This window comes from Pan paniscus, chromosome 19 (assembly GCF_029289425.2).
Source record: "Pan paniscus chromosome 19, NHGRI_mPanPan1-v2.0_pri, whole genome shotgun sequence".
Lineage (NCBI taxonomy): Eukaryota > Metazoa > Chordata > Mammalia > Primates > Hominidae > Pan > Pan paniscus.
This window is the reverse complement of record NC_073268.2, coordinates 13,653,600-13,797,778: the sequence shown is the minus strand read 5'-3', so window position 1 is coordinate 13,797,778 and position 144,179 is coordinate 13,653,600. Positions and strand designations below refer to the sequence as shown.

At 48.3% G+C, this 144,179-nt stretch overlaps 1 protein-coding gene across 8 annotated transcripts; it reads right to left on the bottom strand.

Moving 5' to 3' along the window:
- Positions 1-60,097: 60,097 nt before the first annotated feature.
- WSCD1 (WSC domain containing 1) lies at positions 60,098-116,221 on the bottom strand. 8 transcript variants are annotated; one of them, XM_003810151.7, is made up of 9 exons: positions 116,130-116,221; positions 104,293-105,007; positions 97,256-97,370; positions 94,859-95,043; positions 89,627-89,748; positions 74,818-74,977; positions 73,649-73,813; positions 66,288-66,488; positions 60,098-64,189 (listed from the first exon to the last, which is right to left on the bottom strand). In XM_003810151.7, exons 2-9 carry the CDS (start codon positions 104,717-104,719, stop codon positions 63,837-63,839), a joined length of 1,728 nt encoding a protein of 575 aa, XP_003810199.3. In that variant the 5' UTR covers positions 104,720-105,007; positions 116,130-116,221; the 3' UTR covers positions 60,098-63,836. The 8 variants fall into 8 exon arrangements, with proteins under 8 accessions (XP_003810199.3, XP_034797275.3, XP_034797274.3 ...); XM_034941384.4 differs by lacking the exon at positions 116,130-116,221 and adding an exon at positions 114,522-115,014; XM_034941383.4 differs by lacking the exon at positions 116,130-116,221 and adding an exon at positions 114,725-115,014.
- Between the last annotated feature and the right edge of the window lie 27,958 nt (positions 116,222-144,179).

The following is a 144,179-nucleotide window of genomic DNA, read 5'->3' as shown; positions in this document are numbered from 1 at the left end:
GTTTAATTAGGTCCACTTTTTTGTTGTTGCAGTTGCTTTTGAGGACTTAGTCATAATTTTTTTCCCAAGGCCAATGTCCGGAATGGTATTTCCTAGGTTTTCTTCTAGGATTCTTATAGTTTGAGGTTTAACTATAGTTTGAGGTTTAACTTATAGTTTGAGGTTTAAATTTGACATTTAAATCTTTAATCCATCTTGAGTTAATTTTTGTATGTAGTGAAAGACAGGAGTCCAGCTTCATTCTTCTGCATATGGCTAGCCAGTTGTCCCAGCACCATTTATTGAATAGGGAACCCTTTCCCCACTGCTTATTTTTGTCAGCCTTGTTGAAAATCAGATGGCTACCAGGTGTGTGGCTTTATTTCTGGGTTCTCTATTCTGTTCCATTGATCTATGTGTCTGTTTTTGTACCAATACTGCTGTTCTGGTTATTGTAGCCTTATGGTATAGTTTGAAGTTAAGTAATGTGATTTCCTCCAGCTTTGTTCTTTTTGCTTAAGATTGCTTTGGCCATTTAGGCTCTTTTTGGTTCCATATGAATTTTAGATTTTTTTCTAGTTCTGTAAAAAATGATGTTGGTTGTTTGATAGGAATTGCATTGAATCTTTAGATTGCTTTGGATGGCGTGGCTATTTTAACAGTATTGATCCTTCCCATCCATGAGCATGGAATGTTTTTCCATTTGTTTGTGTCATCCATGATTTCTTTCAACAGCGTTTTGTAGTTCTCCTTATAGAGGTAGTTCACCTCCTTGGTTAGATGTATTTCTAGTTATTTTTTTGTGGTTATTGTAAATGGAATTGCATTCTTGATCTTGCTTGTAGCTTGAATGTTATTGTTATGTAGAAAGGCTACTGATTTTTCTACACTGATTTTGTATCCTGAAACTTTATTGAAATTTTTATCAGATCCAGGAGGCTTTTGGCAGTTTTCAGGGTTTTCCAGGCATAGAATCATATAACCAGTGAACAGAGATGGTTTAACTTCTTTTTTTCCTATTTGGATGCCTTTTATTTCTTCCTCTTGCCTGATTGCTCTGGCTAGGACTTCTAGTACTATATTAAACAGGAGTGGTGAGAGTGGGCATCCTTGTCTTGTTCCAGTTCTCTGGGGAAATGCTTTCTGCTTTGGCTCATTTGGTATGATGTTGGCTGTGGATTTGTCATAGATGGCTCTTATTATTTTGTGATACTACTTTATCATATGGATAATACTTTATTATATAATAATAATAGGTTCCTTCAATGCCTGGTTTGTTGAGTTTTTTTTTTTTTATCACGAACGGATGTTGGATTCTATTGAAGGCTTTTTCCACATGTATTGAGATAATCATATGGTCTTTGTTTCTAATTCTGTTTATGTGGTGAATCACATTTATTGATTTGCGTATGTTGAACCAATGTTGCATCCTACAAATGAAGCCTACTTGATTGTGGTGAATTAACTTTTTGATGTGCTGCTAGATTCTGTTGGCTAGTATTTTGTTGAAGATTTTTGTGTCTATGTTCATCAGGGATATTGGCCTGTAGTTTTATTTATTTTTTTTGTTGTGTCTTTGCCAGGTTTTGGTAGCAGGGCGATGCTGATTTTGTAGAATGAGTTAGAGCAGAGTCCCTCCTCCTTGATTTTTTGGATAGTTTTAGTAGAATTGGTACCAGCTCTTCTTTGTATGTCTGGTAGAATTTGGCTATTCCATCTGGTCTGGGTGTTTTTTGTTTTGTTTTGTTTTGTTTTGTTTTTTTGGTTGGTAGGTTTTTTATTATTGATTCAGTCTCAGAACTCATTATTGGTCTCTTCAGCGTTTCAGTTTCTCCTGATTCAGTCTTGGGAGGCTGTGTGCTTCCAGGAATTTTTCCGTATCCTCTAAATTTTCTAGTTTGTGCTCTTAGAGATGTTAATAGTAGTCTCTGAGGAGTCTTTGTCTTGCTGTGGGATCAGCTGTAATGTTACCTTTGTCATTTCTGATTGTGCTTATTGGGATCTTCTCTCTTTTTTTTTTCTTTGTTAATCTAGCTAGTGGACCATCGATCTTGTTTATGCTTTTAAGTTAGTTCAGCCATTGTGGAAAGCAGTTTGGAGATGTCTCAAGTAACTTAAAACAGAACTACCATTTCACTCAGCAATCCCATGACTGGGTGTATCTCCAAAAGAAAATAAATCATTCTACCAAAAAGACACATGCACTTGTATGTTCATTGCAGCACTATTCACAATAGCAGAGACATGGAATCATCCTAGATGCCCATCAACAGTGGATTGGATAAAGAAAATGTAGTCCATGTACACTATGGAGTACTATGCAGTCATAAAAAAGAACAAAGTTATGTTCTTTGCAGCAGCATGCATGCAGCAGGAGGCCATTATCCCAAGTGAATTAATACAGGAACAAAAACCCAACTCCTGCATGCTCTCACTTATAAGTAGGAGCTAAACGTTGGGCACTCATGGAAAGATGCTCTCAATTGAAACTGGGGACTACTAGAGGGGGCAGGGAGGGAGAGGGACAAGGATTAAAAAACCACTTCTTGGGTGCAATGCTCACTCTCTGGGTGCTGGGATCATTTGTATCCCAAACCTCAACATCATGCAATATACCCATGTAACAAACCTGCAAGTGTATCCCCCAAATCTAAAATAAAAGTTGAAATTATAAAATAAAATAAAGTATCTCTATAGACAAAATAAAAATACAGTTATCAGGTGAAAAAAAAAAAAGCCCTGAAGGCCAGGCACAGTGGCTCATACCTGTAATCCCAGCATTTTGGGAGGCTGAGGTGGGCGGATCTTGAGGTCAGGGGTTCGAGACCAGCCTGACCAACATGGTGAAACCCCGACCCTACTAAAAATACAAAAATTAGCCAGGCGTGGTGGCGTGTGCCTTTAATCCCAGCTACTTGGGAGGCTGAGGCAGGAGAGTCACTTGAACCCAGGAGGCGGAGGTTGTGGAGAGCCGAGATCGTGCCACTGCACTCCAGCCTGGGCAACAGAGCGAGGCTCCATCTCAAAAACAAAAATAAAAATAAAATAAAAATTTTTAAAAAGCCCTGTAGCTGCAAGAGACGTGGTTTCATTCTATTTTATGGCTGAATAGAATTCCATTGCCTGTATGTACCACATTTTTAAATCTAATCATGTTCTCACTTTTAAATGACTGCAAAATAATGTGTACACGAGGACACAGAGTGTGGAATAATAGACATTGGAAACTTGGAAGGGTAGGAGAATGGGGGTGAGGGAAGATAAATTACTTAAAAGGTACAATGCATGTTATTCAGGTGATGGGTACACTACAAGCCCAGACTTCACCACTACACAATAAATCCATGTAACAAATTTGTATTAATACTTGTACTCCTTAAAGGTATACAAATAATAATTTAAAAAGTACCATATCTGATATTTTGACCTTCATTGGCAAGACTTCCTTTGTCTCTTCATCAACCTATCACGTACAGTTGAATAATAATCATGGAAATTCAAACCAAATAAGATTTGCCCTTTTACTTGTCACAATGGCTAACATTTTAAAGTGAAAATACTCAGTGCTGGTGAGATTGCAGAGAGATGGGCATCTCATTTGTTTTTGTTAGGGGCAAAAATTGGCACAAATATTCTGAAGTACAATTCAGAAATGTGAGTCAGAAGCCTTAATAGGTTCATAATCAATAATTTCAAGATTTGGATAATAAAGTAATCTGAGATGCAAAGAAAGACATACAAAGATTAATTTCAGCATTGTGAATATGAGCAAATCTTGAGGAGAGAAACTTAAAGGCTTATCAGTAAGAAAAAAGTAAAGCCAGCCACATTCCCATGAATTAGTAGGTACCCTTCAAAACGATACTTTCAATGAGCATTTAATGACAGAAGAAAATGATTCTTTTTTTTTTTTTTTTTTTTTTTTTGAGATGGAGTCTCATTCTGTTGCCCAGGCTGAAGTGCAGTGGCACGATCTCGGCTCACTGCAATCTCCACCTCCCAGGTTCAAGCGATTCTCCTGCGTCAGCCTCCCGAGTAGCTGGGACTACAGACGTGTGCCACCGCACCTGGCTGATGTTTTGTATTTTTAGTTGAGATGGGGTTTCACCAGGTTAGCCAGGATGGTGGTCTCGATCTCCTGATCTCGTGATCCGCCTGCCTTGGCCTCCCAAAGTGCTGGGATTACAGGCGTGAGCCACCGTGCCCAGCCCTGGCAGAAAATGATTCTAATATGATACAAAGTGAAAAGAGCAGAAGAGAACATTCTTGAGCATATGATGCTGACTGTGAACACGTGGAAGAGAAAAGACTGGGTTGATTCTGTGTGATAGTTACAAGCCCTTCTCGATTTATTTTTTTGTTTTCTACAGCCCACCTATTTCTATTGTAAACATGCATAGTCTACCCACCCCACTCCCCCAGTTACTCAGGAAAAAGGAGACCCATGTGCTATCCTCTTTCTGGGAATCTGTGATGTCACCAAAGGATCTTTGCTGGAGTATGGAGTGAGTTGCATGATGTTTTCTGCAAGAGGAGTCTTCCCTAGTCTTTCAAAACAGGATGCTGACTTCCTGATGTTCTGGGGCTGTGTGTCCAAAGGGGCAGCCTTGCTGAGGAAGCACCCCCCAGAATGTTCTTCCGCCGACCTCTCATCCTGTGGTTTCTCCCGGGAACTCTCACCAGGTCTTTCTCTCTGTCCCCCATGAGGACTTTTGGAAGGTGTTATTCTCTTGCGTGGGCATTACACTCCTGATGTTCCTGATTGTGCTGTTGCAGCGCAGGCTTCCTTTCAGTGTTTGACCAGCAGATACACCCACACAGATGTGCACGCAGAACCTCAGCATTGCCCTTTATGAATATGCAGAGTTGTATAGCTGCCCTGCCACTGGGTCTGGCAGTGGGTCCTCGTCACTAAGGAAGTGACCCTGGCTTTTTGCTTTGCATGAATAACAGGAAGGGGCCTCAGAAGAGGGGATGAAGTGGCCATTCTGAGCAGCACCATCTACGTCAGCAGAAACTGGAAGGCCGAGACCCATGGAGAAGCTGGGAGGAGTTGCCAGAGAGAGGAAAATTCCAAACCCTGCCCATCTTATCCGTGAGGACCAGCCCCTGAGTCTGTTTCTGCTTGCTGCTAGAGGCTGGGCACTGGGCCTGGGCACTGGGCCTAGGAGGTCTGGGAAAACACAGTGAAGGGAAGGTGCTTTGGGAGAGAGAGCCGTGATGAGGGCCAGGTCTTACCAAGGATGCTGTGCTTGGTGGGCATGACCTAGTGTGGCCTTTCAAACAGAAGGAACACATCTCTCGTTTGAGATGGTATCTTTTGCTTTCCACATATCCTTAAAGTAGAAGAGTTAACTCATGTGGTCTGTGCCGACAGGGAGTTGCCCAGACTCTAAACAGATCCTAAGTCATTAGCAGCTGGGTGAATGGAAATGAGGACTTGGGGAGAGGGGTATGCACCCCTGGCTGCCCCAGCACTGGGGAGAGGTGTGCCAAGTCATTACACTGAATTGTGGTACAGGTCAGGGGTCCAAGCACAGGCTGTGGACTCTATTAGAGGCTCAGTCTAAGGCTGATATCAGCTTTAGCCTTTGGCTAGGCCAGCCCTGTGTGTGTAGAGGAGGTAGTGGCTTAATCTAAGGCATTACCGCCCTCTATCAGTGACTGAGGCCTGCAGCTGACATCAGGGCCTATTGGGTGGCCAGGTTAGAGTCAGTGTTCTTCCTCTTATTCTAAAAGACTCAATTGGCTCAGTAGGAGAGGCACAAGGATTATCTGCTGGACTCTGCCTTGGTGTCACCCCTGAGAATGTGCCTAAGGAAAAGGGCAATTCTAAGAAGCCGAGGACTCAGAAACCAAACTTCCCATACATCAGTGCCCCAGTTGCCACTGCCCTTCCTGCCTCCCATCCCCCAGTCCAGCCTTGCTAGCACCACCTCATCTCCCGACCCACACCTGTGAGCCCAGGATGGTGTGTGATGGCAGAATCCAGTGAGGGGGTGTCAGATGCTCACCCCGGGGGAGCTCACAATCTGACTGGGGAGGTTTCAGACCTGTGGGAACAAGAGCAGTTCCATACACCATGGCCCTAATTAGGAGCCTCCTGTGCTCTGAGGAGGGGCAGCTCCAGATAGCTGGGGCAGCCAGGGGGGACTTCCTGGAGGAGGTGACGTTGGCACTGACTGGTAAAACTCTGGCAGGCAATAAGGCCAGAACCCAGTCCTATCAAGAGACATATAAAAACCTGGCACTACCAAAAGCCTTTTCTGGATGTTACTTGACTTCAGGCACAATATTTTGATAGTTTCCACATAGGATGAATCTGAAACATATGCATTACCTTCTCCTTAAAGATATACACTTGTTTTAGTTGGCAAGATGTAACATGGGGTTTGATGAAAGTACAGTAACTGAAGAACTGTGTGGGATCCAAGACTGGGAGGTCTCAGAGGCTAGAGTGTCACTGTGTGGAATCCAAGACTGGGACGTCTCAGAGGCTAGAGTGTCACTGTGTGGGATCCAAGACTGGGAGGTCTCAGAGGCTAGAGTGTCACTGTGTGGAATCCAAGACTGGGACGTCTCAGAGGCTAGAGTGTCACTGTGTGGAATCCAAGACTGGGACGTCTCAGAGGCTAGAGTGTCACTGTGTGGGATCCAAGACTGGGACGTCTCAGAGGCTAGAGTGTCACTGTGTGGAATCCAAGACTGGGACGTCTCAGAGGCTAGAGTGTCACTGTGTGGAATCCAAGACTGGGACGTCTCAGAGGCTAGAGTGTCACTGTGTGGAATCCAAGACTGGGACATCTCAGAGGCTAGAGTGTCACTGTGTGGAATCCAGGACTGGGAAGTCTCAGAGGCTAGAGTGTCACTGTGTGGAATCCAAGACTGGGAGGTCTCAGAGGCTAGAGTGTCTTGCTGTCTGTACCTGGAAGCCGCTTCTCCAGTTCACACACGGCAGGGACTTGAGACAGCATTACCTGCCCCAGGTGCTCTTCTGAAGATGTTCTAGCACCCAAAAGCTCAAGTCCAAAGTCAGGCTGGATTTTAATGTGTTTCTTCTACTACAGAGGATGCAGACACAAGCTGGGTCTACCCTCACTGAGGAGCTCTTGGCTTGGAAAAGACAGTGAAGCTCTGATCCTCTCAATTTGTTTGGTCATGTTTATTCTCATCAAACCTCCCCTTCTTCCCTTGAGTCTTTCTGATGCATTTGGTCCTTACATCCCACATTGAGATAGTCTAGCTACACTTCTATTAATCCGCACTACAAAGAGAGATTTTTGTGAGGATTAAGGTTTGGTATTGCTTAACCACAGACCTGAGATGAATCCAGACACCCCTTTCACCACTGGTATGTCACCTGCCTTACTTTGGCATGGAAATGGCCCTTTGAGGTGGTGCCCTCAGATCTCCGTCACTGAATGAGGGTTCTTCCTGTGGACAGGGTGATGTGGAAGAAAACGGCCATTCTTGCAAGCATGTGTTTGGATGAGCAATTTTTCAGAACACAAATGCCACCAAAGTTTGTTGACAAAGTGAATCCTGCGGTGTGAGGTGGAAGGATATCTCACTGCATTAGTTGTCTACTATATAAAAAAAAGTTACAACAAAGTTAATGGCTTAAAACAACAATCAGACTTTATGATCTACCATGGTTTCTACGGGTCGGGGTTTGGGAGCAGCTTGGGTGTGCAGTTCTGGCTCAGGGTCTCTGCAGGGCTGCCATCATCTGGAGGCTTGACTGGAGCCAGAGGCCCTGCCTTCGGTGCAACTCACTCACATGGTTGGCAAGTCGGTGCTTTGCTGTGATCTAACTGTTCGTATCTCCCCCGAATTCATACGTTGAAATCCTGGTCCTCAAGGATTAGGGTTAGGAAATCCTAACCCTCACTGACTGGACTCGGCCCCAGCAGCAGCCTGCACAGCCCGATCAGAGTCTCAGCCACAGGCTGGTGGTGCCAGGAGTGTCCAGAAATGCTCCACACAACCCGAGGTTCAGCACAGGGATACTGAGACCCGTCACCTCAGGGTGATTTTTTTAGAAGGTGGAGCCTTTGAGAGGTGATTCAGGAGGGCTTCACCTTATGGATGGGATTAATGCTCTCATAAAAGAGGCCAGAAAGCGACTCCTCTTCCCTTCTGGTGTGTGAAGTTACATTGAAAAGATGGTCGTCTGTGAACCAGGAAGTGGACCCTGGCCAGACATTGTACCTGCTGGGGCTTTGATCTTGGACTTCCAGCCTTCAGAACTGTGAGAAATACATTTCTGGGGTTTTTTTGTTTTTTTTTTTTGATGGAGTTTCACTCTTTGTTGCCCAGGCTACAGTGCAGTGGGACGATCTCGGCTCACTGCAACCTCTACCTCCTGGATTCAAACGATTCTCCTGTCTCAGCCTCCTGAGTAGCTGGGACTACAGGCGCACGCCACCACGCCCAGCTAATTTTTGTATTTTTAGTAGAGACCGGGTTTCACCATATTGGCCAGGCTGGTCTCAAACTCCTGACCTCAGGTGCTCCACCCACGTCAGCCTCCCAAAGTGCTGGGATTACAGGTGTGAGCCACCGTGCCCGGCCAAATTTCTGTTGTTTATAAGCTGCCCAGTCCATGGTATTTTGTGATAGTCACCTGAGCGGTTGGAGACAGTGCTGGGTGTTGGCAGGGGGCTTCTGTTGCTGTCCACGCAAGCAATGCCACAGGGCTACTAGAGTGTCCTCACGATATGGTAACTGATGTCCCCCAGAGGGAGTGATTCAAAGGAGGGAGATGGAAGCAGTAGTGTCTTTTATGACCTAGGCTTGGAAGCCACATATCATTACTTTTTCCATGTTCTATTGGCCACCTAGGCCAATCTGGTGTGATGTGAGAGGGAACTGCACAAGCCACGAAAGCAGGCAGTGAGGAAACCATTGCAGAGGCTAGAGGTTCCATTACTAAGTAACTCACACGCATCCAATCCAGCTGGACATCCCGTGGTGGCAGTAAATTACTCTGTTCAAGTCACCTGCAGAGATTTCCCACTCAGAGAGGGCCCGCTGGGATTGGTCTTCCACCCTGAGACCACCCCACAATTTATAACATGTCACATTATAGTCATTAGTCACTGAGTCACTAAGGGAATGCCCAAATGCTTGGTGAGATGTGAATGATACTTGAGCACTGAGGAGAAAAAAGGCAGAGAAGGGTGATGGGTTAATAGGGGTAATAGTGATGAATTAGGAGCCGGAAGACCTGGGTCTTACTCAGTAAACCAGTGGGCACTGCCTGTGTGCCAGTGAGAAGAACACTCTCAGTTAGCAGAGGTCTAGGGGGATGCTGAAGTGGGTGGTTCTGGAGTTAGATAACTGGTCACCTGCTCGCCAACGGACTGACTGTCTCTGAGCTCTGCCTCTTTATATGGATAGCTTGCCTGATGCGCACCGGTGATCAGTGAGTGCTAGCTACTATTATTGGAGGGTTATTATGCCTACAATAACCCAGCTCTCAGCTCAGGCCCTGTGCCATGTGTATTCCAGAAATTATCTTACCAACTGTCCCAGCACCTCTCAGGATTCAACTTCCATTCCCACCATCATTGCCCATGGGCACACCATGGCTGCCACAGCCACAGGCACAGGGACATGGGCCAATTCACATCTTTCAGAATGTGGGTATAGATGCAGGTGAGTCGGAAGATTTGTGGAGAGAGAGGGGATGATCCAGGCTTGTCTGGTTGCTTCTATTTTCTCTGAGAATTCAAAAGCAAGGTTGTCAGCCCAGAGAGGGCCTGAGAATTTGTGCTGGGCCAAGATCAGAGGCAAAGGGAATCCCTTTGTCTGGGGTGTTATTTCTGCACAAAGAACCTCTAGGGCGAGGCCCAGGCCAACAGCTTCATTAATGCCACATTGGAAAAGTCCTCCAAGCATCCCGCCTTTTGGAGCTGGGCCTGCAAAGCGCTTAGAATAGCACTTGGTTTGCTGTGGTTGCTGCTGCCGTGGCTGCTGTAGCGGCTCTCACCCCGACCACTCCTCTTTGCTTCCTTCAGCCAGGAGATGGGGATATTGTGGGGTGTAGCACACAGGCCACGTCCAGCAGGTCTGCAGCAATGGCAATGGGGCTCTGCTGGGAGTCACTGACCGAACTCGGCCCCAGCAGCATCCTGGACAACCCGATCAGAGTCTCATCTGCAGGCTGATGGTGCCAGGAGTGTCCAGTAGTCCTCCATACAACCTGAGGTTCAGCACGGGGATACTGAGACCCAGTGAGAAAAAGTGACTCGTCCTATATACCACAAAGAGCCTGGAAGAATTGAGGCTAAAACCCAGAGCACCTGACTCCCCTGACTGGGGCTCTTTCTACCACTCTTCATTGCCTTTTCTTCTATGCATATATCCAGGCTGTCTTTGTGGAGCTCCCCTGACATTTAGCTTCTGCTTCGATTGATATCTTATCTGTGGGCATGCTGGTCTGGGCCCCAGCAGCCTCCATAGAAGTTTGAGCCGTAACATTCCTTGAAGATATAATACAAGTTAAGAACCAGGCTTGTGTTAAGTGTGGGATATTACCAGTGAATGAGGCACATTCAGCCTCTATCCCAGAGAACCCCAAAGAGCAGTATGTGAGGCAGACACTGTTAGACAAGGCCAAAAAAACAAGTGAATTGCAATACCCAAAAATGAGGGCAGTAGCAGGAGCATGGATGAGGCATGATGAGAGCCCCGTGGGGTGGGTGAGGACACTGTCCTTGGAGAATCTGTGAAGTCTTGCCCAGGAGGTGACCCCTGAGTCATCAGTGAAGGAGAGATCAACCTTGTTAGATGTGTGGCCTCGCTTTGAACGCATGACTTAAGTCCACAGTGCCTCAGTTTCCCTGGCTATAAAACAGGGAATAAGAACAGCATCCTCCTCACAGAGTTATTCTAAGGATTAAAAAACACCTATGACATGCTAAGCAGGGGACTGGCACATAGTAAACGCTCAGCGAGTTCTGATTGTTGACGCTACTGTTATTATCACAGAGGCCCCTAGTGGTCCATCACCAGGGGATCTTTTCAGAAACCAAGGGAAGGGCTAGGGCAGACAGCACTGGGCATATTGAAGAGAAAGGGAACTCAAGAAGCCTGAAATATGAAGCCAGGATCAGTGGAGGCAAAATCCATTCTCAGTAGAGGCAGAATCCGTCTCATTATCATAGCTGGCCAGAGAACTGGGTCCCTCCTAGAGTGGTGAGCTCCCCGTGACTGAAGGTATGCAAGTAGATGATGAGGAGTCTCTTGGTAGAGATGTGGAATGTGCGTGTGAGTGCAGGAATGTATTCGTGTGTGTTTGGGGTGGGGGGTGATTTTCTTCCCCAGAAATTGTGGCTTTTCTTCCCCTGAATCTCACTGCAATTCAGGGCCCTTCCGTTCATGAGGATCTTTTGTTCTATTTCTAAATCCCTGAGATCCAGCACCAAAGGGCCAGGTTAAGCTGGGCTTCTGACTTTATCGCAGCCTCACACAACAGCCATGCTCCTGCCAGCTTCACTGGGGAGGGGGGACTGAAAACCTTTGTGGGTAATCCACAGCTTTAGCCGACTGAAGGGCAGGTATTAATTAAAGTGCAGATTAACTGTCGGTCATGGGTATCAGCACCGGGACTTAGAATTGCTTAATAAGAGAGTTTGTTACACTGTTTTGCCGTGAGAAGGCAATATTGATCAGGAATCCCTGGCCTGGAACTAATTGAATATTCACCCCCAAATTGCAATGGCTGATTACGTAGAAGGTCATCTCTTTTATTTTTACTTGGGAAATTGCAGAGAGGTTGGCACACAGTGAAAGAGGAGAAGAAACCGAAGAGGGAGGCAGAGGAGAGAGAGAGAGGTAGCAGGGGAGAAAAAGAATGAGAATGAGATAGGGAATTATTATTTTCTTTTTTGGCCTGAGAAATCAGATATGACAAGCCGGATAACATCTTCATCTTGAAACAACTTCTTATCCCTTGGAGAGGAGCTTCCTTGTTGTCCAAGTTAACCAGGAAGTGTTTGCAGTACTGTAATTTTAATGAAGGAAGCTTTCAGTATGTTAATCATGGGAATACATGAATATGAATTCATTACTCTCTGAGCCGTCTCCCGCCACATGGTAGTGTGAGGAACTATGATAACATGCTTGTAACGGTGTTTTTGGACTCCTGCAGCTTCTGAGAAAGGGTAGGATCCTGGAAATGTCTGCAGGAGCTGAAACAGGAGGAAATGGGTCTCCGCGGGGGGTCTCGGGGCTCTAGAGTCCTGAGCTGTCTCAAGGTGGCCGAAACTGGACCCTGAAGTGTCTAGAAGGGTGGTGTTCCCCTTCTGCTGACTTCTGACTGCAAGCCAATGGCCTGCCCGCCTTCCTACCTCTAGCACAGACACAGCTGGGTGCACGCACCCAGACTTTGGTGCACACACATCTTACGTCCAGGCTCACGGTCAGAGAGTGAGCAAAGTGATGGCAAACACACAAACCAGGGTGACTTAGGCTGCAGAAAAACTGTTCCAATTGCCTCGTGGTGAGGACCGCAAACTCCATCCCATTTGAGAGTGGGCTCCAAAGCTGGGCATGAAGTCAACATCAACTGGTGGAGAAGGGTGAAGATATTCCAAGGAAAAGGTGCACAGTCAAAGGCACAAGAAACAATGTGCTGTGTTCCAAAGACATCAAGGATCTTGATGGAGTGAAGGTGGGTGTGGCTCAGCGTGGGGCTGGGGCCTGGACCGCAAAGAGCCTCAACGTTTAGACTTTGCCCTGAGCGCCATGAGGAATCACTGGAGGTTTTGCTGCAGGGGAGTGATAGGGGCAAGTTTATAGGAAGACCATGGATTTGGAGGTTGAGGAAGGAGTTGGAAGGAGACTCAAGCTAGGAGACCACTGAGGAGGTAATTACGATATCCAGGGGCAAGCTGACGAAGATCCGAACCAGGGAAGTGACTTGGGGTGGGGAGAGGAGGGCTGTTGTTGGAAGAGGGAGTGGCTTTGATTGGGTGGGAGGATACGAGGATGGGAGAAGCCCAGGATGACATCAGTGACTTAATAAGTGAGTGGATGATGGCACTGGTGAGATGGGAACACAGGATCAGATGCATATTTGGGGAGAAAATGGAACATGAAGTCTTGGCTGTGCCAAGTCCTAGAACTTAAGAGGTGCCCAGGGCAGCTGGATCTACAGGCCTGGTATTTAGGGGACAGACACAGGTATGGGGGTCATAGAGACAGATTTAGCAATTGAGGCCAAGTGAGAGGAAGCTATATGATGAGCCAGGGGAGTGTGAGAGTGGGAAGCCCAACCCCGAAAAAACAGCACCCCTTAAGGCAAATAAAAAGCACCCAGGGACTGAGGAGCCACCATCCACTATCTAGGCCATATCCCAAGAAGTGAGCTTAATGAAAGGCAACTCACTAATAGTAGCCAGCATTCACTGATCACCAGTGCACATCAGGTAACCTGTCCATACAATGGAGGACAACTGAGGCAAGGGGAGGAGGAGAGCATAGGGGGCAGCATCACATGGGGCAGCCGGCTGGGGAAGGCCTGTCTGAGCAAGGAAGTTTGAGCTGAGACCCAAAAGAATGGAACAAGTTAGCCATGGGGCTGTTTGGAGAAAGCAGATGGCAAAAAGAAGTGGCACTGAGTACAAAGGACCTGGCAGGTGCCTGCTTGTTGAGTTGATGAACAGTGAGAAGCCCAGTGCAGTGAAGTGGAGGGGGAGGTTCTGTATTTGTCTATTTGGCATCTGATATGGTTTGGCTGTGTCCCAACCCAAATCTCACCTTGAATTGTAGCTCCCACAACTCCCACGTGTCATGGGAGGGACCCAGTGGGAGGTAACTGAATCATGGGGGCGGGTCTTTCCTTTGCTGTTCTCGTGTTGGTGAATAACTCTCATGAGATCTGATGGTTTTACAAAGAAGAATTCCCCTGCACAAGCTCTCACTTCACCTGCTGCTATCCATGTAAGATGTGACTTGCTCCTCCTTGCCTTCCACCATGATTGTGAGGCCTCCCCAGCCAGGTGGAACTGTGAGTCCATTAAACCTCTTTCCTTCACAAATTACCCAGTCTTGGGTATGTCTATATTAGCAGCATGAGAACAGACTAATACAGCATCCATTCATCACAGGGCTGATTTAACTACATTTTCCTATTTTCTGTATCGATGCTCTGCCATATGGGGATCTTACAGGCCCAAGAAGATATTTCCCTTCTAAGGGCTATCCAACTCTTAGAGAAAGCAAAGGACACAGCTGGGAGCATGTCTTTCATCTACAAACCAACAAATCCACAGTCTGAGCCCCCAGCCATCACCTTACCTACCCGCACACACAGGGTCAGACTTCCCTTGTCCTAAATCATCCAAAGGCCAGGTCCTGGGCAACTCGGGAACTCCCTTGAGCCCAGAGCCTGGGAGAATTATTCAAACGAGCCAGCTTGAAGCGACTTACCTGGCCCTGCCTTGTTTTTCCCAGGGAAACCCTAGTCACGGCTGTGACCCATGCCTTCCCTCGCTCCTGCTTTTGCCTCCTGACCAGCGCTGGTTCTTGCCCCTGTAGCCCGGTGTGGCACGCTGTGCCTTGGGAATTGGGAGGAACATTAAACCTTTCTCCCAGTGGAGTTGAACTCTCCATGTCATCCCTCGGTCACCAGGCCCTTTTAATTATTTGGAAGGAAAGCACCGGCGATTGCTCTTCTGCAAAGGGACAAATAGCCCCAAGAGGAAAAGGGGGTGAATAGTGGCCTCCTGGCTGGAGTGGGGCACGGGTGGGGACAGAGGAACTCAGAGGAAGAGCAGAACAGACACAGGCATCCACGATTCCTGGCACAGGCATTCCGGTGTCTGGGCTGGCATCCCGGGGCTGGATCCAAGGCCATGACCCAGCTAAGAAGGGGGCTTCTGTATGCACAAGGGGGGCCAAGTTGAGGGCCATGGGACTTACGTTTCTGATTCTTCCCTGTGTTTGGGCCAAGGCAACTCCAACAGGGCTCTGCTCCTGCCAGTCACATAGACTGGGGGAAGCCCGGGTAGAACAGGGAATTCTAATGAGTTTGTCTGGGAGGATGCTGAGTCTGGGCTTGGCAGAGAGGCCCTGCTCCCAGAGAGTGCCACCTGCACCCAGAAACACTTCTGGGGTCAAGGTGAGGAATGTTCTCAGCTGGGACAGTTTAGGGCAGGTGGACACAGTGTGCCTCTGTGTCATCTAGAATGAGGACCCTCACTTGGGGGACAGATTAGAAAAAGCTGCAGACACAGCCTCTCAGGGGCAATGTTTGCCAAGGTGCTTTAGGGCAGAAACAACTGCATCCCCTCCTCCAACCAACTTGCAGCCCAGCTTGTTGAGCAGAATGGGCAGAGAAGGACAGCTGACCTCAGACCCCTACCCCCAGGGAGGTTTCCCACTCCTAAGAGCAGGAAATTGCCCCGGCCTAAGGGACAGGCAGACACTGAGTCCATTTCAGAATAACAGAATCTGCCTCCATCTCCAGAGCCCCTTGCTCCCTTTCCATGGGTAAACCACACAAGACCCACACTTCCAGCTGTTGAAGAATTGGTGAATGCCGCTTGAGAAACTTCAGGCAGATTCTGGGAAATGCTCCCCATCCCTCAGCAAAAAGTGGACTGCTGGGGATACGCAGAGTCCAGTTAGCTGCCCCCCATCCCCCCTCCCCCAAAATGCCTTGGATGATAAATTCGACGCCGGAAAAAATAAATAAATCTGTGGGTGTGTTTCCCCTCGAGGATCTGCCACGATAAAATTGTAATGAATGAGAATGTTTCTGGGTTATGTGTTGGAAAATTAGCACAGGCTTGCATTAATTGAAATTTAGTTCTTTATGTATATCAATTCCCTTTTATCCTTCTGGGATTCGCAGCAGTGAGAAAGACACTGAGCAACAGATTAATCCAAGTGTTGTCAGCGACAATGATAAATTGAGGTTTAAAAGCCTACATTGAGATAAATTACTTTTAAAATCTAGGCCTCCCCTCTCCTGTTAAGTCTGTAGAACCAAGAATTTGTTAAAATTCTTGGCCTTTCATTAAGCTCACTCCTCCTCCCCTTGCCTCAGTTGTCCTCCATCTCTTTACCACTTGGCTTGATTTTTTTTTTTTTTTTCTGAGATAGACTCTCACTCTCTCACCCAGGCTGGAGTGTGGTGGTGTGATCTCAGCTCACTGTAACCTCCGCTCCTGAGTAGCTGGGACACAGGTGTGTGCCACCATGCCCAGCTAATTTTTTGTATTTTTAGTAGAGACGGGGCTTCACCATGTTAGCCAGGATGGTCTTGATATCCTGACCTCGTGATGCACCCGCCTCAGCCTCCGAAGTGTTGGGATTACAGGCATGAGCCACTGTGCCCGGCTGGTTTGATTTATTCATTGTTTATGTCCACTAGAAGTAGGGTGGGACAGGGCTGGGTTGAATCCCAGACCCTTTGAAAGTAACTGGCATATAGTAGGTGCTCAGAATATATGTGTTGGATGAATTATAAAACTGCAGCTCAGCTTCAGGTTTCTTACCTGCAAAATGGACATAGCAACACTCACATCTCAAGACTGTTGGGAGAATAAATGAGGCACAAAGTGGGAAGGCTGTCCCCGCGGGTCCTTGGAAGACTAAGAGGGCAGATCCCACCCCCCTCACTGGCCCCTTCAGAGAACCAAGGCTTTGGTGTCTGGCTCTGGGGAGTGTGGCTCTGCCACTGTGAGTGCCTGCAGGCAGCTCGAGCCGTGCGCTGCCAGCCATGATATTTCACAGGTGCTGCCTCTGTTTGCCTTAAACATTTCAGGGTGCAGCAGCAACACACCATGATGCAGGAACGCATAGTCTGCCATCTGAAGCCAAGCATGAGCTGGGGCTTCTGAACACATCCTTACGCGGAGACTGCAGTCATTAGTATAATTATTAGGGAGGTTAACGAGGCTGGGAACGGCACATTGAGCATACACTTAAACAGAACCTTTAAAAAAAAGTGGGTGGAAAAGTTTGCCTGCTCGACTTTCTCCTTTTTTTAGAACTGGGATTTCAGGGTTTGAACTTAACATGTTGGAAAATGTACTTCCTGCCTTCCCCCCAAACTTGCCCTGACTCTTAGTCTCCAGATGGCTGATAGTGGCATCCCCATGCTAGGGTGAAACCCAGAGTTTCTGAGATTCTCTTGCCATCCATACCTGGCTGGTGACCAAGGCTGCTAATTCCACATCCTTAGTATTTCCCAACTTGGTCTGCTGTGCCCATCCACTGCCACCATCCCAGGCGAATCTGCATCTCCCTGGATGACAGCATTGCCTCCTAACTGCCTCCCGAGCCCGTATCTTCCTGTTCGCCTTTTCCTTAGGCTGGGTTCTCCGGAAGCAGGTTCTGATATGAAGATTCCTGTGAAAGACATGCATTAGGAAACGTTCCCAGGATAAACCAGGTGAGTGGAGAAGTGAGATTGGGAAGGGAAGGGGCCCAGGAATAGTAGCACACAGCCCACATAGGGGAACTCAGTTTAGTCTAACAGTAGACAGGGTCCATCACGCCTCAGAGCTGGCCCCATCAGGGTGAGGAAGCTGGAGTATTTATACCTGATGACCTCAAGTATGGGTTAGGCCATAGTTCTCAAACTGTGTGCCAAGGTACCCCAGATGCCGTGGGATATTTTAAGTCTTTAAGGGAAACACCGAACAGCTGCCAGACACCACTCCTGAGACAGTTCACAGTTTCAACATCAGACTGCCCTGCATTTCCTTGGCTGATGTCACATCTTTGTGAAGCTGAGTGTTAAGCAGAAGCTGTGATAAAAAGGAAGTCTGAATGGAAATCAGAGTAGAGCAGGCAGTGAGGGAGGTGGCATCCAATGTGATTCTGAGAATTGAAAAGTTGTGCAGTGCCCAACAGGCACACACATCCCATGAATAAGTAATTGTGTTTATTTATGAGTGAAATCAACACATTCCTTTCTGTTTTAATTTTTGGGTATCATATTTGTCAACAGCTGCTAAGTTGTTAGGCTGTAAATACTAGTTAAGCTGTTTGCACCTTACTACATAATAAATGGAACTGTTAGGTTTGTTTTGTTTGTTTGTTTGTTTTTTAGCCTAGGAATGAGTGCTGTGAAAAATTACTGAGTCTCCAAGGGCTTCATGAACTGTGGAAGTTCTGGAACCTCTGGGTTAAGGGCTGCCCCTGGGTGGATGTAAATTTCCAAGCCCTCTGGCTCTTGGTGCTACAAGCAAAGGGGCCTCCAGCAGCCTGAGGACAGCCCTCTGGCAGAAAATGGCAGGTGTGGGCTGCTGGGAGTGAAGGTGCCCCAGGAGCCAGTGTGCAGGGGAAATGGCAAAGGCGAGGGTAGATATCGGCATCTGCTACACTAGCGCTTCTGAAACTGCAACGTGCACACAAATCACCTGGGGACCTTGTTCAATGCTGATTTAGGAGGGGCCTGAGAGTCTGCTTTTTTTTTTTTTTTTTTGAGACAGAGTCTCCTTCTGTTGCCAGACTGGAGTTCAGTGGTGTGGCCTTGGCTCACTGCAACCTCCACCTCCCAGGTTCAAGCGATTCTCCTGCCTCAGCCTCCTGAGTAGCTAGGACTACAGGCACCCGCCACCAAGCCTGGCTAATTTTTTTGTGTATTTTTAGTAGAGGCAGGGTTTCACCATGTTGGCCAGGCTGGTCTCGAACTCCTGACCTCAAATGATCCACCTACCTTGGCTTCCCAAAGTGCTGGGATTACAGGCATGAGCCACTGCTTCCTGCCAAGAGTCTGCATTCTTAACGTGTTCCCAGGTGATGCTCCTGTCACTGGTCTGTGGCTCCCACTTGGATTAGCCAGAGCTATATCCTTTGTTCTGCCTCCTGGGCCCACACATCCACTGGTTTCCCTCAATGGCTCTCCAATCCAAGCCTGATGTGGGCTTTGTGGGGAAGCCCCAGACCCCGCCCCAGCTCTGAGCCCCACGCAGACTGAGCAATCCAGGTTCAGCCCTGCTTGCAGCCTGAGGAGACTGAGTAACAAGACCCCTGCCCGTAGTCATCCAACCCCCTAATTACCCTGTTTTCTTCCAGAAGTCTAAGGGCTCTGGACTGTATGTGACAAGCATAGGTGAAACTGGGGAGACAAAAGGCACCACACAGCTGAACACTGAGTTTAGAATGCCCCGACAGTACACTGGCCTCCTGGGACCGGAAGCTGCTGGGCTGGGAAAGGCTTTGGACACGGGCTGTAGCCCAGCCCCATTTTAGCAGTAGGGAAGTCAAGGCCTAGAGATGAGCCTCAGAGCTGAGACTGGAAGTCAGGGCCTCAGATCCTACACCCAGGACACTGGCTATTCCCTGTGACTGCCAAGTCCAGTTTAGGGTATCTTGAGCTCCAGACGTTGGAAGTAAACTGCCCCTAGATATTAATAGTGCTATTCCCCACTAATGTTCCAAGAGTTGAAGTTCACTGATAAGATCTTGGGGGTGCACTGCATGAAATATGGTGGGGAATGCTGTCCCAAAACGTGGAATCCATCCTGTCTTGGACGTTGGGGCACAGTCATGCCAGAAGCTGGAGATGAGTGAACAGTTTCATTGGCCCCGGGTGGACAGGGAGCAAGCATTGCTGCTGAGTCTGGTTCCGATGGAGAGGAGTAGTTTCTCTCCTTGGCTCCCCACCCAGTCTTCAAAGGTCCACAGCTGTCGTCTTCCAGAGTAACTACCGCTGCAGCAAGTGCACCAAGCAAGCATCCTAGGCCCGATTTTCTCCTGAGGTCTGCTAAGTCTTCCAGGCTTCTTTATCCATGCTACCTACATCTTGAGACTTGAGCTCAGTGTGTCACTCACAGAGGGGACAGAGGAAGAGCTGTGGTGTGACTGACAGTGGGTTTTAGCATTGCAAGGATCTTAGTATGAACCTGGCTTCACCTCTCCACTAGCTATGTCTACAAATGGTACCCTTACTCCCATTTCTTGACTCCTGGTGTCAGAATGATGCATTCATACCCTTTGCAATGCGACCTTACAAGATCTCTCAATACAAGAGGTGAAATATCTTTCCCTCTCCCATAGATGTGGGTCTTGGCCAAGAAACTGTTCCATATTTGCATGTCTTGGCTTGGAATCTGGCTCTTCTGCCATCTGCCATGAGAGGAATGGAGTGGGTAACCACTGGTCCCAGGAGAATGAGATCCTTGAAACAGCCCAACCCACAGCCTGGAGCCCAGGCCATGAGAGCCACGGCTATCAGTGGGAAGTAAGTGCTTGTTGCCATCTCCTCAGTCTGCAGACAGTGTGTGTTGCATAGCATTATTGCCACAATAGCTGACTAATGGACTGTGGGACCCTTGGCTAGTTACTTATGTTCATCTCTGTGAGATGCAGTTTCCTCATCTATAAAAAAATGAGCAATATCACTTTACCTTGAAGCCCTAGTGTGATGGTTTAATGGGCTATGACATAAGTAAAGCACATGGCCTGGTGCCCGCTCCACAGAAGGCTCTCGATGAATGGTGGTTTTAAAAAGAGGGAAGAGTGATTCCATAAGAGCTTGATTTGACAAAGGGTGTTGAGTGCCCACAGCGGCTGGCTCGGTGCCAGACACCATGCGGAATGGATTTAAAATCCAGTTCCTGTTACATGATTCATATTGGCCTCAGACAGGTCTTTGGGCAGAAATCCAGGCCAGATTGGGGGTGGGGCAGCAGGGGAGTCTGAAACCTCTTCTCCTAAATCTCGAGCCTCACTACTCGTAAATGAACCTGCATGTTCTCTTCCTGAGCATGAGTTGACTTTCATGTTTCTTGGCAACAAAAGCAACTTTACCCATCTCCTGTCCCTTCACCAAGAGAGCGTGGTGACATATCAATCAAAACACACTGTACCAGTAGCAATACAAGAGGCATCTGTTGAAAGGGGTGGTGTTGGAAGTGCTCCCCAGGCCTCCTGGATGCTCCTCCTCCCTCCAGCTCCGCACCCCTTCTCCAGAGGCCAAGGCTCTGTTCACAAGGTGATATAGGATGTTGAGCCCTGCTCCTGGTAATTCCAGTCAATCCTATGTGTGGCTCACATCGTTCAATCATTTCTGCAAAAAGGGGCAGGGGAGGGGTGCTCTCAAAATGGCCCAGGCCCCACTGGCTCTCTGCACCCTTGCCACGGTTGCTCTCCTAATGGCTGTGAGCAGAGTGTGTGGGAAGTCAGTTTCTGCTGGACTCCTGGGAGGTCTGGGTGGGCTGCCTGCCAGCCTCTGTGGCAACACAGCTGGGACAGGTGGGAGGGTGCTGAGAGAGTCGCAGCAGGGCCTGGGCAGTGACTGACTGAGGCGTGGGCATTAAAGGGATGTGCTCGTGGACTACGTGGGGGAAGAGGGGGAACTTGAGTGGGCTTCTGCATCACAGAGGGTATTGTCTTCCCCCAAAATTGCTTCCTCTGCTCCCTGTTCAGACTGGGAAGCTAATATATGCTCATTTTAGAAAATTCAAATAATACAAAAATATATAAAGAAAAAATTTTTGCCTTAAATTATATTTTAGGCAAAAAATTACCTAAAATATAATTACTCAGAAATGACCGCTGTTAACGTTTTGGTGAACACAATTCCAGACTGATTTTGTGTGTGTGTGTGTGGGTGGGTGGGTGGGTGTGGTATGCTGCTATTTACAACCCCAACAGCTCTCTAACGAGGGCAAGTTCTGTTTGGTGCAGAGCCGGTTGGAAGCTGACCCTGAGCCCCTCCACGGGTTTGGATACCTGCAAGAGTGGCCTAGATCCAAATGTGGGGGTGAGGCAGAAAAAGAACTGAATTGCTCTGCTTCATAAAGTGAGAGGAGCTTGGTGCTCCCAGGGCCAATCAAGCGCTAGAGGGAGAGCAATAGAGCTGAAAATAGAAAGAAAAATAAAGGAGCAAAGCGCATCCCAGCAGGAGGCTGGGGCCCTGGGTATGGGAGTGGTCAGGGGACATTTGAAAAGCAGGGGCACCTAATGATTGAATTTCAAGTTGCTTGCTTTGTTGCTATGAAAAGCCTTCAATGGGCTTCCCCAAGCCTTCGAGAATGCTTCCGACACACACAGACCCAGTATGAGTGTTCTGGGGGGAGACATTAAGGAAAGGGCTGAATCTATATGTGGACAGTTGTGGTGTGGAAGGAAAATTGGAACACGAGACAGTCATACAATCCTGACCTTGAGCTAATTCAGCAGAATGGGGGGGCAGGGAGGGTAGCCAGGTGCTAGAAAATCCAGATGTGACCCTGTCTAGAAAATTCCTTCAGGAATTCCCAAACATATGGGGTCAGGGGGCTCCCCAGTTTGTGGATGGGAGGTACAAGCCAACTTTTTCTAGATCTAAAACTACAGGCTGGCTCTAGACAGCTGGGCTATATATTTATGTTTATAGGTTTGATTTAAACGACATTTTATAGCACTTGCTTTTTAAATCTCTTTTTACTCAGTCCTGGGTCTTCTGCATCTAGGCTTGTCCGTAAGGACACGTCTCGCTCACTCTTCACGTCTACATGGTAAATTATTGGAAAGGAATTAGCAGTGTATACAGCCACTCCTCTCCTAATGGGCATTTAGGTGATTTCCAAAGCTTCTGTGATAACCTCCTCCGTCTATTTATATCTTGACACATATGTTGAGGTGGTCACTTTAAAACCGGGTTTCAGTTTAGAATACAAAAAAAATAACCGTGCAAACATTACATTGCTGGTCTTTCTTCATTCCACCGAGAATCAGTTGTTTGAAAGCAATGCCGGCATGCCCCAACAAGCCCTTCAAGTTGCAGATGGTGGCGGTGATTTCAGTAACAATTGCCTGATACACCAGGCTATTGATGGTGCCACATCACACCCCCCTTCCTAGCCTGGGAGAGTTAAAGGAAGGCAGAACTCATCCTTCCCCTGACCTTGAAATTGGAACCGGGCCTGTTTTGAGTCTTTTTTTTTTTTTTTTTCCTTGAAAACGGAGTCTTGCTCTGTTGCCCAGGCTGGAGTGCAGTGGTGCGATCTCAGTTCACTGCAACCTCCGCCTCCCGGGTTCAAGCGATTCTCCTGCCTCAGGCTCCGACGTAGCTGGGACTACAGGCACGTGCCACCACACCCAGCTCATTTTTTGTATTTTAGTAGAGATGGGGTTTCACTGTGTTGCCCAGGCTGGTCTCGAACTCCTGAGCTCAGGCAATCTGCCCTTCTTGGCCTCCCAAAGTGTTAGGTTTACAGGCGTGAGCCACCGCACCCGGCCGCCTGTTTGAGTCTTTAACACACACTCACTTTACGACCATGACCTGTGACCCCCCGCTACTGGGAAGAAGACAACATCTACTGGAGAAGATGGATTTTGTGTCCCTGAGAAACAAGAATTCAGGCAGGACGATGCCATTTGGCTTCATTGTCAATGGCAGGCAGTATCAGAGCTGGAGGCTTCCTTAGGGATTATCTGGTCAGTTGTCTTCATTGTACAGATGGGGAAAACTGAGGCCCATAATCACTTACTTGGTAAAAATAAATAAATAAATAAAAGCCAACATTACTATTTGTACTTTAGATATTTTTGCGTCTAAAATGTAACAGCAACCTGGAGAGGTGGGTATCTTCCTATTCCCACTTTTCAGTAGAGGAAATAGAAGAGGAAGAGAGGAGACTTGAACTCTGGTGGTCTGGAGCCAGAGTGTGCACACTAAATCTCTGTAGAGCCACTGTCTCCTGAACAAAGACGGGGAGGGGATCCGGGGTCTCGGACTCAAAGTTCTCTGCTCTGTCCCTGTCGGGAGACAGCTCTTGGGAGGGAAGCTGACGTGTGGAGGGGCCCTTGGCCACACGTCTCTTTGTCCAAGTGTCTGTCTGTCACAGCTGTGAGCCTGAGGGGACATTCTAGGTGGACGCCGCAAATGAATAATTCAATAAAAGTGAATAATTTCCATGGCAACCTTGCCAGCACGTGACCTGCTCTGCTGCCTCCCAGGGCTGGGTTCACCCTAATAAAGAAACACATTTGTCAGACTACAGAGAGCGGACTGGCATAACATTTTCTCTCAAGGAAACGGAAATAAAACTAGGTCGGGTGATGGCACCAGGGCCAAGGCTGTTGCAGGAGCCTTGTTCAAACATCCTGTCGGCAGGTCGGGGATTTGTGGAAGACCTAGCACACCTGCAGTGTTGGGAAAAGAACTGCCCTTTGCGGCAGGGGAGAGACAGGAAGCCCAGTCCCCAAGTACCCCTGAATGTGAAACCCTGCAGTATCCCACAGTGTACAAAGAACTCCCAGGCGCCAGGTTGCAGAACCCTTGTCATAGCTATTTGTGGTCAGTAAAGGACACTGGGGCCCAGAAAGTGCCCGCTGGAACTTAGCCTAAGGTGATGTCGCTGGTAAGTGAAAAAACTTGGACTCAGGCCCAAGCGAGGTGGTCTTTTTACTGCGTGGCCCTGACGGTCTCAATAAATCGGCCCACTGAGGCACATGATATGAGAGCTGAGCTGCCGAAGTGGGAGGGCTGAGCTATACCATTCATTTTAAATAAAGGTCCGTTTCTGGGCTGGATTAGGTTGAGGGACAATCTGGGATTATTTGGGGCTCAGCCTGGGACAGGGGTTGGAACTGTCTGCAGTAAATGCACCTTTGGGGGCAGAGTTGAGGGATGAGGCTGACAGGAGCATTGGGCTAAGCCTGGGACAGGACTGAGACTCAAAGGTCAAGGTCAAGGCCAGGGTCGGGTTGGGCCTGGGACTGGTAGGGTCCGGCTCAGCCTGTCTAGGGCATCAGAATCTTCTCTATGTAGAACCTGCTGGAAGTGCCTGAATCACTTCGCTGTGGAGTGAGACAGGATGAAGGCCTGAAGGGCTCGCCAGGGAGACGTGCTACCAGGTGCGAGGGATAGAACAAGGACATGCTGGAGTCCTGGAGGGGGCTTCTGAGAGTCGGGGGAGAGCAGAAATACACTCCATACCCGGAACTGCAAGGCGGAGGTGGTCATAAGCTAAGATGGAGTCAGGAATAAGGGCGGCAGGAGCCGCATGGGAATGAGGACAGAAGTTCATATGAATGTATCCAAAGGGCTTCAAGAGACAGCGGTGCAAGGGCAGGTGAGAGACAGTCAGAAAGACCTGGTCTGGAGACCTCTTTAGACCTGAGCTTTACTCTGGTCCCACAGAGTCAGAGGGAAAGAACTTCAGAAGCCATTGCCCTGAGCTTCCCATCTCTGAGGCTAGGAGCACTTACCTCTCCCGCACTTGCACTCACTGAGCTCAATTCCTTTTGGGGTTCCCCAAACCTTCCCCACTCACTCAACCCCACACCCCAGCACCACCTAGCTCCCCGACGCTGCCCACGATGCCCGTTCTACTAGTTCTGCTCTTCTCAATGAAGCACCCACTCCTCTCCAAAAGTCTTCATTTTATTCCTGGGGCTTCTCTCCTCTTTGCTAGACCTGTTGAAGCGTGGGTGTGTGGGACCCTGATCAGAGAATAAGGCAAAGCTTCGCCTGTTCCCCTTGGCTCCTTATGAACTGCAAGGGAGCGGTGGAGTTTGTAGTTTCCTTTGAGTTTTGCAATGACCAGATCTGGATTTAGGGTTTGGTTCTGCCTCCCAAATGCTGCAGGGCTGTTGCCTTGGGGGACATTGAGGCAAATTAAAAACAAAAAACAAAACAGGACATCAACACCTTTTCTTCAAGGTAGAAGAAAGTGGGGATGGGGTAAAACAATTTATTTATTTATTTATTTATTTATTTATTTAGAGACGGAGGTTTTGCTCTTTTCCCCCAGGCTGGAAGGCAATGGTGTGATCTCGGCTTACTGCAACCTCCGTCTCCCAGGTTCAAGTGATTCTCCTGTCTCAGCCTTCCGAATAGCTGGGATTACAGGCGTGTGCCACCATACCCGGCTGCTTTTGTATTTTTTAGGAGAGACGAGGTTTCGCCATGTTGGCCAGGCTGGTCTCAAACTCCTGACTTCAGGCGATCCACCATCCTTGGCCTCCCAAAGTGCTGGGAGTACAGGCGTGAGCCACCACGCCCGGCCGGGATAAAACAATTCAAAGCATACCCAGAAGCGCATTATGTGGCAGGGAAGGGGGAAGAGGGAGGCGGCCTCTCTGGCTGTGTCAGATAACTGACCACAGATGGCCCCACAAGATGCCCCCACCTGTGTAAAGGACAGTGAGGCAAGAGGAAGCGGGGGGCAGGGGGGCAGGAGCAAGGGCCCTGGGACCTGGGGTTTCATTAGAAGCATCCCACTTGAATTCACATGAACCATGCTCCCTTAATTCAGACTTATTTTTGTACCTGTAGACAGAGCACAGACGCCTGTGTTGGACACCTCTTTTGTACCACTTTCAGGCCCTCTGGGCCTTACCTGTCTGTCCTTATTCCAGCCTCTGCTCTGATGGGCAGCTCCTTGGGGGCCCTGGCCAGCGGTGCAGCCTAGTGGCGCCCACTGGTCTCATCTCCTCCTCCAGGTGGGAGACCCCCAGCATCCACTTGGGCACAATCCACAGCTGTGGGAGTATGGATGCCCCAGGGGGTGAACATTTGACCAACTGGGGGTAGGAGCCGTGGAAAGATACTTCCTCCTTTCCCACTGCCCACTCTTCCCCAGAGGCAGTTCTGAGATGGAAACATTTCATACAGCTTCTTGGTGGCCCCAGAGAATCAAGCAACCAGTCTCCCATAAGAGCGGCCAAGCAGAAAATGCATCCTTATCTTGGCTCTCCTCTCCCTCCCCTCTTCACTCCATAGTAGGCTGAATAATGGCCCCCAAACAGATCCAGGTCCTAATTCCTGATACTGTGATTGTTACCTACTGGCAAGGGGGGTTTCAATCACATTTTGCAGATGCAATTGTATTAAGAATCTTGATGGAGAGATCATCCCAGCTTAGCTGGTAGGCTCTAAGTATAATCACAGGTGTCATAAGAGGAAGGCAGGGAAAATGCAATTACAGAAGAAGGCAATGTGAGGATGGAGTAAGATCCAGTGCCATTGACTTTGAAGATGCAGAAAGGGGCCACATGCTAAGAAATGCAATTGTAGGAATGCAGCTCCAGAAGCTGGAAACGGCAAGGAAGTGGATTCTCCCCCATAGTCTCCAGAGAGAGCAAGGCCCTGCTGACACCTTGATTTCAACCCACTGCAACTAATTTGGCATGTGTGACCACCAGTAAACTGTAAAAGAACAAGTGTGTGTTGCTCTAAGTCACCAAGTTTCTAGTAATTTGTTACAGCAGCCACAGGAAGCTCATCCAGCTCCCCGTCCCTCACTTCTGCTCCCTAGGCTCACACTGTTTGTGAGATGCTCACACATAAGCTTCTCCTTTGGCTCTGCTGTTTGGGGAACTCAGGGTAAGATAGCATCTGATTAGGAATCAGGCCCCAGCTTTGTGTATACAGATAGCCCAGTTCTCTCAGGCCCCCACTGACACCAACGTGCACCTGCCCTATCCTTCCCCAAAAGGCAATCGTAGCCAACTCCAAGTCTGGTATAGGATGTGAATGGGGCCACCAAGAGCTGCAGCAATGAGAGAAGCAACCTCAGAAGATGACTGGGGCACAGTAAGAACCTGGTACAACTACATGCCCGTGTGCATCAATGAGTGTGTGACTCCTGCACTCCTGAGTGGAAGCCTTATCATGGTGTCGGGGTGGATTTATAAAGGACCAGTTGCTCTAGGACATGCCTCAGAGGCCTAGAAGCTCTGTGTTCACTGTGTGCTGTAATACAAATTAGTATTTTTCTACAATGTAAATGTCACCTTCTCAGGTGGCGTTTCCTCATGCAGTGCACAACCTGAACAACCATACAGGACACCCCTGATGAGATGCTTGGCCTTGGGCAAATTATCTTCCTTCGTTAAGCTTCTCTTTCTTCTATAAAATGGGAATAATCAGAACACTCCCCCCAGAGCGGTATCCTGAGGATTTGATAATTCACGTCACCCTGGAATAAATGCTTAAGGAATAGTAATGGTGGGAGTGTAAAGTAGTTCAACCATTGTGGAAGACAGTGTGGCGATTCCTCAAGAACCAGAAATACCATTTGACCCAGCAATTCCATTACTGGGTAGATACCCAAAGGCTTATAAATCACTCTACTATAAAGACACATGCACACATATGTTTATTGCAGCACTGTTCACAATAGCAAAGACTTGGAACTAACCAAAATGCCCATCAATGATAGACTGGATGAAGCAAATGCAGCACATATACACCATGGAATACTACACAGCCATAAAAAAAGAATGAGTTCATGTCCTTTGCAGGCACATGGATGAAGCTGAAACCATCATTCTCAGCAAACTAACACAAGAACAGAAAACCAAACACCGCATGTTCCCACTCATAAAGGGGAGTTGAACAGTGAGAACACAAGGACACAGGGAGGGGAATATCACACACTGGATTCTGTTGTGGGGTGGGGGACTAGGAGAGGGATAGCATTAGGAGAAATACCTAATGTAGATGATGGGTTGATGGGTGCAGCAAATCACCATGGCACATGTATACCTATGTAACAAACGTGCACGTTCTGCGTGTGTATCCCGGAACTTAAAGTATAATTAAGAAAGAAAGAAATAGTAATGGCCTGTTGCTGCTATTCCTATTATTTTCATAAAGGTGGTATAGGCGCCTTCAGGGAACCATGCTTTTCAACATTACTGCCAAATGCCTGATCTCTTTGGTGAGATACTCCCTTTAACATCAGCTGTTGGTGGGACATTATGAGCCTAATGTTTCTTCCTCCTTCCAAGATGAAGATGCAAACTTGGAACTTTACTGAGGTGACCACAACAGGCAACCAATTCTGGGAACAGAAGGGCAGCAGGCAGTCTTTGGAGAGCAAGGTGAGAAGTACCGGGCAGGTGAAAGAGCACCAGGAGGCTCACCACCAGCTATAAGCACTGTGTCTTTGTTGGTCCTCTAGAAAGATAAGAGGTGAGAGCCTCAGAGGGGTGGGTGGCTGGCCCACGGTCACGCACACAGCTGGCAAGTGGCAGAACCAGGACTCAAACTGAGACCTCCTGACTCCAAGGCCTTAGCCCTTTCCTCTGGTAGCTGAGGCAATCGAAGTATAAGAGAAGGAAAAGGAGGAGGATAATCGTCCTGCAAGCCGCCTCCTCCGTGGAGGAGCTCTCACTTCACCCTTTGGACGACAGCCACCAATGAATAAAATGAAGTGACAATCTGTGAGTGCGGTCTCTCTTTTTCCAATTCAGCTACATCTGCCAACAGCAAATATCATCATTTCAGGCCGTGGGAGAGCTGCGGCTTTCGGGAACCTTTGTCACGCCAATGTAAATCTCACAATTTCCTTCTGCCCTGGCAAAGGAAATTACATTACACACACCCCAACTCCCTCCCTCGTCCTGGCCATGTATGTTTTACTTGATGGCGGCCATCAAACACATCCTGATTTGATTTGGGGTCTTTGCAGCCATGAAGATTAGGTGTTTTGCTTTTGCATCCCTTTATGGGTCAGCTCCCCAGGCGGGGGGAATAATGGTGAGAATCATAACAGCTGACACTGACTACATGCTGACTCTCTGGCCAGCACTCTGCTAATCTTTTTGCATCTAATATTTTATTTAATGCCTATAATCACTAGATGAGGTTGATATTATTATTAGTCCCACATAATAGGTATCTTTTTATTTTTTATTTTACTTTAAGTTCTGAGATACATGTGCTGAATGTGCAGGTTTGTTACATAGGTATACATGTGCCATGGTGGTTTGCTGCACCTATCAACCCATCATTAGGTATTTGTCCTAATGCTCTCCCTCCCCTTGCCCCCACTCCCGGACATGCCCCGGTGTGTGATGTTCCCCTCTCTGTGTCCATGTGTGCTCATTGTCCAACTCCCATTTATGAGTGAGAACATGCGGTGTTTGGTTTTCTGTTCCTGTGTTACTTTGCTGAGGATGATGGTTTCCAGCTTCATCCATGTGCCTGCAAAGGACGTGAACTCATTCTTTTTTATGGCTGCATAGTATTCCGTGGTGTATATGTGCCACATTTTCTTTAACCAGTCGATCATTTATGGGCTTTTTGGCTGGTTCCAAGTCTTTGCTATTGTGAACAGTGCTGCAATAAACATATGTGTGCATGTGTCTTTATAGTAGAATGATTTGTAATCCTTTGGGTATATATCCAGCAATGGTATTGCTGGGTCAAATAGTATTCCTGGTTCTAGATCCTTGAGGAATCACCACACTGTCTTCCACAATGATTGAACTAATTTACACTCCCAGCAACAGTGTAAAAGCGTTCCTATTTCTCCACATCCTCGCTAGCATCTGTTGTTTCCAGACTTTTTCATGATCACCATTCTAACTGGCGTTGAGATGGTATCTCATTGTGGTTTTGATTTGCATTTTTCTAACTACCAGGGATGATGAGCTTTTTTTCATGTTTGTTGGCTGCATGAATGTCTTCTTTTGAGAAGTGTCTGTTCGTATACATTGCCCACTTTTTGATGGGGTTGTTTTTTTCTTGTAAGTTTGTTTAAGTTCCTTGTAGATTCTGGATGTTAGACCTTTGTCAGATGGATAGATTGCAAAAATTTTCTCTGAAGGCTCAGAAACGTCAAATAATAGAGCCAGAACTTTACCAGCTGTGTCCCCAGCACTGATGTCCCTTCACTCAGTGTGCTGAGTCCTTGGGGACTGGGGATAGCTCAGCCCTTTGTGAACAGTCATCTGCCTGACAGTTCCACAACTTCTGGCATGAAAACCAGATCTGCTTCCAAGACCCAGCTGCAAGCCAGGCTGCTCAGTAAAGAGACTTCCATCCTAAAGGCCTGGCTTTGCGAGGCCAAGGGCAGTGGTTCTCAACGGAAGGCAATTTTGCCCCCCGTAGGACATTGGCAATGTCTACAGACTGATTGTCAAGACTCAGGAGGAGGGATTGCTACTGACATCAAATGAGTAGGGGCCAGGAATGCTAAATCTTCAGAGCCCAGGACAGCCCCAGAAACCAAGAATTATCAGTTCCAAAACATCATTAGTGTTGAAATTGGGAAGCCCTGGACTAAGGGGAATGAACGGGGCCATAGCATATGATTAGGAGAATCATGGTAAGCAAATATTCTGCAGATGTATGGTTATACAAAATGCTTTTCTAGTGCTTCCTGTGTTCAAAGTCGGGTTCTCAGCACTTTTCATACCTTCACTCATCCACTCCTTTCAATTCCAAAATAACTTTGCAGAGAAAGGACTCTTTTTGGCAGCCCTATTTTATAGAGGAAGAAACTAAGGCTTGAAAGATTAAGCAATTGGCCCCAAAACACACAGTTCATGAATGGCAGAGCTGGGATTAGAACCCAGGCAACCTAGCTCCAGTATGTAGCTGTCAGCTCTTCCCTGTGCTGTCTTTAAGAGCTCAGACTTTGAAGCCACTCCAATCAAGTTCAAGACCTGGCTCTGACACTTATTATCAGTATGACTGTGAGAAATTGCCCAACTGTTCTGAGATTCAGCTTCCTCAACTATGTATGAAGGATTCTGTATTGGTTTTCTATGGCTCCCATACAAATTACCACAAACATGGTGGCTTAGGGCAACAACAATTTACTCTCATGGTTCTGGAAGCCAGAAGTCCAGAAGTCTAAAACCAAGGTGTCTTCAGGGCCACATTCCTTCTGGAGGCTCTAGAGAAGGGTTCATTCCTGGCCTCTTCCAGCTTCTGACACTTCAGGTGTTCCTTGGCTTATAGCTGCATAACTCCATCTCTACCTTTGTCTTTACATGGACTTCTTCTCTGTGTGTTTGTGTCTTCTCTTCTTCTGTCTCCTATAAGGACACATCATTGGGTTTAGGGGCTAATCCAGGATTATCTCATATTAAGTTGAGATCCTTAATTTCATTGTATCCACTAAGACTTTTTTTTTTTTTCTTGCCGAATAAGATCATGTTCACATGTTCTAGGGGTTAGGATGTAGACAAATCTTTCTAGGGATCACCATTCAGCCCACTACAGATACTAATGCCAACATCGCTGAATGAGATTATAAATGTAAAAGAACCGGCCAGGCACGGTGGCTCATGCCTGTAATCCCAGCACTTTGGGAGGCGGAGGTGGGTGGATCACGAGGTCAGGAGATGGAGACCATCCTGGCCAACATGGTGAAACCCTGTCTCTACTAAAAGTACAAAACTTAGGTGGGGATGGCGGTGGATGCCTGTAGTTCCAGCTACTCAGGAGGCTGAGGCAGGAGAATTGCTTGAACCCGGGAGGCAGAGGTTGCAGTGAGCCGAGATCACGCCACTGCACTCCAGCCTGGGTGACAGAGCAAGACTCTGTCAAAAACAAAAACAAAAACAAACACGATATGTTCTCAGTAAATCTTAGATGATTCCAGGAGGCATGTGATAAGGATGTGCAGATGAAATTGCGTGAATGGTATGGCTCCACCTCATCTTGGTGGAATGATAGAATGCCTCATGGTTTTTTTCAGTGCTTTGGGTCCTGATGATTTGGGTCTGTTTGTGGTTGCTTGCTTCAGGCTGAGCATCTGAGGCTAGGAGCTGGCATGGTTTCCTTATCTTTGTGCTGGCCCTGCTTCCTCCCTCCTGCCTACCCATGTTTGTCCTGAAACCCCAGTAGGCACACGGTCTTCTCAGAGCCTGAAGTCGCCCAGTCTGCGTTTGGGGAGGCAGGTTTTCAGGCCTGCCTTTCAATACCATCTTTGAGAGCTGTAGTCATCAAGGCATTTGCCCAACAATCCAACTCTCTTCCTCTGCTTCTGAGCACATGAGAGGGTCACACCCCCTGATTCCTTTTGATTGGGTGCAGCTGTGTGACTGGTTCCAGCCAATGAGTTTGAACAGACATGACAGGCTTCAGTTTGAGGCTGGAATGTGCAAATGCTGGTGTAAGCACCTCAAGAGCTGTCTTTCAAGCATGCAGTGCTCCAGAAAGTGGCTGGCCCATGAGCTTGAGTCTCAAGGGAAGAGGGTGTGGAGCAAGATGGGTCTCCATAGACAGGGTGCATGAATGAGATGGGCACCTCGGTGTTTCTAAGCCACTGAGCTTTCCAGGATGCATAACCTCACCTCTCCAGACTGAGACTCAGAGGAAGAGAGAGAAGCAGAGGCTGGAAGGTGCCTCAAGAGGCAGCTCAGGGGAAACGCTGGCCATGCTAGAGACTCTGAATAAGGTGCGATTCTTAGAGAACATGCCATGCTCTGATCTGCTCTGGGGTCTTGGTGATCCATGGATTCACAGCCCATGAGCACAATGGAAACCTCTCCTTTGGGTCAGGGTTAGTCACATGGAACCTCAGGAAGGCAATAATGCAAAACCTGCACTAGCAAAGGATCCCAAGCTCAAGGAATTGTGGACTTGATTTTGACTCTTTAGGTTTCCAAAGTAATCTCTCCAAAAGCAATGTTGGTATCCTGGATTCAATTGTGCAACAGAAGAGGACATGCGTGGAGACACAGGGGAAACCCAAATGAAAGTCTGTAGTTTAGTTGATAGCATTGTGCCCGTGTTAATGTCTCGGTTTTGACAAATGGACCCAGATTATGCAAGAAATTATTAACATTAGAAAAGCTTGGTGAAGCTATGCTAACTTTCAACTCTTCTGTAAATCTGAAATTATATCAAAACAAAAAGTTTTAAATATAATTTCTCACTGCTTAATTGACATGGAGTTTCCTTTTGGGATGATGAAAGTGTTTTAAAACTAGATAGAGGTGTTGGTTGCATAATATTGTGAAAGGTACTAAATGCCAGTGAATTATACACTTTAAAATGGTTGATTTTATGTTATGTGAATATTTTCTCCATTTAAAAAAAAATTATAAGGAGAAAAAAGAACAAAACCAAAAATCTCTCATGGCCACAGTAGAGCAGCAAATAATACCACAGGTGCTTGTGGTCTGCAAGAGTCTCAGACTTAATGGCAGCTCCAAACTTCCCTCTTTTTCGTTACCTACTTTGCTCTGTTTCCCAAATGCCTCCTCCCTCCCTCTCTCCACACCCACTTCTAATTCATGGTCCAGAAGCCTTCCCAAACCACCTCCTCCTCAGTTCCTCTCCCTCCCAGCCCATCCCACCTGCTGTGTCTATCAGTTCTTCCCACAAAGTATGAGGAAATGGTAGCAATGACTCCACTCACCATGTCCCAGGCATTATGCTAAGCACTTTACATCTATCAGTTGATCTTTGTGAACAACCTATGAATTAAATGCCATTATTACTCCTATTTTATAGGTATAAACAGAGGGTTGGTCAAGAGGAAGGTCAAGCTGCTCCAGGTCATCTAGATGATGAGTAGTAGCAGTGGGATTTGAACACGCATCATCTCTCTCCAGCGTCTGGGAGGTGAAATTCTGGTAAATTCCATAGAGACAAAAATCCTCTGCCTAAAATGGTGCCGTTGGGGTCAATCAATGAGAGTTTCTCCCATTCACTACTTCATTCATTCATCAAACATTTCTGGAATGAGTACTGTGTTCCAGGCACTGCACTAGGCTCTGGGATTCCAGCATGAACATGACCTTGTCCTTGACCTTGTTGAACTTACAGTCAAGTGGGAGAGGCTGGCAGTAAGTAAACAAAACACATGCGCATATAATGTAAGTTGAAGGCAGAAATCTGGTGCTATGGCGGAAAATGAAGGACAGGTCCTAATTTAGGTTGGGAGACCCTGGCTGAGGAAGAGAAATGTCAGTCAGCCACATGAAGAATGGGTGGTGAGTGGACAGGGGGAATCTCAAGAAAGAGGACAGCCTGTGAAAAGGCCCTGAGGTGGGCATGGGCTTGGCTCTTTTGAGGACCTGGGTGAGTGGTATGGCCAGACCTGGAAAGTTCCAGAACAAGAAAGGCAAGATAGCGTTGACAAGATAGGTGGAAGGACCTTCTGGGAGGCTGAGGGGAGGCATTGGAATACTCTGTCTCTGCAGTGGGTTCTGGTCTGAGGGGAGTTTGGAAAGGTGAGGCTGGACAAACTTGGAAAATGCCCAAAGGCAAGGCACTGGATGAGGTTCATCCCCCTGGAAGGTGGTGACTGCTCTGCCCCATCACCACGTGGAGGGGCTCAGAACAGAGCACAGAAGAAAGATGTTTACAATGGAAACCTCCGTAGAAGAATATAGGGGAGGAACGGAGGAATGGAAGACCAAGAGGCTATCTTGGCATCTTCCCCCATCAGGTGGGATGGGCTGAGAAGGAGAGGAACCAGGGAGGAGGTGGTTTGAGAAGGCTTCTGGACCATGAATTAGAAGTGGGCATGGCGAGAGGGAGGGAGGAAGCGTTTGGGAAACAGAGCAAAGCACTGGTGGTGTCATCATGGAGATGTGGTCTGGGAGGAGGAGCAGGTTTTTGAGAAGAAAGGGGATGTGGGACATCCAGACTCTGGGATCCCAGTGAGACACCTGTTTCTGCAGGTCGCTGGGAACATGAGATTGGAGTTAGAGAAGGAGGCTGGGGGTGGCAAGAGGATAGAGAAGTCAGCAGCCTGAAATGATGGCCAAGTCCATGAGAATGGGTGTATGTAGTAAGCGGGAGTTTAGAGAAGGGAGGGAGAAGCTATGAGAATAGAAATATGGAAGAAGAGAAGCTGATGCAGGGAGCAGAGGCAGCCCATGAAGAGAGGTGGGGCAAGGACCAGACCTTAGTGACCTAGAATCAAAAAGCACTGGGGGCAATTGGTGCTCTCAACCATTGCTGAAGTGTGGGGATGGATGAGGGCACAGAAAAGGCAATTCACCCTGCTAACTGGATATTGGAGCAAGATAGAGAAAGCAATTTAAGTGCAGTGGTGGGGGTGGAACCGAGATTTTGAGGAATGGAGGAGTAAATTGGGTGAGAGGAAGTGGAGGCAGTGAAGGCAGGGAGATGGGAGTTGGTTGAGGAAGGATTCCTTCAGGACAGGGGAAATCTGAGTGTGCTGGGAAGCAGCCAGGGGCAAGGACTAGAGCAAGCATGAAGATAAACAAGGGAAGAGACTGCAGAGCAGACAGGAGGGCAGGACGTGTAGGGGGCCAGTGGAGGGTCTAGACACTTTGTGGGGGGCAGTACTGAGTGAATGTTTATCCAAGAATCAAGGGCTTTGGGGTCAAGTAGGGCATCTGGTTGGGAGCTGGACATCTCAGTGGGAGGAGTGAGAGACTTGCTCAGTCAGCAGGTGGGCAGGTTTAAGGACTGTCCTCAGCACTGTTCTGTCAATGAGGTATGTTTCAGAGGAGGCAGACAGTGGAGATTCTGGAAAGTGCAGTGTCTGAGGTTGTAACTGTCATAAACCGAGCAAGCCTGGCTTTGGGTATCTCCAGTCCTCAGGGAGCCGCAGGATCAACCAGATGCTAGATCCCAGACCCTCACCTTCCTAAAAGGCCAAGGACTAGAAGCCCAGAATAAAAAGAAATGGGGAGGGTTGGGAAAACCCTAATTTAGGATTTGCTAAATTAGGCCCTGTGCTAAATATTTCATGTAAGTCATCTCATGTAATCCTTATAATATCTTTGCAAGGAAGATGAGAAGGAGTATTAGTGAGATCAAACGGCTGAACTGGGATTCACACCCAAGGAAGGCAGAACCCAAACTCATGCTTGCTCCTCATGCAAGCTGCCTCCAGATCACAGAGAGCTCCAGCTAAGAGAGTATTTTAGCGATGCCTGGTCACCTGGGAGTCTGGATATCTAAAATGATGTGAAGGGAAATAAGGTGAGTTCTCTGAGGCTGGAAAGGGCTGACTTCCTACTCAGATGATCAGAATGATAAATAAGCTCATCTCACTTTTACTGTTCTGCCTCTGGCTGCCAGAGACCTATCATCTTGGGGGAAACTGAGGCAGCATAGCCCTTGGTCCTTACATCACAATGCAAAGTTCTTGGAACATGATCAAGCTTGCCATGCTGGCCAGACAGTGGTCCCCTTCTCTCCTGGCTCAGGAGCCTGATAGACCTAGGAAGAAGAGGGTGAAGCCTGACTTCCAGGCGAGTCAGCAAAGAGAAGTCAGTCCCCTTCTGATGGATGGCATTAAACAATAAGAGCCTCATCTTCTAATCACATTACCTCACCCCAGGGGGTGTTTCCAGGCCCATTATCACATGGCATGGTTGGCTGGATCTCCATTTGTCACAGCAAACATCAGGCATGTGGTAATGGTCCTGTAAAACATGCCCTGTTGGGTCTTAATGTCTATTTAATGACACCTGCTATGAAGGCTCCCATAACTGAACTCATAATGGGAGATGAGGGGATATTAGATTTTGGAGAAGGAGAGTTCTCTGAACGACAGGCTGCATCTCCCCAGGAGAGGCTGTACTAGGTTGGCTGGGGGTGGCTGGTATGAAATTATAGAATTTAATTGCAGGAGACTCTCTAAGGGATGGGCTAGCCAAAAGTCCTCTGTGTTCTAATGGAGATGGGCAGGCTGAGGCCCCGAGGAAATGGGGGACAGAAATGGTTCCAGTGGGGAAAGATGGAATACCAAGCTTGATTTGCATTTCTTTTACTGGCCATTCAACTGTGCTCAAAACAAATACCAACAACTTCATTTCCTAATTTGGGGTAGAAAAGAAAAACTGAAGCTTGGTGGTAGTGGGAAATATCAAGGTAGAGGAATTTATTTATCTCCTTCTCAAGAGTTGGAAATCTTCTAATCCTTCTTCCATCAATCCCTCTCTTACTCTTTCTCATCTCTTGGCCTCAACGAGAGAGGGTAGGGAGAGGCAGAGAGAGTCCTAAAGAACAAGAAAGTTTTGGAAAGGAGAGAGAGTGATTTCATTTCCCTTCCATATGAAAATCTTATTCTGGGAATGGTGGCAGCCCTCAGAACACATAGATCTCATTCATTCTCCATACACTGAGCTAAAGGCTGAGCTGCTTACTATGGCAGAAAGTATTTTCCAAAGAGAATTGCAACAATAGCTTCCATCCCACCTGCTCTTCTGTCATGTGACCCCATCAAGAGGTGGAGTCTATTCCTCCCCACTCCTTGATTCTGTGTTGGCCTTTGATTCATTTGCCATCAATAGGATATGGTTGGATGTAACACTGCATGGCTCCTGAGGCTGGGTCTGAGAAGACCATGCAGCTTCCACCTGGTTCTCTTTTAACACTTGCTCTGGACACGTGCTCTGCCAGCTACCTTAGGAAATCTGACTAGAGAGGCTGCTCAGAGATGCTCCAATGAACAGCATCTCCTGAGCCCCCTGGTGACAGCTAGCACTCACTGCCTGCCGCCATAGGCAGGAGCTCTCTGGGACTTTCCAGCCCAGTCGGGCCTTCAGATGACTGCAGCCCCAGCTGATGTGTGACTGCAAACTGTATGGGACAATGCTCAGCTGAGCCCTTTCTGAATTCTTTTTTTTTTTTTTTTTTTTGAGATGGAGTTTTGCTCTTGTTGCCCAGGCTGGAGTGCAATGGCACAATCTCAGCTCACTGCAACCTCTGCCTCCCAGGTTCAAGCAATTCCCCTGCCTCAGCCTCCCAAGTAGCTTGGATTACAGGCATGCGCCACCACACCCAGCTAATTTTTTGTGTTTAGTAGAGATAGGGTTTCACCGTGTTGGTCAGGCTGGTCTCAAACTCCTCACCTCAGGAGATCCACCCATTTTGGCCTCCCAAAGTGCTGGGATTACAGGTGTGAGCCACCATGCCCATCTCCTTTCTGAATTCTTGACCCACATAATTGTGAGCAAAATAAAATAATTGTTTTTTAAAGTCTGTAGGTTTGGGGGTAATTTATTATACAACAGTAAATGGAAAACTTTCAGTCATGAATCAGATTTAGCCTTTGCCCTCAGAAGATTCACAATTTAATCAGAGATTGAAAACTCTTTAACCACTGCTCAAACTAGGACGTGGTGGGTGCCGCAACATGAAAGCATACCCAGGAGTTGGCCAGACAGCCAGGGAAGGAGGCTATTCAGTGAGGAAGGGCTGGCGTGTAGAAAGGCAAGAAAGTATCATGAGATGCTAAGTAAGTGCCATCCTGATGCCTGCTTGGGGAGTCCTGTGTCTCTCTCATGTATAGAGCAGTATGCAAGGGTGTACTCAGAACCACTGGCTCAATGTGGCATGTCTTCCTAGAACATGAGTTAAGCCCATTAGGACGTTAAAACAGTTTCATATTAAAACCAGCAAGAATATATTACAAAATAAATACAAAACATGACATCATTTTTTGGAATTGAATTAGAAAAGTTCAAATACATTTTCAGGCCTTGCCACAGCTTCCTTGGAGGTACAGGTTTGTCGCTTATGGCCCCTTGATGGAAACATTGAGAACCTCTGTGTAGGTGAGGGACCTCTCTCAGGAGGTTTTCGTCTGGGAGTGTGATATGATCAGGTCTGTTTTAGGAAGATTTCCCTGGAAACAAGAATGGAAGATGGTCTGGGCTAGACTGCAGGTAGAAGGTCTGCTCAGAGCCTGTTGAGCCATCCCAGGTAGAGGTTCCATGGAATGAGAGAACCATGGAAAGAAAAAGAGGGAACAATGTCAACAATTAGAATTGGCAGCATCCCCACCTGACCTTCCAGGTCTCTGCTTAGATGTCTCTTTCTCCAAGAAGTTTCCATCTGGTATGGATTAGAACCTCTCTGGCCATGCACGGTGGCTCATGCCTGTAATCCCAACACTTTGGAAGGCCGAGGTGGGCAGATCGCGAGGTCCACAGTTCGAGACCAGCCTGACCAACTTAGTGAAACCTGTCTCTGCTAAAAACACAAAAATTAGCCAGACATGGTGTGCACCTGTAGTCCCAGCTACTCGGGAGGCTGAGGCAGGAGAATCGCTTGAACCCGGGAGGCAGAGTTTGTGGTGAGCCAAGATCACGCCACTGCACTCCAGCCTGGGCAACAGACCAAGACTCCGTCTCAAAAAATAATAAATAAAATAAATAAATAACCTCTCCTGTGTGGTCCAACAGTTCCTTGTTTTCCCCATTCACGCTGCATGGCCACAAAATCAGCATTACCAATGGCATTTATTAAATTCTTTCTGAATACCAGGCATCTTATTTATTGTCTGTTGGGAATAGGTTCAACTGCATAGTACAGAACCACCCACACTCCCCCTGCCGAAGAGTGGCTTAAGCAAGAAAGTGGCTGAAGCAAAAACTCTTCCTCCCCTGACAAGGAGTCTGGAAGTCAGTAGAACAGAGTTCATTCAGGTGCGCAAGGATGACATTTGGAAGTCAAGTTCGTTCCAGCTTCCTGCTCCATCATCCCAAGCATGTGGTTTCTCCCTGATGGTCTGAAGTTGGCTGGCTCTTCCATTATATTTTTTCTGGCAAGTGTTTTAAAGAAGTGAAGCTTTGTTCTTTTATTCAGGAAATGATGCCTTAACCAAGAGTTCCATCTACTTTTTTTTTTTTTTTTTTTTTTGAGATGGAGTTTCGCTCTTGTCACCCAGCCTGGAATGCAATGGCGTGACCTCAGCTCACTGCAACCTCTGCCTTCCGGGTTCAAGCAATTCTCCTGCCTCAGCCTCCCAAGTAGCTGGGATTACAGGCACCTGTCACCACACCCAGCTAATTTTTTTTTTTTTTTTTTTTTTTTGTATTTTTAGTAGAGACAGGGTTTCACCACGTTGGCCAGGCTGGTCTCGAATTCCTGACCTCAAGTGATCTGCCCGCCTCAGTCTCCCAAAATGCTGGAATTACAGGAGTGAGCCACCATGCCTAGCCAGTTCCATCTACTTCTCATTGACCAGAACTGAGACATGTGGCCACCCATCGCAGCAGGGGAGTCTAGGAAGGTGAGCACTTTCCCAGGGTGCATTGCCAGCCCAGTGGAATCCATGGATATTGGGTAGGCAACTAGCTGTGTCTGCCGTGACATGTATTAATGTATTGAATTCTCACAACAGTCCTAGGCTGTAGCTATTATTATTAATGTAATTTTGTGGATGACGGACTTGAGAAACAGGGAAGTTAAGTACTTATTTTTTTAAGATTACATAGTAGATGGAGGAGCTAGAGATGGATGGCATGTTTATCTTTATTTTTTATGAGACCGTAAGCAACCTGAGGGCAGGACCATGTATTTATTGTTTTACTTCTGTCCCTGTACCCCTGTTCCCTGGCGTAGTATGGTTAATTGGCTTGATGGCTGCTTGGATGCTTTATTGATAGCCTAATAAAAATCTGAACCCATCCTATAGCTACATCTCATGACAATGGAAGGAGAGGTCAGAAGGAATCTCCACCCTGGCCTGCCATTCATCTTGGCCAAAGACAGCTTGGACTTGTTCAGCTCAGACTAAGTTCTGCTGACGGCCAGCCCAGCTATGCTTGGCTGAGCACACCAGGACTTAACAAGGTCTGAATTGTTTCAAGGAGTGTTTTTAACAAGCTGTAAATGTATTTCACCAAGTCCCATTGCTGTGTATAATTGATGCAGCTGATGAAAAGCAATCATGATCCCGTGAATCATTTCTGCCTGTTTACAGCATTTCATTCCCCATCTTCCAGAAGGATGCGCAAAGCACGCTTTAAAAGAAAACGTATTTGATATTGACATATGGTAAGACTGTCTTGCATCCCGCTTCTTCACTGGCTCATGTGATATGTGAAATAGAAAAAGGCAAGCTTGTAATTACTATAGATTTTATTTTTAAATACCCACAGATAATTGCCTTTAAGTATAAACAAGGGCATTTTCAAGAATGATGATTTTACCTCCACTTGGTTTGCTTTAGGATAAGAAATACAGCAGGCACCTTGGGATGTAATTATTTACACACACTTCTTTTGCACTCACTTAAAGAGATGGAATGTGTCTTGTTTCAAATTATAGTTACCCGTTTTTCCCCCCGAGTGCCCTTCCTAAGGCTTAGTACAAGTAGTCATTTGTTGAATGTTTGAAAAAAATGAATAAATGAAGGAATAAACATTCTGGAAGAAATATTGAAAAATCCTGAAAGGGCAGTCTTCCTTGTTTATAATGATGATTGAGGTTGTCTAACAGTCTCTCTGGAAGATGGGCTTAAAGGAATGGAGTAGAGAATTTGAACTAGCAAGCATGAGTTCTTAGGTCAAAGTCAGGATCAGTACTGATATCATGCTAATGCTGCATAACAAACCAACCCCAAATTCAGTGGCTTAAAATAGTATTTATTTTCATAATCATGGGTTTGCAGGCTGATTACAGTATGGCTGACCTAGACTGGTCTCAGCTGGGTGGCTTTGCTTCAGGCTACAGGTTGACTGGGCATGGCTCTAGGATACAGGATAGCTTCAGGTCCATTTTACATGTTTCTTTTGGGGTGCAGTCTGAGGTGGCAGCATCTACCTGGCACCTGAACTTTTCATGGTGGGTCATTGCAGTGCAGAAAGAAAAAAAAAATTGCACCAGAACATTTCAAGCCTCTGATTACATCACGTTCACTAACATCTCATTGAACCAAACAAGTCATATTGTCAGCCCAAACAAGTCGTATTTTCAACTCAAAAGTAAAGAAGCGGGGAAGTATACTGTATAGATCATGAGGCCATGGAAACGGCGTACAAGTAAAATTCTATTACAAAGTAGTGAAGAGTTGGAAACAAAAATTCAGTCTATCACTAAGAAACCATAGGGGTAAAGAGGAGGAAACGGATAAGTGAGATGATAAGCAGGAGCTGGAGGTGGAGACAGAAGGGGGAGAATCCGTGCTCCTGGATAGGAGATCTGAACTACACGAATGAATGATGAAGGCTGGGTGTTGAAATGAATGAATGTTGAAGGCTGGGTGTCCAAAGAATGAATGGTTAGTTGGATGGATGAATGGATCTAGGTGACTGGGTCGGGGTTTTAATCCCACGAAACAAAGGGCAAGAGCCACCACAGTAGAGTCATCCCAAGGCACCACAAACATCCTGCAATGCAAAAGTGTCACGGTAGCACATAATGTACTCTGTAATCATGCAGAAAGACATAATTTCCTGAGTGCTATTAGGTCTGCTGATGAGAGGAGAGACCACACAAGCTAAGCGGAGGTGTGGGTGGAGGAGGCTGACCAGATCCGTGCACCACCCATGCAACTCCAGCCACCCCAGGCCAGCTCCCTCCTCACCCTACTGCCCTCTGACCTCTGTTCCCTGGCTCTCACCTGGTCATCAGTGATTTCTTCCAGGCTAAATCCAATGGATGCTTATGGGACCTTCTCTTACTTTGATCATGTGTAGCCTGTGACACTGTCAACCATGTCCTCCCTGAAAGTCCCAATCCTCTTGAATTCTGTCTTGTAATTCTTATTTGCATTTTCCTCCTATCTCCCTGAATTTCTTCTCGGTGTCTTTTCGAGGCTCATTCAAATTTTCAAGGAGGAAAATGTTGGCGACTGAGCTAGAGAAAAGAAGTGTTTGGCAGTAAATGGTCCAAAAATATTTTGCCTTGGAAGCAACTAGAGCCTCACACTAACAATGCCTGCTGTAATATGGAATATGGAGAGTGAGCTCGTCTGGGACAAACTGCCATATTTGAAGAGTGACACTCCCATTTGAACAGTGACACTCCCCACCGCCCCATCTCACAATAATAAATGGAGATACAGGCTCAAGCCAGTACTGGCCGCATCATCATTTCCACCTCCCTTCTGAGTTTCTGAGGGTAGGCTTTGTGTTAAATCATCTAAGTCTCCCACCCAGCCAGCCCCGGCACAGGACCTGGCAAGTAGTAGGTATGCTGTATTGATTGTGTCCAGTTATATCCAATATATATTATATTGGATTAGTCTCTCTATATAATATTCTACATATTTAATATTTATATATTAATGCAAATATTTATATTTATATATTTTCATATTATTCATATCATTGATATATTATTTTATATATTTCTGTAATTTTATATTATTTTTAATATATATAATTTAAAATATAAAATAATATAAAATTACATAAAATATATAAAATAATTTTATAGTTTATGTAAATATTTATATTTATGTAATATTTACATATTTTTATTCTTATTTACATATTTTTAATTTTGCATAATTCATATAAAATATTGTATATAATATTTATTAATATATTATTATATAATATTTATTAATATATTATTATATAATATTTATTAATATATTATTATATAATATTTATTAATATAATATATTATTATATAATATTTATTAATATAATATATTATTATATAATATTTATTAATATAATATATTATTATATAATATTTATTAATATAATATATTATTATATAATATTTATAATATTGCTATTGATAAATATTAAATATAATATTAATATTAATAAATATTTATTTATTGCATATGCAGAGGGGAGGGGGCACAGCTTTGAGCTGAAAAGTATAAAATGTGCTTCCCCATCTATAACAACCTTCCACCGACCTTTCCACTCCATCTCCCCTTACCTTTCACCTGCCGGCACTCCACTAAAATCACTCTCAGGTTAATCTAACCGAACATACCTCCGTGCCTTAGCTCCACCTTCATCATTCAAAGTTCAGCTCAAATACCACTTCTTCCATGAAGCCTTTCCTGATTTCCCAGGAGGAAGCAACCACTTTGCCTCTGAACTCCTTTAGCCCTTTCTCCAAATCTCTTCTGGAGCATGTACTACTACCCGCCTTGCATCACCATGGTTTCTGCCCACTGCTTGGAGACTTCCTCACTTGATGGCCAGCTCCCTGCAGCCGGGAATTTCTTTCAAGTTTTGACTTAACCCCAGTATTGAGCCAATGATTTGAATAGAGCAGGTCCTCAATAAATCAATAAATAGTTGAATAACAAACAAATTGAGGTAGGAATGGCAATCTGGGGAAAAACAGTTATATGTTCTTAAAAACTCCTATTCCAAGTTTGTAGTTTTGGAAAAAGAAAAGTAAAATCAGTTTTTATTGAATCCATCTCCTCTCTGCAGAATTATTTTGTGGTCTCTTTCATTAGGTCAATTACATTTATGAAGACGAATTACGACAGGCGAGAACCCACTTATGTGGATTACTGTGTGCTAACTATGTAATTAGCGGCCGGTGACTAAGAGGGGATTTTTTGGATATTTCCATAAGAGAAAAACACATTATGATCCATAAAAAACAATGAGCAATGATACTTTCATTTTTATTGGTCATTTAAAAACATTCACTGATAATTCTCCCCATGCTTAATAGGCATATGTTTGCTGCCTTCAAAATATACCCATAAACTTGTCGCAAAAAGCACCGTTACGTAATCATTCAGCCTTGCTTCCATAATGAAACCTAAATGAAAGACTTTCAAAGATAAAAATGTGGAGAGCTTCAAGGGCATTGAAACAGGTGGTAGCAGTTATCCTGAATCAGCAGGGCTTTCCTGGGAACCTGGCATGGGCCAGGCCCAGGACTAACTGCTGCATTGCTCTGGAGCCAAGGGAGTTTCACACCTGGGAGGGTTTATCCTCTGTTTTGCATTTGAATTAGAAAAGAATAAGTCCCTGTAACCAGCATCCCATCCTTTCCATAATCAAGAGGACAGCTGGAAGTCCTTTCAAGGGACCTGGACCCCAAGGCCAGGCCAAAGGCAGGTGCGTAGCAGGTGATAGGAGATCTGAACTACATGAATGAATGATGAAGGCTGGGTGTTGAAATGAATGAATGTTGAAGGCTGGGTGTCCAAAGAATGAATGGTTAGTTGGATGGATGAATGGATGGATGGACTCAGTTGAATTGAGTGGAACGTCTGGCATGCTGTCCCTTGAGGTTCTGGCAGAGACTGCAGACCACACTGCCACTGGTCACAGCCAGATTCTCGGGCACCCAGGAGGCAGTGACAGCCTCCAGAGCTGCCTCTCAAATTCAGAAAGGAAAACTCTTTCATGTGTTTTCAAAACCACTGTATGAAATTATTTCAATCTTCCTAACTGGAAATTAAATCCTCCACATGAAAGGCCTTTTTTCTTTCTTTGTGTTCTTTTTTGACCATGCAATTCTGTTCTCTGGCCCCTGACTGACACCTGGCCCCAAAGCCCACTTTCCTATTGTGTACAAGGCCAGAAACCCATTAAGGATGTACATGGAGATTGAGGAGCTAATATCAGCTCTCAGATCTCAGAAGGAAGAATCCAGCTCACAGGCCTTTAGGACACGCTGATCTCTTTCCAGAAACAAGATCCATCAATTGACTTGTGCTTTGAAGTGCTTGGAAGCCTGACAAATTTTCTGAGCCTGGTATGTGTGTGTATGGGTTTATGTGTGAGACCAAAAGGGTGTGTGTGCATGTGTGATTGAGTATATGTGTGAATGTGTGTACATATGAGCGTATGTGTTTGTGTGCGTGTGTGAGAAAGTGTGTGTTCACATGTGTATAGGTGTGTGTTTATGTGTGAGACCAGAAGCATGTGTATGCACGTTCGTGTTTGCACATGTGTACATACATGTATGCATGTGTGCGTGTGTACGTGTGAAAGTGTGTTTATATGTGCTGTGCACATGTATATGTGCATGAATGACTCAGCTGCCACTGAGTATCTGTGTTAGCTCCAGAATTCTCCCTGTGTGGGGCAAGTGGAGAGGAGGGAGGACAGGGAAAGCTCCAGGGCTTGCCCCCTCCTTCTGAGCACCAGCAAGACTGGTGACCACCAGCAGGCAGGTGGGCCAAGCCCCTGTCTCCATGTTGGCCCTGGCCAAGCCCCAGGTGATGCGGCCCCTCCCTTTTGCACCAGCAACCTCAGTTCTGCCAGCACCTGTGGTTCCCGCAGCTGCAGCCTGGCCTCCAAACGGACGTGGCCTGCTCACCATTTGCCCTTTCTCCTGTTTCCTACATTGCACCTGGCTTTCTTCTGCTCCCCAAACATTTCCAGCCTGTACAGCTCTCTGATACTGGGCAGCAGCCTTAGAACCAATATTTGTCCCAGGAAGATCATGTTGGGAGTATAATGAGCCCAAGCCACTCATCCCTATTGGCCTGGGCACAGCTCTAAGGTCCTGTCCTCCTGAACGTTAGTCAAAGCATTGTCCTGGACTAAAAAGGATGAGACATTCTCCTCCCTATCCCTCAGGAGTAGGTTTGGAATGACACCCATTGGTGAAATGTGTTCATGAGATTTCCCCAACAAGGGGAGGGCAATGATTGGATGATGGAAGAGAATGCTCACTATCATTGCTTGAGTTCTAGGAAATGCCTTGCTTTCATCAATGGAGTGGATGATTTTTCTCTGTTGCCTGACTTTTTTTTCCTTATTACTCATTTGTTCATGAATGCATTTGCTTTTTAATTCAACAAACATTTACTGAGCACCTTTAGAAGCCAGTGGGTCAGAGTGGTTACCTGAGGAACAAGGCACCCTGGGCTCAAATCCCAGCTTCACCATTTCCACGTGGCCTCTCTGAATCCCCTTTCCTTACCTGTTAAATAGGAGTAAATATAGTATCTGCCTCATAAGATTGTCTGAGGATTAAACAAAGTCATGTTTTAAACCCCCCATAAATATAGCAACTATTACCCTATTACCATTGATGTTGTCATTGCCACTATTCCTTTTTTTTTTTTTTTTTTTTGAGATGGAGTCTCTCTCTGTCGCCCATGCTGGAGTACAAAAGCATGATCTCAGCTCACTGCAACCTCCACTGCCCGGATTCAAGCAATTCTCCTGCCTCAGTCTCCCAAGTAGCTGGGATTACAGGTGTGTGCCACCACACCTGGCTAATTTTTTTTGTATTTTTAGTAGAGACAGGATTTCACCATGTTGGCCAGGCTGGTCACAAACTTCTGACCTCAAGTGATCGATCTGCCTGCCTTGGCCTCCCAAAGTGCTGGGATTACAGGTGTGAGCCACTGCACCTGGCCTGTCATTATTACTTTGAGCCAAATAATGAGTTGGTGCTGTAGAAACAGATGTAAATAACATTGCCACTGCCCCACAGGAGCTCACAGGCCAGTTGCAAAAGCAGATATGAAAAAATGCCAGTGATGGTTAGAAGCTGAATGGTGGAAATGGAACTGTGGGGATTCCAGAGGAGAAGCCCATTCATTCAGCCTGGGAGAGCAGAGAATGCTCCCTGGAGGAGGCAGATTCATTCAAGTTGGACCTTGAACGATATTTAAGATTTGAATAGTCCGAGAAGGGGAAGAAAGACATACTAGGCAGGTGGAAGAGGTAGCGTGTGGAGTGGCTGAAGCATCAATGCAAGACTGCATCCGTGCAAAAGATGGTTATGTGGGCAGGTTGCAGAGGGCTTTGGGTGCCAAGCCAAGTAGGACCTGTGGGTTTTGTTCTCCTGGGCCATGGTGAGTGGTTTCAACAACTCAAACAAGAGAAGGATTGGATCTGATCATTACCGAGGGTAAAACTTGCCATTATAAAAATGAATATGCCTACCTAAGACTGCGAAATATTGGCTGGAATAAGTGACCAGATTTTCAGTTCTTTGTCTGTGGGGGTTTGCTTCCTGCCAGAGGCAAAGGGGCCAAGAAGGATGATGTCACAGGGGCCGTGGGATGCCTCATGTCCAGAGCAGGCAGCCAAATCATGCTTACCGGAGACCAAGCGGCCGGGGAGATGAAGAAAGCATTTAGCACCATATACCAAACTTCCTTTGATCTCTACAGCCCCAGTGGGCTCCTTGAGATCTGGGGAAACTATAGAAGGGAAACTGAGGCACAGAGGGACTAATAATATAGCAAGTTGGAGCTAGATAGTCCTGAGTCTGCATCCCCTTTCTACCTGTTAACTAGTTGTGTGACCTCAGGGACAAATCGCTTAACTTTTCTGAGGCGCCATTTTCTTATCTACAAAACAGGATAATAATGGTAACTATTGGGCAGGCGCGGTGGTTCATGCCGGTAATCCCAGCACTTTGGGATGCCAAGGTGGGTGGATCACCTGAGTTCAGGAGTTCGAGACCAGCCTGTCCAACATGGTGAAACCCCGTCTCTACTAAACATACAAAAAAATGTAGCTGGGCATGGTAGTGGGGTGCGTGTCATCCCAGCTATTCAGGAGGCTGAGGCAGGAGAATCGCTTGAACCTGGGAGGTGGAGGTTGCAGTGAGCTGAGATTGTACCATTGCACTCCAGCCTGGATTACAAGAGTGAAACTCCGTCTCAATAATAATAATAACTACTTCACAGGGTGATAGTGAGGTTGCAGTGAGAGAATATAGAGTGTTTCTGTCAAGCTGCTGTGTGTGCATTAAATGCTCACCAGATGGTAGCTGTTGGAAGAGCTCCGGAGACTTTGGAGAGGCTTGGTGCATAGGCTTTCCTAACCTCTCACTTCCCCTTCCTCCCTTAGTCCTTGCTGATTGTCCTCTGACCAGGCTGTCATCCACCCCAGGAATAGCCAGAGAAGAGTGGGAATGAAAAGTGTAGATACTTGCCTGGGAGTTTTACAGTCAGAGAAAACCAAAGCATAGCATGTATTTTTCACCACTTCTCCGAAGGGGGTAGGATATGCATCATACCTTTTTTTCCTAAGTCCTTTGAAATTTTAGCTATAAATGGTAAAACACATCGATGAATTTCCCCATGAATATTTATTGAAATGGCACTTTTAATACAAAGCCATTTGAAAAGTGAACCTCCAAGGAAAGTGCATTTTGTGCAGCCATGGATCTTAAAATATTTACTATGAATAAGCTCATCTTAGAAATATTACACACTGCTTTTTTATTATTTGTTCTGGATGAAATCGCAGGGATTTGGCTTAGATGGTTTTTACAAGCTAAACAGTATTGGCAAGATGATTTTCTGGACTCTATTCAACTTTCTTTCTTTCCAGTTCTTGATGTGTTGGTTTCTGGCAATTTTTTCAAAGATGTCTCTGGGATTTGCAAACAGTCAGTGAATGGGGGCTAAACACACACCTGCTAACAGATAAGTTATGAAAAAAAATAATTTGAGAAATATGGACACTTGAGCTAGAACAATCTTAGAGGTTGTCTGATCCGATGCCTTTGCTTATACATGAAGGTGGCCTGAACGCCATTTCTTACCCCTCTGATCAGATTGGCAAAAGTTGAAAAGAGTAATAAGTCTTAAAATCTTTAAAGATGCAGGAAATAAGTGTTTCATACATTGCTGGTGGCGGGGACATGAATTGCTACAGACAATTTGGAGAGCAGACCACCCATATCAGTTAAAATTAAAACTAGACAAACCCTTTGAATCAGGAATTTTACTTCTGGGAATCTGTCCTATAGAACAAAAAGCACGGCCGGACATGGTGGCTCATGTCTGCAATCCCAGCACTTTGGGAGGCCAAGGCGGACAGATCACGAGGTCAGGAGTTCGAGACCAGCCTGATATGGTGAAACCCCGTCTCTACTAAAAATACAAAAATTAGCCAGGCATGCTGGCGGGTGCCTGTAATCCCAGCTACTCAGGAGGCTGAGGCAGGAGAATTGCTTGAATCCGGGAGGCGGAGGTTGCAGTGAGTGGAGATCACGCCACTGCACTCCAGCCTGGGCAACAGAGCGAGACTCCATCTCAAAAAAAATAAATAAATAAAAATAAAAAAGCACTAGTATGTAAATATCTGTGTAGAGTAATGCTTGTCAAAGCATAGTTTGTAGTGATACCTGTTGCAGCATCTAAAAACAGCCTGGATATCCATCAAAAGGGAAATGTGTGAATAAGTTGTTCCCCGATTCTGTAGACTAGTGGTCTCTAAGCATTTCTGATTGCTCATTTGATGATAGCATGCACTTCCAAAAGATGGATATTTATTTGCATGTGTGAATACCTTAAGTGTAGGATACACAAACAGAAAATAGAAATTTTAAAGAGAAGAGATCAAAATAAATAGAGATAAAATTTTTCATATGTTTTCCTTGTGCCGGTACAGTGTGTACACCTCATTCTGGAGATTCCCAACTAGAGAATATTAGATTTGCCTTCTAAAGGAATGAATGTTGTGCATCATTTAGGGGCAAATTGAATAGAAAACACAGAAAAATCATTTTATTACATTTTCGCAAAAACAAATGATGGCCCCCAAATTTTTATATCTATATCTATAGACATATAGACACAGACAGAAATATAGATATATACACATACGCTTTTATATATTTACATGTGAATGGTGTGATAATGGTGTGAATGGATAATACCAGGCTGTCACTGGTTACTATATCAGGGGGCTGAACAGGAAAGTAGGAAAAGGAGAAGAATTGGGGAAAAATAAGATACAAAAACTATAGGCCGGGCACAGTGGCTCACACCTGTAACACCAGCATTTTGGGAGGCTGAGGTGGGAGGATCAGTTGAGGTCAGCAGTTTGAGACTAGCCTGGCCAACACGGTCTGTACTAAAAATACCAAAATTTGGCTAGGGGCAGTGGCTCACGCCTGTAATCCCAGCACTTTGGGAGGCCGAGGTGGGCAGATCACCTGTGGTCGGGAGTTTGAGACCAGCCTGGCCGACATGGTGAAACCCAATCTCTACTAAAAATATGAAAATTAGCTGGGCATGGTAGTGCATGCCTATAATCCCAGCTACTTGGGAGACCGAAGCAAGAGAATCACTTGAACCTGGGAGGCGGAGGTTGCAATGAGCCAAGATCCGGCCACTGCACTCCAGCCTGGGCGACAAAGCAAGATTCCATCTCAAAAAAAAAAAAGTTAGCTGGGAGTGTTGGCACACGCCTGCAGTCCCAGCTACTCGGGAGGCTGAGAAAGAGGATCACCTGAGCCCAGAAGGTGGAGGTTGCAGCGAGCCAAGATTGCACCACTGCACTCCAGCCTGGGTGGCAAAGCAAGACCCTGCCTCAAAAAAAAAAAAAAAAAAAAAGACTACAGAGAAATGGAAAAATATTCATGATATAATGTTAAATAAAAAAGAAAAGGTTCTATCTATTACATCATTCGTTCATACGGGTAAAAAATTAGCAGGAAAAGGGAGAAGGCAATGCAGACAAATGAAAGAACTGATTTGATTAGGTGCACAAGTTTTGTCTTGGGTTTTGGTTACCATTTTAATATTCACATGAACAGATCCTATTTCAGCCTCTCTCTGGGTTATTTTCTTCTCAGCTCTCCATCTCTCAGCACAATGATGCCATTCATTGGTCTCTTTGCAGTAATCGTCTGAGTGCCCACATCTATGCTCCATGGGCCCCACATTCCTGTGTCTTCATTTTGCGCAGCTAGCAGACAGACAGGGGTCTCCCAGGCCCAAGCCCAAGTGACCAAAAGGAGAATCCAATTGCCCAGCTCTGGTCAGGGGCCCCAGCACTCCCGTGAGCTCTGGCCAAGGAGACAAGGTCATGAAGTCAAACCCAGATGTCAGCTCTACTGCCCTGTTTGAGTGATAGTTCTCAGGGAAAATGATAAGAGTCTTCCAAAGATGCATGGCCAGTTAGAGGTAGGGTCAGTTGTAGAGTCCGAGTTCCCCAGACCCCAGGCAGGGTCCCTTTGGAATTGCTTCATTCTCCACATCCAAGGACTGGTGACCCTAAGAAGGACTTTCTCAGTGATTTATGGGATTCAGAGAAGCAAGAGGTGTCAAAATGGGACCCAGAAAAATAGCAGTGACTCACAGAGCAGAATGTGGCTTTTTAAACGAGTGAAAGTAGATGAAGGTGTCTCTGGCTTATTTCCATCTGCTGTCCTTCAATGACTGAAAATCTGCATAGAACAGTTGGCTTATGGCGTCCACTGGCCAATGCAGCTCTCAGAGCTGAGAATTTGCTCCCTTCCTGTGTGTAAAACACCCTCTTCTTGGCCCCAGGCCTTGGCCTGACCCTGAGCAGGGTAAAAAGGCTCAGCCCACTGAAAGAGAGACACACAGAGAGAGAGAGGGAATGAGAACGAGTGAGGGGTCCTGACTGGCAGAAGGCTCTGCCATTACCTGGGGAGCTGGGGTTGGGATAAGCCCTGCTCAGCACTCAAGACAGGCAGGAGCCTGCACCAGGTCCAGGCAACTTCCTTGATCTGAACTTGACAGTGCCAGAAATGGCCCCACTGCCCTTGGTTACTGGGCCATTTGAGGGGAAAATTGAATTATAATCCTAACATCCCTTGTACATCTGGAAATTTGTCATAGTAATTAAATGCTAATAAGGCAAGAGAGATTAAATGGATAGTTTCCTTAAAGATTACACTCCACCACCAAGGTCAGGTAGAAATTATAAGTAATGTAGTGGTGTAGTCAGATCACTCCAGCTGAATAAATGTCACGATGAGAAAGCAAAGAGTCGTTCAGTTTTCTATATTTGAATATCTCATTAGAGTCTGTCATTCAGAGACATATTGGGTGGCAGAAAGGTGACATTTAAGGTCTCTCATGGAAAGCCAAGCCCTTAATTATCTGATGGAGGTTAATGTGGCCACGGAACAGGGGAAGTCTGGGTGTAACCGGGGAGAGTGGATTGTGCTAAGAGCAGGTTTGGTGGATGGACCCATAGAGTGGGGCACCCCGATGGGAGGCCTGGGTGGAGTTTTCCTGCCTTGCTTTTTCCCTACCAGGCTGAATGTGGGGACCAGGAGCATTCTCCTTGGCATAAAGAAGGGATGAGCACAGTTATAAGGAAAGAAAGCGTAGGAAGTGATCTCTCTGCCACAATAATGATGTAGGCAGAAGGCCAGGCAGCCTACAGGCCTGGAAAGACTTTGCTGAGTATGCCGAAGTCTGCAATGTAGTATGTGCAGGGGCAAGGGTAAGTGTGTGTGGCAACAATGATGGCTGTAACTCTAGTGTAGAAGGCGCTCCATGGGAATATAGTAGGCAGCCATGAAAATCGCTCCACAGGTTTCCTGCCTCCCAGGATTCACGCCCTTGTGTAATCCCCTCACCTGCATGTGGGCTGGACCTAGTGATGCACTTCTAACAAATACAATACGATAAAAGTGATGTGATGTCACTTCCAAGGTTCAGTTACCAGAAAAAAAAAAGACTGTGACTCCTGCCTTGCTTGCACTCTCTCTGGCTCTTCTCACTTGCTCACAGTGGTGAAGCCAGCCACTGGGTTGTGAGGTGCCCTGTGGAGAGGCCCAGGTGGCAGGGAACTGAGGGTGGCCTCTGACCAACAGCCAGCAAGAGGTCCGCAGTCTGACAGCCTGCAAGAAATGGAATCTTGCCATTATTCTACCCGAGTGAGCTTGGAAGTGAGTTCTTCCCAAAGTGAGCCTTCAGCTGAGACTGCAGCCAAGTCCAACTTCTTGGTTACAGCCTCATGAGAGTCACTGAGCTAAGCTATGCCTAGATTCCTGACCCACAGAAACCCTGAGTTAACAAATGTTTGTTTTAAGTCATGGGTTTAAGCTGTGGCTAAGTTCTGGGGTAGTTCGTTACATGGCAGCGGGTAACTAACACAAGGAGTTTTAGACTTTATGATAATACTGGGGTGGGAGGCCTCAGGTTGACCAGTAGGCAGACCCTCCTTGCTGTGTCTCTGCATTCTCGCCCTTGCCCTATACCAGGGAGAGGAAGTTTCTTCCTGCACCTAGCTGGAAGTGGGGTCTTTGTGTCCTACCTCGGGGCCTACGATAGATGGGTGGTTAATATTAAAAGAAAAAAAGTTTTGCTATAGGTTTAATGAGTTTTAGGTAATGAGCTACAGAACCAGAAGAGGCAGAGAAGATGCTGCTTCCCACCTACCTCGAGGCAAAAAAGAACAGTGCCCATCTGCAGTGGAGACTCTGAGTTGGAGCAAAGGTGTGGACTGTGCCATTAAACTAACGTTCTGAACATCCACGAACAGAGATTTTGACAGGTATCCTAACAACTTGTTTCCTGTTCCTCAAGAGTTGGGAACAAGTGGTTGATCAAGAACCGTGGCAGCTCAGAACAATTCTCCAGCAAAATGTGGTGGCTGCCACATTTCTTTGCCTTTTACATCTGCAGCACGGAACGATTATAGCTCAGCTCAGTTCCTGATCTTCTCAATAAACAGCTGGTGGAAAAACTCAACCAAATATCCTCAGCAACATATTCTCAGCTTGCAATTGGAAGAGAAAGGTACTATTTTCCAGGAAGATATTATTTTCTTGGAAAACTTTAAAAGCCAGGTGATTTAGAATTTTAATCTATCCGTCCTTCTATTTCATTAACATTTCTCGTGCCTCCTGTATACCAGGACCTGTGCTAGAAGCTAAGGTTACAAATATAAATGCAAAATACAATACTATCCCTGCCTCTACTGGCTTAAACATATAAGGAAGGCAATATATAAATATAGCTTTTTGGCCAGGCACGGCGTCTCACGCCTGTAATCCCAGCACTTTGGGAGGCCGAGGCAGGTGGATCACCTGAGGTCAGGAGTTCGAGAACAGCCTGGGCAACATGGGGAAACCCCATCTCTACTAAAAATACAAAAATTAGCCAGGCGTGGTGGCAGGTGCCTGTAATTCCAGCTACTGAGGAGGCTGAGGCAGGAGAATGGCGTGAACCTGGGAGGCAGAGCTTGCAGTGAGCTGAGATTGCACCACTGTATTCCAGCCTGGGCAACGAGGCAAGATTCCATCTCAAAAAAAAAAAAATATATATATATATATATATAGCTTTTCAAGTGAGTAAAAAACATTGGAGAATTGTTTATGGAATCAAACACAGAAAACAAAGAATGGAAGGAATAAATAAAAATTATTTTTAGGGTATTTTATTTTTCCCAGGGCACTGTCCATTTTGCAGAGGAGACCTGACAAAGATTGAGAAGCCAATTCTTGTGAAGTGAACGTCTGTCATGATATCATTTGTTGAAGTCTATGTTTTGAGCTGGTACAAAAATCATTCCATTGGATTATGTTGTGGAGGTGATAAGCAGAACTTTAGAAAGCCCAAGCTAGATGAGGATTGAGCCAATTCTTATTTCCAACTTCGAATTTTTAAGATTCAGAGAGGCAAGACACTTGCCCAAGATCACACAGCACATAAATTGTCCTTCTAGATTAGAACCTTGGCCTTCTCACTCCAAGCCAGCATTTTTATGATGCTCTTAAGTCACAAGAGAGCATCAAAGATATGGTTTTCATGACCAACAACCTGGTTTTCCTGGTGATGGATTAAGCATCAAGGACCTTGCTTACATGATGGTAGGTTCAGCAAGCACTTACTTTGTTCCCTGAATCAAGGTATACAATAACATAGCCACGCTTGAAAATAAGAAGAGGCACTAGACTGGACCCAAAACTGAGCTGAAAGATAGAAAGTAGATGGGAAGCTTAGAAGGAACCCACAGTCCAGGACCTAGCTGGGAATTCTGCCTCAGAAATACTGGTGCTTCCTACTGAGAGTGGGTGGAATTTGGGAGCAAGAGGTGGCCTAGGGGTAATTAACAGAGTCATTATTAAGGCGTCATACCTAAGGCAGAAGGCAGGATGGTTGACACCTCCACAATTCCCCTCTATTTTCATGAACACACAATCACTAAAATTTTGATAAAAATCCAAACCAGGAAAAATATAGCAAAATCAAGAAATGAAAGAACCTAAAACCCAAGAAAATAGAGTTGATAGAGCAAACACGACAGAACATTTACATAAATATATTTAATAACTTCAGAGAGAGGCAAAAGAGTATCACGGCCATAAAGCACGTCCAGATTGTTATAAAAATCAACTAGAAGTCTCATGAATAAAAAACATAAATATAGAAATCCATAGATGTGCTGACGAGCAGAATGTGCACAGTGATGTGCAAATTATAAATTTTGACTATTAAAGTAAAGAATTATCTCAGGACCCAGTACAATGGTATTGAGAGATAAAAAGTATGGAAAAAGAGCTGAGTGTGGAAACCGGATTTTTGAGTTCCAACACCAGTGCCAGAATGAGAGATTAACGAAAAGAGATGGCAATATTCAAAGAGATAGTAGCTAATATGTACTAAAATTAAAGAAAGAAATCCAGTGTAATCCCAGCACTTTGAGAGGCTGAGGTGCGTGGATCACAAGGTCAAGAGATCAAGACCATCCTGGCCAACATGGTGAAAACCCCATCTCTACTAAAAATACAAAAATTAGCTGGGCATGGTGGCGGGTGCCTGTAGTCCCAGCTACAAGGCTGAGGCAGGAGAGTTGCTTGAACCCGGGGGGCGGAGGTTGCAGTGAGCCGAGATCGCTCCACTGCACTCCAGCTTGGCAACACAGTGAAGCTCCACCCAAAAAAAAAAGAGAGAGAGAGAGAAGGAAGGAAGGAAGGAGGGAGAGAAAGAAAGAGAGAGAGAGAGAAAGAGAGAGAGAGAGAGAAAGAAAGAAAGAAAAAGAAAGAAAGAAAAAGAGGAGAGAGAGCGAGAGAGAGGGAGGGAGGGAAGGAAGGAAGGACAGAAGGAAGGAAGGAAAGAAAGAAAAGAAAGGAAGAAAGAAAAGAAAAGAAAAAGAAAGAAATTGAAAGTTGCACTATGTGCCGAGCAGAATAAATTTTTAAAAATAATACAGGTCTGGCCAATATAAATTGGGAATGTTCCTTTAGCTTCACAAGTAGATGATTCTGCTACTGTCAAGGCAGTGGGTTGAGGACATTAGCTCTGAATTCATTATTATGACTTGGATATCACCGATCCTCTTGGATGATGCTTCAAAATATCCACTACATGCAATATGATCCAATGGCCAGTGCTTCTCTATGGACCACAAAGCATGCTCTGATTGCTGGACTTTTTCCTTATTGGTGTTGTGGTGTACAAATGATCCCCATCTCCTGGTGTTCATGCCTTTGTGCAATCCCCTCCCCTTGGATGTGACTAGGGCCTGTGACTCACTTCTAACCAGTAGAATGTGGCAAAGATGAAGGGATGTCACTCTTGTAGTTACATTATGAATGTTAGACTGTCTCACTCTCTGGGCCTTGAAGAAGCCAACAGCCATGTGGTGAACATGGAGATACCCACATGTCAAGGAACAGTGGATGGCCTCTAGGAGCTCAGGGCCTCTGTCCTACAACCACATGCAACTTGATTCTGTCAACGATCTAAGTAAGTTTGGATTATTCCTGGTCAAATCTCCAGATGAAAACGCAGTCTGGCTGACATCTTGATTGCAGCCTGATGAGATCCTGAAGCAGAGAACCCAGTTAACCATGCTCAGCCTCCGGACCCACAGAAACTGTGGAATGATAAATGCGTGTTGTTTTAAGCTGTTCTGTTTGTGGTCATTTGTTGCTCAGCAATAGAAAACAAATACAGGTGATTCTGGTGAGGGATGATTTCAACCTTCGGCAAGTGCCATGGTACAACTGGAGGGTTGAAGGCTTAGAAAGTATCTGTATTAGCACCACTATTCTGCTTCCCTGGGCTTCCTCCTAGACACATACTAAATGTGTGCCCTGCCTTCCAAAGTGAGGGTAGATTATTCTGTCATCTGGGTACCATAGATCTGACTGTGGGAGAAAGAATTATCTAAGTGAGTTGATGCCAAAGTCCAAGTGACCAGGCTCTTGTCACTTGTAATGCTCAGGATGGCTGGCATTGGATTCAGAGGGGCAGCTGTCTGCAACTGGAGCTCTTACAAATACATACATACTGCTGGGCTCAGACCCACCAAAGATTCTTGCCTATTAATTAATGTCTTGGAATAACGGGACCTTTCTTTGTCTGGAATTCGGTGACTTGGGATGAAAACTCTGGGCTCCTATCTTACGGCATTATGGTCCATCTCACTGACTTCCCTTCTTTGGAAAGGGATTTTTCTTCTGAGCAGGTTGTCAAGTAGTGGGGATGCTTGATAAAAAGCTCTTAAAACTCAGTTGCCCACCAAAATGTATTCTGGCAAAGAATGAGCAGTGAAATTAATGGACTTGCTTCCAAATGAGCTGTCTGTGCACACTTGTCCCATTTCCAGCAACTTCTTGAAGAATTATAGGTATGCAATGTGGGGCCAATCAGGTGGTTTAGTGGAATGAATCCACCTTCTGGTCCCAGCAACACCACTCATTCCCACAGCATGACTTTGTATGAGACCCCTCCCCATTCCAAATCTCATTTTGCTCTTCTATAAACTAAAGCTGTGAAATTTTGGCTAACTCAGTCTCAGAAACCACATATCCTATTCCCTCCACATGGAAATAATAATGTTCACCTCACTGAGGCACATGTGGGATGATGTTTGTGGAACTTTGTGACCCAAAAGAATTTTGTTCACTGTTATTGATCATCATTATTCACACCTTCAAACCATGGATCTGTCACTGCTGATGCCTGAACCTGAGAAAAATTCTTAAGTACTAAAGACACCTTGGAAAGTTAATGCATTCAGCTCATGGTTGTGCTTATAACATCAACTGGGATTCTTTTTATTTTTGACATCAAGATTCCTCATTTTATATTGCCTCATTTAAGCTGGATCTGCTCATATTTCCCATGCCAGGGACCTGGATGTCTGCAGTGTGTCTGCACATTTGGGCCCCTCCTGAGAACTTCCAGAAGTTCAAAATCTATCTTCAGTCACAAAAGGGAGCACTGCAGACAAATATACTCAAATAAATTTCCTGGGATCCTGGCCTTTTTCTACATATTGTATAGATTTTCATCCTGGCATACTGTATAATAGACATTCCAAGGAGAGTATGAAGATGGGGAGCCACATATAACTCCCTCTGTTCCTCTGATTTCTGGCATATAGAGGGCCAAAGAGGGAAAGACAGAGGGGGAAACTCGCAGTGGCATCATTTACCTCTCCTCCAACAGCAGCAATTCAGCTCTGCCCCAAGCTTGCATGTCCCACTTTGCAAAATCAATGCTATATGGTTAACCACACCTACACCCCCTAGAAGGGAGTTTACTGTCTATAAGCTGTTACACAAGCAGGTCCCCTGAAGGGGCTAAAGAGGTCTTATCCCCAATCCAAGTAATTTATCAAATAATTCCTTCCAATACCACATCATATACTCCACAAAAGAAGTTACAGTAACTACAAAAGGGCCATACTTTGACAGTCATTACAAATTGGAATCCCAGTCCTCTCATTTTTCAAGCAGAGATAATAAATAATAACCACACCAAAGGGTTAAACATTAAATGAGACAACTAATGGTTTGGGCTGGGCACCTTATGAATTATTGTCTATGGCTATATGGGTGACCTCACCATGTACCAACTTAAAAATGCTACTTGTCTTGGCTAAGCACAGCTTTCTATTGAGCATTTGCACTCAGCTCAATTCCTGTGAAAAGTAACCTCCCAATCCTACAAGCTCAAGTTGGACTGAGTTTCAAGCTTTATCTAAATCAGCCACAGAGATAGAGCATGTCAGAGCCCCAGAGCTTTTCAATTCAACCCAGGGCTTTTCAATTCAACCCATTTGCACCATGTTCTGAGTTATAAGTAACAGAAATTAAACTCAACCCAACTTAAACAATAAACAGAATTTATTAGCTCATATAACAAAAAAAGTCCAGAGGTAAGGCCAATCTCAAGCAAGGCTTGATCCTGTACTTAAACAATTTCACCAAGGACTTGATTTCTTTCTGCCTCTCAACTCTCCCTTCAGTGGTGTCAGCTTCACGTGATTCCTGGTCATGATCCCAAGGCCCAAGGTGGTCATCATAAAGACCCAGGAATACTACTACCTTTTTCACATTCAACAGGGGAATTAAAACAGCTTCTACCCAGCATTCCCAAAAGTCTTGAAATTCCCTCTGGCTTCATTGCCTTAACTCACAAGATCATACCTAACCCAGTCACCATAGCTGGAAAGATGGAAGGTGTCATTGGCTTAGTCCAGGACATGTATTCCACCCCTGGAGAGGCTCTGGCAGATCATATGAATTCCCAAACAGAAATGGGGGGTTGCTGGGAAAGGAAATAGAGGAATGAATGTGGATGCAATCAGCAAGACCTACCACTTCCCCCATTTTATGGATGGGAAACTGAGACTGGAGATGGGAAAAGCTTTGTCCAAGATGGCAGATAAGAGCTGGGACTACAACCTGGCCTTTCAGTCTGACGACTCTACATTATTTCCACTCTACTTTATCCCCACCTTGTTCAGACCAACTCACCCAATATTGAGTGGTGATAAATAGGAGGTCAGACGAATCAATTTCTCCCTATAGTGAAATGAACCCCTTTGGAGTCATCACATTTCAGATACCTCCAATGGGTTTCCAAGCAAGTCAGCAGAAAACAAACCTGTGTCCCAAGAATTCTTGCAGTCGTAACATCAACCTCAGCACTTCTCCTCTCCTCTTGGGGCCCCCTAAGAACCAAGTGGCTATTGCTACTTTTAAGGAGAGAATGCATTCTGATATGCAAACATTATCACAGATTCATGCACTCAAAATCTAATTTTAGCTGCAAGAGACTTCATTATAAGATGTTCACATAATTAAGCAGCTTTCTTCCCAGGGTTTGGAAGCCTGTCTATTCTTCTCTCTCATTTACACATCACTGGGACTACCAGGATGTGTTTTAGTTTTTTAAAATTACATATTTTGGTTTTTCCAAATTGATCCACAACGGGAGATGAAATCCATAAAAATTACATGTTTTAACACAGGTTTGTGTAACTCCGCAGCCTTGCTATTAAAGTTGGAATCTGTAGACAGTCAGGGTTTCTCTGTTCTGTTCTAACCGGTTCCTGATGCATTTACCACACTTCTGCCCTACATACAGATCAGCTTTCATTCCTTGGCTGGTTGGGAGAGTATCCTCTTTACTGAGAAGCTAAGAGCTGTAGATGAGACCTAACTTGGAGAAAAACAAATGGACTTTCCTGCAAGCACAGACAGATCCCTGTTCCTGTTTCTGATGAGATCTCCCACGTAGGCAGACCTGGGATGAAGGCTGTGAGGACCACTGCCAGCTGACAGGGCCGTTGCTCTTCCTTGCTCATCAACATCCAGGAGTACCTGCCAAGTGCCAGGTGTCTTGCTGTATGGACTGACTCAGCATAAACTGGATGGACACGGACCCCATCATTCTACTTGCCTGCACTCTTCACTGAGGTACAGAGTCATCTACAAGGCCACAGGAGCTGGTGACGCTCTACCTGGAGAGAGATGACATCTCTGGGTACCTGGCAGCAGTGAATGTACCAATCCAACTACCAGGAAAAGCCTAGTGCTGTTGCTCTCCCCAGACCCCGGCTCCCCTCTCCACACTTTGGCCTTCCCAGCCTCCATGGCTTCCCCGCTGCCATGCCTGCCATCGCTTTCAAGGATCTAGGCTTGCTCTGGGATGCAGGTCTGCCCTGGCTACCCCGTCCACAGTGGTGTGGAAACTCCTGAGGGGTCTCAATTGCTCCTGATACTAGGAAGAAATAGCCCCATCAGGGGCCTTCACAGATTGGATGCTGAAGCTATCCTGAGCCAATAAACATTTTCAAAGACCTTGGTGTTTCTAGCTTTGAGCTGAACTGAGTTGATGCTATGGGAGGGTCAAGAACAGCTTCGCATCAGTGTGGGTTTGTGGGAATCCCAGGAAGGATTTGGAGGCCACCAGAGGCACAGATGCCCAAACCCACCCACTGGCCAAACTGAAGGTTGGAGAAAGCTTCCATCTGGGGAAGGGCAGCTCTACTGGGCCTTCCACACCCCGCCTGTGCTCATAGCGGGTGGCTCTGGGTTCCCCATCATCAGGCTAGGAAGCAGAGGGTCAGGATATCTCAACGTCCTGCTCTCCCAGATCCCTCACCCTGCCTTCTCCTCCCAATGCAGCTTGGCTCAGGCTGAGGGGAGGTCTCCCTGACAGCTGACCCAGAGCAGGACCATGGGGCCTGGCCAGGGTTATCCTAGGCCTGAAGAAGCCACTGAGGGGCTGCCTGAGTTCAGGCCCACCCACCTTCCCACCTCCCTGACCTCCACCGGGGCCAGTGTGCAACCGGATCGCCACAATCCTCCCTGCATCTTGGCCACCTTGAGCGTTGCTCCTGGGTTGCACTCCTACCCTCCATACTTGAACCTCCTGGCCTCCACAGCCTCACTTGTGAGCCCAAGATGTGTAGCATACGTTGACCCCCATCCCAGGCTGGCAGGGCCGGACCTAGGGGTCAGGCTGAGTACTAACTAGCTCTCATGACCCCAGTGTGGGACCCCAGAGAGAACAGGGCCCCTATGGGTGGAGCACCAGTCCCAGTAATCTCGGAGACACAGCCCTTACAATCTCCCCATGCCAACTCCCAAGACCCATCCTGCTGGTGTACAGGTCCCCAGGGGTCCTGGGCTCCCCTGGAACTTCAGCTCCTGCCCTCTTCCCCACGCCCCCATGCTTACACCTTGCTTCTGGGGCATGACTTGAATCTCCAGCTTCCCTGAGGATAGTTGGAGGAAGAAGCCAGGCAAGGAGGCCCCAGGCCCCGGAGCATGGTGTAGGAGGGGTTGAAGGGGGTGGTGGGCAGTGCACAGACTTAATGTGGCTGGTCTTGAGGTCAGTGCATTGGCTCGGGCGGGGTGGGGGGCAGTCCTCAACCCTGCCCATGGTGCAGCCAGCCCAGCCACAGAGAAAAGAGAGGCAAGGCTGCAGAGTTTGTGGTGCCCGTAGTCACACCACACACACATTTATGGGATGTCAGACACACGGCCAGGGCCGCACACCCTGGAAGCAGCAGTCTTTGTGCCCACCTCCAACCCAATGGTCCTTGCTGCTCAGAGCATAAATGTCTGCCCGGCCCAGCATCCCAGAGTCGAACACCCTGACAAGCAAGTCTATGCCAGGGCTAGACACAGGAAGCCCAGGGCCTCCTGGATCCCAGGGAGCGCACATGTATCTGTGTGAGACAGCCAGCCAGCCTCCAGGAGCACACGGCCTGGCACTTGTGTGTTACGTCTGTGTGTGGCTGCATTTGTATCTGGGGGCACCTGGCACACCCCACGTGGGTGGCTTCTCTGCGTCAAGACGGGCCTATGAGCCTGGAGTGGTGTCTGAGTGTCTGAGGAGGTGTGGGCACGCAGGTATGTGTGTCCATTTGTGTTCGCCTTGTGATGTGTGTCTGTTGTGTCCAGGTCTCCTTGTGCGGGAGGCAGCACCAGGGTGGGCCCCCCACCCACCGTTCGTCCCAGTGAGGCCACGGGCCTGAGCATGAGAGTGGGGAGCGCAGCCCCGTGGTGCGATTGCATCACTCAGCGGGGGCGGCGGCGTGGGCCAGGCCTATCATCTGGGCACATACTCCCTGGGCAGCCCCGTCCAGTTGTGGTCACGCAGGGCTTGGTCCACCGTCTGGATGTAGCCATTGATCAAGTCTTTCATCTCCGGGGTGAAGGGCTCGGGGTCGTGGGAGCGCCGGCCACGCCGCCGGAAGCTGCCCTCCTTGTTGTTCTCCACGCAGAGCAGCCGCTCCTCGCTCACAGACACGTTGAGGAAGGCCACCATCTCCCGCAACGTGGGCACCAGGCTGCGCCGCAGCTCCTCGTAGTGCACCACCAGCAGCCGCTTCCCGTACTTGAGCCAGTCCAGGACGTGCGAGGACCACCACGAGGCGTAGCTGTTGACAAAGTCCGGCCACTCTAGAGTGAGGACAGGAGAGATGCAGAGTCGGGGGCTGGCCCTGCCAGGGCTGCCGGTCCCCGGGGGGGCTGCTCGGGAGAGGGAAGTGGGCAGGGTTTTCCACTGTCCACTGCCTAGAGTCAACCTGGCATTCCCCGTGGAGGAGGACCCTTTGGTGGCTGAGCAGTGTGTCTGTGGTGGGTGGGGGCAGCTCTGGGCATCCTGGTGGGATGAGGACGCTGTGCAGCCTCCATTTCCCATCCCAGGTCCTCCTATAAAGCTAAGTCAGCGTGGTGCCTGATGGGCAAATATGTGTCTTGTGGTTTGATTGCCAGTTTGAACCTGTGAAACTGCAGGGCAGTAGGACATACAGTGAAGCCACAGACGGGGTGGCCTCGGACTTTTGCAGGTAATCTACTTTATGAGCTTTCTTTTTCAGAAAATTAAGAAATTAATTTTGGGGGAGGGGTGTGCAGGGTCCAAATATCAGAAATCATCCCAATAAAAAGTTTCCATTATTGGGCTATTAACACACCTCAAATGCCGTCTGAAGCATTTGCTTTCTCTAATCTTCACAATGACCCTAGGAGACAGGGCCTATCCTTGTTTTTAACATGAGAAAACAGGCTCAGAAGACAAGATAAGCAGCTTTCCCGGAGTTATACGGCTCATAAGAGGCAGAGGAGGTGTCAGAGATCAGCCTGCCTGACTGTCGGGGGCTGTCTAAGTAAAGGATGATGGGGGAAGGGGAAGACTAGAGGCCGGCAGAGGCCACCCACTGGGTGATCCAGTAACAAGTGGACAGGAGCACAAGCTGGTCTGGCCATGGGTCCTGTGACTTCTCCTCTCACCCCACCCTGCCTGGACACTGCTTTGTTTCTGACCAACTTCATTTCACATCACTTACCACCCAGACTCTATTCGTCACCACCCAAAGGCTCAGCTGTGCATGCCTTGAGAGCAGAGACCCTGACCTCATTAGCCTGCGCTCCTGGTACCTTGCCCCATGCCTGGCACCCAGGAAGACTTCAGCAAGTGTGAGTCAGAAGACTGATTCCATGAATAAAGCTGCAATGGGGAACAGGCCAATCTGACCCAGAATCAGACACTCTGGATGTTGGGGCCCAGATGCTTGTATGCCCCCCAAATTCACAGAGAGTCCTAACCCACCATATCATGGTATTAAGGATGGGGGATTTGGGAGGCGATTAGAGTCAGATATGGTCATGAGGGTGGGGCCCTTGTGATGGAATTAGTGCCTTTATCAGAAGAGTCACCAGAGAGCTTTTGGGGACATGTGAGGACACAGTGAGAAGGCAGCTGTCTCCAAGCCTGAAAACAGGCCCTTCCTTGGAATGGAATTAGCCAGCACTTTGATCTTGGACTTCCCAGCCTCTAAGACTATGAGAAATAAATGTCTGTTGCTTAAGCACCACCCCGTGCCCCATCCCCCAGTTTTGTGGTATTTTGTTATGGTGTGAGTCCCAGCTCTGCTGCTCACCACCAAGGCCAAGTCCTGCAGCCATGTTCTCTGGGCTCATCTGGAATGTAGGGCTGATGTGATTTCCCCACCAGACACTGTGAAGAGTCAGCAAGAGGCAGCTTAGGAGGGAATTAACATGCTGAGCTCTGACCAGAGACCAGGCAGGCACATCATCTCACTGCTCCCTGAATGCCCCACAAGGTGCAGGTCTCATTCTATAAAGGAGGAACCTGGTGCTGAACACAGAGGAAGGTGCAAAGCAGGTCCATGTGCACCCCATGTGCTCTTCTCCCAGCCCTGAATGAGCTCCTGGGCAGAAGCAGAGATGGAAAGGGGTGCATATCACCCCACTACGCACTCATGGAGGCAGAGAAGATTCTTGGTAATCAAGCTGGCATCTAAGTAAAATGCCTTGGCGTATGGACCTCAGCAGGCATGGGGGGCAAGAGGAGGAGGTGAACTCAAGCCCAGGCACAGCAGCACTAAGTCCCTAGCAGGATGGGGTTTGAGTGCCTACCTGTGTATACTGATCCTGCATCCTGCAGTGCCTACCTGTGTAAATTGATCCTGCATCCTGATGGGCAACCTACCTGTACTGACAAGCCTCCCACCCCCACCGCAAGGTCCTTGATTACCTTTGCTCTTCCAGTTGCGGTCAGCTGCATATCCCAGGTGCCCGGCACATTTTCTGTTGAATTCCGCCACCAGGGACCTGTACGGGTTCCGGATTAGCAGGATGGCTGAATCAAACATCTCAATCTCCCTCCTGCCACTCTCGTGGGTTTTGACACAGATGGTGCGTCGGCTCCGCCAGTGGTCCTTTTCGCCCTTGAACCCTGCAGGGAAGAGGGTCTCTGTGGAGGATGGTGTCCATGGGGCACCCTACCATAGCAGCAGACAGATTGGGTAAAGCTGGCATCAGGGGCATAAGAGAGGGCCCATGGAAGACACAGAGGACACTGAGAGGACCTACGGATGGTGATAGGAATGGCCTCCACAGGAGTGACCCTGTCCAAGGGAAAGTGACAGCAGGAGTTATCTAACAGTGGGGAAAGATGGCATCTGCAAGAGAAATGAGATGAGGTATCCCCTGAAGACCTCCAGGAGTCAGAGGGCAGAGGATCTGTCATTGCAGATGCACGCATATGTTTTGGGCATCTTCATAGAGATAATCTTACACAAGCATTACAAACAACCTTTGATTTAACCATAGCTGCAAACATAGCTGAATGAAGAGACTAAGGTGCAGAGTGAGCATGGGACTTGCCCAAGATCACACAGCGCTGTGAAAACAGCGCCAGGGCTCTCTCCACATGCCACTGTGTGTCTCTGTGAAACCCCCAGCTTCCTCTCACCTCCCCACAGTCAGGGCAGGATCCTGATTCACAGATTCAATGGCTGTGAGCAGGTATAGATCCACCCTCTGACCTGATGCCATGGTTCTATGACAGGGCCCAGCCTTGCCTCAGAGCAGGCCTGGTCAAGGCCTCATCCACAGTGCTTGAGCCTGGCCCTGAGGACCCAGGGCCCAGTTTCTATGAATGGAGACTTGTTCCCATTGATCAGCCCATCGGGGGCCCTCTCTTTCCTTGGTCCCTTGCTATAGTACTGTGCACTCAGAACCTGAATGACTGACTACTGGCAGAGAAGGCCAGACTCCGCCCATTCATCCAGAGTCACACATTTATCAATGAAGTTTATTATGTGCTCACTAGGTTAGACTTTATTTTGGGGACAGAGGGTTAAGACTCAGACCTTGTCTTTAAGCTTATGTTCTAGTAGAGGAAATAGCCTAAGTGCAGGCTATAGGGGCTTATGGAAACAAAGAGCAGGGATCCCAAATAGTGGGATGTCCTAGAAGACTTCCTGGGAAGAGGTCTCCTGAAACTAGTCTCCTGGCCACACCCAACGTAGCCCATGCACCCAGCTCTGAGACATGTTCCGTAAGTGCTCATGTGCTTATCTTGGGCTCTTGGAAACAAAATGAGTCCTACCACCTGCCCCTCTGCAGGAATTGCTGGAAAGCATTTGTATCTGCAGTGAGCACTGAGGGATGCTTTGATGCCTGGAAAATGCAAGTCTCTTTTGAATCTGGAAGTCCGGGTTTACCCACTGAAACTCAACAAGCTTCAAACTTATCTCTGCCATGGGCCAAATACCAAAAGGCCTCGCTTTGATTCATTCTGTCAAACAGCTGGAAAATGCTATGAAAGGAAGAGTCAAACTGGAATGAATAAACTTGAGATCTAGTCTTTAACAACCCTGAGACCCGGGGTGCCTTCCATACTGCCTCGGCCTCTTCCAACAACAGCTATTCTGCCTTGCAGCTCAGACCACATTCGACCTACCACAATAGATTTGGTGGTTGGGCATTGGAGATGCCTTGTGAATTGTGCGTGTGTGTGTGTGTGTGTGTGTGTGTGTGATCACTCTGTCAGTGCTCTGAGGCCACTGGCCACATCTAATGGTCTTGTAAGGCTCAAAGATGTGTGTGAGGTATTTCTAAAGCATTTCTGAGGCAGTGTCGACCCAACCTCTATAGCTGGCAATATCAGTCATTGGGCCGCTTACCATATGTAGACCAAAACAGCCAGCTGCTTGAATAAGGTAAGGGCCTTGGAGATGAACAAGGTGGGTAACTGCAGCCTGGGCACAGTGGGTGATTCCTAGGGGACTAAGCCAGAGTGGACAGGGCCATGTGCTCATGTGGCCACTTCCTCCCTCACCTGAAGATGCCTGTAACACTCGAGGTTCCCAGGGAGTACAAGGCTGGGTTATATGGACAACTATAGCTTTTCCCCAGAACCAAGATTTTTATAAGTGATTCCAGAGCCCAATGCCAAGCTTGGGAAGTTTCTGTTTCTCTAGGATGTTACTGACAGTATCAACTTTCCTATACCAAACTCTGGTTAAGAAATCCAGAGAAAATGGGCTAGGCATGGTGGCTCACTCCTATAATCCCAGCACTTTAGGAGGGTGAGGCAGGCAGATCAATTGAGGTCAGGAGTTTGAGACTAGCCTGGCCAACATGGTAAACCTCCCTGTCTCTACTAAAATACAAAAATTAGCTGGGTGTGGTGGCGGGTGCCTGTATTTCTAGCTACTCGGGAGGCTGAGACAGGAGAATCGCTTGAACCCGAGAGGCGGAGGTTGCAGTGAGCTGAGATTGTGCCATTGCACTCCATCCTGGGCGACAGAGTGAAAGTGAGACTCTATCTCAAAAAAAAAAAAGAAAAGAAAAGAAAAGAAAAAAGGAAAGAAAGAAATCCAGAGAAAATGCTTGACAACAGAGAAATACATTTTAATACATTTTGCCAAATTTGATGCCAATGGACTTGTCTGAGGTTTTTCATTCTTAAACAAAACACAGACTTCAGCCATTTAACTTAATTTCTCTTATTTCTACAAGGGAAAGATTACAAATCAAAACTCTTAAAAGATTTTTGGACATTTTGTATTACATTTTGATGAACTAGTTCTTGCCTCAAAAAAGGAATGAGCAGATTAAATCAGTTTCACCCCTAATTATTGAGGGTTCTAAAAATTAAGGAAAATTCAAGAAATGTTTACAGAGAGAAAATTCAAGCTGCTAGTCTTTCTCTTTGAATCCAGAATAGGCACGATCTCATGAAGTTCTGCTCTAAGTGGGGTCCTCGGGCTGCCTTCATCAGGGTCACCTGGGAGCTTGTTAGAAATGAAAATTCTCAGGCCCCACCTCGGACTACCTGAATCAGACTGTCAGGGGTGTGGGCCAGGACCAAGTGATTCTCTTTTTTACTTAAAAATATTTTTATTAAAAAAGAATGAGTTCATGTCCTTTGCAGGAACATGCATGAAGCTGGAAGCCATCATTCTCAGCAAACTAACACAGCAACAGAAAACCAAACACCGCATGTTCTCACTCATAAGTGGGAGGTGAACAATGAGAACACATGGACACAGGGAGGGGAATATCACACACCGGGGCCTGTTGGGGGGTGGGGGACAAGGGAAGGGAGAGCATTAGGACAAATACCTAAGGCATACGGGGCTTACAACCTAGACGATGGGTTGATAGGTGCAGCAAACCACCTTGGCACATGTATACCTATGTAACAAACCTGCACATTCTGCACATGCATCCCAGAACTTAAAGTAAAATAAAATAATATATTTATATATTATTTATATATTTATAAATATATATATATAAATATATATAAATATAAATATATTTATATTTATTATTATTTTAAACTGACACATGATAAATGTACATCTTCTTTATGGGGTGCAATGTGATATTTCAATGCATGTATACAATGTTTAATAATCAAATCAAAGTAATTAGGATATCCATCGCCTCAAACATTTATCATTTCTTTGAGCTGGAAACATTCAAAATCCTCTGTTCTGGCTACTTGAAAACATACAATCAATTATTGTCAACTGTAGTCACCCTACAGTGCTATAAAACACTATAACTTATTCCTCATATCTAGCTGTAATTTTGTAACCTTTAACCAACATCTCCCTATCCTGCCCTCCCTCCTACCCTTCCCAGCCTCTAGTGACCACTATTCTACTCTCCACATCAGTGAGATCAACTTTTTAAGCTTTGACATATGAATGAGAGCATGTGGTATTCATCTTTCTGTGCCTGGTTTATTTCACTTAACATAATGTCCCTTAGGCTCATCCATGTGGCCGTGAATTATAGCATTTAATTCTTTTTTTTTTTTTTTTACGGCTAACTAGCCATTGTGTATATGTACCACATTTTAAAAATTCACCTATTGATAGATACTAAGGTTGATTCCATACCTTGGCTATTGTGTATGGTGCTGTAATAAGCATGAGAGTACAGGTATCTCTTCAACATACTCATTTCCTTTCCCTTGAATATATACCCAGCAGTGGGATTGCTGGATCATATATATGGCAATTCTACTTTTTTTTGAGGAGACTCCATACTATTTTCCGTAAGAGCTGTACTAGTTTACATTCCCACCAATAGAGTATAAGAGTTCCCTTTTCTCCACATCCTCTCCAACAGTTGTTACTTTTTGTCTTTTTGATAGTAGCCATTCTAACTGGGGTGAGATGATATCTCATTGTGGTTTTGATTTGCATTTCCCTGATAATTAGTGATATTGAGCATGTTTTCATATACTTGTTGACCATTTGTATGTCTTCTTTTGATAAATGTCTATTCATATCATCTGTCAATTTTTAAATCAGATTCTTTTGGTTTTTTGTTGTTGAGTTCCTTATATATTTTGGTTATTAATCCCTTGTTGGATGAATAGTTTGCCAATATTTTCTCCCATTCTGCAGGCTGTCTCTTCACTCTGTTGATTGTTTCCTTGGTTGTGCAGAAGTTTTTCAGTTTGACATAATCCCACTTGTCTAATTTTGCTTTTGTTGTCTGTGCTCTTGAGGTCCTATCTCAAAAGCAAAAACATCTTTGCCCAGACCAATGTCCTGAAATATTCCCCGTTTTCTTCTAGCAGTTTAATAGATTTGGGTCTTACATTTAAGTCTTCATTTTGAGTTGATTTTTGCATAAGGAGAGAGATAGGGGTATATCTTCAGTCTTCTGCATATGGTTATCCAGTCTTCCCAACACCATTTGTACAGCCTCAGTCTTCTGCATATGGTTATCCAGTCTTCCCAACACCATTTGTACAGCCTCAGTCTTCTGCATATGGTTATCCAGTCTTCCCAACACCATTTATTGAAGAGACTGTCCTTTCCCAAATGTATGTTCTTGGCATCTTTGTCAAAAATGAGTTGGCTGTAAATGCATGGATTTATTTCTGGGTTCTCTATTTTGTTCCATTGATCTATGCGTCTGTTTTTATAGCAGTACCGTACTGTTTTTTGTTACTAAAGCTTTGTAACATATTTTTAAGTCAGTAGTGTGATACCTCCAGCTTTGTTCTTTTTGCTCAGAATTGCCTTGGCTATTCAGGGTCTTTTGTGGTTCCATACAAATTTTAGAATTGTTTTTTTCTGTTTCTGTGAAGAATGTCATTGGTATTTTGATAGGGATTGTATTGGATCTGTTGATTGCTTTTGGTAGCATGGTCATTTTCCCAATATTAATTCTTCCAATCCATAAATATGGGATGTCTTTCCATTTTTTGTGTGTGTCCTCTTCAATTTCATAAGTGTTTTATAGTTATTTTTGCAGAGGTCTTTCATCTCTTTTATTAAATTTATTCCTAGGTATTTTTTCATAGCTATTTAAATGGTACTGCTTTCTTCATTTCTTTTTCGGGTAGTTCACTATTGGTATATGGAAATGCTACTGATTTTTGCATGTTTATTTTGTATCCTGTAACTTTACTGAATTCATTTATTGGTTCTAAGGGTTCCTTGGTGAAGCCTTTAGGCATTTCTATATGTAAGATCATGCCATCTGCAAACAGGGACAAGTGGACTTCCTCCTTCCCAATTTGGATGCCCTTTGTTTCTTTTTCTTGCCTAATTGCTGCATAGGACTTCCATTACTAGGCTGAACAGACATGGTGAAAGTGGGCATCCTTGTCTTGTTTCAGTTCTTAGAGAAAAGGTTTTCAACACTTGCTTCATTTAGTATGATACTAGCTGTGGGTTTTTCACATATGGCCTTCATTGTGGTGAGGTACATTCCCTCTATACCTAATTTGTTGATTGTTTTTGCCATAAAGGGATGTTGAATTTTATCATTTATTTCTGCTCTGATCTTCATCATTTCTTTCCCTCCAGTACTTTTGGGTTGGCTTGTTCTTGCTTTTCTAGTTCCTTGAGGTACGTCATTAGGTTGCTTATTTAAAATCTTTCTACTATTTTGATGTAGGCATTTATTGCTATAAACTTTTGTCTTAGAACTTCTTTTGCTGTATCCCATAGGTTTTGGTATAAAGTTAAAAACACAGTTGAGAGCTTTTGTAACAGACTAGATCATTAATTTCATTCATTAAAAATTCATTTTAATTATTCAACTAACAGATTTGTTTGGTTGTTTGTATGATATCTATTTCTATCGAATTTCTCATTCGGATCATAAAATGTTTTCCTAATTTCATTGAATTGTCTATTTGTATTCTCTTGTATCATGCTGAGTTTCCTTAAAATCATTATTTTAAATTACTTTTCAGGTATTTCATACATTTCCTTTTCTTTGGGGTCTGTTATTGGAGAATTATTGTGTTTCTTTGCAGACGTCATGTTTCCTTGCTCTTTTTTTTTTTTTTTTTTTTTTTTTGAGACGGAGTGTCACTCTGTTGCCCAGGCTGGAGTGCGGTGGCATAATCTCGACTCACTGCAACCTCTGCCTCCCAGGTTCAAGCAATTCTCCTGCCTCAGCCTCCTGAGTAGCCGGGATTACAGGTGCCTACCACCGCGCCCAGCTAATTTTTGTATTTTTAGTAGAAATGAGGTTTCACCATATTGGTCAGGCTGGTCTCAAACTCCTGACCTCAGGCGATCCACCCACCTCAGCCTCCCAAAGTGTTAGGATTACAGGCGTGAGCCACTGCGCCTGGCCTCCTTGCTCTTTCATGTTTCTTGTGTGACTGCATTGATATCTGCACACCTGGTGGAACAGTCACCTCTTCCAATTTTATGAAGTAGCTTCCATAGGAAAAGACTTTTTCTAGTAGATGTATCCTATAGTGTGGGCTGGGTAGCATGCTTAGGTTTTGGTTCTGGATGGTGGAGTAGTGTAGTCTCAGTGTAATTTCTTTGGCTGTAATCAATATCAGTGGTGTCTGCAAGTGCCTCAGTGGCCTAGATTGTGGGTGTTTGTGGATACAATGGCGTAACTTTGCTGTGGATGGGGACCACCAGGCGGGCTGGTCTTCAATCCCTGAAGGGTGAGTATGGCACACAGTGGCTCCACCCACAGGTGATTCTTATGTACACTCAAGTTTGAGATGCACTGTTCTAGTGCTCTGAGAAGCTTGGCTGGCAAGGTGACAGTTTGGTCACCGGGAGCTGCCTTCCATCGTCCCCTGTAGCTTTGACTTACCTTTGTTGTAGAGGGTTCCATCAAAGTAGTAGCTCCCTGTATAGAAGCCAGTGGCATGCTCAATGAGGTGCCGTGCCCATGTGTTCCCGGCTCCTGGGAAGCTTGACAAAGCCACAAACACTTTGGATTTGTTAGGCAGGAACCTCCTGTCTGTACAACGTGTGTCTGAAAGTCCAAAAGTCATCACGGGGTTACTCACTTCCATTATGACTCACCAATTCACCACTAAACTCCCTTAGAGGAACTGATGAACAAAGACTCCCATTTAATAGATGGGGGAACCAAGGCCCAAAGAAGGGAAGAGATCTTCCAAATATACCTTAGCTGCACAGGTCTGTGGCCAGTCCGAGAAAGCCCCGTAATGAGGCCTCCAATACTGCAGTGCAGGAGTAAGATGGGAATCAGACACCCTATGGACCCTCGACTCCCATTCTGTCTCTATGGCCACAGCCAAACTCTTGCTCCTGACATAGCACAGATAATTCCAGATTCTAATAGGGGAAGTGGGTGGGGATTGAGGCTAGGCTGAGCAAAGTAACACACCCAGGTACTGCCAACAATAAACCAGAGCTGGACTAATGACAGGCAAGTCATTCGTTATGTCTCATCCCCAGGGCTGCTACAAGGAGCACATGAAATCACCAGGGGAAAGCCCCAAAACATCCAGGGCCGTGCTGGGTCACAGTAGGCACTTGATAAAGGTGGTAACATCCCTCGTCCCCTGCTCTTCCTTTCATCAGTTCCTAAGGTCAACAGGGACAGACCTGATGCTTACACCAAGGAGGGTTCCCAGGTCCTGGAGACACCAGTGGCCCCTGCAGCTCCTGGGATCTCATTCTTCCCACGCCTCCCAATCCTACCACCTTTCTGTTGCTATCTCTCTAGGACCTGCCCCTCTCTGCTCATCCTCTTACCATTGTCATCTCCAGAGAGACTTAGATAAAGGGTCCAGTGTTTTTTAAAGTGAGTCCAGGATTCAGCCTCTGTAGAGGGTGGAAAGCTGACCCTCCCCATTATCTCCAACACCCATCAAGATGCCAAGACCTTTACACAGACACATGCCATACCTCATAACTGCATGCTTGGCCATGACTGGCATCTCCAAACCCTGGAAGCTCTCCCCACCCCCCAGACCAAATGCCACTACCAGTCGGGGATGCAGAACCCACCTTGCACAGGTGTCTGGTAGACCTCACAGTATTCTGCCAGCCTCTGTGCCTCAGGGTCCTGGCCACATACTGAGCTGTCCATGGCATCACGCAGGTTGAACTGGGGGGTAGGGTAAGCACAGTAGCATTCCCAGCCCCTGAGAATGGCCAAGGGGAACTCCTGCCAGGGAATGATAAGAAGAGAAGCACATTGAGTGAATTTGAGGGTCATGCTTCCCAGGGCTCGGAAATGGGATGAACATGGACGATGTATTGCCAGCTGTATGGAATCCACAGGGATGACCACCATCCTTCCACCACTGTGCTCTGTGCCCAATTCCAGGGGAGACAAAGCTCAACAAGATGTGAGCTTCAAGTAGCTCAAGTAGCCCTTGTTCTTATAAGCACAGCCCTACTTGGTTGGTTCCTTGACAAGTCAACAGTATGAGCAGCAATATGACTGAGGGATGAGCGACGTGCAGAAAGCAGGGGGCAGAGGCTGGAATCATGTTTTTGAGATTCCAAGGCATTTGTCAGGAGTGCCAGAGATAGAAATGGCACTCTGGGCAGGGGCATCCATATGAGTGGATGTCTGCATGGCACAGAGCGGGGCAGATCAGCTGACATAGGGCATCCCCAAGGATCCACGTGTCACACCACTAATGAACAGACCTCAAGCCCTGAGAGAGGACTGAGATTCGATTCCCTCTGGCCTTCCTTGGCCAGCCACCTCCCTGGAAAGAGACCAAAACCAACTCTCATGCCAGATGTCCCACTGCAGGGTGGAGACATTTTCATAGAGTCATCTTTCCAAAGATGGAAGGGGTGGAGAAGAACAGACTTTGTTCCCACCCAAGATGCTCAGCCCAAGGAGGATTCTTCAAAATGGAGGGGGGCCCTGTCAGGGGTAGGAGAGAGGAGTCGTCTCACTCTGTGGGCCAGCCCAGCTCCCAGCAGTCTCTCAAGTGGGTCCTTGTTCCCCTTTGGGGAGGCTGCACCACACACTGAAGAGAGCTGGCATCCTGAAGGTGTGAAAGTGAATTCTAGCTCACTTGCTAGGCACCCTTGAGCAAGGTGCCTAACTTCTTTGAATTTCATCACTGAAAAAAGTAATAAAATCTGCCTTGTAGGTTTAAGGTGAGGGCTAAATGAGACAGGTCCGAAGTGCCCAGCACTGGGCCTGGCATGCTTCCAAGGAGGAAGAGGTCATTCTCGACCTCCCTAACCCTCTGGGTATCAGCTGTGTCTTGCTCAAAAATGTATCCACCCAGCTCTCCCACATGTATGGGAGAGTCCTCACTCTGCCCCAGGCACTAGCCCCTTTTCATCTCTTCCCTCTCTGCATCCTACAGTCGGGAGATGCTAGGACTTTTGGAGCGTAGAGAGATGAGGGAGTAATCTGTGAGTGTGTGTGCCAGGGAGGGAGGCAGTGGGTGGAGAAAACTTCTCACTGCTAAGGGAAACACTGCACAAACCTTTTTACTTTTTGCTCACAGCAAAAATCTCATAAATAAATAAGAAAAAGAAAATCAATAGCATTTTTTGAGCATGGCTAGGTAAAGCTGAGGATTTGGGCACTCATAAAAGACAACAGCCTGTGTCCCATGCAAGCGAAGATGACGCAGGGCCTGGGGCATTGGCGGGAGGGCAGGTATCTTTGGAGGGAGTCAGGGGAAATGCTGTTGGAGGTTGCCCCCCACTGTCAGGCTGTTCTTATAAGTACAGGCCGCATGCTCTCCTAGGTGTCAAGCAGCCCCCAAGGAAAGCCTCTCCCCACTCTCCTCGTCCTTCTTCAAGCCAAGGAGGCACCTGCGCTGTGAGTCAGTGCACGATAGGCTATTGAGCCTCGGTGGTACGTCCAACTAGACCCATCCTCGCGGCCCCTACACCACTCTTCTATGGAAAGCGAGAGCTGGGGCCTGACCCTCAATCTCAACACCATTGGCTTTTCCAGAAGCAAGTTTCCCCGGTCCTGTGAATTCATGAAAGGCAACTTCAAGAATTGCCACCTCCGGCCTCTACAGCTTCATCCACCCTCTATCACAAAACCCTCATCCCACCTCAGTCCACACCAACACCTTCATCACAGGGAGCAGCAGAAACAAGCAGCCCGGATGTCCACGGCACGCGGCGGCCCATCTGTGTCTCAGGTACCTCTGTCCATGCCGGCTGCTGTGGGCTGAACTGTGTCCCCCAAATTCATATGTTGAAGTCCTAACCCCAGGGCCTTAGAATGGGACCTTATTTGGATGTAGGATCTTTTTTTCTTCTTCTTCTTTTTGAGACAGAGTCTCACTCTGTTGCACAGGCTGGAGTGCTGTGGCAGGATCTTGGCTCACTGCAACCTCTGCCTCCTGGGTTCAAGCGATTGTCCTACCTCAGCCTCCTGAATAGCCGGGATTACAGGTAGCCACCACTATGCCTGGCTACTTTTTGTATTTTTAGTAGAGATAGGGTTTCACTATGTTGGCCAGTCTGGTCTTGAACTCCTGACCTCAGGTGATCTGCCCGCCTCAGCCTCCCAAAGTGCTGGGATTACAGAGATAATTAAGTTCAAATGAGGCCATCAGGGTAGGCCCTAATCTAATACGACAAAGGTCCTTACAAGAAGAGGAGGTTAGGATACAGCCAACACACAGACCAAGGGACAAGCACGCAAGGACACAGTAAGAAGGCTGCCATCTGCAAGCCAAGTGGGGAGGCCTCGGAAGAAACCAACCCTGCTGACACCTTGATCTCAGACTTTCAGCTTCCAGAATGAGAAAATAAATGTCTGTTGTTTACACTGCCCAGTCTGTGGCACTCTCTCATAGCAGCAAGTTGATGAATGCAGTGGCTTCCTTGCTGTTCCCTGACTTCTCCACTCATGATCCCACCTCAGGGCCTTTGCACTTGCTGTTCCCCCTGCCAGGAATGCCCTTCACCCAGATACCCTCATAGCTCTCTCCCTCACTTTCTTCAAGTCACCTTCTCTGTGGGGCCTTCCCTGGCCACCCCCTTTTCAAGTTGCAAACTCTTCCCACCATCACCAGCACAGGCTATTCCCTCACCATGCTTTACAGTTTTGTGTAATAACCTATCTGATGATATGCTCTGATCCCAGGTGTACCATTCAATCAAGACAGGCAGCACATCTGTGACACCAGAAGCCCCTCTCCCCATTCACCGTCCTCCTTCCCTCCCCAGAGCAACCACCTTTCAGATTTCTATCGCCATGGATTCGTTTTATCTATACTAGAATGTCATATAAATAGAATCACCCAGCACATGTTTTTTGTGTGCCTGGCTTCTTTCATTCAGAAAAACATTTGTCAAATCCATTCATGTTGTTATCTGTGTCTGTGGATCATTCCTTTTTCATTGCTGTGTAGTATTCCATCCAAGAATGCACTGGTTTGTTGATTCATCCACTAGTGATTGACATCTGGGCTGTTCCCGGTTTTTAGCTATTGTGAATAATGCTCCTCTGAACATTCTTGTGCAAGCCTTTTGGTCCAAAAAAGTTTGCATTTCTCATGGGTAAACACCTATGATTCCTACTTCCTTTTCCTCCATGACACAGATCACCATACAACATACTATATAATTTACTTACCTGGTTGGTTGTCTGCCTCTTTCCACAAGAACATAAGCAGGGTTGTTGTGTTTTTTGTGTGCTTCGTTATATTCTCAGAATCTAGAAAAGTGCCTTGCACATGGCAGATGCTCAATAAATGTTTGATGAATGAAGAAATGAATGAATGAGTGAATGAATGAAGAAGCAAATGAATGTCCCTTCCAAATCCCAATTGCACCAGAAGCTGCTGGAAACTAACTTGAGTCTGATTTTTCTGCTGGTCATTGGGTTAACTGCACCACAGGCATGAGGGAAAAGAAAAGCCGCTATCTCTAAGCAAATCTTCCCCATATCAGAAAGCCCAGAGGGGGCTCTGCTGTCCTGGGATTCCTGTTCCGAGGAAAAAAAATCCACCAGCATGGTAAATCTACTCAAGGCACGCTGGCTCCGTCTCCCTTCCCAGCAGTAACAGCCCCACTGACGTTGATGCCCCACAATCTTATATCCCAGGACTGGAGAATGGGCTGCCCCCAGCAGTGAACCGAACCTTTTTGCTTCCTTGAGTGGATTAAACTGTCAAGTTTCCGGGTGTTTGCAGAGCGACAGGAGAGCTGCAGACAGTAATGTGGTTTTATTTACAACATCACCGCTCCAGCAACATCACTGGATTCTGAAAACACAGAACAATTTTCAGCCCCTTGGGGATTTCTAGGACATGATTTCCATAAAAATTAAATATTGATGAATCTTATCTCTCTGCCAACTTCCCTGCTCCCCGCACCCTACCCTATGCTTCAGTGAGAGAGAGAAAGGGCGCTTCAGTGAGAGAAAGAAGAGGAAAAAAGGATCCAAGAATACAAGGCAAAAAAAGAAAGTGAGAAGATAGATTTGGGATTGTTTCAATCAGACAGGTGAGGGGTTAAAGAAAGAGCTGGCTCAGCCTGTGTCCGAGGGCAGAAAGATATGCATCCTCATCCTGATCCTGCATCTACAGCCTGAGCCTGGGTCGGTCTGGACACAGGGCTAGTGCTGGGCTGGGCTGAGGTATGGGTGGGCATTCAGCCTAGAGCAAGGTCATGACTCAGCAAGGGCAGGGCTCTGGGGCTGGCGGGGATCCACATGCGGGAGGCTTGGTCTGTGGCCACTAGGTCAAGGAGTGAACATTCCTCCAGGTAAGGAGCAAGGTCCCAGGCGGGACCTCTATAACAAACCAGCCCCTCTCGGCATCATCTCCTCCATCTTCAGTCCTCCTTGAGCACTTTTCTAGGGTCCCCAGGGTTACACAGAATGACAGAGATTTTGGGGATCACAGAAGGGGAAACTGAGGCTCGGAGGTAGGCAGTGAACAGCCCAGGATGCCCAGCCTGCCAGGTGAGTGGGAAAAGGAGCCAGCCTTCTGGACTCCGAGTCCAGGACCTTGCCACATCAACACAGCTCAACTCCTAAGAGGCAAATACATGGATGTGCTGGGTTTCCAGTGAAATCTGCAAACCAATATGGAGGTTAGCTCTGCCAGTTTCTTGCCTCCAGAGCAGTTCCCTTCACTCCAGAGGCAGATCTGGATATTCAAGGTACAAAAAGGAAAGAAGACACCCACAAAGATGACTTCAAGGACTGGGGACAAAGGGGACAGACTTTTGCTTTCAGGCATATGTCAGGTTGGCTGAAAACTTGTCCAGTGATGCTGTAACTGAGAATGGGGCCTTGTGATTTGGGGAGGCAGATGCTGGGAGTGGAACCAACCCAAAGCTTGTCATCAGGAACTGTGGGCTTTGAATCCCATCCGTGGACTGCCAACGAGCAACTGGGCATCTCTGAGCCTTGGCTTTATCATCTGTAAAAGGGGCAGTTTAATGACTAAGAGCTCTCATAGAGTTTGGATGTGTGTCCCCTCCAAACCTCATATTGAAATGTGACCCCCAATGTTGGAGGTGGGGCCTGGTTGGAGGGGTTAGATCATAGGGGTGGGGATGCCTTATGAATGGCTTAGCACCATCCCCTTGGTAATGAATGAGGGAGTTCTTGCTCTCAGTTCACGGACAGCTGGTTGTTTATAGGAGCCTGGCACCTCCTCCCCATCTCTTGCTCCATCTCTCACCGTGAGATATGCTGGCTCCCCCTTCACCTTCTACCATGATTGGAAGCTTCCTGAGGCCTCACCGGAAGCAGATGCTGGGGCCATACTTATACAACTTGCAGAACCATGAGCCAAATAAACCTCTTTTCTTTATAAATTATTCAGCCTCAGGTATTCCTTTACAGCAATGCAAATGGGCTAACACAGGCTCTGGAGTCTATAGGTGTGAGTTTAAATTTAGCTGAATTGAGTCTTGGTTCCTCCATCCATATGGTGGATCTGGGGATTGAAATACTCTTGAAGTGCCTTTCAGAGAGTAGATACTCAGTAAGCATGGATGGGCTGAGTCCAGGGGAGGCAAATGCATGGCGTCAGAGGCAGGGGCTTCCTCCCACCCCCACAGCATCCACTTTTCTCCACATAAAGAGTGCACTCACCAGTCCCCTTCTCTGCGCGCTGTAGCACACACTCAACACAGAGGCTGCAATATCCACTCTATGCATATGAGAGCAGGCCAAGCATGATTGTTTGTGGCAAATGTCAGAGTGTCTCCAGGGGGCCCTGTGGGATGTGGGATGTCTCCAGGGGCAGACGGCTCTCTGAAGACTTCAGCCCCAGACAGCAGACCTACTTAACCCACCAACCACCCCAGGTAACACCATCCCTATCAAAGCCAAACAAACATCCTTCAGACAGAAGAGTCTGTGAAACACAGTGTGACTCAGAACCGCCCAACCATTGGGATCCTGAGGTACCTGGCTTTCCACTGACCTGGGAAAGGACTGGCTCTTCATCCCAGGAAGTTTCTCAAACATCCCCCGCACACTGAAACAACTAGGGGACACTGAATAATCACAATGATCATAAGCATTGTCTGGGACACTTGCTACTCCAGACACACCCCAAAACATAAATCACAAAACTGTTAGTGCCCACAAAGTCACTGAATCCTCATCACAGTCTGGTGAGGCACTTTCATCTCCACCCATCCCGTTTAGCAGACGAGAAGACTAAGGCTCTGTGTTATGTGATCTGGCCAGGATCACAAAATGAGAAAGTGGCGGAGTAGGAATATGAACCCAGGTTACCACAACTCTAAAGCCCTTTTACCAGCTTCAGAAGGATGAGGCTAGAAGACACACTTCCCAAAATGTATAAAAAGTCTTAAAAGGGCTCATATAAAATGTACCTATCCTTTGCCCCAGCAATTCCTTATCTGCCAATATAGCCCAATGAAATACTTATGAATGGGCTCAAAGGTTTATTTTCAAGGATGTTTGTGGCAGCATTGTTTATAACAGCAAAAAGGAAAAAGAAAAAAAAAAGAAAGGAAATGGCCTAAATGTCCCTCAAGAGAGGACAGAATGCCAATAAGTGATAAGGCATAGCACGGTGAAAGAAAATGCTCACAACACATTCAGTGAGAAAAAGGAACAAATGTGAGAAGGAATGAGTCAATGTTTATACAACAAATTACGCAGAGATACACCTAGAACAAAAGACCAAAAAGATGTTCAATGTTATTAGTTGTTACAGGTGCATTCTATTTTTATTTCTGCACTTGGAAAATTTTCAAATTCTCTAAAATAGATATGTGTTAACCCCCCAGAAAAACAAACAATACGTGTTTTTCAAGATACGCAGAGAGTACAGTTATCAACAGGTTTACTACAGACTTTTTATAAGCAATTCAAAGCATATCCAATAGCTCTTGGAATGACTACAGCATTTTGTCAAAGAGAAAATTCTTATTCTCAAGGCTCACAAAACCCAGACTCTTACAGACCCAACCCTTGGCAAAGACATGAACTTGGGTGCCCCATGGAGACCATAAGGCTACCTTGGATAGACCGAATCTATTGGAATCCAAGTGGATTTTGCAAGAGCAGCTGCCCAGCTGAGAACAAACAGGTTCCATATTAATGCATGCTTTTCCATTTGAAAGGTGGCTAGGTGAGCACCACCATTAAATGGCCAAACAAGCAAAAAAACTTAGAAGAAATGTCAATGGGAAAACATCCAGGTGATTAACGCGTAAAGAATTTAGACGCCCAAAAGAGGCTAAAAGAGGGGAAAAAGAAAGCTCAACACCTTTCTTCCTCCTCTCCCTGTGATTCCTTTATCAGTAGAATCACTAAGAGCAGCTGCGAGAACAAAGGAGAACAAACCTCACATCACAAGGTATAATCGCCGGTGGAGTGCCCCACATTAGTAACCTATTTGCAGATGGTGTTAGATTTCGCTCATCAGCCTCCTTTCGGAGCACCCCCACAAATGGCCTATCTACTTGAGCACAAATATCAGGCGACAAAACTAATTACCCCAGATCTGAATTGGTAGCAATGCAAATATCGAAGCTGCCCCCTGCTCACTCTTGCCTTGCGTTGAAACAAAGGAGCCAATAGGATCCTGAAGGGGACTGAGAATGAGCAGGTCTCTTTCCATCTCCATACGATCACAGGAAATTAGACAAGATCATTTCACTGGGCTTTAAAAACACATTACATTGGTCAATTCCCTCTTGCTGGCAGAGAGTCAGATCATTAAGATGCGGATATCACCTGGAATGTTCTTTTTCTGTCAAACTACACTCTTGGAGCTCCCCAAATCCATTTTCGCGAACTAGCAAAAACAGTAGACATTTTATCTGGGGCCACAAATAAGCCTCAGATGGTGCTCAACGGTGGGGGCACTACAAGGAACCCCCTCCTCTTTTCCTGTTTCCAAGCCCCACCTCTCACATCTGCTGCTCCCAGCCCCACTGCCCGGCCAGCTCTAATTAAGCCCCTAGCTTCCTACCCCCAGGCTCAGCTCTGCCCCATTTAACATTCTACTGTGAGCATTTTCCTTCATCAAAGTCTTTGAAAACATTTTCAATGGTTGTATTATAGTCCACTGTATGGCCGTGGCATAATTTAACCATTCCCACATCATAGGACATTTGAGCTTGTTTTTCGGCCAAATTAGGATGAGATAAAGCTGCCACCGGGACTGCCAGGCAGCCTCCACACCACTGGCCTTTCCAGAGAGGACGTGCTTGGCACTTCAGAGCAGGCAAATACAGCCAGACATCCCCAGATTCACCTCTCTCGCCACCCTCAACATTCAGGAGGGAAGAGAGGATACCATTCCCTGCAAAGAGTTCTCTGGCCTCTGCAGGTCTGGGTCAGATCAACTTCCAACCAATTTCACATCCATCAGACCTCAATGCTAGAGGCAGAATTTGCTTCTCCATCCTCAACAATGGTTGGAAGAGACCATTGCTCCCCGGGATTCAGCCCCACGGGGATATGGGCCATGACTGGGCATGGCTGCCTGGCATCTTCAGGTGGCTCTCCAGGGCTGTGGTTCTCAACCAGGGGTGATTTTACCCTCCAGAGGACATACGGCAATGTGTGGGGACTGTGTGTCACCACTGAGGGAATATGGGCTGTTGGCATCTAGTGGGTAGAGGCTAGGGATGCTGCTAGATATCCTACAATGCACAGACAGATCCCAACATGAGTAATATCCAACCCCAAATGCCAACAGATCCAAGGCTGTGAACCCCTGCTCTAGAGTGAAGTCAGAATTCCAGCAAAACCCCTGCCGGGCATCTGCAGAGCTCAGAGCTGAGGGGCTAACAGTACAGACGGTTTGAGTTCAAGTTACGCCCACATCCACGGGCGAGACAAGCGAGAATGGATGGACAATCTGGGAGCCAAAGGCTCGCTCCGTTGGGCAGATGGTGGTTTTCCTTAAAGGCATGACATCCAGGGCACTGTTCTTGCCCTACCTGAAATCCCTAACTCCAGAACCAGGTCACAGGTCGACTTCTGTGGCAGCTTTGCCAAGGCATCTCTGAGGGTACTCCTGAGAAATGCTGTACCCCAGAAGGATCCAAGGAGAACTTCCCTCCCACATTGGACAGGTCAGCTGCCCCACTCACCCACAAACCCATCCATGCCTCATCCTCCTCCCTGGGGGTTCCCACTCCTTCTTTCATGCCCCCACATCCTCTCTTGTGAATTCCAACCCTGTGGTGTCTCTTAGACCTACTCCCTTCTTTATTAGCTCTCATCCTCTCCGTGCTCCAGAACATCCTACCTGCAGCTATAAAGTGCCACACAAGCCATACCAGCCCCTCCCTGCCACACCAACAGTAGCGCCCTCCCACCCACTGAAAAAAGTCTAAACCTTGAGGCAGGCATTCAGGCGATATGGCTCTGATGACTGGAGGAACACCAGGGTTCTTGGTCTCGTGCCGGTTTAGATAAAATGACATGGACACATGTGGGGTGATTTTAAGGAGTGAAAAGTTTAATAGGCAAGAAAGAAGGAAGGAAGAAGAAAACAGCTCCCCGTACAGAGACAGAGGGAGGGGGGATTTGAACAAAGAGAAAACCCTGTGTGCAGCGGAAAAGTGGCTGCTTATATTGGGATGCTGGAGGAGGCAGTGTCTGAGTTCCATAAGGCCAGGGGATTGGTTCGACCAGGTGTGTCATTTACGTAGCCCTTGAAAAACCTGGCCCTCCCACCTTAGCCCTTTAATATGCAAATGCAGGTCATCATGATGTTCTGAACACATGGTGTTATCTGGAGGTGGCCATGACACTCGGTACACCTGGTAACAAGGAAAAGACAGTGGGAATCACCATATTGAGTGAACCCAGTTGCTCTTTTTTTTTTTTTTTTTTTTTTGAGACAGAGTCTTGCTCTGTCGCCCAGGCTGGAGCGCAGTGGTGTGATCTTGGCTCACTGCAACCTCTGCCTCCTGGGTTCAAGCGATTCTCCTCCCTCAGCCTCCCGAGTAGCTGGGGTTACAGGCGGGCGCCACCACACCTGGCTAATTTTTGTATTTTTAGTAGAGACAGTGTTTCACCATGTTGGCCAGGATGGTCACAATCTCTTGAACTCATGATCCGCCCACCTCAGCCTCCCAAAGTGCAGGGATTACAGCCATGAGCCACCGTGCCTGGCCCTTTAAGCCGCCCTTTCTGTTAGAAAAGAGATGGTTTGGGGGTTGTTTCTTATTACAGGAAAATTTCCACCCAGAACCTTACTATCTGCCTAAAATAACTTCTTAATAACTCTTGTATCACAAAGCCCTCTGCAATTTGTACCCCCTGACCTTTCACAGTCCCCCAAGTAACCCTGAATGCTGGGCCACCTGGGCTGCTTTCCTGCCACCTGGTTCCTGCTCAGCAGTTGCCTCTTCTTGGAACACACTCCTTAATCCCCTCAGCCACCTGCCAACACTGCCCCACATCCTCCAGCTCCAACCCCTCCCAAAAGTTGCAACCATCTTCCTTTCTCAGCCTCCTTCCAAGCCTTCTTCACCCTCTTCAGGCACTGCCCTTACTCTGCCACCAGTGAGAGTCACCTGCCCCTGGCTGTGCCCACCGTCTCAGCATTTGCGTTTTGCCAAGTCCCACTAAATATGTGCTGCCAATACCCACTTTAAACTTTAAAGCTGGAAATGATGACTCTGTTCCTCACAGCTGCAAATGTTGCAGCCCTAAACAATGGAACTCAGGAAACACCACCCTCCCAGTCCCATCTGACCACGCAGAGGCAGCCCGGATAAGGATCAGGTGTCAGCACTGGCTCCAGTGTTGTGAGTGCTGAGGACAGAGGCTGTTTCTGAGAAACCTGGATGCCCTTTCCATGTAGTTCTGACCCAAACAATTCACGACTGCTCCGGCCATAGCAGAGAAGGGAACTTGTCCTTGAAACGCGTCGTGAGGGGAGATGGACAAGGTGCTGAGGTGAGACAGCACAAGACACCAAGAGCCTGCGTGCATCTTCTGGCACATGCTCCAGTGTGAAACTGCAGCAATCTGGATTTATGCCAGTAAATATGAAGGAAGGCTGAAAATACAAGTTAAAGAGTTATAAGCCTTTAAATTCTTGTCTGTAATCACAAATACGAACTCTCTGGACCAGCCGGGCACAGTGGCTCATGCTTGTAATCCCAGCACTTTGGGAGGCCAAGGAGGGAATATTGCTTGAGCCCAGGAGTTCAAGACCAGTCTGGGCAACTTGATGAGAACCCCCCCCCCGCCATCTCTGCAAAAAATACACAAAAAAATTAGCTGGGCATGGTAGTGTGTGCCTGTAGTCACAGCTACTCAGGAGGCCAAGGTGGGAGGATCACTTGAGCCCAGGAGCCAGAGGCTACAGTGAGCTATGATCACACCACTGCACTCCAACCTGGGCATCAGAGCGGAACACTGTCTCAAAAAAAAAAAAAAAAAAGAAAGAACTCTGTGGGCCCTAATGAGGTACACAAAGGGAGGACCCCCAGAAAACTGAGGCATCTGCCTAAAATGCTGCTTTGAACCCCCCAACACACACAAAAGAAGGGTTACGAGGGTGGCTTGCCTCCCCCTCACACATCACTGATCGGGGTATAAAATGAATACAATCCTTGCCAAGGACAACTTGACAAAGTTTACCAAAATGATAAAGACACTCAGTCTTTGACCCAGCATCTCCAAGGAATATTTTTCTTACAGATTCACTCACACAAAGTGATTTACGTACATACACAGGTAGTCACTGCCGCATTGTTTGTGAAGGCTGGAAATAGGCGAAATGCTAAACTGGTTAAATCAATTATAGGACCTCCGTGTAATGGTAAAAAAGAATGAGAAAGCACTTTGTGTCGCGACGTGAGACAATCTCCGAGACAGGCTGTCCAGTGAAGAGTTCAGTGCAGAAGGGCAGGTGCAGCTCCTGCCCGGCTGCGGGGCTTGTTAGAGAATGGGCAAGGATGCAGTTGCTTGAATATTCAGTCTCTCTGGAAGTAGACATGAGAAGCCAGGACAATCCAGGCAAGGAAACGCATGGAGTGAGAGGAAGGCTTCCCTGCTATGCCCTTTGGCGTCTTCATTATGCTCCAAGTAAGCATGTTCCTATTTAAAACTAGTCCGAAACACTAATGGCTCATGGCCACAATGGCCACCCCTTTCTTTCCCTCCTCTTCCTCCTCATCTTCTCCATCTCTTCCCCCTTCCATAACGCCGAATGGCAGCAGTGTGTAAAACCACAGGCTGTGTGTGGCGTCAGGAGCAGGGGCTGCAAAGCCGGCCGCTCTGTGCCGGTGTGTGGCTGTGTGTGGCGTCAGGAGCAGGGGCTGCAAAGCCGGCCGCTCTGTGCCAGTGTGTGGCTGTGTGTGGCATCAGGAGCAGGGGCTGCAAAGCCGGCCGCTCTGTGCCCGTGTGTGGCTGTGTGTGGCATCAGGAGCAGGGGCTGCAAAGCCGGCCACTCTGTGCCGGTGTGTGGCTGTGTGTGGCATCAGGAGCAGGGGCTGCAAAGCCGGCCGCTCTGTGCCAGTGTGTGGCTGTGTGTGGCATCAGGAGCAGGGGCTGCAAAGTCGGCCGCTCTGTGCCTGTGTTTGAGGGCTCTCAGCTCTGCACACCTGCCCAGCCTCTCGCAGCAAGCAGGCATCTGAGTATCTCCCATTGGGAGCTACTGGGAGGATTAAAGCAGATAATCCCCCGCAGGAAGGCTCCTAGTGCCATGCCCAGCACACAGCAGGACTATCCAAGCTGGTTGCTCAAGGGAGGCCTGCCTCCAGCCTGGTCTGGACCACAGAGTTCCTTTGATTCCAACCAGAGGGCCTCTCAAGGGAACTGCTCTGAGCTGCAGGTGTGAGGGAAGCCCTAGGAGGGTGGCTCATTCTCCTGAGAGCACCAGCAGGGCCGGCAGCTGAGTGTGCATCCTTGCTGCCTCTACCCATCGCTCTGCTCCCATGAGGAGGAGAAGGCATGAGGAGGTCCCCAGGCCAGATGTCTGCAAATCAACAAACTGCCTTTTTGGCTCATTTAATTGTGTCGTGGGTGCCCTGATGCCCAAGACATCCTTGGCTGTGGCTTCGGAAATGCTGGTGACGCAGGAGAGCCACTTCAAAGGATGCACTTGGACAAGAAGAAAGCACATATGAAAGCCCCCTCCAGCCCCCTCCAAGGGAGGTGTCCAGCCCCCTTGTTCTCCAGCCCCCTCCAAGGGAGGTGTCCCCAGAGTGCAGAGGAACACGTGAAGCAGGGAGCGCGGGAGTGGGGGGTGCAGCAGAGGATGGCTGTGCTGCTCCTGCAGATCTGATCACATCTGCTGTCATTGAAGTCCACCCCTGCACCCTTCAACCCACAGCAGACTATGGAGCTACCTGAGTTCAAATCCTGACCCCACCACTTACTGGCTGTGAGACCTCAGGCACACGGCTCAAACCCTCTGCCTCAGTTTCCTCACCTGGAAAATGCTGATAATCACAGCACCTAGCTGTAGGGTTGTTAGGAGGATTAAATGAGTTAACCCATAAAGCGCTTGGAACAGTACCTGGCATGGAATGAGTGATCAACGAATGGCAGCCTCTGTTGATTGTCATCATCGTCATCATCATCCTGGCCAAGGCCATCCTCTCACCTTAGCCCTGTTCTATTACATTGCCAAGTACCAAAGCCACATTGAGGGTACAGCAATCCCAGCGCATGTGAAACAGCCCCAGCCCCAAGCCTACTGCCACCAAGGGCCATTTCTAGAGCCATAGCATCCACCCCAATCTGGAGTCTGCCTGACTCCAGCCCGAGATCTCAATGTTCTTTGGACACAGTCTGCTGGGTCTCCCCCAGCCTTGCTTCACACACTCCAGGCCCTGCTTTTTGCAAGCCACCTCTGGCCTTGACCAACTTTCCTCACCCCAGAGCTACCATGCAATGTGGGGTCAGTGGCCTTTGGTGCCTAGCCCTGCCCCTCCATGGGGTCACGCTCTACTCCTCAGCCCAGGCTAAACCAAAGATGCAAGTGTGGCTCCAGCCCCTGTCATCAGATTCACGGCCCAACACTGTCAGCACCAATAACAGAAAATCCATCAGCTATCCCCAAGTCCCGAGCCAGCATCTTCTGGCTTCCAAACCAAGTCAATTTAACATCTGACACTTGTGGCAAGAGTTTGCATCCAGAAAGGCACTCTCCTTTCGGCTTTACAAGCCTTGCTGACAATTCCCCACCCAGCCTCACATGGTGGACAGAGGCGAAGGGCTCCCTACCAGCTCCCTCTGTGGTACCCGGTGCCTGCCTCCCATCCATGCCCCCTTCCTCTGCTCCCATCTGGACTGCCAGAGGGGACACCCGCAGCCCAGCACATGTGCCCCCCTCTCTCAGGACCACCACACACACTTAAAGGAAAGGGTTGTGAAATGATCATTTGGTCTTACTTTCTGGGAACAAAAGCCCGAGCAAGTCTCCACGGTCACATTGGCCTGTATCAGGGAGCTGGGGAAGGCATGTGTGATATTCTCTGGCAGTCGGAAGCATCCGCGGTAGGTGGCGGTCCGCCCTGGGGGGAAAGAGAGGGGTTTCTGGTAAGAGATGGTGTCCAGTTGTTGGTGCCTGTCACCAGGGAAAATGCTGGCTTTAGGTCCTGAGACAGGTATAAATAAACTTACGAGGCGAGTTCAAATCAGGGAGGGAAAACGGCCCTGCACGGGACATAGTCATGCTGAGCTTCTGAGAGAAACCAGGCATCAGCACCTTGACCGTCCAGGGTCATCTACAAGGGACCACTTGGCTGAAACTGCAGCGCTCAGCTCTTGCTTCTGCCAGTTCTCCATAAGTCATTCCTTCCTCCCTTCCTTCCTCCCTCCCTCCCTCCTTTCCTCCCTTCCTTCCTTCCTCCCTCCCTCCCTCCCTTCCTTCCTTCTCTTGCTTCTGCCAGTTCTCCATTCCCTCCCTCCCTCCCTTTCTTCCTTCCTTCCCTCTCCCTTCCTTCCTTCCTTTCTTCCTTCCTTCCTTCCCTCTCTTGCTTCTGCCAGTTCTCCATAATGCCAGCCTGCCTGCCTGCCTGCCTGCCTACCTTCCTTCCTTCCTTCCTCCCTTCCTTCTCCTTCCTTTTCCTTCCTTCCTTCCTTCCTTTCTTCCTTCCTTCAACAAATTTGGATGGTGCATTTACTAGGTGCCAGATTCCTCCCATGGTAGGTGACCTGAGAGGCTGATATTGTGAAAAATTCAATGTCCTACCGGAAGATGCATTAAAAGAAAAGCAGACATGGAAATCTGAAACCCGGCCATGTTTGTTCTTGCTGTGCCGTTGGAGTCATACCACTGCTTTGCCTCTTTGCAAGGTTTGCCTCTCTCTGATCTTGAACTCCCACTCAATTTCTAGGAACACTCCTCAAGCCCATGTTACAAAGAAGCCTCCTGCCAAGCCTCCTGCTGCTCTGTAGAGCCTCCAGGTGGAAAAGTCCAGTGCCCTAGCTGGCTTCCTTGGAGCTGAACAAACTTTCTGGAATGTTCTTGCACCAACTGCTCGTATTTCTTCCAGACTTATCAGGGTTTCTCTAGATGGCATCCTGATTATTACCCCATGCTCCTCTCTACACGGGGTCTCCCAGGGCTCAGTATCTCCCCTGGCTCTCTAGCTGCCACACCACGTGGTGCAAACAGAAACCCTTTCACCAGCCAGAATCTGCCAAGTAGGACCAAACCCTGGATCTGGAAGCCCATCTCAACTGACCACAGCACCTGTGGTGCACGTGTCAGGGCACGACCTATTAGGGCACAGACACCAGCCTAGTGTGGGGAAAACACCAGGGCTTAGGGTTTTAAGTGCTTAGGTTCAAGTCCTTGCACTGCCAGTGACTAGCTCTGCAACTCTGCCATGTCTCGGGCTCAGACTCTCAATTTCCTCACCTACATACAGCGTAGCTCCTAGGGTTGTCATGAGGAACAATGTATACCCACACACATCCCCTGATGGGGCCGTGTCTCCCCACCACCGTGTGTCTGCTCTGGCTTTTGGTGTCAAGGTCGAGGGTGGTGGCAGGTGCTGGGCTCACAAAACTCTTTCCTGTTCTTTGGCATGATTGATGCCCCAAAGAACAAACATTTCAATGGACTGGGCACTGGTCCTCAACCAGCTCCACGGGGATAGAACAGACAATGGGGAGAGTCATCAGGGTAGGCACAATCCAGAGATGGGGGGAGGGATCAAGATTTCAGCGAGCCCTGGGCCACAGGGAGGGACAAAAGGGGGCCATGAGGCCTCCAGAACACAGTTCCTGGGGGGAAGCTACATCCTGGGTGACCCCTGTGTTCCCCACACCAAGCCCTGATCCTGACACACAGCAGGTGCCCACTACGTGGTGAGCGAATGAATGAACTGAATGAGATAAAGCAGGAAGGCACTGCATATACTGCAACAGGTGAGTGGTCCATGAGCCGCTAAAGAAGGAAGCGCTGGCTGCCTCCACACTTCGCTGATGCGACTCTCAGGACACAGGTTGTCACCTGGTACAGTCCAGTCTCCCTCATTCCCTAGGTGGGAGCCTGAGGGTCACTTGGCAGAATGACGCCTCCAAGGCGAAGACGCTGATGACTTGCTCAGAACCCATTCTGATTCCAACCTGGGGAGCAAATTCATGGGTCTTACTCCTTGTGAATGCTCCTTGCTGGCAGAAGCTGCAGCTCACAATGGTGGTCACCTGGTCACCTCTTGAGAGAGATCCTGTCAGCTCATCCCCTCAGGAAGGGGGCAGGAAGGCAAAGGTACCTCACGGGGGACTCCACAGCCTGCCCAAAGAGGCAGCTAGGACACCATCTTCAACACTAACCATGACAGCAAGTCCAGCCAACTCCGGATCTAGGGCTGGCTTGAATGATTGGACCATCTGTCTCTTAATCCATGGGCAACCTAAAGCAAAACAACTGCCTTTCAGAATCAATTACTGAGCAGGCAGATGGGGCTGGGAGGGCCGCCGGGAGTCCACATATAGAATTGGTCTTACTTGGGGGCAGGAATGTTGTTTGAAACCAAAGAAATAAAAGCTCCAAGAAGCCAGCGTGGAGCAGTTTGGTCCTCAGGAAGCCCGTTTGCATGTCCAGGTGACAGGATAGGACTGTGCCCATGTGCCATGGCAAACCCCTCTATGAGGTCAGGGCCTGGCAGAGTAGGTGTCGGTGACATACTGTCAAGTTCATTGTGTCACTAGTGAACCTGTCAGCTAAACGATGTGTTGTCAGTTTCTCCGCCCCTGTCCCCATTGCCCCATCTGGACCCCTGAGCTCCCAGACACATCCTGTCTGAATGCAAGAGGCATCTAAGAAGCCCCGGTCAGCTGGGGTCAAACACGGAGCAGCTCTTCTGGGCACTGTGACCCCACAGACAGTTGCCAGCCAGGGTGGCCTTTAGGTTCACCCACGGTTCTCAGGGCTCGGCTTCTGTGCTGCTTGGAAAACTCACTCCCTGCTAGGACAGCCCTCCCCAGAACCCCTGTGAAGCCTTAGCTTTTGATCCAATACCTTTTTTTTTGGAGACAGAGTCTCACTCTGTCACCCAGGCTGGAGTAAAAGAGTAAAATGGCATGATTTTGGCTCACTGCAACCTCCGCCTCCCGGGTTCAAGCGATTCTCCTGCCTCAGCCTCCTGAGTAGCTAGGATTACAGGCACCTGCCACCACATCCGGCTAATTTTGTATTTTTAGTAGAGACGGGTTTTCACCATGTTGGTCAGGCTGGTCTCGAACTCCTGACCTCATGATTTGCCCGCCTTGGCCTCCCAAAGTGCTGGGATTACAGGCGTGAGCCACCGCGCCCGGCTGATCCAATACCTCTTTACCTGGGCTCTGCCCCATTCTTGAACTAATCCGTCAGCTCTCCTGGAGCCCTATTACTAGGGCATGACCAGGGGCGGTCATGTCCGTGAGTCAGTGAGCCTGGACCCTGGGCCGTGCCTCTGCCTCCATCACCACTGTCCTACCCTTGCCAGTGGTGGGGGTGGTCTCCCAGGCTCTGAATCCTTCCCAATCTGCCTCTCCCAACCATGAAAGAATGGCCCCCAGCATGTGCAACAGTGCACAGCCCTATTATTTTATAAAGGAGCCTTCTGTGATTAGAGGAAGCGGATTTGTGCTCATCATCTTGCAGTGAGGACAAACCTGAGTTTCCCATTCCTCCTTTGAGCTGGGCCCCTTCAGGGCCATCGCTACTTGATAGCCGTTTGCACTGAAATTCCTTGGAGTCCAATCTTGCTGCCTGACGTGTCAGCTTGGTTGATTGTTTCCTCCTGAGTTCTACCACTTTGAACTGCGGGCTCAGCACTCAGTGAGAATTCACCTCTGGGCACCCCTACGCCTGGGTTGGTGGCACAGCTCTCAAGGGGACACTGCATTTGCCTCTGCCAGAACCTCCAGGTGGCCCAGAGCCAACTTTTATGTTGAAACTTTCAGGCAGATCATATAAATTTGAACCCCCAAATGCATACAAATGCAAGCCTGTGGTTACAAATCCTTAGGAAGATTTTTGTCTTCACCTGAAGCTCAGGTCAAGACAGACAAGCTTTGTTCTAACTCTCTGAATGGGTGGGAGATATATTTTTTTTCATCTAAACTTTCGCTGATTTACATTTCAGTCAAATTGAATCGCACTGTATACAGAAGTTTCAATCCAATTCCTTACCCTGAGAAGCCCAAGGCCTCCTTCCCTATCCTGCTTGGACATTAAGACCCAAACAGAGTGGCCATGCAGCCTGGCGACTTCCCTCCGCTGAGCCCCACGGCCACACAGCCTATCTCCAACTCTCTCCACTGTGGGTCTTTGTTCTTTCTTCATTTTTGGATCCAAGGGATTGCCTTACTTTTCTGCTAGTTCAGCTATGCATTTACAATAATGTTTGCTAAATTTTATGCAGCATTTCTAGGTGCTTTATAGTTAGGGAATTTTCTGATTATCTGGCTCACACCATTGCTAGAAATCTAGGTCTCCTGGCTGGGTGCGTGGCTCACGCCTGTAATCCCAGCACTTTGGGAGGCTGAGACAGGCAGATCACCTGAGGTCAGTAATTCAAGACCAGCCTGGCCAATGTGGTGAAACCCCGTCTCTACTAAAAATACAAAAAACATTAGCCGGGTGTGGTGGCAGGTGCCTGTAATCCTAGCTCCTCGGGAGGCTGAGGCAGGAGAATTGTTTGAACCGGAGAGGTGGAGGTTGCAGTGAGCCGAGACTGGGCCACTGCACTCTAGCCTGGCCTGGGTGACAGAGTGAGACTCTGTCTCAAAAATAAAAAATTAAATATAAAAATTAAAAAAAAAGAAAGAAATTTAGGTCTCCCTCTGCAATTTACAAAATAGACCGTAGCTCAGAGAGGGGCAGTGAGCTGCCGGAGGCCACACAGCATGTCTGAGGCATACCCAGGCCCCCTAATCAGTTTCTCTCTCCTGCAGGGGACAGGCAAAGGTATGCTTCAGTCATGAACTCAAGCAGTTAAGCCTTTGATGGACCCTAGCCCCATCCCCGCCCTGCCAGGAGCCTGTCCAGTGATGGCAATAGGGAAGGGAGGGCAGAGGTTGGCACAGGTTCTGCCCCAGGTAGTTTGAATGAGAGGTTGTGGGGGATGGGCAGCCAGAGCGGGTGGGACAGACGGACAAAGCTCAGGGAGAGGCTGGCACACTCACGCTTCCTGGAGCCCGGCTGCAGCTCGTCCACACGGTACACGGAGAGCCGGTCCACAGCCCCGCACACAGAGCCCTTCTCGCCTTTGCACTCGTGGTTACACTCTTCCAGCCCGACGCTCATCGCCGGCAGCCGGTTCCCGCAGTAACACTCCGCCCCGGCCTCCAAGCCGGCGTAGACATAGGACCTGCAGGGAGACGGCCTGGGTGAGTCCAGACCTTGGCCTAGAGCTAGGGCTGGGGTCTAAACTGCAGACTGTTTCAGCTTGATGTAGATTAGAAAGTATGGTTTTTTTTGTTTTTTGTTTTAATTATACTTTAAGTTTTAGGGTACATGTGCACAACGTGCAGGTTAGTTACATATGTATACATGTGCCATAAGGACCTTGTCTTTTCTTTCTCCAGCCTCAGATTCTCCATCTGTATAAGAGGGATAACTCATTGCTACCTGGCAGACTGTGGAGAGGATTTATGTGGGTCATGCAATGGCAACTGAGTCTGGAGTCGGGAAACGGACTGGACTCGAAGCTGAGTTTGGGTCTAGGTGAACAGGCAGGGGCCACAGCCATCAGCCTATGGCTGGCCTTAGGAATCAGTCTCTAGCCAGACTCAAGGGCCACCAGGCTAAGTTCAGGCAACAGTCTTTCCTGTGATAAACGAATGGAACCAGCCCCGTTGGTCCCTCTTGCCAGCCCCGAGCTCTGCCCTGCAGAGTGCCGTGGTTACAGGTTATAATGGGTCGAAATCTGTGATGTGCCTGTAAGCTGGTTCTCAGTATGCGACAGGGAGAGCTCTGGTTTGTACTGTTTGCCAATTTCTGTGATGTAAACACTCCCACTATATAGAAGACGTTAAGCTCCCAATGGTTTTATAATGGGCTCACAACAACTCTAAAAATTTAACAGCTTACTCTGGTGAGCGGCCGTGAGCTGGTCTGAAGTGCCTGCCACATGTCACATCTTGTTACACATGGGCCCTACTGCACAGCCCCCATCTCCACAGCCATTTCTCTACTTACTTTGACCTAGTAATACCGTAGGTAAAGAAAGGTTGGAAACAGAACCCTCAATGAATCACACAGGACTTCAGCTACAGAAAGCAGTCAACACTTTCAAATCAGTGGATTTAGATGTGAAAAGCCCAGACTGAAAATCCAAACACAAGCTTCAAGTCCCCATTTGACCACGTCCTGGCGGTGAGACCCTGAACATGACTTACCATCTCTGAGTCTCAGTTTCCTGATCTATTAGGAGACTAAAAAGAGAATGTATCATCCTGTTTCCACCTTATCTAGACCATAACGTATGTTTATGTAAGGACCTTGTCTTTTCTTTCTCCAGCGTCAGTTTCTCCATCTGTAAAATGGGGATAACTAATTGCTACCTGGCTGACTATGGAAAGAATGTATGTGACATAACAAAGGTGAGGCCGGGTGTGGTGGCTCATGCCTGTAATCCCAGTACTTTGGGAGGCCGAGGCGGGCAGATCATGAGGTCAGGAGATTGAGACCATCCTGGCTAACACAGTGAAACCCCATCTCTACTAAAAATACAAAAAATTAGCCCGGCGTGGTGGTGGGTGCCTGTAGTCCCAGCTACTCGGGGGGCTGAGGCAGGAGAATGGCCTGAACCCAGGAGGTGGAGCTTGCAGTGAGTGGAGAACGCGCCACTGCACTCCTGCCTGGGCAACAGAGCGAGACTCCGTCTCAAAAAAAAAAACAAAGGTGAAAAAAATCTGTGGGAGAAATAAGTGAAGAGGGAAGTCTGATTCTGTTTAACCCACCTCTCTCAGATGTGTGTGTGTGTGTGCAGCACACACAGACACACAGTGAGTTGTGAGGTCCTTGACATTAGGGACCATTCCCCTGGCACATGACAAGTGTCTGGCAACTACTGGGTGAGCTGGAAGTATCAGAAAAAGTAAACCTTGTTATAGACACAAGGTGAAAATACTTTTCCTACCAGAGCTGGAAAGATCCTCTGAGAGAAATCTCAGTTAAAGCCCTTTATCTTATTGTAAAATATATAAGTAAACTGAGGCCCAGAGAAGGAAAAGAACTCACCAAAGTCACACGCTGAGTCCCTGCTATGGTTGGACTGGAAGTCACATCTCCCTGCACCCAGCACAAGCACCCAAGCTCCCAGCACCCAGGTCATCACCCAACTCCCAGCACCCAGGCGGTCACCCAGCTCTCAGCACCTAGGCCATCACCCAGCACCCAGCTCCCAGCACCCAGGTCATCTGCCAACAAACTTTCTTTCTTCTGGAAAACTGGGATCTGAGCAGTGAGTTCCAATTATGCTATGACAGCCAACTGGTAGCTGATATGCCTCCTCATTCTGGAACTGTCCCTGGACCTTCCTGCCTCTAAAATCAACAGTCCAGGGCCCCAGCACTCACCGCTCAGCACACGCATCCTGGCAGTGGGAGACAGTCATCTTTCTCAAGTCATAAAACACAGCTCCTTTCAGAGTCCTCTCGTGGCCATCGTCACTGAAGCATCCAATGTAGGTGCCTGCAGAAAGGGAAGCATGGCTAAGACCAGAGGCCCAGGAATCATGGGCCCACCCTTAGGAAAAGCCAGGGGAACCTCTGCCTTCCTGGCCAAGGCCACTCCCAGAGAAACCCGGGAGATGAGTGCTGCAGGCTACCTCCCTCCCCCTCAGTGCTGAGCCAAGTGAGCATCTGACACCTCCCTCTTGTTTGTTTCCTGCCCATTTTCTCTTTTTTAATGGCCCACTGTCCACCCTGACGGCTCTGCCGGGAGCCAGGCGTCGGCCTGACCACTGCTTTCTTCCACTACCCCAACTCAGAAGTTGGGAAGGCTGGATTACCTCTCATGGACTCTACCCCTCCTCTCTAGCCCTGCCCTCCCTGGGCTCAGAGAGGCCTCTCTACCTTGGCAAATGCCCTGAGAGACAGGGTCGTTGCCTCCTTGGGGGCCAGAGAGAAGAAATCAGTTAGGGCAAGTTTGATTTTAGCAAATTTAAGGAAGATCTTTCAAATGGGGAAAGCTATCTCAAGATAAAGTCTGTCGTCCCAAGAGGGAGTAAGGCCCCATCTCTGGAGTGTGTCCGCAGAGTCTGTTAAGAATGGGAGCAAGTGTCCTGTGTGGGAAACAACAGGGCCAAGTGACCGCAGAGGCCTCTCCAGGCTGGTCACCTGCACACATCCCTGGAAGGGGATACTGGGGACACTCATGCTGCAGTGAGAAGCCAGCCGTGCACGCGCCAGTGAGAGTCTGTCACAGCCCTGCCCTGCCACCCCGAGGGAGGGAGACATCTCCCAGAGATGCACAGAGAAGTTGGGAGATGGCAGTCCCGATGCAAACGCGGGTAGGCATGTAAATGTCACGCACACCAGTGTTTTGAAGGAGCGGCACGGGTATTTGCAAACACGCCGTCACACAGTCCCCAAGCCGTGAACGCACACCCACAATAGCTGCGCCGAGATCTGGATCGGGCACCTGTGATAAAGACGCTGCACATCTCCCCAGGAAGGGCCGCGTTCCGCTCATCCATGTCACCTGGGGAGCGCACCACTGCCTCCAGAGAAATTAGGCTGTGTCTGGGAAGTAACATGCCCAGGACCTCCCAGCAGCCTGCCAGTGGTTCCCAAGTGGCTTTTTAGTGAGGAGAAAAGTCCTGATGGTCCACAGGCCCGGGTGCTCCGTGAGGGCAGGGGAGACTGTCTCTGTTCCTGCCAAGAGCCTGGTCCAGGGCAGCGGCTGGGGGAGTGGGGCCACCGCTGAGTGGCCTAGGGGAGGAAGTCTGCCAACCACCCATTTCTGGGCCTGAATCGGGGAGTGACTTTTCTTTGTACTTAGCAGAGAAGCCTAAATACAAAGAAGGGGGCCAGGTGCTGTGGCTCATACCTATAATGCCAGCACTTTGGGAGGCCGGGGCGGGTGGATCACTTGAGATCAGGAGTTCGAGACCAGCCTGGTCAACATGGTGAAACCCCGTCCCTACTAAAAACACAAAAAATATATACATACCAAAAATTAGCTGGATGTGGTAGCACACACCTGTAATCCCAGCTACTCCAGAGGCTGAGGCAGGAGAATCACTTGAACCTAGGAGGTGGAGGTTGCAGTGAGCTGGGATCATGCCACTGCACTCCAGCCTGGGTGACAGAGCAAGACTCTGTCTGAATATGTATATATGAATGAACAATTATAGTACGATTTATTATCCATGGGGACTAGCAGTAATGCACGAAGTACATAAGTATATATATGTGTGTGTATATATATATATATATATATATATAAAGTCAGGACGGTCTTACTGACTGCACCAAGGTGCAATATCCAGGGCCCTAGGTTAAGGCAAAGCAGAGGAGAACAAGCAAGATGGCAGGAGACAGGACTCCCCACCACACCAAGACCCAAGGGACCCAGGAGCCCCTCGGACCACAGAACCCCAGGGCTGAGGAGGGAACAACGGCCACCTTCTCCAGTGTTTGCCAAAGGGTCTGGCTCCCTGCCAGGCTCTTGAGCCTCTTGAGGTCACCTTCATCTGGGGACGCCCATCAGCACCCATGGCCACACCCACAGGCACATGCTACTGCCCTCCACTGCCCAGACATCCAGTCCCACCTGCATCTCTCTACTTCTGTAAGTCTCAGGTCCACCGCCACCAGCACGGACCACTGCACAGAGCTTTCACCCGGGTCAGTGAGAATGGATCCTTATCCTCTGCCTGCCTACTTAGCAAAAGAAAACTAATATTTGAGAAATTTCTGATGGGTTGCTCAGCAAAGAAGTTCCATTTCAGCTTTCAATTAAACAGCCAAAGCATAAGCTCAGGATTATTAAACATTTATCATTGTAGATGGGAAATTAACCACAAGGTTTTCAAGGTGCTTGGGCTCAAGACCTTCCCAGACTGAGACTGCACGTGGCTGTACGTGCTTCCCAGGCTGTACATGCTTCTGGGGAAGTGGATGGAAACAGCCTTTGGGAATAGGCTCCACCACTATCTGGCTGTGCAACCTGGGATGTGCAGCTGCCTCTCTCTGAGCCTCAACTTCCCCATCTATAAAATGGGGATATGGTTCCAATTCCATGAGGCAGTTGTGAAAATTCCATAAGGTAACACATGTAAAATGTCTAATACAAGGCTTGGCATGCAGTAATTACTCAGCAGCGATTGTTTTTACTGTTAATATATTGTTATTAATAATGAAAACATTTAAATTACTTTTCTTCCCAGAAACTCAAATTCTTCATCATTAAAACAGTGATAGCGGCATTTACATCATAAGGCGGTTTGAAGATTAAATTAAATGAGATAACAGACGTATGTCTATACAATACAATGCTTGGCACATAACAGATGTCCAAATAAATAACAGCCATTATTATTCTGATCCTACACTCTAACCTGGGACGTGTGATGGATGGATCAGTAAATATTAGCTGAATAATTAATACGTTAATAAAAGAGAGAAAAAAAATTGTTTCAAGCAGTCAGGCTCTGGTTCTTCTGGAAACAGGGAGTGGCCCACCTGTGACCAGCCGGCCATTTGATGGAGCTCACCGGCGTGGAGGGCGAGCCCGGGCCTGGCTGGCCCCGTCTCAGTGTGCGACGGGGATAAAAGAGGAGGCAAGCTCTTTTATCTGGACGCAGAATGAACAGCTTTTCTAACTCCCCGACAGAGGCGAGAATGTTCAGGAAAGAAAGAACTTCCGAGGGATACACTGGGACCCATTCTGAGGCGGATTTATTCCTTTCAGCTGAAATGGAGGCATTGCATTATTGTCTGTGAGTCTGCATCTGTTCATTTGCACATCAAAATGGACATACCGTGAGGCTAGTAACGACGGCTTTGAAGATATTGGAATGTCTTTGGAAATTACTATCAATAAAAAACAAACTGGCTATGGAGAAGTTACTATTTTTCCCCTAGTAAACTTACTGACATTTTATTCCATTATGGATGTTGTCCAAGGTATAATGAAATGCTCAGTGATTGATGGAGCCTCCTGCAGCTTCCGCGCCTTACAGGATCCCCTTTCAGGAGGATGGCGGGCTGCCCGGGCCACAAAGAGACACCCGCTTTGTTTGAGGCCCCAGCAGCTGTCCCGAGGGCTGGGCTGCGGGCTACTCTCCACCAGTGAGGCCGGACTGCCTGTGCTTGGCCCATGGAGCCCCACGACAGGAAGGGGCCCAGAGGGATTGCAGGCCAGCACCCTGCCTTCCCCCATTCTCTGATGACCATCAGAGCACAGCCCCCCCAGACTCGGTTCTTTTGCTGTTCAAAGGAGAGCAAATTCTTCCTTCAGTCCTGGCACACATTCACAATACTTGACAACCTACGGAGGGCACTGACCATTCAGAATTGCCACCATTTGGCACTGGAATCACATTAACCCTCTCTTTGCTGGATAAGGGGGAGGTCTGGGGGCCACTGGGGAGGCAGCCGGAGTGTAGACGGCACCCCAGCGGCCCAGGGCAGGAACCATTCACCAGCCAACCTGGAAGTATTGCAATTATTGTAACAACTGATAAGACCATAGTGGTATATAAATTTGGATATCAGTCCTGCTTATATCTAGCCAAAATCTCTCTAGCTTTTGCTAGAGCCCCTTCCATCACTTCTGTAAGTCATTAGGGGTAACTTAAAGTAAAGGGGGGCTCACTGCTTCCCTGAGACATATACACTCTGCACTCAGGGCTGAGCCCTCCCCTCTGCTGGTCACTTCTATTTTTATTTTTATTATTATTATATATATTTTTTGCGACAGGGTCTTGCTCTGTCGCCCAGGCTGGAGTGCAGTGGCGCGATCTCGGCTCACTGCAACCTCTGCCTCCCGGGTTCAAGCGATTCTCCTGCCTCAGCCTCCCAAGTAGCTGGAATTACAGGCACGTGCCACCACGCCTGGCTAATTTTTGTATTTTTAGTAGAGACAGGGTTTCACCATGTTGGCCAGGCTGGTCTCAAACTCCTAGTCTCAGGTGATCCGCCTGCCTCGGCTGGGCGTGGTGGCTCACGCCTGTAATCCTAGCACTTTGGGAGGCTGCTGGTCAGTTATAAAGGTCACTTCTCACTGAGTCCACAGCCCACTTCGCACGTGCCTCTAGCAGACCTCGGCCGTGCTTTGTAGAAATAATTTGGGTGCATGTCTGACTCTATCACCAGACTGAGCTCCTCCAGGGCACAGTGAGGTGCACACGGAAGACTCATTTGGTGGCTCATCAGTAGGCGTGGAATGAAGGCAATGAAGAGAGGAACTGAGCCCACTATGCCCAAGGTCACATGCCCAATAAGTGGCAATACACAGGTCTATTTTTAAAACGTGTGCATTTTACATGGCTTCCTCTCAAGTAACGTTGACTCCTGCCGGTCACGTATACTTTAGTCCAAAGAAGTTTCACTGATAAAACCTGCACAGAGACCCAGTCTCTTGGTGTGTTGCGGAGAGTTTGCAGAAATCATGCCTGTGTCAAATGAGCTGAAGCGTCAGCTCCTCATTCCTCCCTCCCTTCTGACACACGAGCCTTGCTGAGAAATCCTACAGCAAGTGCGATGGCCTGAATGATTTCTGAAGGAACTTCCTTCCACAGCGACATGAACCCACAGCCCTCCAGTCTTTATTTGGCTGAGCTACCAGTCAGTCTCCTAAAGTAAGGACAGCTTGGGCTCCGTTCTCTTCCACAGAACCTTCTCGTCATGATCAAAAGAAAGCCAAACTCCTAGGCCTGGCACTAGTGGCCCTCCCTAACCCAGGCCCCAGTGCTCCTCCTGCCTCATCTCCTTTTATATTCTGCCACGTGGTACACTGTGCTCTGAACACACTTATTACAGTCCAGAGAGCAGTTCCTCTTCTGACTTTGGGTGCAGGGCCCAGTGAGGTGGTGACAGGGATGCTGAGAAGCTGACTGAGCTCAGTCACCCTCCAACTACAACTTCCACGCTTACTGGGAGCTCCCCAAGCACCAGGCACATTTGCTGCGCCCTGCAGAGAGAGTCTGCATAATTCAGCATAAATAGCTCCAACCCGGAGCCAGACTGTCTCCACACTGGCATCCAGCAGTGTGACGATGGTAGACCCTGCCGTGTCCCTTCCATGTCTCCCAGGCCTGCCACTTCCAGCGGGTCCTTTGAGATGTGTATTCTGCTCTGGTACTGAGCCTCCAGCCAGATGAAGTCTGGTTGCCCATTTGTAACCTGCTTGATAACACACTCTTCACTGGCTGCCTTCCCTTCCCTGTCCCACTTCCCGCGCCCCCACTAGTGTTCCCTGGGATCACATCCCAAATATACTGGATGCATGTGAATCCTGGTTTCAGGGTTTGCTTCTAGGGAACCCACACTAAGAGAATAACCTTGGCAATTGACTTAACTTCTCCATGCCTTGGTTTCTTTACCTGCAAAACTGCGATATAATAATAATACCTGTAAACAGCAGACTTACAGGTGCATAGGAAATCCCATATGCATTAGCTGCTTTTATTAAGTCATAATAGCTGCCAGTTAGAGTGCCAAATAATATACCGGGGCCTCTGTCCTGGGAGTTCTCAGCTTAAGCATGCATCAGACTCACCTGGAGACAGCGTTAAATACAAAGCCTGCTGGTCCCTACCCCAGAGTTCCTGACTAGGCAACTCCGGGAGAATCTGAGAATTTGCACTTGTGACAAGATCCCAGGCGGAGCTGATGCTGCTGGTCAGGGACCCCACTTTGTGACCCATTCCTCTGTGTTATCACATTTGCTTGTCACAATAGCCCAGGAATGGCGTCTTTAGCTCCATTTCAGGCAGACCTGGTGACATTAAGTGACACGTCTAATTTTTTTTTTTTTTCTTTTTTTTGAGACAGAGTCTCCTTCCCAGGCTGGAGTGCAGTGGCCCGATCTCTGCTCACGGCAACTTCTGCTTCCCAGATTCCAGCGATTCTGGTACCTCAGCCTCTCGAGCAGCTGGGATTACAGGTATGCGCCATCACACCGGGCTAATTTTTGTATTTTTAGCAGAGATGGGCTTTCACCATGTTGGCCAGGCTGGTCTTGAACTCCTGACCTCAAGTGATCTGCCCACCTCGGTCTCCCAAAGTGCTGGGATTACAGGCATGAGACACTGCGCCCAACCTATTTTCATATATTCAATGAAACTTGTCCTACTAGATTCTCTGAGATTAAAAAAAAAAATTGTTGGCCAGGATTCCAGCCAACGTCTGTCTGAATCCAAAGCCGGAGCGCTAAGTGACCTGCTCACAACATCTCAGCCTTGAGCCATGTGGAACTCCAGCTGGTGAGTGAGCAAAACCCTGAAGGACTTCGCATCGCAGGCCCCTTCCTGTCCTGCAGAGCAGAAGGAAAGAACCATCTAGCGGTGAAGGCCACGGGCCTGCAGAGAGAAAGGGGACACCAAACCTGTGACCCTGAACGGGAGTCCTGGGAACAGCTCCCCCAAATGCAGCTGAGCGCCTACCTCGGCTGTGGATGGCGGGCCTGGCAGCCTCGGGGCCCAGGGCGGGCGGTCCCTGGGAGTCACTCATGAAGTGGTGGAACCAGCGGCGACGCAACTGACGCAGCTCCGAGCTGCGGCTCCGGAGCCAGCGGGGGCCGGGCTGGGGCCGGGTCAGGGGGCTCTGCAGCATGTCCACACCCAGCAGCAGCTCTGGGCTGACTCGAGGGTCGTGCAGGGCTCTGCTGTCCAGCAAGCCCACGCCCAGTGCCACGGCGGCCACTGGCAAGGTCTGCAGGGGGCCGGGCGCCCGGGGGCCCTGTGGGAGGGCCACGCGGGCCCGCTGCAGCAGCAGCAGGCTGCCGGTCATCAGGTAGGCAGCCGTGAGGAAGAACAGCAGGAACTGTGTTCGGCGGAGAAACTTCTGGAGTCGGAAGAAAGGTTTGGCCATGCCCCTGGGCAGCAGGGCTCCTGGCTGGAGCCCCGGGATGGCTCCTAGTGCCCAGGTGGGAGGGAGGCCAGGGCCTCCGGAGGCGTCATCCTTGCATCCTGGCTCCTGGCACCTGCCTGTGCTCGCCTGGGGTCACTCACTGTTCCTGCCCCGTTTCCAGTAGGTGTTCAAATGGCACCATTACTTATCTCCAGTGGCCACAGGGTCCTGCAGCTGCAGCCTCTGCCCAGGTGTCAAGGACATCTCCATTCCAGGGCTCTACCGACCCTCATCTCCTGGCGCAGAAACCTGGAAGGTGGAGAAAGAGCACCGAGATGTAATAGGCGGGTCCACTACCTGGCACTCCCAGGCTGGGACACCCCTCACCCTGTGCTTGCTTTATCCAAGGACCAGCTGTGTTGCGGGAGCACTGGACAAAGCCAGGTTTAAATCCCAGCTCTGTTACTGGCCAGCTGTGTGACACTGGGTAGGTTGCTTAACCTTGCTGGGCCTCAGCTTCCCCATCTGTAAAATGGGGACAACAGCTCTCCCCTTGAGGAATAATGAGGAGTCAGTGATGACAGCAATATCAATAAGGGGGAGGAGGAACAGCAGCAGGGGCTCTTCCTCAGCCCTTCCTGTGTGTCAAGCACTCAGCTAAACACTTTACATATTATCTCACTTAACCCTGAAACCAATCCAACAACCTAGAGATATCATATCCCTGTTACACAGATGAGGAAACTGGCAAAAGAAGGCATATTAGCTAGTTTTTCTCAAGCCACACAGCTGGTAAACAGGAGAGCCAAGGTTTTGAAGAGTCTGTGTTCGGAGCCTGGACTCTCAATGACTGCATGGCCCAGCCTGCAATGAGACACTACCACATATAAATGTACCTAGCCCAGGCAGGACTATGTTGCAGATGCTTGATATATGCATGCAATCAGCTGACTCCCAGGGGTGCACTGGAACTGTGAGCCTGGGTTGGAAGGAGCTTCTGTACAGGCTGGTCATTGGCTTTCACACAGGATGGGGCCCAGGGGAGGGAGGGGCTTGTGTAGCCTTCCCAGGCCTCCTGGACTCCAGAGGCCAGAATCAAAGGACCAGGGTAGCGCCTGAGCCGTGCACCTGCAAACAGAGGCTGAGCACCCAGCGCAGAGAAGGCAGAAGGCTCTCTGATCTGCCTTCCGTGGGTCTCTCCACTCCCCAGGACTCAGCTGTCACTCTGGGTTTCGGTTCCCATTGGCGGCACCTCTGAAGTGTGCTGTTGGGGTTGGGAGAGGGTTTTGCAGCTGCCACGACCTGGGCTGCTGTGTGAGCGAAGCCCTTACCACAAGGACAGGCTTATCCCAGAAAAAAGGCCCCTAGAAGCGTGACTAAGCCACTGCCCGTAACTAACTTGGTCCGGGCCCCCCGCCAGGCCTGTGCAGCCACTCAATGGCTGCTCTGTGCACCAGGGACAGACAGCGGGTGTGAGAGGAAGGACAATGTTTGGGCTGGCATTCCAGGCCCCCAGAAAGCTTGGAGGCTTCGGACAAAGACCCCAGATAGGCATGACCCTCTCTGAGTAAATGGTGAGGGCCGCCAGGTTCCGAGGCCCTCGGGGAGAGCAGAGATCTGGAAATCTGGGTCGGCTGGTCCTTTAGGCTGGGGCGGAGGTAGCAGACTCAGTAATCAGCAAATGAAGGTGGAATTAAACTCTGGGTTGGGAAATTGCAGACGGTTCTCCAGAGCTTCTGTTTTCTAGGCTGATAAGTCTGCCAGGCCCACCCCAGACAACCTCATCAGATTTGTAAAACCACAGAGAAAATCCCAAGAAATCCTGACTGATCTCTCTGCCTCCAGCTTTGGACCCTCCAATCCATCTTCCACAAGGCTGCCAGGGTGATCCTCCTCCTAACATGCACATCTGATCATGGCGCGCCCCTGCTTAAAACCCCGTTCAATAGCTCCCTGTGGCTACTGCATAAACTCTAAGCTCCTTAGCATGACATACAAGGGCCCCTTCATGATCCAGCCCATCCAGCCTCATCTCTTGCCAGGTCTCTTCCTTTGGCTTCCCCATCTCACATGCACACGCATGCATGCACGCACACACACGCACACACACACACACACACTCCACATTCCAGCAGAGCCACCGGGAACCGGAACCACAGCACACCTGCCTCGGTGCCTTTGCACAAGCTACCCTTTATTTATGCTGTTTCCTTCCTCTTCACTTATCAAATCCCTGTGTATCCTCTAAGGCTCAGGCCAGATATTGTTCCTCAGAGAAAGCTTCCCTGAAGATTCCTCAGTCTTTCCACAGCCCCTGCTGACCCTCAGCCCAGCACTCACCATCCCGGGGTTGATCAGAACTGTCCATCTACTTGTCGGTTACCCTCCAAAGTCTGTAATCTCCTTAGGGCTAGAGGCCATGCCTCATTCATTTTCCTAACCCCAGCCCCAGCATGAGGCCTGGGAGTGTGGATGCTCAGTGATCATTGTTTATGAATACATCTTAAAAATGAACGAGACCACAGATAAATTGATACGCAAATCCTGACATCAGAAACCTGCTCCTATGGAGTCAGGGCAGTGAAATCTCAAATTCCACTTACCCAGAGCCATGGATGAAGCCTGAAACATGGGAGAGATCGAGCAGTGCATAGGCACAGGCCCCCAGGCGGTCCAGGAACACAGCTTAACGGAGCTGAGGGCTTTCAGACGCATGGAGTTAACAAGAGTGCCTGGGCTGAGCTTTATGTCATCCTTTCTGTGATGTAATTCTATGAGGAGGGGTCTCCAGGTCTGCTCACAAAGGGGCTCCGGTTACAAACTAGGGATCACATTAATCCTGTATAACTGAAGGGAAGAGGGTAGCACTCCTGCTGTGAAAACTTTTCTGATGAGATGGAGCAGAAAGGCAGGCAGGAGTTCAACAATTCGGAATTTTGAAGGCAGGGTATACTGGTGAATTCCGTATAGACTTTCGAGATAGGATTTGGATATACAATACAAGTAGGGCTGGGGTGAGGAGTGGTCAGAGCTGATGAATCAGGATTCAATACATCTCACACAGGGTCCCAAGGTCCTCCAAAGTATTTTCTGGTGCTCCGCCTTCCTAGGAGGGGTTTCCCTGGTCTGGGGAGGTGGGTGCTGGTGTGGACACAACAGACAGCCACGTGCAGGCCAGATTCCCATGGCCCAGGTCTTCTATGAAGCAGGCTGCACTCCCAACTTTTAAAATCACAAAGCAGATTCCTAGCCTGGAAAACTCATTGCGGGTAGACTGGTAGGGAGAAACAAAAGACCGGGCATAGTGGCTCATGCCTGTAATCCCAGCACCTTGGGAGGCCGAGGCGGGTGGATCACAAGGTCAAGAGATGGAGACCATCCTGGCCAACATGGTGAAACCCCGTCTCTACTAAAAATACAAAAATTAGCTGGATGTGGTGGCGGGTGCCTGTAGTCCCAGCTACTCAGGAGGCTGAGGCAGGAGAAATGCTTAAACCTGGGAGGCGGAGGTTGCAGTGAGCCAAGATCACGCCACTGCACTCCAGCCTGGTGACAGAGCAAGACTCTGTCTCAAAAAAAAAAAAAAAAAAAAAAAAAAGCATCAGGAACTTGCAGGAACTTGTCACCCTGCCCTGGACTTCCACCACACTCTATAGCCAACATCACATCACACTGTCTCTCCTCAAGGCTGGCAGCCCCCCTCCAGGGCACGGACCACACCTCGTTTATCTCCATGTTCCCAGATCCCAGCACACAGCTAGCAGGGCAGTGATGGTAAATGTTTGTTAAGTGAATGAACCCAAAAGAGACCTGGGGGTGGGCTGGGAAACTTGGAGCATCTACACAAGGGCTCACAGCCAAGCCACGAGGTAAGTCAGACAGCACAACCGGCCAACACCTGGGGTCGGGGGCAGAATGCTAGCCACTGCTCATCTGCATAGGGCCTGGGAGGCCATCAGCTATACCCACTACACCCGAAAGCCAGCAGGCTGTCCATGACAGTAAACCTACCTCGAGCAAAGCATTGCACAGGGCAGGGCCTCAGGCTCATTGTCCATTAAATGGGGGTAAATATGCTTTATGGGATCGAATTAGGGAGTGGACATGAAACCTCCGCTACTCTGTTCCCTACAGACTGTGGCATGGATTGGTTATGAATGCAAAAGAGGCAAGCAAGGAAAAGCCGGAGGACGGGCCTGTAGTAGCTGTGCCACTGGTGAAGTCAGACTCAAGAGGCCTCTCCCCAGCTCTGAGCCCCCACAGTCCCTGGAGTGCACCCAGGATCCCACTCTTGCTCACAGCTGATCCCCATGCTGAGACTGCTGTTAGCAATTGCTTTGTCAATGCCACCATTTATGAAGCATTTGCAGTGTGAATAGGTTGAACTGGGCTGTGCACTTTACCTGCACCATCTCATTTCCTCCAGACAACCCACCAAGCAAATGCCCCGCATACCCCATTTGAGCACTGAGGTCTCTGAAGCTCAGCCAGGTGATGCACACTGCCTAAAGCCAGACAGCTCAGGGCCAGCACTCAGACCAGGCCACCTGCTCCCAGGGCCTACATTATGCCCACTAAGCTTCCTATTTCTCTCCCCATCCCAGCTCCGGTTTCACACGAGGCAAGATTTATTCTTGAGAGGAGTTTAGTGCGCCTCTGTCAGCACCTTTTTGATGTCATGCCGGGCCAAAGCTCCTAGAGATGATGCCACACATGGTGTCTCCCCAGCCAAGCCTTCCAGACAGTGCCTTGTCCGTGAGTGTTCCCGCCCCAGCCCACTGGGACTGGGAGGCAGCCTGGGGCCCCTCCCCTCTGAAAGTCTGGAGAATTTTTCCCCAAGGTGTGCTTCCTGTGGGCACCTCCCATCTTGGAACCCTGCAGAGTGCTTCAGGGGGAGGCTAGAGGGGTTCTATCCCTGCCTGGGGCTTGGCCTTATTGGGGGTAGAGGGGGCACGCCAGGGCTGGACAAAGGTGCACACCCACTGCCCTGTCCTGGGGTCACCCTACAGAAGAGCAGGGCCTGGGGAGGGAGATCCTGAGTTCCCTGTCAAGCATGAGAAGAGAGTAATAGAACAAATGGGCTTCTGGAAGTCTCAGGGAGGGAGCAGGAGCCCAGAGCACCTGGATATTCAGACAACCTGAGCTTTTGTCTATTACTTTGTTGCCATCTGGGACCGAGGGAGCAGCAACTGCCCAGCCTGAATGATGGGTGGCTTGGGCTGGTCAGGTGGCCACTTCTCAGCCAGGCTAGGGGTCCAGAGACTGAGGGGTGGCAGCAGGGAGAGGAGAGGAGGCAGTGCCTGGGGCTGGGGGCTGCAAGATAGAACTCGGAGCTGGCCCAGGTGTGGCCACTGGGGTTCAGTCAGATGACTCAACCTCCCCGTGACCCCCGGTCAGAGAGAACAGGCAGTGGCAGCTGAAGGGAAAATGACACCAGACATCCCCAGAAGGATCTCAGCTACTGTGGCAGCTGCAGCAAGGGCTGCAAACCTCTTGGGACTTGGAGCTGCCTGCTCTTTGCAGGGCAGGAGCCCCAGCGACAAGAATAGGGCCCAGAACGTTGCTCTCTAGATAAGGTGATGGGCATCTGGGTCCTAGAAGCTCGAAGCCTCAGCCTCAGTGACTGGCAGCCAGGGGGGCTCAGCTTCAGGACCTGGGCAGAGTACATGCAGGAGCCTCCAGCTGGGCTCACAGCTCCTGGATTCCCCTCCTGTGACTTTCCCCTTGCCCCTGCCCCTACCCCGCTCAGGCATAGCACCTGGCTTCTGTACCCCATCCCCTCTCCAAAAGACTGTCCCCTTTCCATCTAAGAAAGTGATCTTTCTAAGATGAGGAGCTAATGATGCTACAGCCTGTAATGGCTTCCCAGGGATTGACAAGCAAGCCCTGTATCCCACCAGAGCATCACCTGGTTAGCGAGAGAGGCGTCAAGCACCCTCACGCATGCCCTTCCACCAGCCAGGGATGCTTGTGCCCCATCGCATGGCTCTGAAATGCTTCAGGCCATCAAGGTTCAGCTCCCATGCCTCCTCTTCCATGAAGCCTCCCTGATCTCTGGAGCAGAACCACTCCTCAGTGCTAGGCACTAAGCAGCAAGGCTGGATGCTGCTACAAACTGTGCCTGGGTAGTGTGTGGTCTTGAGTCAGGGTTCCCTGCTAATGTCCCTACCTCTCCTTCCAGCCTGTAGGCCTGTCAAAGGCACAGTCAGTGCCTCTGCCCACCTCTGGGTGGGGCACAGGGAATGCCCCTGAAAATAAGTGCCTGCTGGACTGGACATCCTTCAATGCTCAGGGCCATGCTGCCATTACTGACAGGCCTAACAACTCTGGGTCTTGGAGACTGAGAAAAAGCAAGAGACCCACTAAACAAAAATCTGTTGGGCCCTTTGGGGGAACAAGGTCTGGGAAATGCAAATGGGGTGGGATCCCTGTCTTTGATGAGGCAAATCTCTTGAGAGTTTGAACTTCAGAGCTTGAAAAAAGATTCAAAATCTTAATATGTTGCTAAAAGGGTATAAAACATAATAGGTCAAAACTCCATTCCACACAAAGGAGGAAAACCTCTTCAATTAACCCACTGTTGGGGTTCATATAAATAAAAAATTTAACATACCACATTACAGTTCAAGGTACTTTCACCAACTGTCAAGTGCATTGGATGAATGATCAGATGAACAAATGAATGAGTGATCTTCCCACAAATCTGTGAGGCCAAAATCATTATCGTCCCCATCATACAGATGCAGAATCTGAGACAGAGAAGGCCAATTAACTTGAACAAATACAAACGGCTATTGCTAAATCGCTCTGATTCCAGAGCATATCATCACCAGCCATATCACATGGTCTTCATGTGTGCAATACCAAGGACAGAGATCCTTCCAAGCACCATGGTGGAGGCTGGGTCCACACAGAAAGACAGCGCACCAGTGCCGGGGCCGGCATTTTTCCTTTCCTGGTGCCTGATTTGGAGCCTTTCACACTTTTGAAACAGCCAGTCGCAACCTTTTCCAGCCTATCTCTGGGTTATCTCTTTTATTTTTATTTATTTTTCAAGAAGGAGTCTCGCTCTGTCGCCCAAGCTAGAATGTAGTGGCATGATCTTGGCTCACCGCAACCTCCGCCTCCTGGGTTCAAGCGATTTTCCTGCCTCAGCCTCCCTAGTAGCTGGGATTACAGGCACACATCACCATGCCCAGCTAATTTTTGTATTTTTAGTAGAGATGGGGTTTTGCCATGTTTGCCAGGCTGGTCTCAAACTCCTGGACTCAGGTGATCTGCCCACCTTGGCTTCCAAAACACCAGAATTACAGGTGTGAGCCACCACGCCTGGCCTGGGCTATCTCTTTTATAGAATCTTATTTTGTTCACTTATTCGTGTGTTTCTTCCACCTGGTGCTGAAAGCTTAAGGGTCGTCTCAAGCCCATCCCAGAATCTGGAAGGTAAACAGGTGTTGAAACCCCACGGAGTGAGTTGGATACAGGTGGACAAATGAGTGGAGTGCCCAACCAAAGTCAGACCTGCCCAACTTGATGCTGCCACTGGGCACTCGGGCTGTGGGAGAGAGGCCAAGACACCCTGCTGCACATCCTTGTCCTCAGAATACTCTCGACCCCCTCACGTCAAGGGAGCCACTCTCTGGAAGGGAGCTCACATCTCCAGGGGCTTCCGGCAGCAAAGGAAGGGAAGCGAAGTGAAGGGGAGGGGCCTTAACAGCTACCAGCAGGTGCACTGTATTTCATAGCTGATGAAATGAATCCAGCCCATTCTTCCATCCACTTCTCACATCCACACCGGGAGGCAGGGCATATGCAGAGTTCCTCCCTGACCACATTCTCCAAGTGGCACACTTCCGATAATTTTTCAGGCCGTATGTCAACACGATTGTCAAAGCCATGATGAGGAGAGATTAAAGGAAGAATGTGAAGGCCAGACCAGGAGGCCCAGGGAGAAGGTGGTGAGCGGAAAGCCACATTCATTCCCTCATTGCCCAGATGAGCAGCCCTGGATGTTAGGGCCCAGCTCTGGCCCTGCTAGTGTATATGATTATCACCTGCATTTTAAGGCCTAAGGCCCTGAAGGTCTAAACACTGAGCTGCCCCAAAGTCCTTGGCCTTGACCTCATTGTACCTCCAGAGAAAGAGTCAGGGAGCTGGTCTCACCAAGGCTGATGGGGGTCTGAGCTGGATGGGAGTACAAGCTTGGAGCTTCTATAATGAGAAACACCACTTCCCTAGAGGCCCTGCTCGGAGGGGTTCCATCAGGGCCTGGAGGCTCTGGATTCAGAGGCTCTGAGTCGCCTGCTCAGGCTGATGCCATGAGGAACCAGCTCTGTGACTCATTCCCCAGTGCTCTGGCCAAACTGATCAGGTTGGAGGCTCAAGCTTCAGCAGCAGACCCACTAGTGGCACTGAATATCCACTTCTGCTCGGTTAGGAAGACAGGAGGAAGAGACAGGAGTCTGGCCTTCTGCCTTATCCCAGCTTCTCTTCACTTCCAACCAGACATGCCACAGGCCACAGGGCAGTACCCCATAGGGCACAATGCCCACTGAAGAGAGGGATCCCCTCACCCCAGAAGAAGGCATTTTTACAGAGGAGCTGTGGAAATGGCCCTGCTGAGGCCTGGAGGATGCAGCCACAGGTGAGAGCCTTCTGGCGGGGAAGATGAGGCAGTCAGGCTCAGCCACCAGCCCAACCACCGCCAAGCCTCCTTCAGATCCCATGCCTGGGAGAGCTCCTGCTCTTCCTCCTAGAAACCCTGAGCTCTGGCAGCCGGTTGAGGCCCCTTCCCGGAGGATCTCCTGAGGGCCAATCTAAGTGTGTGGGGGTGGGGGCATGATTGAGAGAGACAAACCTCATTCTCCCATAGCCCAGGGAAACCTCCCCTAGCTCTCTCCCCAGCACCTGCAGCCACCAGGAGTGGGTGATTGCAAACAGCGCAGGGCAAGCCAGCTTTATATCTCCTGTAACTTTCACTCCCCACCACCCTCACTTTCTGTGCCTGACAACCTAGGCAAATCAGAGGAAAAAAGAAAGGCCCCCACTCCTGATGCCAAAGTGGGATAAACCAAGTGCCTCCATAAACCTAAGCATGCTGTTCCAGCAACAAGAGGGATGAGGGTATCTCATGTTAGAAAAGTACAGCGGCGTCCTGCATCTGTCCATCTTGGGAGCTGCAGGGGCAGGGCCAGTGTGGGGAGCAGCTGGATCCAGTGCAGGGCTATGAGGCTAGAACTCCTATATCAGCCTTCCCACTGCTCAGCGGAAGGAAGAGCGGGCCCCTTCCCCACCCGCATTCCTGATCAGCAGAGCAGGCATCATCCCAGGCGCACAAATGCTCAGGAAAACAACCAGCGAGGTTACCCGGAGGCAGGGGACCCAGCCAGGTACGCTCCTGAGTAGCCAAGAAAAACGCAGTTTAGCAACCTTCAGTCGTGAGTCTCCGTTCACACCTACGAAGACGCAAAGCTCTACACTAGGTAATTTTCTGGACAAAATACATACGTTTTGCTTTTGCCTCTGCCTCTGTTCAAGTTCACCAAGAGACGGAGCAAACCCTCCGCTGACCGGAAGCCTCTGTTGGTAGCGGAACGAGAGGGAGCTGCTTCTGGGTAAACGTCGCCGCCTAGGAGGGAAGCTGTGCGCACCCCACACCCTGCCCTCGCCCCCTCCCCGGGACCAACCGCAGCGCCCTCCCGGGTAACAGACGGGCTCTCAGGACTCCGGAGGGGGACGCGGCTCGTGCGGCGCCTCGCGCACCCCCACCCCATCCCGGCCGCGCCGAGCGCCCCCCCCCCCCCCCCACAACCCCTGCACGCACCCGCTCACTCTCCCCTGCCCCGGCCGAGCCGCCCCGGGCCCCCGGGAAGGTGCCCCCGGCAAGCCCGCCCTGCAGCCGGAGCAGGTGCAGCCCCGCCGCGCTCCCAACCGCGTCTGCACAAACTTGTTTGCCCGCGGCAAGGGGAACACCCTGCTCGCAGCCCGCGCGGGGGTCCGGCTGGAGCGCCGAGAGACAGGACTCACCCCGCGATCGCGGCCGGCTGGGGCGCCCGCACCCGCGCCCATGGCCCGCCTTCCCCGGGCGCCGAGCCCGCAGCCCCCGCAGTGCCCGGAGCCCAGAAGCCCCGGCGCCCGCACGTCTCCGGCCGCCCGCGGCAAGCGGACCCACGCGCCCGGGCACAGGGCGCCGCCGCCTGGCTCCCCGGGGCTGCTGGCGTCCCGGCTGAACGGCGGGGCGGGCGGGCGGGCGCGGAGCCGGGGCGGGCAGCGGGCGAGCGGCGGGGCGGGCGGGCGAGCGGGCGCCGGGCTCTGCACATGCTCACTCGCGCGGCCCGGGGACAGCGGCCGGCCGCCGCCGGGTCCTAGAGGCGCCGGTGCGCACCTCCCGCCGCCCGGGGGAGGGGTCGCGGCTCCGCCGGAGGGGGCCCACGCCCTGCCCCGGCCCGCGAGACACGCGCGCGGGGCGGGCCACACGCGCCACTGCCGAGCAGAGACGCCGCCACCCACTCTGATACACACACACACACACACCAGTCACCCAGAGCCACAGCCTTTCACCGGGGCCCCACGGGCTCTAACACACGCACCATGACGCTCACACCCAGACACAGACCCACAAACACACGGGGCACTGCCGCGCAGAGGAGAGCACGCCGCCACTCTCCCATGCAGACTCACAGCGACAGCCGCACACTGCCTGACACACACATCCCGAATCACTGCTTCCCAGAGACACCGACACCCACACTCACACACACACTCTCTGGGCTCTGCCCCACTCACCCAGAAGCACTGGGCCACTGTGACAGGCACGCACACGTACACACACAGCCACACAGTTTAGAGTGCACTCTAATACACACACACCACACACACACACACACACCGGATCACCGTCCCATGCAGAGGTAGAGACAGATGGTCACAGCTTCACACACATTCACACTCAGAAACAAGCACCTGCTGGAACACAAACACTCTCACACAATCTGAGACAGACCTACACAGAATCGCAGCCCTACAAATACCCTGACACCAGCTCCCGCGTCTACACACTCGGGGGTCGGCCGCCGGCTTATCATACTGCTCCACACCGCACACAGTGACAAACCCACGCCTTGACATAGTTGCCCACAGAAGCAATGTCACACACTGGTGTCTACTAACAGACACACTCTCAGAGGGGCATACTGGGCATTGACCCACAGGCTCTCTCTCTGTCACACACACACACACACACACACACGCACCGAGGTGGAAAGAGGCTGAACAGTCACACAAGTCTATACACAATCCCTCTCTTTAAATAAAGGCTGGATCCAAACCTAAAGATTTTTCCCAGGGAGGAGCCCCACCCTGTTCCCCCAAAGCCGCCAAGTCACAGCATCTACCCTGCTCTGCCATGTGCACCGGTGGACCCTGTCCTCACCCGGGGCTGGCTGCTAAGATGCTCCCAGAAGCTGAGGACAGCAGAGGCAGCAGGAGCAGGTGGTGGTGCCTCTTACTCCGTCTTCCTAAAAGGGAGTTTCATGCCTCCGACTCCCGCTAGGGGCAGAGCTGCTTGGCCTGGCTCCGAGGAGCTGGCTTGCAACAGGTGCAGGTGGCAGGGAAAGCGTTTGCCTGGGGACCAGTCACAGTCCCTCCTTACGCGGGTCAGTCAGGTGGCGCCCAGAGCGGGAAGAGACTCGCTGCAGTTTGCATAGCTATGTCTGGCCAAGTGCAGAATTAGAACAGAGTCTGCACCATCCGCATGAAGGCAGAATGCTCTGAAGGTCTTGGGGCACCTGGGTTTAATATCCTTAAGCCCAGGAAGAGGATACAGTAAGTGAGAGATGAATTCTGTGCTGCCTCAGAGTCCCAGCCTTGCAGAAAAGCCCCCTTCACGTATATATCCTTTACAGAATGTGAATGTGTGTGTCGTTACGATTTATAACAGCAACCCACTGTGCAGTCTTGCAATGCTGTTTGGTTTGCAAAGCCCTCTCCATGACCAGCTACATAATTTGAAGGGCCTAAAATAAAAATGGAGCCCCCTTTTAAAACACTATCAAGAATTTCATGAGATAAAAGGAGGCTATTAAACCAGTACGGGTCCCTTCTGAGCACAGAATTCAGAGCCTTTCACAGATCTCATACCCATGAAGCCAGCCCTGGCCCTCTCGTACCCATTGTCCCACTTAAAACTGATAAGTCTATAGATGCCTTCATGTGCCCATTTGACAGATGAGACCTTCAGGTGGGTGATCACAAAAGGCTCACAGCCAGTTGAGCCCAGGGGAATTCAAGCCCAGCTCCTCTGGGAAGCCAGACACTTCCCGGCAGCTGCTATTCAGAAGTGTCCATCTGCAGCAGCAGACACTTGGTACAGAATAATCAAGCAGAAGAGTTGATGTGGCTGCCACCAGGGAAGGAGGTGACTCAAGAAGAAAAAGCAAAAGGCTGCTGGGTATCCATGCCATCTGTGCTCGATGTCACGCTGCACCTGCCCTGCAAAGCACCCCACCAGGGGAACACCATACAGCCCCTGTGTGGGTAGATGCTAGAGTCAACTACTGACTCTAGGGAGGGAGGTTGAGGAAGGAGGTGCATGAAAGAACCCAGGAAGTAACTGAGAAGGGCTTGGGAGTCAACACGGCCAGGAGTATTTCAGTGTCAGGACAAAGCCCTTCTTTCTAGTGATGGTGACCAGTAAGAAGTGATAGGGAGGACTGATAACAGAGTCACTCCTAATCACAGTCCAACTCCTTGTCCCTCAGCTCTTCTCTCCACATAGTTGGGACTGTTTCATAGGAACTTGTATACCATCCCTGTCCCAAAAGCAATTGGTCCCACAATGCTGCCATCATATGTCCATTTACTGCTGAGAAATGTATCCCCCCACCCCCCAGGAGTCTGGGACTAAGAATCAGACAGGTCTGATGTCACATCAATCCCATCTCTCTGTGTTTGGCTCTTGAGTTGTCCGCTCCTCTCTTTGCAGACCTCAACTATTGGATCCTAGGTATTTACATCACCTCCTAACTTCATGTCATCTGATAGCTTATTCTTCCTTCCTTCCAGCCACCCATCTTTTCATGTATTTACTAAGCAAGGCACCCATTGTGTGTTAGATTTTGTGTTGAACACTGGAGAGTCTTTGATAAAAAGAACCAGTCCCCTGCAGGAGTTTCCAGTGTGAAGAACTGGACGAGAAAACAGACCAAAGTGAAAACATACCACAAAGAGAGAGCTCTGCTGTATCAGTCAGGATGCCTGCAGCCTCAAGTAACAAATAGCAAAGTAAAAGTGGTGTCAACCAAAGGGTTTATGATCTCAGACAGCAAGACGCCTGGAGGTAGGCAGTTCCAAGGTTGGGTGATTCAGTCACTCAATGATGTCAGGATCTGTGGTGGCCTCTCTGTGCTCCCTGGACCGCCCCCTCCTGACTGCAAAATGACAACTGAAGCGCTGTTCGTGACTTCCCCAAATGACAATACCCTAAGGCAAGAAAGAAAGGGACATTTCTTCCCACAAGTTTCTTTTTTCACTGGGTAAGGAAACTTTTGCCAGATCCTCCTTCTGGCAAGGCCCGTTGGCCAGAAGTGAACCCTATGAGTACCCCTCAGCCAATTCCTGGCCAAGGAGGAATGGGTTTGGCTAATTATAATTCATCCTCTGGGGATAGGCCAGTCATCTCAGAGCGCATCCCCACTTGATCAAAATTGTTTCTATGTTAGTAGATGGCTGCTGGGATGGCAACTAGCTGTGATGATAGATAGATAGATAGATAGATAGATAGATAGATAGATAGATAGATAGATAGATAGATAGATAGAGTGAGCATTGGAACCTAAATGACTCGCAACCTCAGTGTAGAGGAATTCAGGGAAGGCTTCCTGGAGGAGGTGACATGTAAGCTGGCTTTTAGAGGAGAAGTGGGCATCATCTGGATCACCAGGTGCAGGGGCCATTCCAGACAAGGGTGGGGGGCATCCTTTGCAAAGGCAGGGAAGTGTGAAACACACAGGCTGTCACAGAAACTGCCAGTGACTTTGCACTAGCTGGTGCAAGGTCAGAGGTGGTTGGAGAGGAGGCTGAACTGTGACTGGCGACTGAACCCCGACTAGCCACTGAACCCCCATTCAGGCCACTGGCACCAGTGGACAAGGCAGGGCTGTGGACCACGCTTGAGCCACCACTACGATGAGCTCCCTTCACGGTGGTCATCTAGTCATCATCAGCCGTGGAAATGGTCATTCAACCAGTTATGAGTCATCAGCCATCCCACACTTCTATGTCATGTTGACAAAGGCAGCCTGACTAGTCATAGGCATGGGGGTGACAAGCCCACGTGGGGGTGAGGGCCGGGCGTGGGGCTCATATCTCTCTCGCCTTGACCAAGTCACAATCTCTCTGGGCCTCAACACTGTCATCTGCAAATCAGAGAAAATGCCTCCTTTATGGGAGTGCTTGTAAGGACCAAATAAAATGTCTGTTGAGTGTGAAGCAAAACAACATTTGCCATGGAATATGCACATAACACATTTTAGTAAATATTACAAGAAGGGGTTTTCCCCAAAGCTTTGCTAAAATCCAGAAATGCCACATGTGCAACGTTCTACTGAGCCACCAAGCTTGTGATGCGTTCTCTTCCTCCACATGCCACCTCCCCAGAGCCTGCCCTGTCATTCTGGCTAAAGCATCCACCTCACTGTCCAGTTTCCAGTCTTCATGAAACATTGCCCTATCATCTCTTTGTGTGTTTGTTGGTTTATGATCTGTCGTCTCCTTCCCAACCCTCACAGCCCCCACTGCTAGAATTTAAGCTCTAATATGGCCCAGGAACTTACTATCACATTCAGAACTTCATCCTTGGTGCCAAGTTTAATTCTTGGCACATAGGCATACTTACTAAATATTTATTAAATAAATAATTGTGTTTTTAAAAACATGATGTGCCTAGCATGACATATTTTTAATAAACCCAAGAAGGCTTCCCACAGTCGTCATGTTTCTTCCCAAGAATTCAAGAGGCTGCTTCCCCTTGCTCTGGTCACAGACTGATCCCTGTATCCAGTCCATTGGATTCTACTGGCCACCAGGGAGACCCAGAGGATGAGTGCGGATGGCTCACTGCACCGCGTGCCCCTGCCAGGGACCGTGGTGGGATGAGGAAGCAGGTGCTCCATCGACACCCAGAGGCACCTCAGTAATCTCCTTTACCCATGCAGCTTGGCTGCATGCTCCACCAAGATGTTGGCCCACAAGGTGACACAGGCTTGACTGTCTCACCTGTGAAGGTTGCCTTTTGCTCCTCTGGACACTGCATCATCTGAAAAAGCATCATTCAGAGATGGAGAGAAACTTTGGCAACATCTCCAAAGTGGAGATGCAGTTTCTTCTTACTTTGCTTTGCTTTTTCCCCCCATAGTGCTGAGAAGTATTCGATGCCTGCTCCATGCAGGCAGATCTGAGGCTGGGTTCGGCACTTTGCTGGGCTGTGTATTTACTTGCTTTCTCCTGTGAGTGCTGCAGCGACTTAAATATGCCTCTGTAAAGATGCCAGTGACACAGATGGTAATTGTACCCCCTGCTGAGCTGTGCCTGCAGACACAGGGGTGTCGGGGGTGGGAGGGCGGCAGGGAGAAGTGGAATAGGTAATCTGTACCTGACTGGGAAGGGAGGAGCCTCCCGGATCACTGGTCTGGTCTAGAGGCAACTAGACTTCCTAGGCATGGGCCATTGGTACCCAGAAATCTTCCGTAATTCAGAGGTGGCAAAGAGAGCACAGTGAGGAAGCCTGAGTTCCTTTTCTGGCTAGAGGTGAATAGGCTATGTGGTCTTATGCAAACCTTACCTCTCTGAGTCCTGTTTTGCCCTTCTGTAAAATGGGCAGGTTTTCTAGTTGCTACTGAAGAGCCTTTCTTTAAGGAAGGCAGGGGAATAAGACGAGAGTGATTTGGGGCCAGTTGTGCTTTTTTAGTTTGGGAAAATGACATCATTTTCCCAGATGTAGTTTTTTAAACTGCAAAATGGGGAAAGTATTTTATTTCTAGTGAAGAGTTTCTGGCATAGGGTTTATATTCAAGAAATGATAGCTATGATGATTCTTCCAGCTCTAACCAGTTCTGGTGTGGGGTGTGATATAGCAGGTGCTGGAATAAGGGTGGTTAGATTTGGGTTTATAACGTCCTGACCCCACATCACCCCCTCTACTGGCAAGTCTGAGGGACAGAAAGCATTGAGGGACCACGGATTGCAGAAGTTGGTGGGGTTAGAGGCAGAGCCTGTGGGATCAGCCATCCACTGGAAGGTGCAAGGGTACTGGGGCAGCAAGAAAGCCCTGGTGCAAGAGGATGGCAAAAGTGGTCCCTGCTTTGCTCCTCCTGCCTACCTGGGGTGCACCAGCCAGTAGACACAGGTGCTTAGGAGAGAAAGCACCTCGACTTTATCCCATTTTTATGAATTTTCTGATAAGTCACTCATCAAAGGTCTTGAACTTGCAAGTCATCTTCTACATTAAGCTACTGGACACCTCAAGCTGATAGCATTGATAAGAGAGGAGGTGGGTCCACTTTAATAAACTTTTCATTTTGGAAGAATTTTACATTTACAGACATGTTGCAAAGAGAACTGAGACGGCTCGTGTACCCTTCACTGGTTTTCCCCGTTGTTAACCTCTTTTACTACAATTGTACTTTTTCGGAAACAGAGTCTTGCTCTGTCACCCAGGCTGGAGTGCAGTGGTGTGATCTCGGCTCACTGCAACCTCCACCTCCCAAGTTCAAGCGATTCTTGTACCTCAGCCTCCCAAATAGCTGGGACTACAGGCTTGTACCACCACGCTCAGTTAAGTTTTGTCTTTTTAGCAGAAACGAGGTTTCACCACATTGGCCAGGCTGGTCTTGAACTCCTGGCCTCAAGTGATCTGCCCACCTCGGCCTCCCAAAGTGCTGGGATTGCAGGCATGGTCTACCGTGCCCAGCCTACTGTAGTACTTTTGTCAAAACAAAGACATGGGTTGACATTGACACATAGCTATTAACTAAACTCCAGACTTTACTTAAGTTCCACTGGTTTTTTCACTGATGGCCTCGTTCTGCTCTAGGATCCAATCCAGGGTACCACACCGCGTTGCGATGTCATGTCTCCCCACTCTCTTCTGGTCCGTGATGGTTTCTCAGTCCTGCCTTGCTTTTTGTGACCTTAATAGTCTTGAGACGTACTAACCACGTGGAGTGTCCAGTGGGCTCATTTCAAACAACCAGACATCACAAACTAAAGGAGATTTTGAAGCTGGTGGCACCATGTGACTACTGCTGCCACCTCTTGGGGCATAGGGCCTATTGGCCAACCTCCAGTGAGAGAGAGCTGGTTGGTGTCCTAAGGAAAGGCAGGGAGGAGGAGAGGCTGCTGTGGACGAAATTCTAACAGAACTGGGGCTAGCAGATGGCTGGTGGCTGAAATGAAATTCTGGAGAAAACATGATGTCAAGTTCCGAACGCACGGCTGACAGATTCCCGAAGGCATACCTGGTCTGGGTGAGGGGCCGCTCCCTCATTCCCTGTGCCCCTCTTCATCCCAGTGGCACAGGAAAGGGTCACTGGAGAGGCAGAGTGGTTTCTCCCCAGCCTCTACTTCCAGCTCTGCTCTTTGACCCAATATGGGCAGATTTGTCCACTTAAACAGCCAGCCGCCCCCTGCCGTATTTCAGCTCAAGAGAGAACAACACACTGATGTCAATGGGTGCAATAAATGCTTTGTAAGCATCCTTTCCAGGGCAAATTAATTCTTTGTTTGGAAATATTTTTAAGAAAGTGAAACGCTTTTAGTTCTTTCTAATCCCTTTCCTCGACCTCTCCTTTTTAGGGCTTTCTGTTGGAGCACATAAAACTAGCTGTACTGCTGGCTCTTTTCTGTGTCACCTCGGGACCATGAGGTGACAAGCCAACCCTCTAAGGGGAAAAAGCACAAATAAAACAGTATCCCAGGCCCTCGGTGACATGCCTGAGCTTCTCTGCCAATGGAGGACCCTTTATCTCTGAACATATGTCAGAAAAATAAAGTCTATTTGTACTGGTGAAAACAATCCTGCTCACTTAGGTGGCTTTTTTTTTGTTTGTTTGTTTGGGTTTTTTGTTTGTTTGTTTTGTTTGTGGTTTTTTGTTTTGTTTTGTTTTGTTTTGTTTTGAGACAGAGTCTCCCTCTGTCGCCCAGGCTGGAGTGCAGTGGTGGGATCTCAGCTCACTGCAAGCTCCACCCCCCGTGTTCATGCCATTCTCCTGCCTCAGCCTCCCGAGTAGCTGGGACTACAGGCGCCTGCCACCACGCCCAGCTAATTTTTTGTATTTTTAGTAGAGACGGGGTTTCACCGTGTTAGCCAGGATGGTCTCGATCTCCTGACCTCGTGATCCACCCGCCTCGGCTTCCCAAAGTGCTGGGGTTCCAGGCGTGAGCCACCACGCCTAGCCTCACCTAGGTGTTTTTATGTGGTTTACTCCCTCCAAACTATGAGCCCACCATAACCAGCATGGGATCAGCGAATTCCTGATGGATGTCTGCTGATCAAGTGAGCGGAACACTTGGAAACTCATGCTTACACTGTTTGAGTCTTTTCGAACAAACTTTCTCCATCAGTCACCTCCTCTGTCCAGCCACTTCCACCTCAATCTCTCCCTCCTCTCCCCCTGCTCCTCCTTGAAGCCCCTCCATGTGGAAACCTCCCCCCCGTCACCTGTCCAGGTCATCTGCCCCCAGCTGAGGACAGTAGGATTGATGCACCTTATGCTAAGCATTTTGCATGCCATTTTATATAATCTTCCTCACAACCTTATTCAATGTGTCCTGTTTTAGCCTCATTTTGCAGATGAGAAAACTGGGGCTCAGGAGTTTAAGTGACTTCAGTCAAGATCATACAGCTAGAAAGGGAAAGTTGGTTGGAGCTCAGGTCTACTTGGTTTTGAAGGACCCCATCCCCATGGGCTCTAACGAGTCACCCACATCCACCCACCTGTCCATTCCCCACCACCCCACCCATGGAGCACACCAGGCCAGCTGCAGCTCCTCTCGGGGAAGCCTTGGCCTCCTTCCCCTGTACAGTCATCTCACGGCCAGCACACACATGCTTGTTCTCCAGCTCTCAGATGATGAAGGAAATTCCATGGAAAGGGCACTGCTGAGTCATTACTCACACAGGGCATGGCCAATGTCAATCCCGTGAGCCCAGGGCATGACGGAGGGAGGAGGAGGAGCTGCTATTCTCTTCGAGGTCCTTGAGCTGGATCAAGGGATCCTCTAGGGAGAAGAAGAGGGAGAGAAAAAAATTCCCAGACCCAACCCTGCATCCACCCCAGTGCCAGATCCCCTAGGTCTGTGGACTCGCTGTCAGGAGAAAACCATTCTATCACAAGACATGAATAGGAAGGGAGGGCAAAGTAACTTGAATAAATAAAGAGCTCCTCTGGGTTTTGCCTGTTTCGTCCTGTTTCCACTCATGTGTTCTCCCCAGTGGGAACCGAGGGATAAGGTGTCGAGAAGAAACAGAATTCCTGTAATCCCAGAACTTTGGGAGGCCAAGACGGGCGGATCACCTGAGGTCAGGAGTTCAAGACCAGCCTGGCCAACATGGTGAAACCCCATCTCTACTAAAAATACAAAAAATTAGCTGGGCGTGGTGGTGCATGCCTGTAATCCCAGCTACTCAGGAGGCTGAGGCAGGAGAATTGCTTGAACCCGGGAGGCAGAGTTTGCAGTGAGCCGAGATCACGCCACTGCACTCCAGCCTGGGCAAGAAGAGTACAACTCTGTCTCAGAAACACACACACACACACACACACACACACACACACACACACCAGAAATGCAGAAGATCAAGACTCTCCGCAGACCAGGCTGACTCTGGTACTTGTGCATCACATTATCACATGTTCCCCAAGTCTTCTCACCCCTCAGAGCCTCAGTTTCCCCATCAGAAAAATGCAGATCATGAAGTTAGAGAAGAGAAGCCCTGCTGGGTCTTTGCCTTGTGACTCACACCTTCCAGGCATGATTTTACTTATTTCTTTTCCTTCAGAGATTTTGTCCTAATTTGCAGTTATATTTTCATGTGGGTACTTATTGGGTTAACATCTGCTTCTAACACTGGACGTGTTAGAAGACACGGGGCCATGCCAGCGTTGATGAATGCTGCTTCCCCAGAACCTAGACAGCATCCGCACAGGGCAGGCCTGAGTAAGGATATGTTTGATGAATGGTGCCCAATAGCTTGCTTCTCTGTCCATCCCCTCCATCTCTACCCAGGGCTGTGTTGAGGCAAGACTATGTTCCCGTGTCTGGGAGGTGTGAGATTTGGACACCGGCTGGGGTGGAGAATCAGAGGAGGTGGTCAAAGGCTGGGAGCCTGCAGAGGACCTGGAGACACAGAGGGTGTCCGTATCATTCAGAAAGGCTCTGCCCATCCTGCTTTCATCAGTGTGGGCCACTCAGAAGAACAAGGGATGCATTTTCAAAGAATAGGAGAAGCATCAGAGGAGAACACTTCAAAGAAGTGGATGGAGTGGATGGAGAAGATTCAAGGATGAGGACGGGATGGTGTGATTTGCCTGGGTCTAGAACAGCAGACATACCTAGAATGCTCAGGGGAAGCGGAGAAGTTCCCGGGGTGGGAGCACGAGTCGAGGCAGGAGGCTGGAGGTGTGCGAGGAAACCCCAATGTGTTTGGCCTTCTCCTGGAGCTCGATGCTGAGACCGCTGGGCATTCTTCACCCGTGGGTGGAAGCCCTGATATGGAGGAGAGGGGGATGGTGCATCGTGACTATTGCCCGGGCCTGCTGTTGTCATGGCGAACAGTAGTGGGGAGCGTGGAGCAGGGTCTTTTGGTTTATGTATGAGTTTGACCCTCAGAATCCCAGGCTGAGCTTAGAACAAAGAGCTGGAGCCACCTGCTCCCCTTCAGGATCCCCAGGTGCAGAGGCAGTTTCAGCACCTGCCCGCCTTCCTCTCCCTGCTCCCAGCTAGCGCAGCCCTGGACAGGGGGCCCGGCGCCAGCACCCCTCCTGGTTCCCCACACCTGAGGGCTGACAGGGCTCAGGTGTACATCAGGCTCTCTGACAGCCTCCACCCAGTTCCCACCAAGCTGGGAGGAGCAGCGAAATGGGAAGTGACAGCAAGCACTAGGAGTCACTAAGTCTGTCACCTCAATTTGCAGGCAGACGGAGCTGGCTCTGCATGGATGCGGCACTTCAGAGACACCCTTTACCCTGCGGGATGTGCCTCACCCTCTGCCCCTCCCTTATCCCAGATCAACCTTAGCTGTTTCCTGGACCCTGGGCCCCCTCTCCGGGGCCCAGCCGCAGCCCCAGTCCCCCCAGGGCTCATCCTCGGTGTCCATTCAGAGCCATCCTTGACCTTTCGTAAGGTCAGATCCGACTCCTCAACACCCAAACCACAAGCACCTTCGAACCCATCTTCAGGACCTCGCCCTCAGCATAAACAATTCTCTTCATCGCTTGCTTAAAATTACCCTTGAAAGGGTTGCTACAAGAACATGCAACAATCATGGGGTCAGGCTCTCAGGAATAATTAACTACTCCATCTGTGTTCAATTTATTTGTCTCCTTTTATTTTTACTGACAGACTGTCGGGGTTTCAAGCTACCAAGACTTTCTCCAAACGCTATTGCATTTTGAAATAATCTAGGCGACGCCCTGTTTGTTACATGACAAATTTTGGAAGGACTTTTTCCTGAGGGAAAATATGGAGGAAAATAATTTCATCTTATATGCAGGCATTTATAGTATCTAAGATGCAGTTTTGGTCAAGTCACCCCCTTCTCAGGAGCCTTCAAGGCCCTACAAGGTAAGATACAGACTCCATAACCAGTCTACACCTGATCCAGCCAAACTCACTATCCACGTTTTTCCAGCCTTGCCCAAGACTTTACCCTCAGCCCATGGATTAAATTCTTTTTTTTTTTTTTTTTTTTTGAGATGGAGTCCTGTTCCATCATCCAGGCTGGAGTGCATCTCGGCTCACAGCAACCTCCGCCTTTCAGTTTGGATGATTCCCCCACCTCACCCTCCCAAGTAGCTGGGATTACAGGCGCCCACCACCATGCCCAGCTAATTTTTGGTATTTTTAGTAGATAAGGGGTTTCATCATGTTGGCCAGGCTGGTCTCGAACTCCTGACCTCAGGTGATCTGCCCACCTCAGCCTCCCAAACTGTTGGGATTACAGGCGTGAGCCACCGCGCCTGGCCTGGGCCACTGCGCTGGGCCTCCTGAATTAAATTCTCTGACTCCTCCAGACTGAATAAAGTGCCCCCAATCCAATCCCAGACACACATATGCAAGCACACACACATATACATGCATGAGTGTAAATACACATACACATCCATAGGCATATAAAAGATTCACACATAAACAACACACACATATGTGCTGCAACACATCCACATGGACGCACGAGCACAGGCCTGTATATAGAAGTATCCACAGGTATACATCTCTGTACCTGCACGCACATACACACACACAAATGCTTTCTTGTGTGTTCGTTTTCATTATTACACTGATAGTTTGTACTTACTAGACTGTCTTTGGGTCCCGGTGCTGGTCTGACCCCCCTCAACTCAACTCCTGGGCCTCAGGGAGCTGACAGTCCCAGTGCCTAGTGAGGGATCATTTAGCACCTGGGTCAGCCAGGAGGTGAGGCCCCAAGACTGGTTCTGCCACTGCCTTTTGCTGCAGGACTGTGGGAAGTCCTGCCCCACTCTGAGGTCCAGTCTCCTACGAGGACAATGGATATGGACTGGCCAGCCACGGGTCCTGACATCTATCAGCCTGTGTGGCTCAGGGGGAAGCAGGCCAGTCCCTGTTCCTCTGATGGGCAGCAGCTGGGAGATCACTCTGTAACTCCCCAGTGTGGCCAGCACAGTCTCCCAGCCCAGCTTATTTACGACGCTTTTAGCTCCGAGCGGACCCATTTCCGAACTCCTCTCCAAGATATAAATTATCTTAAAGGGCTGATTTGTATCCCTGTGGTTGGACAATGCCTAACCAGAAAGCACTCCTACCTTTCAACAATTTCAAGCCAGGGAGAGCTATGGATTTTTTTTCACTATGGATTTTTTTTTCACCCTAATTGAGCACTTCAAAAAGAGGGGTTGAAAACCTTCAATAGGTTTCATTTTTTAGGGAAAGCAATTTTGACTTATTAGGCACTGTTGGCTTCAGAAACATGCTCGCTAATGACTTCTATTTAAATGTTTTCCTCCAGCAGAGAGGTTTTTTTTTTAAAAAAAAAATACAGTGTTAATGGATTCAACATCCCCTCTGTGAGTATTTTCTCACTGCAACTTCTGAACTTTCTTGGCAAGATCCTCTTAAATGGGCAAGAGAACCCAAACAGATTGTGTTAAGAAAACCCCTGGCTGGGCGCGGTGGCTCACACCTATAATCCCAGCACTTTGGGAGGCCGAGGTGGGCAGATCACCTGAGGTCAGGAGTTGGAGAGCTGCCTGACCAATATGGGAAACCCCGTCTCTACTAAAAATACAAAAATTGGCTGGACATGGTGGCTCGTGCCTGTAATCCCAGCTACTTGGGAGGCTGAGGCAGGCAAATCACTTGAACTTGGGAGGCGGAGGTTGCAGTGAGCTGAGATCATGCCATTGCACTCCAGCCTGGGTGACAGAGGAGACTGTCTCAAAAAAAAAGAAAAGAAAAGAAAACTCCTGTTGGAATTACCTGCAGGAACAATGACTGCCACCCCCCAGCCCCTCTTTTTAGTGCTTCCAGTGGGGTCTGCTATGATGACTGCCACCCCCCAGTCCCTCTTTTTAGTGCTTCCAGTAGGGTCTGCTATGTGGAAACGCAATCTTAGACGGCATCACTGGTTTCTCAGAATCTTTTACTGGTTCCTCATCCCCTACAGGTCTGAATCCACACCCTCTGGCTTTGCAAAAAAAAGGCCCACCCTGCCCTCATCTGGGACCACAATCCCCACCACAAGGAGACCGTGCTGGCTGCATTGCGGAATTATCAAGTGGTCTCCCCCTGCCCCTGCCAGAGTCACACGGTTCCCTCTTGAGCCCTGGCAGGAAGCAATGGTGTGTGCTTGCCCAAACTCCTGGCTGTCTTCTGGGGTGTGGGACCTGCACAGGCCCCCAAGGCCCAGGATCCAGAAAGGTCCACACAGGGTTTAATGCCCTGCAGTTGCTGTCTTGAAACACTCTCATTTTGCACTGGGTCCTACAAATCATGTAGCAGATCCTGCCCAGGCTCACTGTCCTCTCCTCCTCCTCTCTACCTTTCTCTGTCCACGCTGTTTCCTCTACACGAAGTATCAGCCCCAGTGCATCCCTGCCTGCTCCTTGCCCTTGTGGTAAACCATGCAGAGGGGTACAGGGGGCAGGGAGGTAGTCAAGCCCAGTGGCAGAACAAAGCCGGGGGCCAGGGTGCAAATCTCAGTTCCACCACTTCCAAGTTGCAATGACCTTAGGCAAGCAACTTTGCCTCTCCGAGCCTTAGTCTTCCCATCTGAAAAATGGGATCATCATCATCCCTATTTCCTAGGTTGCTACAAAACAGATTTACAGATAATCACAGAGCATCTGTAAGAGTGTCTGTCACGAGTGAGAGGTAAATGATGTTGGTCACTGGTATTATTCCTTCCTGACTGGGATTGAATATCCATTTTTTGTGAAGCCTTTCTTCGCTGGCCTGACTCCATCACCTGAAGTTAAAGGTCCCCAGTTCGTGCTCCTGCAGCCTCCTCTCCTGTCCATGTTACAATTGTTTCAGTATTGTCACAACTGCCTGTCATAATACTTTACAAACACTTTTGTTTACAAGCGTCAGGCACTCGTTCAAGCTAGCTTGCTGGGCATCCATAAGGTTTGGAATATAAATTTGGAAAACCTCTGGAAATGCAGCAATTACCCACTTTCCCCCTTTTACTTCTGCTTTTCTCTGAGCATTGGCCTCTCTCTCTCTCTCTCTCTTTCTCTCTCTCTCTCTTTCTCCTCTCTGTCTGTCTCTCTCTGCAGACCAGCATCCTCCTCGATTTAGCCACAAACTTAAAAAGCGTCACCCCGGCTGCGTGCAGTGGCTCACACCTGCAGTCCTAGCACTTTGGGAAGCCGAGGCAGGCAGATCATGAGGTCAGGAGATTAAGACCAGCCTGGCCAACATGGTGAAACCCTGTCTCTACTAAAAAATACAAAAATTAGTCAGGCATGGCAGCATGCACCTGTAGTCCCAGCTACTCAGGAGGCTGAGACAGGAGAATCGCTTGAACCCGGGAGGCAGAGGCTGCAGTGAGCCGAGATTGCACCACTGCACTCCAGCCTGGGAGACAGAGCGAGACTCGGTTAAAAAAAAAAAAAAGAAAGAAAGTGCCACCCCGCAGGCTTCTAACTATACCTTACGGTTCTAGCCACTGGAAAGTTGGGTCATTCCTGATTCTGTTGCAAAGTTCTGCAGACTGAGGCTTGATTGGTCCCTCCAGGCTCAGGTGCTCATCAATGAGCCCAAGCTATGAGGTGACCTCACCCTCCAGCTGAACTCAATCCTTCTGCATCCATCTACCGCACACATCTATCTTTCCCTAAAAGGCCACAAAGGACTCCTAAAACACCACGTATTTCTCATCTTTACCACCTTCAGGACCAAGCCCAGTGCTTGGAACATATGTTGTTGTTGACTTAAGGAATGAATGAACGATGGGGGAGGGGTTTTCATGTCCCACTGGAACACCATGCAATCTCACAGCTATTCTGTTTCCTGCAGGAATCCAGGAAACGGGCCTATCCCAGAGCCAAAAGCCTCCGAGGCAGCAACTCACCCGGGAAAAGACCACCCCCCAAGCCCATACACTCAGGCAGGGCTATGCCTGGTCCCTCAGTGGCATGCAGAGCAAGTCTGGCTCACCTCTCCTGCTTGCACTCAAAACAAATCAGGGCTCGGTCTTCCTGAATATGCAGTGTGCAGCCTCAGAATTTAAGTTGATTTCTGCAGGAGGGAACCTGCTCACTCGACAGAATCTACACCCTCAGAAATTATTAAAGGAGCAGAATTAAATTCACCGGGATCAGAGGTCAGAAAATGCCGGAAACAAGGCAATCCCAGCAGAACCTTAGTTAATTGCCACAGCTGAACATGCTAGAGGGGGAGAAACACTGCTAAATTATTTACTTGGGCCCTAAGGTCAAAGTAAATAACAGAGGACCTGTTTCACAGCCAGTGGCCCCATGAGCTCAGGGCATAGTAGTAGTCAGGGAATTCCCAGCACCTAAGGTGTTTCTACAACCAGCACCTACTGACCCTAACTGGCCCCTGTCTGGCTCCTTCCCAGAGCAGGACAGGGCCAGGTGAAGATGCAAAGGAAAGAAAAGAGTGTGCCTGCTCAGGATTCCTCAAAGGAAACCCAGTATGCTGATTGTTGGATTTATAGCTTTTGCAAAGGGTTCTGTGCATTGGTAGACTTCTAGGAAGCCAGCTTAATGCTCTTCTTCCTAAGTTCCCATCTCAAAGAATGGAGTTGAAGGGAGTGTCTTCTTCCCTTTCCTGGTTTGCAGGCAGAAAGCTTTTTCTTTTCTTTTCCTCTTTTTTTTTTTTTTTTAGACAGAGTCTTTCTCTCTTGCCCAGGCTGGAGAGCAGTGGCGCGATCTCGGCTCACTGTCACCTCCACCTCCCGGGTCCAAGAGATTCATGGAAGGCTTTCACAAAGCTGCCCCCTGGTCTTTGTTCCTTCATCCTCTCAGAAGTGAGCGGCCGCAGGAAGCAGGGACTGTATTGCTCCATCCCTGCAGGGGCACCGCCTGCCCTGGTCCAGGTAGCAGAGCACAGTCAGGTCCCTCTGCCTGGCTTGATGCCGTAGCGAAAGATTTGTGTACCTCTATCTTTATTTTTGTTTGTTTGTTTGTTCAATTTGTTCAAACCTTGAGTGAGGAATAAGGTGCTATTTATTGGGGAGGTGTTCAGAGACCTCAATATTTTTCTGCATGGATCAAAAGCTACAGTCACCCACAAAGTCAGTGTATCACTTGGCCTAAGGCACAACCTGCCTGTCCATACCAGAACTGTTAAAAGACAACCACACAACTATAAAGAACGGATCTGGACTAATCCAGGTGTCTAGAAATTATCAAGGTTAAAGCGTGATGCCCAGAGTCACAGCCACAGGCTCTTGCTGCCCCTGAAACCACTCCATGTACAAATGTGGCTTCCTGAATTCCAGATCTATTTTTTTTCTTCCCCAGGGCCCCAAATATTAAGGATTTGTGGAGAAATCCCTACCAAGTGGTACCCTGCTACTTCTCCTAGGTTTTGAACAAGTTGTGAAATAAAATTAAAAAGTAAAGATAAAAGCCAAAATATCAAATTTGTTTCTCCTAGAAGCCAGGTGGAAAATGTGGCCTTGGGGCTATTAGACAAGTGGCTTCCTCTTACTCAACCCCTGAACCTGGCCAGTGTATCCACCTCGTCCCAGGCAGCGCCAGCCTGCAGCGTGGAGGGTCCTGACCAAGTGAGACTTATGTCTTAGACGAGCAGAGAACTTTGCCCTCTGAAGTCAGACTTGACCAAAAGAAGAAGGACAAAGCCCAGCATGGTTATTCTTCCCAAGTTTACCTATCAGAAGGGTCAGCATGTGAAAAGCTGGAGAAAGGTCATGTGTGCTTAGGGGAAAATCCCTTTTCCTGTGAACCAGGAGTGGAGAAAAAGGAGTTCCCTTCTAACAATTGGTAACCCTGTTTGCTCAGTCACCCAAACCAGAAACTAAGGCATCATTCTCTCCTCCTACCTGTCTACCTCACACATGACTGTTTAGTCACTATATCCTGTTGATCCCAAATTTGCTTTTTTTTTTTCTCACTCTGTTGCCCAGGCTGGAGTGCAGTGGCATGATCTCGGCTCACTGCAACCTCCACCTCCCAGGTTCAAGCAATTCTCTGCCTCAGCCTCCCGAGTAGCTGGGATTACAGGCACCTGCCACCATGCCTGGCTAAAATTTTGTATTTTTAGTAGAGACAGGGTCCATCATCTTGGCCAGGCCGGTCTTGAACTCCTGACCTCATGATCCACCCTCCTCGGCCTCCCAAAGTGCTGGGATTACAGGCATGAGCCACTGCACCCTGCCCGAAATTTACTTTCCAAATAAACTTCAAATCCGTCCACTTCTCTCCAACACCACTGACAACACCCTGGTCCAAGCTGTCTCTCTCCCAGGCAACAGCAGTAATTTCCTTGCTTGTCTCCTTGTTTCTATTCTTCCCCCTCCCCTAGTCCATTCTTCTCTCCTCAGAGTAGTCCTTCTAGAATGAAATTCTGGTCATATCAGTGATCTTCTTAGAACTCTCCAGATCCTTACAGCACTGCCTTCGTCTTCAATCTCATCTCTTCCCCATTCCTCCTCATTCTGCGCTTCAGGTATATTCACCATCTCCCCATGCCTCCAGTGAATTCTGCCCATTCATGCCTCAGGGCCTTCATACATGCAGTTTGCTGGTTCGTTCTCTTGCTCCTTCTTTACTTTTTTACATGGATAAATTTTAATAATTTTTTAAGTCACAAGATGGAGTTAGAGCTATACAACATTCATGAACAGGAACAGTCTTAATATTATGAAGATGCCCAGATCCAATAAAATTCCTATCAAAATTCCAAAGTGCTAAATTTTTAACAGCAGCTTCTAAAGTGATTCTAAATTTGTATGTAGGAGTAAAGCCTGTAGAATAGCCAGGACATTTCTGATAAAGAAGATCCAGGAGAAGTGACTTATGCTAACAAATAACAGGACTTACTTTGATGCCAGAGTAATTCAGTCAGTTATGGAAATGGTGCAAAAATAGACAAATAGACTAATAGAGTCCAGAAAGAGATTCATACGCAGATAGACAATAGAATTACATATCACGACAATGGAAAAGGGAAGGGTTTTTTTGTTTTGTTTTCAATTTTGTTATCTTGTTTTTAAATAAATAGTGCTATTTCAATTAGGTAGTCATCTAGGCAGAAGTACAGCTTGATGCCTACACCTCATACCATACTCAACAAGGCAAGTTACAGCTAGAAGAAGATGTAATACGTACAAGGATTAGTATCAATAACATGTAAAGAACTACAACTGGGCCAGGTGCAGTGGCTCACACTGCTAATCCCAGCACTTTGGGAGGCCGAGGCAGGTGGATCACCTGAGTCCAGGAGTTTCATACCAGCCTGGACAACATGACAAAATCCCATCTCTAAAATAAAAAAAAAGAAAAAAACAAAAAGAACTACTACCGTAACTCAAGGTAACCAAATAATTGCTAATTAATTAATAATAAAATTGGATCACACATGGACCAAAAATGAACGTGTATCATAAAAATGTATTCATCTGCTCAGCCTCATCTGTTATGGTATTCAGCCGTAACAGAATACCAAAAATTGGGTGGTTCAAACAACAGAAATTTATTTTCTCACAGTTCTAGAGGCTGAAAGTCCCAGATCAAGGCTTCAGGAGGGTTGGTTTCTGGTGAGGGCACTTTTCCTGGCTTAGGGATGGCTATCTTCTTCTTGTTGTGTCTTCACGTGGCCTTTCCTCTGTGGGCTTGAGCTCATGGTGTCTCTTCATCTCCTTCTAAAGACACCAGTCCTATTGGATTAGGGCTTCAACATTATGACTTCATTTAACCTTAATTACATCCTTGAAGGCCCTGTCTCCAATTACAGTCAAACTGGGGGATAGAGGTTCAACATATGAATTAGGGGGAAACACCATTTGGTCCACAACATGAACTACGGATTGTGCTTAATCCAATTCTGTGCACCTAAAATTTAAGTATTAGTAAGACCATCTATACCCAAAATATTTGAAAATAGGGACTAAGCAGACACTCACATGTACATGTTCATAGTAACATTATTCACAATAGCCAAAGGTGGAAACAACCCAATGGTCTATCAACAGATGAATGAACAAAATGTGGTATACCCATACAATGAAATTTTATTCAGCCATAAAAAACATTAATCAGCTCTGATACCTGCCACAACACGGATGAGCCTTGAAAATATTAGCTAGGTGAAAGATGCAGACACAAAGGATACATTTCATATTATTCCATTTATATGAACTATCCATAATAGGCAAATTTATAGAAACAGAAAGTAGATTAGAGGCCCCCAGGGGCTGGAAGAGGAGGGAATGAGGAATTATTGCTTAATGGGCAGTTTGTTTGGGGGGATTAAAAGGTTTTGGAAACAGATAGTGGTGATAGTTACATAATGTTGTGAATGTAATTAATGCCACTGATTACATGTAACCAATATGTACTTAAGGACAATTAAAATGGCAAATAAATATAAATATATTCATAAATATATATGAAATGTCATATATATAATATATACTATATAAAAATATATACTATATATGCACAAAATATATGTACTAGGGTGTGTATGTGTATATATACACAAATATCTATACTATATACAAATATATACATATACTATATATAAATGTACATATGCGGCCGGGCGTGGTAGCTCATGCCTGTAATCCCAGCACTTTGGGAGGCCGAGGCGGGCAGATCATCTGAGGTCGGAAGTTGGAGACCAGCCTAACCAACATGGTGAAATCCCATCTCTACTAAAAATATAAAAATATAAAATATAAAATTTCAGGTGCATGGTGGTACTCACTTGAAATCCCAGCTACTCGGGGAGGCTGAGGCAAGAGAATCGCTCGAACCCAGGAAGTGGAGATTGTGGTGAGCTGAGATTGTGCCACTGCACTCCAGCCTGATGACAAAGCAAGACTCCATCTCAAAAACAAACAAATAAATACATAAATAAATATGCTATATATATGCGTGTGTGTGTGTGTTTATATACCACACTAATAAAATAAAAAGACCAAGGCAAATCCCTTTCCTAGTCTCCCACAGCACCTACATGTCTTCATAATATTTATGCCAGTGGTTTCTTATTTGTTTGTCCAGCTTCAAGTCTGCTCAAATTAATAAATAATTGTTAAGAGGTTGAATGAACAAAAAGCAGGAACCACATTACCCTTATTTTCTGCTACATCTACAACTTCTTGCAGGGTAACATACACAATTAAATATTTCTGGAATCTATGAATTTGCAGAACAATGCCCGAATTCAGCAACAAAGAGCAGGGGAGTTGTATCAATCATTGAGTTCATCATTGTATTCTTTGTTCCTAGCGAAGTGCCTGAGACCTAGCAGGAACTTGGTGATGTATTTATCAAGTGAACGAACGTGTGAATGAATTAGTGAATGAATGAATCGGTGTCTAGTGTAGAGAAGGAGGGAGGTGACAGTCCTGCTGCCCAGGTACGGTCAGAGATAACCTGAGAGTTTAATGCGCATGCTAAGAGCAAGTACAGAGGCAGCGAGCATTAGACAGAAGATTTCTGTAAATGTTGAAGGAACCGGAAAAGGTGTGACACTCTGTGTTCAAATGTGTCTTTAAACATCTGCCAGGCTGTCAAGGGGAGGAGGAAGCAGACATATTCTGGGGTCCCCAAGGAACCAGCGTTGGAAGCTTCAGTAAGGCAGATCTGGGCACAATGTAGACATGAAGATCTGTACGCTTTGTGCACCAGCCACATGTGAAGCATTCTGCAAGTTGTTTTGTTGTTGTTGTTGTTGTTGTTGTTTTTGAGATGGAGTCTCGCTCTGTGGCCCAGGCTGGAGTGCAGTGATGCAATCTCAGCTCATTGCAAGCTCCACCTCCTGGGTTCACGCCATTCTCCTGCCTCAGTCTCCTGAGTAGCTGGGACTACAGGTGCCCACCACCATGCCTGGCTAATTTTTTGTATTTTTAGTAGAGACGTGATTTCACCATGTTAGCCAGGATGGTCTCAATCTCCTGTCCTTGTGATCCACCCGCCTCGGCCTCCCATAGTGCTGGGATTATAGGTGTGAGCCACCGCACCCGGCCTGCATTCTGCAAGTTTTTTTTTTTTAACATACATTCAGTTATACATCACACCTCCCTGAACCAGGCAGGACTTCCCCACACTTTATAGACAAAAGATGATGTGGCTTGCTCAGAGTCACAGAACAGGACAAGCCAGGACCCAGGGCCAGCTGACTTCATGGCCTATAGTTCAGAGCTGACCAAAAAAAGTCATAGGCTTCCTTGTAAGATCGTGAGTTCCGCATCACTGAGCTGGTCAAGCAGAGGCTTGGTTGATCACTTAACTAAGAGAAAACACAAGATGTAACTGAAAGGACGGACTGAACTGGAGTCTCGCTAGTTTCCTGACTATGGGTTCGCCCAGTCTTTTATTGGGCCCAACACAGCATCACAATGACTTTTGAAACTTTGGTCTAGTGAACTTACTTTAAGCAAGATCTATCTGTCCTCTAAGACCATACCTGACTTCAAGGGCAGGCATTGCAAATAGATTTTGTTTTATGTTTCAATTTGGTTCCATTGTTAGTGGCTGTCTGAAGTGCTGCCTTAAAAATAATTCTGAAGCTCTGTTTAGCCTTCATGGGAAAGTGTGCTTTGATTGATTAGTGATGTCTGTCACAGGTGCGGGGTAGTAGCTAGCAGACATTTGTTCTGTGTTTGCCATCCTTGCTCCAGGACATGCATTTTAACTCTGGAGAGCCCCATTGGATAATAGTGGTAAAGCCACAGTCATCTAAGAAAATACCAAAGTACATTGTCTTAGAGCCAGAAAGGGGATTAATTTTCAACATGGAGATTTGCAGCAGTCCACATTCCAATTCCTAAACATGACTCAACTCCCTTCTTTGTGGACTTGTTCTTTAATTAGGAATCTCTGCAGACACTTTGAAGCTGAGCCATTTCCCAGCCATCCCAGCCCAGTGGCTGTCCCTGCTAGCTCCCCAGTCGCCCCAACCCACAGTCTCCTCAGAGCACCAGACTGGATTTTGATCAAGCAAATTGAAATGTATGTTTCCCACTGTGAAGTAAATAGCCATCCCCCTACCACATCTTTATCCCTGAAGCCAATTAGCGGCATGGCTGCCTTCCCAAGCAGAACAGGAGAGCATCTCTGTTCATCTCTTCTTTGGATGTTTTAGGGATGCTGTAGTCCTGCATCATAGCCTGTCTAGGCCTCCAGAAAATCTGGGATCCTTCCCTGGGCAAGTGACTTCAGGAGATTTCTTGGACAGCCCTGCCTTTCCAGTTTGCAGACACCTTCCCACAGGTGCCTCCATGGTTAAGAGTGTAGGGTTTGGGCTAGGCACAGTGGCTCACACCTGTAATCCCAGCATTTTGGGAGGCCCAGGAGGATGGATCACTTGAGGTCAGGGGTTTGAGACCAGCCTGGCCAACATGGTGAAACCCCATCTCTACTAAAAATACAAAAATTAGCCAGGCGTGGTGGCGCACACCTGTAATCCCATCTACTCGGGAGGCTGAGGCAGGTAAATCACTTGAACCCAGGAGGCAGAGGTTGCAGTGAGTCGTGATCAGGCCACTGCACTTTAGCCTGGGTGACAGAGCAAGACCCCATCTCAAAAAAAGAATAAAAAGGAGTGTGGGGTTTGGAGCCTGATCAACTTGGGTTCAAATCTTGATTCTTCCATATACTTGTCCTGTTACTTTGGGGAAGTCATTTAGCCTGTCTGAGCTTTACTTTCCTCATTTCTAAAAGGGGAAGAAGAATATTCTAAACCTCATGCTTTATTCATTCCACCGTCACTCATGCATATCCAGTATGCACATCTGCTCCATGCCACTGCCACAGTTTGCATTCAAGCCTTATCTGATATTCTTCTCTGTCTAAGGTTTGTGCCTTGTTAGGCATAACTTAAATTTTTTTAAGCCAGAGACATGGCTGTTTGAATTTGTCAGTGTCTTCTCTGCCTATGTAGGGACATTAAGTCATCTTGAAGCCGATTTTTTTTCTTTCCTGGAAAAAGTCTCTGAAAGGAGCCCCCTTAGTAATGGAATAAGGGACACCAAGGAGCTCACTCTCCCAGAAGAAAGGAACCAAGGGACCTTTTCTGAGGTTTGATCATGGCTGCACCTCCCAGTATTCCAGAGCTGGTGACTGGGAGAAAATGTGGCAAAGTAGGGGCCTGTTGGCGGAAAAAAAAAGCCTCGAGAGCCAAGCTTCTTTCTCACATCTGAGGTTCAGCGATGCAGTCTGAGATGGGCCTGACTCAGGTCTGCTGGAAGCCCCAGGAGAACATACCTTGAGCTGTGCTCAACCCCCAAGTCTGGGTTGTGGTTTTGGTCCAGCCCAGAGGTGGCTCTGGCTGGTAGCCCCTCTTCCCAGAGGATGTGCTCTGGGGAAAATGCGGGAGCCAGAGAGTGTAAACTAAAGACGTTATCCTCAGGAACTGCTGGCAGCCTGCTGAGCATGCAGATCTGATGCAGCATTATGCTCCTGATACAGTAGCCATTAGCCAGCCACGTGTGCCTACTTAAGACAAAAATCAAATTAATTAAAATGAAATACACTTGAAACTTGAGTTCTTCAATCCCAACTAGCCATCTTTCAAGGGCTCAACTGCCGCATGTGGTTACCTTAGATGGTGCAGAATGATAGGACATTTCAATCACTGCAATAAATTCCACTGGACGGTGCTAACCTAGAAAAGAGTTTCTCAACACTGGCACTGCTGACATTTTGGGCCTGATACATTTTTGTTCTGGGAGGCTGTCCCGTGAACGTAGAATGTTAAGCAGCATCTCTGGCCTTTACCCACTAGATGCCAGTAGCACCTCACCCCCAGTTGTGACAACCAAAATATCTCCAGGCATGGCCGAATGTCCTTAGGAGAAGAGGGGAAATTGCCCCCCGTTGAGAATCACTGGGTTAGATCCTACAGACCGTCATGAGCATTGCTCAGGAGCGGCCATAAATGCAACTGGGCTTGGCTAGTTTTCTTCAAGGCCCTGGGATAGTAGCAACAGTCTGCACAGTCCAGCCAGCCCTATCAGAATGAGCCAAGCAAGGGTCCAGGGTTCTTGGACAATGGGAAGGATGGAACAGGAGGAGGGTTGGCAAGGAGGCTCTAAGGAGCACTTGGCTCAGACAGGTTACATCTACATCCCTGCCATGCCTCCTCCAAGGCCTGCCTTCCAGCCTCCTGTTTCCTCACTCACGATTAGCCCCACACACTGGCTACTAGAGTAATTGTTGTAACAGTAATATCCCCCTGACTGTTATTTCTCTCTTTAAGTATACCCAATGTTTCCCATTGCTCATAAGATAAAATCTAGATCCCTTGGCCTAGCACTCAGGCACCTCACAGCCCAGTTCCTGTGAACTTTTTCAAGTTCGTCAGCACCTCCCTTTAGTTAGCCGCAGGCCACATCATTCCTTGCCCAAACCACATGCTTTCATGCTTCTGTGAGTTTGCATATGCTGTTTCCTATACCTGGAATCCCCTCTCTTCCTGTTCTTCCCATTAAAATCTCATTCATCTTTTCTATTTTAGGGGGGCCTAAGACCACCCACATGATCACTGGGTCACTAGAAGAAATCATGGGTCTCAGCATAATTGACTTCACGGCTATAGTTTATTGCAGTAAAAGAAAACACAACAAGATCTATACGGGGAAAAGACATCAGATGGACTCTGGAGAAACCCAAGCACAGGCTTCCTCTCCCTCCAATGACACACTGAGGAAGGGACATGCTGAGCATGCTTTCTTCTCCAGCAGCAAAAATTGCAGCAACATGTATGTAAAGTTTCAGCCTGGGAAAGCCTGTTTGAGACTCGGAGTTTAGGGTGGGTTTTTTGTTTTGTTTTGTTTGTAATTGGGAGTTGATCACATAGGCACTCTTTGCCTAGCAACTACCAACATTTCATACTCCCATAAGGAAAATACATAAAACACATTGTGCAAAGAGTCCAGGCCAAAGCAAAGCAACTTTAGCAGTTAAAGGATGTTTCAAAAGCCAAGTTCTATGACTCCAGCCAAGGGCCTACCTTGCAAGCAAGCTCTTCTAAAGATAGAAGCTTCAAGCTTGCTGTATTACTGTATTAATTCTTTTCTGCACTTTTCTTTTCCCAAACCGAAGGCTACTACACTCTTTGTAACACTTTTCTTGCCTGCAAGGTAAAGCTGATTCGTGGCCTCTAGGTCCCATAGCATCCCATGACTCCCTGTATCACAAGAGAAACCATGAGGGCCTTGTAACTGCCTGTGTATTTCCCGCTGCAGACTGTAAGCACCTTGAAGGCAGGGACTGGCATTCTGTGTTGGTGCTCCCAGGGCCACCACCCAAGAGGCAGATCTGGTGGTCCCTCAAACAGGAGAGTCAAAAGGAGCCTGAGCTCACATCCTCACTCTGCTGCCAACTGAGATCGTATTTTTCCAGGTGGCTCATTGGCGGAAAATACTTGGAATGGAGTACTGAGATCCAAGCCGGGCATTTGGCGAGGCATCTTGAAGTGCCCAGGTGAACCAGGAGAGGGACAGAGATATCACTGGCTGGCGAATAATGCTTAGCCTCACCTTAGGAGAAGGACACTAGTAAGATGCCACTGGGAAGAGATGAGGCAGAGGAAGGGCTGCCTCAAAGTTCTGTACTTTTAGTTAAAAACAGGAGGCCAAGATGGGCAGATCACGAGGTCAGGAGATTGAGACCACCCTGACCAACATGGTGAAACCCTGTCTCTACTAAAAATATAAAAATTAGCCAGGGGTGGTGACAGGTGCCTGTAATCCCAGCTACTCGGGAGGCTGAGACAGGAGAATCACTTGAACCCGAGAGACAGAGGTTGCAGTGGGCCCAGATTGTGCCACTGCACCCCAGCCTGGGGACAGAATGAGACTCCATCTTAAAAAAAGAAAAAGAAAAAAAAAGAAAGAAAAAAGAAAAACAGGGTTTATACCCCATCCCCTGGACTTTGGTGTCCAGGTAACCTGCATTGGAATTTCAGCTTCACCATTTCCTGTGATATCTAGTGAGTGTCTTAGCTTCTCCGAGCCTCGGTTGACTCATTTGTAACATGGGAATAATACCTCCTTCACGAGGCTATTGTCAAGGTCACCTGAACTAAGACACATACAGCATTTAGCTTAGCACCTGCCCAGCACCCAGTCAGTGGAGCTGGTTGTGACTGCCATCCTCATAGTCACTGAATGATTATTGTTGGAATGTGGGGCTCAATTTGCCCTGCTCCCTTGAGCAATGAGCAGAGGAAAGGCTTCCTGAGTGTCAGGTTCTGCCTGGCTGTGCCCATCCTTTGGGCAGCAGTTCCAGCTGCCACAGGAGTATTTGGCTTGGACCCCAGGGCTCCCTCACATAGCTCAGGCCAGTGTGGCCAGTTGGACTTACCCTGGGAAAACATTTACCATCTCTTGCCAAATAAAAAACACCCCCAGAGACTTGTACGTAACCATGGCAACTGCTTTCTGAGCAGGATTATTGTTACTTTATCAGAAAGTTCTCTTTTCCTTCAGCTTTTAGATGCTCCAAAGTTCACTGAATTTTTAAGTGTGGTTTTATTATATCTTGGAGCTTAATCTTTTTGTGCTAGAAACTGTTCCCCAATCAGTAATGAGAGCCTCCAAGAAAGAGTCTAGAAATCTCTCCCAAAGCAAAGACAACTTATATTCCCCCAAGTTGCCCACCACCACTGCCTACTTTTGCCCCTAGTGAATATCATCTGGGAAGTCCATGTCTTCTTGCTATGGATGACCAGTTTCGTCTCCTGGGTCTTCTCTAAGCTGCTCCACCCACAGAACCCAGGGGAAGCAGAAACTGTGGACTCTTCAGAGCAGGGACCTGCCAGATTCAACTCTGCAGCTGAGCCTCCTGGGCACCAAGCACAGATAAATGGTGAGTAGTTAGTTCAAGCCCATCCCAGCTTTCCAGACTGAGGGTGAGATTTTTTAACCTCCTTGGGCTCCAGTTTCCTCTTTGTAAAGGGGCTAATGATGTAAGTTAACAGTCTAACACATCGTTATGCATCCAATAAGGGCTCTATAACTGAATAAATGAATGCTTTAACTAATTAATTCCTTGCTGTGCCTCTTGCAAGTTTCCAATGAAGAAATGACTACAGAAATTCATTATAAGCTGCAAAGTGCTCCCAAGTGCATGTGAGCGTTGTTTAGGGTCGTTGTGGCTAATAATGAGAATGCCACCAGCAGCTGGCCCACCCTGCCAGCAGAAGTGCCTCCTGCTAACCCTGCTCCGCTGTGCTCAGCTTTTCCATGCCTGCCTTGATCATCTGTGCTCCTCACAGAGGAGAGCCCATGAGCCCAGCCTTGACAGATAACACTCCGCACTCTTCCACCCTGTCTTTCTTCCTGGTGTCCTTCCACCCTCTGGCTTCTCAGGGTTCACACTAAAAGCCACCGCCTACAGGGAAGGGTGAAGGAGAGAACATAAATGGCAAAGCCAAGATCTGGGAATGGTGGGGATATGGTTTGGATATTTGTCCCCTGTAAATCTCAGGTTGAAATGTGATCCCCAGTGTTGGAGGGGGGGCCTTACAGGAGCCATTTGGGTTATGGGGGCAGATCCCTCATGAACGGCTTGGTGCCCTTCCCAAGCTCATCACTTACCAAGAGACCTGATGGTTAAAAAGAGTCTGGGAGGCTGGGCGCAGTGGCTCACGCCTGTAATCCCAGCACTTTGGGAGGTCAAGGCAGGTGGATCAACAGAGGCCAGGAGTTCAAGACCAGCCTGGCCAACATGGTGAAACCCCATCTCTACTAAAAATACAAAAATTAGCTGGGCATGGTGGCAGGCACCTGTAATCCCGATTACTTGGGAGGCTGAGGCAGGAGAGTCACTTGAACCTGGGAGGTGGAGGTTGCAGTGAACTGAGATTGTGCCATTGCACTCCAGCCTGGGCGACAAAGTGAGACTCCATCTCAAAAGAAGAAAAAAGTCTGGGACCTCCCCACCCCCTCTCTTGCTCCTTCCCTGGCCATGTGACACACCTCCTCCGCTCTACCTTCCACGATGATCTTAAGCTTCCTGAGGCCTCACCAGAAGCAGATGCCAGCACTATGCCTCTTGCTCAGTCTGTAGAACCATGAGCCAAAAATAAGCCTTTTTTTCTTTTCTTTCTTTCTTTTTTTTTTTTTTTTTTTTTTGCAAATTACCCAGCCTTAGGTATTCCTTTACAGCAATGCAAAACGAACAGGTGGTTTATCTGACTTCATCTTGTTGTTGTCCAGGGAGAAATAAAACCCCGGGGGTTTCTCCATGAATTAACCTGTCCCCAGAAAAAAATGGCCATGCCAGCCCTTCACCCCTTGAGGTTTAGAGCCTGCATAGAGGACATTCTTTTCCCAACTGCTTTAAGGTGAATGAGTCCTTGGATAGTAGAGGAGAGGAACAAGGTGTCCGAGCCCAGACGGGAGGCTCCAGCCTGTTCCCGACACAGAAGCCGGTGGCAGCGCCATGGGGGAGCCGCCATACGCAGCTCGACAGGCTGCTCACAGCGGGGCCAGACGGTGCTGGACGGTTTCCAGCAAACACAGAGACAGAGGCATTCGACCTGGAGGTGGTGTCAAGGG

Coding starts and splice junctions, on each gene's coding strand:
- WSCD1 (XM_003810151.7), bottom strand. CDS start 104,719: ATGGCCAAACCTTTCTTCCGACTCCAGAAGTTTCTCCGCCGAACACAG. Junction 97,371..104,292: donor GCCCGCCATCCACAGCCGAG/GTAGGCGCTCAG, acceptor CCCTTTCTGCAG/GCACCTACATTGGATGCTTC. Junction 66,489..73,648: donor TGGAACCCTCTACAACAAAG/GTAAGTCAAAGC, acceptor TCTTCCCTGCAG/GGTTCAAGGGCGAAAAGGAC.